This window comes from Prunus persica, chromosome G3 (genome assembly GCF_000346465.2).
Source record: "Prunus persica cultivar Lovell chromosome G3, Prunus_persica_NCBIv2, whole genome shotgun sequence".
NCBI lineage: Eukaryota > Viridiplantae > Streptophyta > Magnoliopsida > Rosales > Rosaceae > Prunus > Prunus persica.
Genome location: NC_034011.1, coordinates 5,508,112 through 5,612,371, shown reverse-complemented (window position 1 = coordinate 5,612,371; position 104,260 = coordinate 5,508,112). Strand labels below are relative to the sequence as shown.

General features: G+C 35.6%; 9 protein-coding genes, 1 long non-coding RNA gene, 1 other non-coding gene and 1 pseudogene across 12 annotated transcripts; 8 read left to right on the top strand and 4 right to left on the bottom strand.

The window, feature by feature from the left end:
* On the top strand, positions 4,617-6,130 carry LOC18782394 (2-oxoglutarate-dependent dioxygenase AOP2). The gene is made up of 3 exons (XM_007217500.2): positions 4,617-5,033; positions 5,144-5,468; positions 5,641-6,130. Exons 1-3 carry the CDS (start codon positions 4,660-4,662, stop codon positions 5,881-5,883), a joined length of 942 nt encoding a protein of 313 aa, XP_007217562.1. The 5' UTR covers positions 4,617-4,659; the 3' UTR covers positions 5,884-6,130.
* LOC18784239 (probable 2-oxoglutarate-dependent dioxygenase AOP1) lies at positions 7,342-8,940 on the top strand. The gene is made up of 3 exons (XM_007215661.2): positions 7,342-7,755; positions 7,970-8,291; positions 8,444-8,940. The coding sequence occupies exons 1-3, from the start codon at positions 7,382-7,384 to the stop codon at positions 8,684-8,686; spliced, it is 939 nt and encodes a 312-aa protein (XP_007215723.1). The 5' UTR covers positions 7,342-7,381; the 3' UTR covers positions 8,687-8,940.
* LOC109947818 lies at positions 16,530-22,674 on the top strand. 2 transcript variants are annotated; one of them, XM_020558982.1, is made up of 6 exons: positions 16,530-16,749; positions 20,904-21,059; positions 21,329-21,457; positions 21,829-21,923; positions 22,013-22,110; positions 22,376-22,674. In XM_020558982.1, the coding sequence occupies exons 1-6, from the start codon at positions 16,744-16,746 to the stop codon at positions 22,660-22,662; spliced, it is 771 nt and encodes a 256-aa protein (XP_020414571.1). In that variant the 5' UTR covers positions 16,530-16,743; the 3' UTR covers positions 22,663-22,674. The 2 variants fall into 2 exon arrangements, with proteins under 2 accessions (XP_020414571.1, XP_020414572.1); XM_020558983.1 differs by lacking the exon at positions 16,530-16,749 and adding an exon at positions 20,217-20,524 and having other exon boundaries at positions 20,647-21,059.
* LOC18781927 lies at positions 16,764-19,134 on the top strand. Its single transcript, XR_002270592.1, has 4 exons — positions 16,764-17,169; positions 17,303-18,245; positions 18,512-18,549; positions 18,642-19,134. It is a non-coding gene; the product is annotated as an uncharacterized LOC18781927 (long non-coding RNA).
* On the top strand, positions 27,294-29,416 carry LOC18784303 (probable 2-oxoglutarate-dependent dioxygenase AOP1). Its single transcript, XM_007216754.2, has 3 exons — positions 27,294-28,227; positions 28,474-28,795; positions 28,882-29,416. The coding sequence occupies exons 1-3, from the start codon at positions 27,854-27,856 to the stop codon at positions 29,149-29,151; spliced, it is 966 nt and encodes a 321-aa protein (XP_007216816.1). The 5' UTR covers positions 27,294-27,853; the 3' UTR covers positions 29,152-29,416.
* LOC18783506 lies at positions 29,969-36,887 on the top strand (annotated as a pseudogene).
* On the top strand, positions 40,086-41,659 carry LOC18782242 (probable 2-oxoglutarate-dependent dioxygenase AOP1). The gene is made up of 3 exons (XM_007216800.2): positions 40,086-40,536; positions 40,797-41,118; positions 41,227-41,659. Exons 1-3 carry the CDS (start codon positions 40,163-40,165, stop codon positions 41,494-41,496), a joined length of 966 nt encoding a protein of 321 aa, XP_007216862.1. The 5' UTR covers positions 40,086-40,162; the 3' UTR covers positions 41,497-41,659.
* TRNAD-GUC lies at positions 41,743-41,814 on the bottom strand. The gene has a single exon. It is a non-coding gene; the product is annotated as a tRNA-Asp (tRNA).
* LOC18784122 (gibberellin 3-beta-dioxygenase 1) lies at positions 59,444-61,418 on the bottom strand. Its single transcript, XM_007215494.2, has 2 exons — positions 60,529-61,418; positions 59,444-60,187 (listed from the first exon to the last, which is right to left on the bottom strand). The coding sequence occupies exons 1-2, from the start codon at positions 61,014-61,016 to the stop codon at positions 59,557-59,559; spliced, it is 1,119 nt and encodes a 372-aa protein (XP_007215556.1). The 5' UTR covers positions 61,017-61,418; the 3' UTR covers positions 59,444-59,556.
* Positions 74,420-78,863, bottom strand: LOC18782185 (katanin p60 ATPase-containing subunit A1). The gene is made up of 7 exons (XM_007214966.2): positions 78,267-78,863; positions 76,724-77,195; positions 76,300-76,497; positions 75,675-75,919; positions 75,372-75,530; positions 75,125-75,212; positions 74,420-74,953 (listed from the first exon to the last, which is right to left on the bottom strand). Exons 1-7 carry the CDS (start codon positions 78,386-78,388, stop codon positions 74,672-74,674), a joined length of 1,566 nt encoding a protein of 521 aa, XP_007215028.1. The 5' UTR covers positions 78,389-78,863; the 3' UTR covers positions 74,420-74,671.
* Positions 79,443-85,495, bottom strand: LOC18781994 (aspartate aminotransferase). The gene is made up of 9 exons (XM_007215433.2): positions 85,040-85,495; positions 84,837-84,884; positions 83,873-84,001; positions 83,533-83,592; positions 82,961-83,117; positions 82,222-82,328; positions 81,977-82,035; positions 80,630-80,738; positions 79,443-80,245 (listed from the first exon to the last, which is right to left on the bottom strand). The coding sequence occupies exons 1-9, from the start codon at positions 85,100-85,102 to the stop codon at positions 79,793-79,795; spliced, it is 1,185 nt and encodes a 394-aa protein (XP_007215495.1). The 5' UTR covers positions 85,103-85,495; the 3' UTR covers positions 79,443-79,792.
* Positions 92,336-101,064, top strand: LOC18782057 (cyclin-A2-4). The gene is made up of 12 exons (XM_007215225.2): positions 92,336-93,157; positions 94,587-94,941; positions 95,346-95,601; positions 96,323-96,459; positions 97,480-97,572; positions 98,426-98,559; positions 99,311-99,386; positions 99,864-99,940; positions 100,026-100,059; positions 100,174-100,323; positions 100,412-100,546; positions 100,674-101,064. Exons 2-12 carry the CDS (start codon positions 94,633-94,635, stop codon positions 100,725-100,727), a joined length of 1,455 nt encoding a protein of 484 aa, XP_007215287.1. The 5' UTR covers positions 92,336-93,157; positions 94,587-94,632; the 3' UTR covers positions 100,728-101,064.

The following is a 104,260-nucleotide window of genomic DNA, read 5'->3' as shown; positions in this document are numbered from 1 at the left end:
ACAAACCCAATATAGCCGAAACCCTAAAGCATCCCAAGAGCATAAATGAACCCCACCACCACCACATGAAGAAGTGTCATCGCGGCCACACCCATTATCGCATAAAAATGTTGAAGCAAGAACAAAATCCATTACAGATCTGGGTAAAACTTAGTTTTCAGCGATCTACACGCGCATAGGAGCGAACAAATAAACCAAACAATATCCCTAACAAAGAACAATTGAGTGATTTGCATCAATCTCCGTGAAATATGATATATAACCAAATGTAGAGAACATGAGCATTGTTAAAGAGCGGGTTTTGGGAGGACTTGATTGAGGACATAGCTCAAAATAGGTGATAAGGAACTTCAATCTGAGCATGGTTTAGAAGAAATCGCTACAAGGGGCTTTTTATTCAAAAAGCTCCAATGGCCTTATTCACTAACCCAAAAGAAAAAGACAAGAGAGAAGGGGAAAATGGGCATTGACGCTTCTTCCTCCTTTCCCCTCTATGAAGTTTTTCTTTAGAACTCATTATCTCGTATGAACAATTCTATTTTGCCCTCAAAAATTGAAAAGTTATGATTAATCGATATAACATTGATAATGTGCCAATATTATTGTTGCTAATAAAATGTCTCAATGTGTTATCGATACATTTCCCTGACATCGATGAAATTTTGATTCATATATATATATATATAGAGAGAGAGAGAGAGAGAGAGAGAGAGAGAGAGAGAAATTTCATTGAGGGCCACTCTTGTAAGGCCCACCTCGTATTGTATTTCACTAATCCAAACCGTCTATTTTATAGATTTTATTCAAAAATCATTTTTACAAAAAATTACTTGAATCCGATATCATTTGACTACTCAATTAAATTATTGAAATTTAAGTACTTTTTTAAAGCACTGTGTTCATTGATTTTGTTGGTCTCAATTAGATGCCTTAATAATCTTTAGTTTGCATGAATTTTTGCAAGGATGATCTATGAATGAAGATGTGAAAAAAGAATCTCTCAATAAAAGGGAACTATATATATGTATGCACGGATGTACAGTGAAATAACATTGAGAATTTTCTTTCATGTATAATTCATTACTCAAACAAAATTAATTTCTACTTAAAGCGTGATCAGATGACCATCACAATTATTCTCACTTATGATACATATGTATATATATTATAGAGGAGGGAATTTCTCACACACACAAAACTAAGATGCCACAGAGGTTCGAACTTGAAACATCTGCTTTGCAAGTCAAGACCTTTTTTTCATTAGGCTAGACTCGGTTGACTTATGATCATCACAATTGACAACAATATATAGATAGTGAACAAAATCACAAAATCACAAATGAAATAAAATCTAATAATGTTTCACCTACTCTTACATGTTCATCCAAAACCAAATCTTGACATGCATGCAGTACAAAATACGAAAAGGCTTCGATGTTGCTTAAACTAAGTAAGAGTGGTCCTAGCGTTTAGGACCACAATTGCTCATACAAGGTCTTTTTCTACAGGATGCCTGAAATCCATATAGTGTTTTCATTTGATGTGATGTATTCAACTTGCAAATTTAATAGGTTGAAGTTGACATTGTAGCATTACAAAATGAGACGTGTTTATTGTACATAAAAATTCATATTTAATTTCATATTATTATTAAAACTTCTGTTAGTCAATTAGTGCTTATATATTATTGTTTAATACGACAATAATGTAGTATGGGATACTTTGATGAATGTGACAGATTAAAGCTCCAAAAACAAAAAAAATATGGCGAGTATGTTGAAGCCCTAAACTTAAAAGATCTTAGGGCTTCATATTTCTCTTGATCCCGATCATCTAGCGGAAAGGATTTTGAATATCAAGTGCAGAAATTATTGTATGCTACTAAAACACGGTCACATATAAGTAATGTTTATACGAAAAGAATATTCAACACTAGTCTCTCCACCTATCAAACTTTTTATTTGGAATAGAAAGAAAATCACAAACAATCATACACTGCATTATTATTCATAAAATAATTTAACTTGAAAGCTCTTCAGAAGAGATGTGATTTACCAACTAAATATATTCTTTAGATAATAAATATATCCTCGGCTCGTAATGCCGAAAGGTTTACTTGATAATTAATTGGTGGTCCTATGCCATCCAAAAAGATTATAAATATATAAAATACAAAAAGGTGGTCCTGTAATTTTTCTTTTTTCAAAAAGTGGTCCTAAATTAATATAGTACCTTGATTATCTTTATAAAAAAATAATTATACTAAATTAATCTCTACGATAATTATCTTGCAAATTCAAAATTCAGGATGATAATCTATGAAAGCATTATTGGTCACATATCGACAGAACATATGTAATCGATCGCACCTTTTTTTATGGGTGTCGATATCCTTGTCCATGGCCAATACGAATTGACTCATATCTAGCTAACTCCAGGATATGACATACGAGAACAGAATTATGATATGTTTGAACAAATATTCTTTCGACATTAATTTCATATAAATAACGCAGCATGAAAAACAAAACAAAAACAATTATTAAATTGTGTGTCTGATGAAGAGAGACATCTGCATATAGATGACAAGAATAATGCTTTGATCTCGTCATCATGGAATTACATGTCAATTGCAGAACTGAAAGACAAAGGGAAAAGATTAACCCAAAAAAAATAAATTACAAAATGGAAAAGATATACATGTTGATTATAGATGATATCATCCATGACTACACTTTAAAAAAAATGTATACCTATTCACATTGTATTTTCATAATCCGAATTGTTTATTTTTTAGGTATTCCTTCAAAGATCATCCTTATAAAAAATAACTTGAATCCAAAACCATGTGACCACTCAATTGATGATTATAATTTTAGTACTTAAACCACGGGATTGCATTTCATTCGGATTTGTCTTTAAATCAGGATTAGTATGGCTTATGGGAATTGGCACATATGTAAATATCGTTTTTCTTAAGATTTTTGTTTATGAGAAAACAATTTCATAACACATATCTTTCTATGGTTAATTAACAAAATGCTCTCCATATTAACTTGAAACAACAATAGTGTCTTTATGATCAGCTGTAACGTTCATTCAGTACTTACAAGGGACTGCATACATGACACACCAAGATCAAGCTTATGTCACAGGGGCGATTCTGTGCACAAGGCAGGTTGGGTGCCCACCCAACTCAATTTTTTTTTTTTACTTTTAAAATACCTACATATGATAATGTTATAAGCTTATCCTAAAATTTAAAAAATTAAAAGCAAACCCTACACACATGATGCCCATCCAAGTGGTTCCATATCTTCTCTCTCCTCCTCTTTTAGTTATGCCACATCAACTTGTTTCTCTCTCTCTTAGCTACACGATATCAACAAGTTCTTTCTCCCTCTGTTTTATATATATATATCTTTAATTATAATTATAATTTAAAATTGAGTATTCTAGGGTTTAATTAGGGATGAAAGAGAGTTTGCTAATAATATCGATAATGCATCAATAATTAAGGAATTTAAGAGTTCTAAGTATCACATTTTAGATTTAAAATAGTTTTGTTTTATTTTGCATTGCATATTTACTTTTAGTTTTAGTTTCAGTTTTTGTATTTGTGGAACTTTTATTTATGGATATAGATGCATTTGAGGGTAAGGCTCATTACATCCTCCTTGACTAGGTGTATCTTTTCATGTTTATTAATGAAATTCACTTGTACACTTGTTTTTTTCTTTTTTCCAGGATCTTTTTTCCATATTATTATGAACAAAGAAGTTCTACTCGGGCCTCAATTTCTGGCCAGGCCCTGGGAGACTGCTTGAGCCCATAGATAGCTTTCAAAGTCTGCAAACCGTGCTCTCCTCCCCCTTACATAACCAGGTGGAGGACTCATTTAAACTTTTTCCCATAGGTCCCTGTTCAGGAAGACATTTTGAACTCATACCGTTGAGTTTATTATGTAAGTTTTGTTCAGCTGGCTTTCGAATCCTGGAACCGTCACTGTTATGTCATATGTTTCTACACACTCAGAGCCCTGCGTGTTCTATACGCTGGATGACTAGTTTTATTTCTTATACACATGTCATCTTCAAGCTCTTGGGGTTAGCCCAAGTGGCGTGGGAGGGTGAGAAAATGTGATTAATTAGGTCTAAGTACGTCAAGGGTTTGATCGTTCCAATGCAACTAAAAAACTCACATTTCATCTTTTAACTGGACTTTCTGCTAATACATCGGGTATATATGACTTCGCATAATATCCCTATCCATTCCCGTTGCAAATGCTACAATGGACAGCACACAAGAAAGTATAAATCTGAAACCACTACTATATTCCATGTCAACTTCTGAAAATTTTAAACTGATAGCATTTTATTGAACAGGATGGAGCAGAAGGGATCATTGCAATCATAATCATAATAATACTATAATTAAGGTTTCAATGTCCAAAAAATACCAAATCTAAAATGAAATTCTGAAACCGTCAAACCTTCTACCGATCAGCTTGTTTCTATCTTCCCTACATCACCTGATTTTTTGTCTTGTTGGCACATTTGCACCAATAAATTATTGTGATCTGGAAATAGGAACATTAACCAACTCGATGATTAATATTAATCTCTCAAAACTGGAAAGTGAAGTACACTAAGCAAAAACATGGGTTCTGAAGGCCAGCCAAAGCTCCCTGTCTTAGATTTCTCTAAGGAAGCTCTTAAGCCTGGCACCAACCCATGGCTATCGGTATGCAAAGATGTTCGACAAGCACTTGAAGAATTTGGCTGTTTCGTAGCATTGTATGACAAAATCTCTCCGGAATTTCGAAATGCGTTTTTGGGTGCTCTACAAGAATTATTTGATCTCCCTACTCGGACCAAAATGACAAACAAATATGAAAAGCCTTTAAATGGGTATGTTGGACAAATTCCCAAGCTTCCTCTCCATGAAAGCTTGGGCATTGACAATGCAACAAATTTGGAAGAGACTCAAAAGTTCACAAAGCTCATGTGGCCTGGTGGAAATGATAAGTTCTGGTAATATTTTTAACCTTCCTTGTAATTTTTCAGTGTCCCTATACACAATACTAATTGTTTGCAATTGTCTTCACTCTTTTTCTTGTTTTTTTTTTTTGGTGGTAATTAAGTGAAAGTGCATATTCGTTTGCAAAAGTGGCAGAGGAGTTGGACCAAATGGTGACTAGAATGATATTTGAGAGCTATGGGGTGGAGAAGTACTATGAATCTTATGTTGGGTCTATCTCCTATCTTCTTCGACTCTTGAAAAATAGATCACCCCAAGAAAATGAGCCTAGCCTTGGCTTCGTGGCACATACTGACAAGAGCTTCACAACCATACTTTATCAGAATAACCATGTAAATGCTCTGGAGGTTGAAACAAGAAGCCATGAATGGATTAGGGTTGAGTTTCCACCTTCATCCTTCATAGTCATGGCCGGTGATGCACTAATGGTAGGTCCTCGATCGATTAATTTTGGTTTCTCTTTTCCTGGTGTGTTATAATGTCAGACTGTAAATATGAACCATTGAACAATGTTCTTGTTCAGATGTGCAGTCTATTTGATAAGATATTGCATAATCAATACCATCTTATTGTTTTTAATGAAATGGTTTGCTTGTTTAGGCATGGAGCAATGACAGAATATTATCTCCCAACCATCGAGTTATTATGAGTGGGAATGAAACAAGATACTCCCTGGCACAATTTTCATTTAGTGACGGAGAGATACATGTGCCCGAAGAGCTTGCCGATGAAGAACACCCCTTACGCTACAAGTCGTTCGATCATCCTGGTCTGCTACGTTTCTTTCGCAATGATGATCGTTTTAACTCAAACAGTGCTATAAAAGCCTACTGTGGTGTTTGAAATGAACCTTAGCTAATAAGAATGTTTGCTGGGCATGTGTATGCTGTGTGTTAATTTCAAGGCTTGGTTTGTGGGTTGTTTAATTGTACTACAGTCATTTCCGTATTGCTTTGTTTCTGCTATGTTACCTTGTGGTTTACTTATCGTGTGAAAATAAAAATTATAAATAGATTGTATCTCCTAAGAGCAATCTTTCTTATGTTGTATGTTAATTAGTTGTCGATTTACAAATCTAAAGTACTTAACAGTCTTATTGTCTTATCAAAGATATACTTTCAATCGATTTTATACATCCAAATACCTACGGAAACCAAACAAATCTAAGCATTTTGGTTTGATTTTTACATTGAAACAAATGTAATCTTGGTTTGAACCGAACCAAATCACAATTATGCTACTAATTTGAGACCAAAATTCAAATCAATCAGAATACAGTGATATTTCATTGGTTCATTCTTCGATTTGAGACCTGAACTAAACCAAATCGTACCGTACTCACACCTACAAAACTACTAGTTTGATTGGCAATTTCATAATCAGTGGTCCTAATAGAGAATGTGTAACATGCCAATCTAATTACAATAATAAAACGTTATCCTTCAAAATTATATAATTTTCTATTTCTTGTAGAGATCATGTGGTTGATCCATAATTATTGAGATTTGGTGGAAAGTTATTAAGGTTGGACTTTATCACATATACAACCTCATACTGTTTATTGAAACAAGATCTTCAACCTCAAAATTCAACCTTACTGAAAACTAGTCCCAGGTGACGATAATATATGTAATATATCGAATTTGTCTCCTCTATTGGTTGCTTTCTGCATGTTGACCCCAAATGCAATATATTAACGTCACCCGTGCTGTTTGTGACTATTTTATTCCCGTTAATTTTTAATGTACAAATATAACTGGGACAGTATCAAAATTAAATTAATACAAATAGCAACCCAGAATAATTGATCAGGTCTAGAAATTTAAAGTCTCAATCAAGTACTAAAAGGGTTTGCAATTCAGTTTGTTAGAGAGTGTTCACTATGAGGTCCTATGTTCAGATCACTTTAGGTTCTTTGATTTAGGTGAAACCACTCGGGGCATAAGGGGTTTGCAGCTCGATTTGGTTAAAGAGAATTAACTACACATCCGAGACCATGTTCAAATCACTGTAGGTTCTCTGATCAATTTGAGTGAAACCACTTGGACTACAAGCCCTTGCATAAACAAATTGGGTTACATATACTGACTAGTATTGGCACAAATAGCACCAAGTGACTATCCAAATAGAAAACGATGCGATTGGCACCAAATTTATCTATCAAAAGATAGCACCAAGACATATATTTTATGATTTTATGGTTAAATTAATATTTCTAAATAAGTTCTGATTATCTCATTACGACATCACTGCATCAATCGAACCTCTATAAGTCTCAACAATATCAGTGCATTAATTCCCCAAACTATCTACCTAGTTCAGAAAAGATTGCTGACATATAATGGGTTCAGAAACTCAGCCTAAGCTTCCTGTTATAGATTTATCAAATGAAAACTTGAAGCCTGGAACAGAGGCATGGGTCTTGGCAAGCAAGCACGTCAAGTATGCACTAGAAGAGTATGGCTGCTTTGAAGCTGTTTTCCATAAAGTTCCTTTGCAGCTCCACAACTCCATCTTTTCTGTGGTTGAAGATCTATTTGATCTTCCCATAGAAACTAAAAGGCAGCAAACCAGTGAGAGGCCTTACCACAGCTACTTTGGCCAATATTCATTCCTTCCTCTCTATGAATCCTTGGGAGTCGATAATCCAACAACTGTTGAAGGAGCAAAAGGCTTCACAAAAATTATGTGGCCTGCTGGAAATGACCATTTTTGGTATAGTTTGATTGGTTACTCACTCAACTTTTTTACTATTACACTGAATTTTTTGAATTTCGTATAACAATTAACATGATCAATGGTCAATATTCACAGTCTTGCAACATAAACATGTTATACGTTGTTCGACAGTCTGGCTAGCAAGAAAATATTTCCACACATTTATATATATTATGCTTAACATTGTATAACTCTTTGTTCTTTGAATTAGTGAAAGTGCTCAATCCTTCTCAAAGCTGGTGGCAGAGTTGGATCAAATGGTGACAAGAATGGTGTTTGATATTTATGGTGTGGAGAGGCTTTATGATTCTCACATGGCATCAACCACTTACCTTCTTAGATGCTTTAAATATAGAGAACAGAAGGAGAATGAAACCAATGTGGGGCTGCGTCCTCACAAAGACAAGACCTTCACATCCATACTTCATCAAAGTCAGGTGCATGGTTTGCAGGTTAGATCAAAGGATGGTCAGTGGATCGAGGCAGAGCCTTCACCTTCATCTTTTCTAGTCATGGCAGGCGATGCATTCATGGTAGGTCATTTTCTAAATGTCAAGCAGTAAAAGGGTGATGGATAGAGCTCTTTTTTTTATTTTATTATTTTCGTTTTATTAATTTTGTTTTTTCTTGGTAAACCCCAATTATATATATGCCTGAATTTTCTTTCTTTATTTTCACTTGTTAGGCATGGAGCAATGACAGAGTACGCTCTTGTGACCACCAAGTCATCATGAAAGAGAACAAAACCAGATATTCCGTGGGACTATTCTCTTTCAACAGCGGGATTCTACAAGTACCTGAAGAGCTAACGGATGATCAACATCCCTTGCTGTATAAGCCATTTGATCATTTCAGTTTCCTTCGCTTCGATCAAACACCAGAGGCAAAGAAATCAGAGTGTCCTATCAAAGCCTACTGTGGTGTTTGAGATCTCTTTTGATCATGAAGGACCACTGTTATCTTACTATTGCATAATAACTCCATTTGGAATGCTACCTAGCACAATCCTTATGTATATCAAAGTATGTGTGGGTCTCTTGCTACGTCTCTAGTGCATGTAATGTTGTTCTGTGAAGGTTGTGAATCTTAGTTTCTTTCTTGATTTGCTTCTATTGAATAAATAAAGTCAAGGTGACATATAGTGTGTTATTATAACTCAAATAGAATTACGGTTATGAATAATTCAGTATTTTTTATTTTTTTTCATAGGGAGGTATTTATAGTGATACAAATACAAGCCTATCTTGAAACGGAAAAATAAAAAAAATACAATTCCGGTCAATGATTCACGGCAACACCCTCCTCCTCTCCCCTCCCCACAACAACCAACCACCACACCAGGCCTGCCCCCCCCCAAAAAAAAAAATCTCACGATGGTGCATAAATGTAGTAAATGCCCAGCTTGACAAGTGAATTAGCAAAGCCTTCATTTGATACAGCCTTGGTCAACATATTAGCCAATTGTTTAGTAGTCTTAACATACGGAACTGCAATAATCTTCTCTTTTAGTTTCTCATAAATAAAGTTCTAATCAATTTCCACATGTTTCGTTCTATCATGTTGAACTGGATTTTCTACAATCTTGATTGCTTACTAATTATCACAATACAAAGTCATAGAACTCTCAGTAGGAAAACCCAGCACCCCCATAATCCTTTTCAACCATAGCAATTCACAAATACCTTTCACCATAGCTCGACACTCAGCTTCTGCACTAGATAAAGATACAACCTTATGCTTTTTACTCCTCTACGTAACTAGATTACCTCCTACAAACGTAAAATAACCAGATGTAGATCTCATTCTATCCCCATTTGCTGCCCAATTTGAGTCTGTGTAACCCATAACGTCTACATGCCCACGCTTGGAAAACATCATACCCTTTCCTGGTGCAGACTTCAAATGCCTTAACATTTGTACTACCTCATCCATATGTCGTACACTTGGATTATGCATGAATCTATTTACAACACTTACTGTATATGCAATATCAGGTCTGATATGAGACAAATAAATCAAACGACCAACCAATCTTTGATATCATCCCTTATCATTTGGAACTTGATCCGGACATTCTTTCAAACCATGATTTTGCTCAATAGGAGTACCAATGGGCTCACATCCAAGCATACCTGTTTCCTTTAACAAATCAAGAAAATATTTTCTCTGTGATAAGAAAATTCCTTGTGCAGAACGAGTCACTTCAATGCCCAAAAAATATTTTAATCTACCAAGAGCCTTCTTATCAAACTCAGAAGCTAAATAGCCCTTTAGTTTGCCAATTTCATCAAGATTATCACTAGTCAAAATCATATCATCTACATAAATAATAAGAGTTGTTAACTTACCACTTTGTCTCTTAAGAAATAAAGTATGATCAGCAATGCTCTGCTCATAGCCATATTATTTCATAGCAAGACGAAATCTACCAAACCAAGCTCTCGAAGACTGCTTCAATCCATGCAACGCCTTCTTCAATTTACACACAACATTAGCATTACCAGAAGCACTGTAACCTGGTGCCAAGGACATGTAGACTTCTTCTAGTAAATCTCCATGTAAGAAGGCATTTTTCACATCATACTGCTGCAATGGCCAGTCAAAATTTGCAGCTAATGATAATAAGATCCGAATAGTTTTGATCTTAGCCACTTGTGCAAATGTCTCTTGATAATCAATATCATAAGTCTGAGTAAAACCTATGGCCACAAGTCTAGCTTTATACCTGTCAATAGAACCATCAGTTTTATGTTTAAAACATAATAGTATAAACCCATCTACAACCAACCAGCTTCTTCCTTTATAGCAATGGCACTAACTCCTATGTTTGATTCTCAATAGCTTGCATCTCTTCTGTCATAGCACTAGTCCATTTTAAATCAGATAATGCATCTTGCACCTTAGTAGGGATAACCACCATAGCTTGCATCTTGCACCTTCTGGTGAATATCTATCAGCGTTTTCCCATGATTGCTCTTTGGTGGCAATTGATACACACTATTCTCAACATATTCACAATCATTGTTAGTATTAATCAAAGGTTCTATATTTACCAAGGAATCATCAGCCTGAGGAGAATTGGAACTAGGTACTAGAGAAGTAGTAGAAAAAGAGGCGATGTTGACTGGTTCAGCTGTCGAAAGGGTGACACTATCTGGTTCAGCTGCCGAAAGAGCAATGCCTACTAGTTCAGCTGCAGGAAGAGTGAAACTGGTCGGTGCTGTACATGATGATTCTATGCTATCTGCCACATCACACATTGCTACCCAATTAACCTCAATGTTATCCTAAAATATCTCCATCCACTTCAACTCTTCAACACTACTCTCCCTTAGAAGAGGAGAAGGGGATATTGTGCAAAATATATCTCGTGCTCAGAAAATGTAACATATAAAAATGTCGAGTAGGCGAATGAAAACACCGATAACCTTTCTGATGAGGGTGATAACCAATAGAAACACATTTCAACACACAAGGATCCAATTTTGTGCGTTGGTGTTTGTGCAAGTGCACAAAAGCAATGCACCCAGAAACATGAGGTAGGAGAGTGAGATGAGAGGGGATAGAAACGTAAGCCTCCAATTTAGCCAAGGGCGTCTTAAAATGCAATTGGCTAAATGAAAGAAAAGGCTTACATGTAAGGTCAAAGTGGTTAACAATGAAACATCATGCTTAAGCATGAACAAGGTTAGCTTGAAAGGCTCAAACAATCCAAAGCGGTAACATCATTTCTCAAATGTCATGTAATGAAATTGCATAAGAATTAATCACTTTTAAGTGCTCAACCAAATCAATGAATAATGAGATCAAACAATAACTTGGATGACAAGAAAATAAGAGAATGTGTATAACACTCATGAATTGAAGCACAAGGCTCAAAAGCTCACATTATATATGGTTATACAAGTCTAATTCATACTTGATACAATTCTTTGGATCATACAAATCCTTCAATTGGAGAATTATGAAACAAATGGCAAATGCATAGAAGGTTTCAAACATATCATGCTAGAACGATGCCATTAAGTGAATAAAAAAAAAAATTCCTCACATTTTCATTCAAGTCATGCAAACATTCATCACAGTCTCATCATATGTGTTTGGAAAGCTACTCTAAAGGAAAAAGAAAAGCAAGACTCAAATAAAACAAACAAAAAAAAAAAGGCAAGAAAATTAAGAAAAACTAAATTTACTTGCTAAACTCCCTTCCCAAACTTAGAAATGAACATTGTCCTCAATGTTTAAAACTTAGGAACAAGAAATGAAAGGTACTAAAGCAAATAAATATCGTAATGTGAAAGAATTAAAATACAACAAAGTTTCAAAAATTTTAAAAATAAAAAATTACAAAATTACAAAAACCAAACAAACGCGCAAGCTAAATTATTTTAATTAACTTCATAAATTATATTACTTAAAAAATGGTTTTTCATTTTTTCTCATTTTTTGCCTTTAATAAAATATTTAAATACTAATTAGTCACTGAGTAAATAATAATTAAAACATAACTACTAATTAAAGTAATTAAAAATAGAAATCTAGATTAGCTATTTAAAAGGTATAGCCGCACGGCTATACTCTTAAATTCTTCTATTTATACAGTATAGCCGAACGGCTATACTATGAAAATATGCTATTTAAGGGTATAGCCGGGAGGCTATACTATTAAATTATTCTATTTATAATGTATCGCCGCTCGGTTATACTGTTAAAATATGCTATTTAAAGGGTTAGCCGTGCAGCTATACGTTTTAATTATTCTATTTATAGAGTATAGCCGTGCGGCTGTACTTTTATAATATTAGCCAACCTTGATATAATGGATCAATTAGACATGGTACGAATTTATGTTCTAGCTTTGTTTTTCTTTGTGCACTTAGGGTTGAGGAAAAATTTATGCCTTTGTGTATGATGAGCAGTGATAGAAATAGGTTGCTTATCTTTTTAGATTCCTTTTGTCATATTTCATTAAATATATTCAAATATTTAAATAATATAGACACAGCTATACTCTTTAAATATATTATGTTTTAATTATTATATAATATAAAAATATAAAAAAAAAAGTCCACAAAATAATTTAAAATAATTAATCACTAATTATTAAGTAATTTATGAAATCGGTAAAATATTTAAATATTCACTAAAAAATAATAATTAAAGTAATTAAAAATGGCAAAGATATTAATCAATTGCATATATTAAACTAAATAAATTTTTACAAAAAAGAAAAGTAAAGAAACTAATTTTATATTTTAAAAAATTTATAAATAATTATAAATTAAAAAAATACAAAAATACCTCTCTCGACGAAATGTCATCGGCACAGGTCTATAACGGTGAAGTGTTGCTAGGATAGATCTCTGTCGTTGAACTTTCGTCTGGCAAGATTTTTTTTAAAAAATAAATATAAACTTAGTATCATTAGGTCATAATTTTTTAAAAAAAATTTTCTTTTTAGTAATTGAATAATATCTTAGCCTTATTTAATTACTTTCATTAGTCGTTATGTTTTAATTCCTTTAGTGAATAATTAGTGGATGTTGTTCTGTGAAAGGTTGTTCATCTTAGTTTCTTCTTGATTTGCTTCTATTGAATAAATAAAGTTAAGGTGATATATAGTTCTTTCTGAAGTGTTATTACAGAGCAACTCCAGCAAAATTACCCAAATTTTGGGCAACTATGGCTCAAAATGGAAAGATAATTTATTGACGGGTGAAATTTGATAAACAAATTAAGCTAGTATAATCACAATTATTCATGTAACCCAAGTGTTTGAGTGATTCACCCATAAACTAGGCTACATCCACTGTATTTTATAGTAGTTTTATTATATGTGAGGTATGCCATTTACATGGAAATAGGCTGGAGAGCTTTGAAAATAATGAGAATGGAAATTGGATTGAGAGAAGGATTCCCTGGAGATGATGGCTACCCCCCTTTTATAGAGTCCTGTTGGTTTTAGAAGGTGTGAGTGGCGCTCGGATACCACTGTTAGGTTTTTAAAATAACAATGGAGTGAATTTATTTATTCAACAATAGATAAGTACATGGTTTTATAGAGGACTAGGCTTATTGGCCTTGTACAACTAGAAAATGTTTACTAGGCTTATTGGCCTCTTCTCTTGTTTCTTCACTTATACAAGAGTGCTCAACACTTATTTATACCTAGGTATAGGCTGCCGCCATTGTCCAAGTCCCACGCCGTTAAAGCTTGATCTTGCCAACTTTGTCAAAGTTGGTGGACATTTCTTGAGATTTCTACTCTCTTTTTTTTTTTTTTATAGATTTTTCTAAATTCTTCAAGATAAGTGTGCATTAAATTTAACACGTCACTTAGCTGACTCTTCCCTTGGGCCTACAAGAGACTAGCTATCCTTCCTCCTAAGCTTTTATTGGCTAAGATTCTCTTATGCACATCACTCCAAGAGACTAACCATGCATCCATGAGCCATTTTTAGTTTTGTGAATTAGCCAAGTGTGGCTATAGCCATGGGAGAGATGATAGAAGGTGGCAGCGAAAAGTCGGGTTTCAATTAGGGATGGCAACGGGTCGGGTAGGGGTCGGATATGACAATACCATCCTCGTCCTCGCTCTCCATTCCCGCCCCCATCCCCATTTAATAGGTTTCGCTGAATCCCCGTCCCCATCCCCGTCGGGGGACTATCTCCCATACCCTCCCCAAATCCCTAATTATTTTTTTGCATAAAAAAAATTTATCATACATTTTAACGTTAAGTTTCATATTAAATATTTATCATTCAACACATCCAAATTAACTATAAAGTTCAACTCAACTATTCAAAATTACTTCAATATAAAATTCCAAAGAAGATTGGGGAGAATTAGGAGAGGGAGGTTAACTTAGGGTTAAACATAAATATTATAATTATATATTTATTCATTTAAATATAAACATATATATTTTTGGGTCGGGTTCGGGGATGGGGAAGCCAATACCATCCCCTCCTTATACCCATTGGGGATCTCCATACTCGATACCCATTTGGTTCTGAAATCTCCCCCCGTTAAGGTCGAGGACCCAATAGGGACCCGCCCCTGCGGGAATTTTTGTCATCCCTAGTTTCAATGGAGGATGATGATGGGAATCACTCTCTTGAACTTATAGGATGATTAATACATTTAGAGAAGTATAAAACTAAAAAAAAACTGATGTTATGATGCATTGTTGAAATTTGAAGAAGTAGTTTACGTGTACTCATAAGAGCACTTCCACCGCTGAGGGGGAGCCCTAGGAAGAGGGGGCCCAAGCAACCAAAGCAGCTCCAGCGCAAGAGTTCCAACCCAAGCAAATAGTGGGGCCCCAGCAACCTGGGTAAGCCTACGGGCAAGTTCAGCCTGAGTTGCTGCTTGGGCAAAATGACACTATGCTAACGTCATAATGATGCCAGTAACCAAAAAATTTAAATAAAAAATAAAAAATTCAGATTTTTTTTTATAAATACCTAGCCATATTTTTTACTTCCCACACCAAAAACTCTATACAAATTCATCTCCTCATATCTCATGTGAATAGTAATTGCCCTAGCCCTAGCCCATAGGGATGGAAACAAAATTGCAAGGGCGGTCGTGAATAGTGACAGCCCTTGCCTTGCCGTTTTTAGGAAGAGCTAACAAAGGATGTCGTTTTTGGGAGTGGGTTGATGATGAAATGTGTGATTATTCCAAGATAGTGATACCAAGTTTGCTTAGGAAAATTGATAAAGTTGGAAGAGGAGAATGCAAAGCATGCCTGTATGTGCGTCTCCCAATATATTCTCATGTGGTGGTGTTGGTTGTGGAGATGGTGGTGGATGTGGAGGTTTTAGACGAGGTGGTTGTTGTGGTGGATGTGGAGGTTTTAGACGAGGTGGTTGTTGTGGTGGTGGTGGTGGTGGAGGTGGAGGTGGAGGTGGAGAGTGGAGGAGGAGGTGATGGTGGTAGTAGTGGTGGTGGTGGTGGGGGTGCTAGTGGTGGTGGTGGCGGTGGCGGTGGCGGTGGCGGTGGCGGTGGTTGTTGAGGTAGTGAATGTGGTAGTGCAAGTGGTGGAGTTGGATGTGAAAGTGGAGGTGGAGTTGGATGTGAAAGTGGTTGTGGATGTTAAACTAAGAAATCCCTTTCTTTCTTTTTTTTTCATTTGTATTTATGGGTTTAACCCGTAGTATTTGTTATAAATAAAATCCTCTTTTTTTTTAATTCTTGCCCAATGGGCTAATAGTTAGAACTCATTAGAATGGTTGGTATCAGAAAGAATTTAAATTTTCATTCCCCAATATTGCTTGTATAAATAAAATAATTGTAAAAATAACTCTTGCCCAATGGGCTAAAGTGGTATTTTAGCCCTAAAGCCTAAAACGATATGAAAAAAATGTATATTTCAAGGGTATAGCCACACGGCTATAATATTTTAAAGGTATAGCCGAACGGCTAGACTCTTTAAATATTAATATATTCGAATATTTAAAGAGTATAGCCGCCCGGCTATACGCTTCAAATATGAACACGAAGCTTGCACTCGCAGTCACAGCCATTTCGCTCCTCCGTCAAACTCAAGCTTCGATTGGTTTTCTTTTGTTTCGGTAGCTTCGTCCTCCAGGTTCTGCATCGAAAAAAGACCCAACCAGCCTAGGAGGCCCGCCCAGCCGCCTAGCCCCCGCCTAGCCGCTAGCGCCCGCTAGCATCCGCCTAGCCGCCTAGCCCCCGCTAGAGCCCGCCTAGTTCCCGCCTAGCCCCCACCTAGCGGCCTAGCGCCCCCCTAGACCCTGCCTAGCCGCCTAGAGCCCGCCTAGCCCCACGTCGCCAGCTTGTTGCAGATTTTGACGGAGAAAATTCTGATAGCGGAGACAGGGTCGAGTTCCAGAGCCATAGAATTGGACCATATTCAGGAGGTGATTGAGGAGGTGTCTGCCGTTCCGGAAGTGAAGGAGAAGAAGAAGAGCAGAAATGCTTTGAGGAAAGGGTCGGAAGGTGAAGAGGTCCGAGCTATGCAGGTCTGCTTGCTTTTGAAAGCCGAGTTTTGATTTTTCAGTCTATCATTCATTTCTTGTGTTTTGTTTATGATTTAGTGTTGTCTTTGAATTATAAAATGGTACTTTTAAATTTGGCAAATTGAAAGCTGAGCAGCATACAGTTTTTTACAACTTACAAGGGGTATTAACTTTCTCTTTAGTATAGAAAGTTGTTAACTTTTGTTTCTTTTCTTTTTCTGTAACTGGGTTTGTGTGGTTATTTCCTTTTCTAGTGTTCGCTTCGTTTTTGGATGTAATATTTGTGATTTCGACTTGTTCTAATATAATGTTCCTGTTATTTGACAGGAAGCACTGCAAAAACCAGGATTTTACGCGGGTGAGGAAGACATGGAGTTTTCCAGCTTCTCAAGCGGGACCGAACGTGCTGTCAAGACTTGGCAAGTAAGTTTCAATTATCATTAGATGTTACTATGTATAATGCATGAAGAGTAAAATTTCAAAATCAGCAAGTTGAACAAAAATTTCACAACACAAAATATATATGTTAGTCAACTTGTAATATCTTGTTTGACAGGCCTCCTTAGACGCCCCTCAAGATGGCATAGTGACTGCAGAACTTGAACAATTATATACGGGTGGTACAAATTGAGGGTCTGGATAACAAAGGGAGTACTCTGACTGCTACTCAAAAGGTATAGCCTTCTGACGATATACCATTAGCCTTTATTAAGTGGAAGCCGTTGATGTTTTAAGTTTCAGTACCAATATTTCATTCCTCACTTGGAACTGAACATAATGGTTTGGTAAGTCATTACTTGCATTCCTCAAGAGGAGCCAAAAACTCATTTGATGGTTCAATTTGAAGTGAACTAAGCCTTCATTTTCTTCAACCAGATTGTAAAGAATTGTAGCAAACAGTACAAAGTACCAACCAAGAAGCTCTGTTACTTAATTGAGAAACGGACCTGAAGCTCCGACTCTATTTTCAGTAACTCAGACATCAGGTTTCTTGGTTCCAGTTCATGAGACAATCACTTAACATGCAAATAAATACGATATGACAGTGACGTAATGCGCTGTGGTAACTGGTAACACACCGTAACTTATTTTGGATACTAATATAAATGAAGCTGATTATATTGGTAAACTAATTTTCTTCTCCTGGTTGGCCTTGAGCTAGCAACCTGATCATGTTCGTATAAGCTATAGCGAACCACTACATAGGCTGAAACATCGTAATTCTTCTAATGGTTGCGTGGGTTCTGTTGTTTAGGAAGATCCAAATGGAGCTGCAGTTACTTCTGGAACAGAAATTTCAGAGGTCCAGCAAACACTTGTGAAAGAAGGTGTAACAAAAGTAGAGGTATCTGAGCATTGTGTTTTTCTCCTTGGAGAGAACCGCTGGGAAGATTCGTCTAGACTTAGCAGGAACCAAAAAAAAGTAGGTGAAAGCAAGACAATGAATACCACAACAAGGTGTCTTACTTGTCGAGGGGAGGGTCGCTTATTGTGCACAGGTACCTCCTGTCTGTCTCTCGTCTTAGTCACTATATTCAAGTTTATAAACCATTGCCTTGCTACGCTAAACTTTTGCAGAAGTACTCTAAATCCACCCATACTATGTATTTGTATATTTATTTTGTTTGATCTGATTTTTAAATATAATGTTGAACACCAATGGCTTTGATGATGATATGCATTAGTTTTATTTTTGTACTTTTGCATATTTTGTTTCAACTATCCTCAGTCCCCTTGGTAGCTTATCTGTATTTCTTTGTTGCAGAATGGGATGGAACAGGCGAGCCAAACATTGAAGAACAGGTTAGAGGTTTCAAACAGAGATATTAATATTCTCATTTTCGAGCATTATCCATCCAGGATGAAGTTTTAATTATTTTGTTAAATGACAGCAGTTCTTGGATTGGGTGGAAGATGGAGCAAAATGTCCATATTGTGAAGGTCATGGGTTTACAATTTGCGACGTATGTGAAGGGGCAACAGTAGCTTAGGTATCAAAATATCTTCCCATAAAGACATGTGCAGTTTTATGCTTTAGTACATGTGTTTAATGGTAGTTTGCATTTATAAACAAATGCAGAAAATCATATGTATATCTACTGTTTATTATACAAGTCAACGGGGCTCAGTGAAAAAGGGTAATGACTTGCAAACCAGAGATCTTATGTTCAAACCACGACATCGTAGTTGTGTGTGTGTGTGTGAGAAATCCCCCTCCCTTTTAGACTATTGCTTGTACTATTAAAAAAAAAAATTAATTAAAAAATAGAAAAAACAAGTTGACGTTGTACTTGGAAATTAAAGAGAAAAATAAAAAGGGAAGTTGCCAATCGGCAAATTTAATACTTGATCAATAATTCAACAGACCAATTGTTATGAATACACACTATCTCCTCGTGTAATGGAAGACAAAGCAAGGCCAAGGGTTAACAATTTTTGGCATGGAGTTACTAATCTCTCTGTGATTGTTGGCTGGGGTAACAATTTTTACCTTAATAAGATGAAAACCAAATCCAGCATGAAGTAAGTTAATTTAACCATTACTCGATAGGACGTGTTAATGCAAATCAGAAACTGGGGGACAGCTAAACGAACACGAAGCTTGCACTCGCAAGTCACAGCCATTTCGCTTCTCTATAAGCGCTTCCAAGCTTCGAAGACTCAGTCTTGAGCCTCTCTCTCAACTCAAGCTTCAATTTTTTATTTTTTATTTTTTATTTTTTGGGTTTCGACTGCTACGTTGATTCCATTGGATTGGGCTTTCTCAATGTCTGCCGAGGCAGAGCCTTATGTCCTTCGAGTCCAAGCGCCCGCCTAGCCGCCTAGCGGCCCACCTATAGGCTGATTTTTCGAACACTGCGATTGACTGAAAGTCTGAAACCTGAAATTGAAAAAAATTTGAGCTTGATATTGGGAAGACGATGCAGTGAAGCACAAGTCAGGTCCATAGAAGAAGAGATCATGAAAGCACAGTTTGCTTTTAAAAGCTGCTGTCAAAAGACCATTTCTTTTAAAATAATTGGAATATTTTATTTTTACCAAACACCTTAAACTGCTTAACTTTAAAGTGAAGTATGTTTTTTGCGGGGAAAAAAAAAAAGCAATCCCAATATATTTTAAACTACAAAATCCCTTCTCTTTTTTTTGGGTTGTTTTTATGGGTTTAACCCGTATTATTTGTTATAAATAAAATCTTTTTTTTAAATTCTTGCCCAATGGGCTAATAGTTAGAAATCATTAGAATGGGTGTTATCAGAAAGAATTTAAATTTTCATTCCCTAATATCGCTCGTATAAATAAAATAATTGTAGAAATAACTCTAGCCCAATGGGCTAAAGTTGTATTTTAGCCCTAAAACCTAAAACGATATGACAAAAATGTATATTTCAAGGGTATAGCCGCACGGCTATACTATTTCTCTTAAAATATTCGTATGAAGCTTGCACTCGCAGTCACAGCCATTTCGCTCCTCTGTCAAACTCAATCTTCGATTGGTTTTCTTCTGTTTCGGCAGCTTCGTCCCCCAGGTTCGGCATCGAAAAAAGACCCAACCCGACCCCGCCTAGCGCCCACCTAGCCCCACATCGCCGGCTTGTTGCAGATTTGGACGGAGAAAATTCTGATAGCGGAGACAGGGTCGAGTTCCAGAGCCATATAATTGGACCATATTCAGGAGGAGATTGAGGAGGTGTCTGCCGTTCCGGAAGTGAAGGAGAAGAAGAAGAGCAGAAATGCTTTGAGGAAGGGGTCGGAAGGTGAAGAGGTCTGAGCTATGCAGGTCTGCTTGCTTTTGAAAGCCGAGTTTCGATTTTTCGGAGTCTATCATTCACTTCTTGTGTTTTGTTTGATGGTGTATATCTTGTGTTTTGTTTGATGGTGTATATCTTGCTCATCTACCAGTTCAACACTCACAAAAGCCGTGGCCTTCCGCTATCTTCCTTTTGGAAAGGCTTTAAACCTTGTTTCCTTAGAAGGGTGCTTTTCTGTATTAGACCTGGGGGACCTCTTACTCAGGTCGCTCCAGGCTCTACCGGAACCGAGCGTACCTTGGGACACGCGCTACAAAAGGCTTAGGAAGCGGGCCTGTCTGATGAAGGGACTTCGTATATATATATATATATATATTAAATTGACTCGTTTGAATTGTTAATTCCGAGACAATTCTTCAGAAAGCATCTGGAGCACGGAAAAATTCTGTACAAGAAATGCAGAAAGTGGGAAAGTTGGATACCAAATTGAACGGACAAAGCGTCCAGCCTGTCTCCAGCAGTGCTCAAATAACAGAAATGACTGCAGTTCAAGATCACACTAAGGTGTCAAGAAAAGTGTTTTGTTGCTCCTTTTACTTGATTTTTTGTTGTTGTCATTGAGTTTTCGTTTCTTCTTAGTAACAGGTGAATAAGTAAGATAGACTTGTTTATGAACCTTATTAATTGCTTTTGTCTTTATAGCTTCTTATCAGACTTATATGTTGTGTACTTCTACCATGTTATCTTCTTATTTGCTTTAAACTTTTATTTATTTCTTTTGCATCTGTGTCTTTTAGTCTCTTGAACTAGTCTATATTATGATAATTTTGTAGAGAAATAACACAACTAGGAAGCAAGAGGTGGAGGCATCGGTACAAGAGCTTGCTTCTCGAGCTGCTTCCCGAGTCAAGGCTGTAGCTGCGGAAAAGATCACACCACCAAATTCGGCATATCAATTTGAGGTTTCTTGGTTTACTGTAAAAAATATAGTCTGCCAAAATGCAAGATTCATATGTTCGTTGTCATCCCAAAGTAGGTGACCATGAATGTGTTCTTTTTGCATGGTGATCATCCGTGCGGTTGATCACTGCAAAGATTCTATTAGTCTCATCTATTGTCCTCTTTGGATGGTTGCCAGAAGTATACCCGTAATTGCATTGTCAGTCTGCCTATCTAGCTTCTGCATGCTAGGGGCCATCCAAGAAGTTCCCCATTTGTTGTGTCCCTTTTGAACAATCCAGTTGGTATTTGTTTAGGAAATCATCACTCATTCTGACTTTCCATTTATGCTGTTACTTTGTTTCATGTTATTTTTTGTGTTATTTCTATACAGGCTATATCTCCAAGTGCATTGCCGCAGATATTCAAAAATGCTTTGACTGTTCCCATACTTCTTGACATTATCAAGTGTGCGGCAACCTTTGTCGTGTAAGTAATGTTTATGTCTGATATGTATGTTTTCTTGTTGAGCTTGATAAAATGCTTATGGCCCCACCTTTGATTTATTTCTTTGGCAGTGAAGAAATGGATTTGGCCGTCAATTATTTGGAGAACTTAACCGGGGTTCCAAGATTTGACACACTCATCATGTTTCTTTCGTCCTCAGACAACGCTGGTATGCATGCTTCTGTTTTAAATTCCTTGAGATTTTCAAAAGCTTACAGTTGAACTCCCGGATTTCAAATGTTTTGTTAAGTAGAGTATACCTATATCAATGTGGTATATCAGTCTCAGCGACTGGTAATGCTTGCACTGTGTCTTGATTGAATCGTTCCACATTTTCTGATTTGTTTGTCATCCCTGCCCATTTTTATAGGGTTTATGATTCATGTTTTCCATTAGTTTCATATCCTATACTAACCCAATAACCTTGCAAACAGATCTTGTTAAGATATGGGATGAAGTGTTTGACAATGAGGCAACTCCGGTTGAGTATGCCGAGAAGCTTGATAACCTGCATACAAAGTACTGCCCAAGCGATGACAAAGCTCAACAAGTTTCTACTTTACCCTCCTCCACCTCTTGTACTGTAAATTCAAGTTGTAAAAATTTGAAATGCTCCAACGACCCCTTTGAATCTCAAATTGTATCGTGGACAACTTTTCTATCCATTTATCGAGATGTTAAAAGTACATTGCAACTTTTACTTCACTCCTGTTGGACTTGAATACTTCGAACTTGGAACTGTTGGTAAGAATGTCCTTGTGAGCGTCCATGTTTTGGTCGGTTGGACATAGCCTACTCTTGTTCAGTCATATTCATTGAGGTCCAGAGGTTAATGGTGGCGATAACCTGTTTCTTCATGCCCTACCTATCATTCACTACCTTATTTTTCAGACAACATATGTATATCTTTGCATACTGAGTTGTTTGAAGTCTCAATCAATCAATGTTATGTGGGGGTCTTCCAGATTTTGCACTACGCTTTTCACATCGAGATCATGTGTCATTTACAATCTCTTTCATGTTAACCCCACTATTATGCATCAAAAATAAAAACCCCACTTTATAATACAGAAAATAACCCTACATGCAAGTAGATGCTTTGTAATCTTACAGATCAGAGATCATTTTCTGTGAACTCACCCAAATAATGCAAAAACAGAACCAGAATAGTGATTGGCTAGGCATAAATATATTATGTGCTGCACGCGAAAGATTTCTCTTCGAAGCAAAAACGGTTGGAGATAGGAGGTTGAACAGAGTTTGTATGGCCAAGTAACTAGCAAAAAGTAAAGACTTCTCTTCTGGGATGGATGAGCAACCAGCTAAGGAGGCAATAAAAGCAGGTAGACCATTGATCTTGCGTTAATAGTCATGTATATGTTTTGTGATGTACATTTTACAGTGCAGAATGGTCTTCAGATAATTTTCTGTTTCTTATAGAGGCCTGTCTAGTTGCATTAATACCAAGAATTTCCTCACACTTAAGTGATTGTTCTTAATGCATAGCTTGTTGCTGCATTTTCAAAAGGGCGAGAGAATGATTACTTCTACGCTTCTTTATATGCTGGGCTTTATTATGAAAGTCGGGTTTCTTAACGCCTAGCTTGTTGCTGCATTTTCAAAACGCCAAGGCAGTCTAAAAGACTAAAACACTTAAATGGCATTTGCCACGCGTCAAAATACTTGAAAAGTATCCCCAATTTCGGAGTTGGCCAAAGTGAGTTGGGGCTCCAAGTTTTAACATATCCAAAGCAAATATTGAAAAGAGAAAAATTTTACAGTAAATCAATTTGAAAGTTCAATTTTTTCTTCTTTTTTTCGTGAAAATGTTTACCTTTGATCTACATCGGTCTCTAGAGTGCTACTAAATTATGTTACTGCACACATTATTTTTCTTAGAGAAATGCATGCTGAATTGGAGTGGTCTTGGTAATTGCTTCATTTTTCAAACAACACTTTACATGGAGAAAACTACCACCTCTCTTACTACTATACCCATAAAATCTTGTTTGAAATTGTTGTTCTCGTTGGCAAAGGGATTGCAAAATCACCATCTTGCATTTTTCTCACAACAAGTAAGAAATAATATCAGCCTCTCAATTTCTTTCATAGTTAGTAAAATACGGAACGGGAAAAATAAGAATAAAATACGTACGTGTTTTATTCAGCAAAATTTTGGCAAGTTACAACTGAAAAGTTCGGCCACTATATAATATTTTAATATATATTATTTTGATTCAATAATATGTGAAAATTATGTGTATAATACATGTATATGAAGAATTTACACGTGTATGTGAATTTTGTGTGTATTATTGAAAACTTTGTAAAAAAAAATGTGTATATGAAAAATATATACGTATGTCTATGTGTACAATATGTGTACTGTATGTTTGCTTTTTTGCACAATGTGTATTTTACCCAGTCTCTAAGACATGTATGAAAAACATAGGTGTTATTGAAAAATACGTATGTACGTCTATAATACGAGTATTAAATGGCAAGATGTTAAATTCTTTATACGGGTAAAGTAAAAACTCAAAAGGGGATAATAGAGACTCGGGTAATGTAGTAATAGTAATAGATAATGCTATAAACTAATCTTATCGACAAAAGAAAATTAGGGAAATTTTTTTGAAAAAAAGGACCTAGTATAGCCGAATGGCTGTACTATTTATTAAAAAAATTTAAAACAGTGTCTCGGCCGAACGGCTGTACTATTCATTTTTTAAAAAAATTTAAAAACCACGTTAATTATATGCCTCAATGACTCTTTTTGCTTTTTCTCTTTTTATTTCTTTGTTGTAGGCATGGAGTAACGACAGAGTACGCTCTTGTGAACACCAAGTCATCATGAAAGAGAAGAAAACCAGGTATTCACTGGCATTCTTCTCCTGGCAACGTGGGATTTTGCAAGTACCTGAAGAGCTTGTTGATGACAATCACCCCTTAATGTATAAGCCATTTGATCATCTCGATTTCGTCTGTTTACAACAATCCGGCGCGACTAAGAAATGCGAAAATGCTATCAAAGCTTACTGTGGTCTCTTTTGATCCAGAGGGACCATGGCATAATAATATTCCATAGATTAATGCCGCCTTAGCATAGTATTTATGCATCAAAGTATGACTTTAGCAACTTCTCTACTAATCTTATCCACTAAGAGAATTGATTTGGACTATTCTCATGTGGGATGCTACAATCTCAACAGCATCTCCATGACATAGGCCACTTATGCCTTTCGTGTTGCATTTCATCAAATTTTGTTTCTTCGTTATTGATCTAACAGAAGTGTCCAAAAAAAATGTTCAATATATCTGTTGGGGTTGTTGGCCTCACTCAAGCCATGATTTGCAGTAAATTTAATCTCATTTGGAAAAAATGATTCGAGAATCTTTCAGGTAATCTCACTACTAAACCCCAATATTGAGCTTTCTCTCACACTATTGGAAATAAATAGTTAAGTTAGAGTCAACTTTAACAATCAATATTCTAAGCATGGTCTGAATCAGAGAAGATTAAATCTGAATTTGTTTCGTTTTCAATTACAATAGTCCACTTTCATTCATTGATAGCTCTAACATTTAAAAATATCTGTCTCTAACATAAAAATGACATCTAAAAAAAAAGGAAAGGTTACCAAGAAGGTCTTTAGCCTACGCTTAGTTCCTCCTCGAAGGCATGCATATGACTTTAGCAACATGTTATTTTCAGAGCATCCACAATGGGAGGGGTGTATAATGGGGTGTATGTTAAATATACATCTTTTGTTGCCGGAATCATCTCCAATGGGAAGATGTAAATGGTTGTAAAAATACATCACAACCATGAAGATGTAAAATTAGATGCACATTTACATCTTTTTTTTACACCCTTTGCAGGCAGGATCCACAAGAGAAAAGGGGAAAGAGAATTATTGGAATTCAAAATGGAAGGCCCAGATTTCATGCAATTTGCATTGCACTTCCAATGGCCTAGATTTCTACATAGATATTTTTATGTTAGGTTGTAGGTTAAATCATATGTCTCCAAATTTAAATTTTTTTAGGTCCATTGATTTGGAAAAATAAAATAAATCTAACATGCACAAAATTAATTTTAAAAAATTAACCACTCCCACCCCCCCACCCACACTGTGGATTCTCTAAAAAGGGGTTCTTAGATATAGATTTATTTTCTTAACCCCCCACTGTGGATGCTCTAAAAAGGGGTTCTTAGATATAGATTCTTTTTCTTTTTCTTTTTTTTTTAAAAAAAGATTTTTTTTCTCACAAATGATCTTTGAGATTTGATGGAATTTGACAGTGGGACCAAATTGATGTGTGATGTGTAACATAAGGAACCAAAAATGTCAGAAAAAAAATATAAAGGACCAAAGGTGATAATTTGGCAAACCTCAGGGACCATTTGTGATGAAAAAACCTAAAAAAAATATATAGATCCATTTTCGTTAGTGCACATTGGATGCAGTCAACATCCTTCCTCTTATCAATTGATGTCCACCCACCCAACTGTGGGGCCAGATAAGCAGACCTTGTAGCCACCATATTTGATATGAGTTATTTACACTAACACCTCTTAGGTTTTCGATGTTTTCAAAAAACCCCTTAAGGTTTCAAAAATTATACAAACACCCCTTTAGGTTTCAAAGTTTTTGACAAACCCCTTTTCGTTGATTGTTCCTTCAAAAATTGATGATTTCATATTAAAAAAGCCTAGGCAAATGAAAATTTTTAATCTCGATATGTGTATGTGCAAGCTAATCTCAAAGGCTAATTTTGTCATTTTGGAGAAATTTCTCATATTAAATTATCAATCTTTGGACCAAAACTCAACGGAAAGGGTTTGATGACATGGATTCAAAACTTTTTTAATTCAATATTCATCTATTGCAACATACACATGGAAATTATATTAGGGTAAACGGCCGAATACCCCCCGGACTATATTGACTATCGAAATATCCCCCCTGGATTATTTTTTCAGCCAATTTAGCATTCGAATTATTTTAAATGGCCAATTTTGCCCCTGCCGTCAAGTTTTTAGACTTCCATTCAATTTTCTGTTAATTAAAAGGGTAAGTTTGTCATTTTACAAGGACAATACCAAAAAATAATAAAGAAAATATAAAATCATAATTTCTTCTCTCTCTTTTTTATCCTTTTCCTTCTTCTTCTTCCCTCTCTTTTCTTTCTTCTCTCCCCGTCTCTGGAGAGACTGCTACTCCATTGGCAAAGTACAAGTTGTTGACTAGAACTTTGGTCTCTTTAGTTGTTGGGTTGTAGCTCATCAATCTGCCATGGGGTCTGCCCCTTAAAATACCTGATGTTGCTCTTTCACTGGAAAATACCCAATCTGCCTTGGGGTTGTAGATCATCAATCTGCAGTGTTGTAGAGGTGGGTCTTCTTCTCCACCTCCATTGTTGCTCTTTCACTGGGAAAACATCCAGCTCTTTCACTGAAAAAACCTTACATAAGTGGGATTGCAGAGAGAGGGTTTGGGGGATGGGGTGGGGAAGACGTTGATTCTAGGGTTTTTTGTTTTGTTTTTTGTTTTTTTTTGCTTCTTTAGTTTTTAAATATTTAATTATTTTTAACGAAAAATTGGATGAAACTACATGGAAACTAATGGCATGGGCTAAATTGGCCATTTAAAATAGTCTGATGGTTAAATTTGCTGAAAAAATAATTTATGGTGGACATTTCGATAAGTATTATAGTTAGGGGAAGTTTTCGGCATTTTACCCATTATATTATTAATCTTTGTTTGTCAGCGTGCCATATGACATCCCCTTACATTTCAATCATCTAAATTGTATAAATAGGCCAATTAGGTCATGAAAGCTCATCTAAAACTCAAGGCAAAACAGCTTCCTCTTTCCCTCTCTATCAACCAAACCAGCATATCACAATGGGCTCAGAAACCCCTCTCAGACTTCCCGTCATAGATTTCTCCAACCAAAGCCTAACTCCAGGCACCAGAGAGTGGAACACAGTGAGAGCCCAGGTCCACAATGCCCTTGAAGAGTATGGTTGCTTCGAGGCATTGTTCACCAAAGTCCCTTCACACATTCGAAAGTCCATATTTCAATCAATTGAAGATCTTCTCGACCTCCCTTTGCAAACCAAATTAAAAAATGTTTCGAGAAAACCTTACCGTGGCTATGCCGGGCAGTTACCCATGATGCCACTATATGAGAGCATGGGGATTGATGGTGCCAACGTCTATGAACAAGTTCAAAGCTTGGCAAACACCTTGTGGCCTCAAGGAAACCCAAGCTTCTGGTTCATAACATTAACTCTTCCTCCTAATTAACAATTTCATAGTCGTATATGCCTATTAAAATCATAGGGAAAATGTTATGATCTTATAAGACAATCTGACATGTTATGTTACTATCATGTTTACCATATATAATTCAAATTAACAATACGCCAAAACAATACATATCAGATTTCTGGTATGAGAACATTATCGTTAATTTCATAATCTAATATTTGGTGTTCATAACTTATATATTTTTGTGGCAGCAAAACTATACAATCCTTCACGGAGAAAGTTTCAGAATTGGATCAGATCATCAGGAGGATGATTCTGGAGAGCTTGGGCCTTAAGGAGTACTTGGAGGAACACCTAAACTCGACCGACTACCTTCTTCGAGTGATGAAATATAAGGCGCCTCAAACCAACGAGACTAAGTTAGGGTTACCCCCTCACACAGACAAGAACATTGTCACCATTTTGTACCAAAACCAAGTCGATGGGTTAGAAGTGCAAACCAAAGATGGCAAATGGATCAATGTCAAGCCCTCATCAGACTCTTTCATCGCCTTGATCGGGGAGTCACTCCACGTGAGTTGCTTCGCTTCCTTCCAATTCGATTTACATGCACATTAAATGCTTTAGAGATTAACGTTCATATTATGGTGATGTTGTAGGCATGGACAAATGGTAGGCTGCATTCTCCCATTCATAGGGTTATGATGAATGGAAATGAGATTAGGTACTCAACTGGATTGTTCTCCGCCCCTAAGGAAGGCTACATAATAAAAGCCCCAAACGAGGTTGTGGATGAAGAGCACCCTTTGCTTTTTAAGCCCTATGAACATGCTCAATTTATTGCGTTCTGTAATTCAGAGGCCGGCCAGAGAGGTCCCTTTTCTTTGAAGACTTTCTGTGGTGTCCAAGACTTGACCTTGTCTACTTAGCTTGGCAAATTACAATTTCAATACATCTATCTTTGTATAATAAGTGGCAATATTGTAACAATGTATCTATGGTATTGACTATCTTCGTATAATAAGTGGCAACACTGTCTTCTCCAGGATTGAGCTTTCACTCACATTATTGGAAATAAATAGTTAAGTTAAAGTCAACTTTATATGTGTCATGTATATGGACCATCAATATTCTAGGCATATGGTCCTAATCAGAGTAGATTATATAAGAATATGTTTCCATTTCAGTTCCAGTATATATATTGTCCACGCTCATTCATAGATAGTTCTAACATTTAACAATGTATATCTCTAACATAAAAATGACAACTAAGTCAATGGGTATAGCCCAGTTAAAAAGAATCTTGGCTTGTCAACTGGAGGTCTCAGGTTCGAACCCTTATAGCACTTTGGTAGTGTGTATGTGTGTGAGAAATTCCCTTCCCCTTCTAGTTTAAACTATTACTTATACTAAAAAAAAATTAACAACTAAAAATAAAAAATAGAGGGGTTACTAAGCGGGCTCTTAGCCTACGCTTAGTTCCTCCCTTTGCTCAATGGCATGAATCTTTTTGCAGTTGTTTGCAGCATTATATGTTGTTTTTAAAAAGTGATGACTGTACGGTTCTTCCATCTTGAATTTTTATACGTATCTTTAGCTAATAATATTATTAATCTTTGTTTGTCAGCGTGACATATCACATTTCCCCTACATTTAATCGTCTAAACAAGCCTAGTCAACTCTTTAAAACTCAACTCAAAGCAGCTTCCTCTTTCCATTTCCATCAACCAAAACCAGCATATCACTATGGGCTCATCAGAAACCCCTCTTAAGCTTCCCATCACAGATTATTCCAAGCAAGCCCTCACTCCAGGCTCCAAAGAATGGGAAACAGTGAGAACCCAAGTCCACAATGCACCCGAAGAGTATGGTTGTTTCGAGGCTTTGTTTTACAAAGTCCCTCCACACAACAAAGCCCCTCCACACATTCGAAAGTCCATATTTCAATCAATGGAAGAACCATACAACCTCCCTTTACAAACCAAATTGCAGAATGTTGTTAAATTTAGAGAGATGGGTCAATAGCCCACTATTAACAACACCGATATTGTCCATAACTTAACCACCTACAAAGCCCATATTAAGAGAGATGGGTTAATGGTCCTACAAAGCCCATATTCAGAGAGACCTCGGTGATATTAGTAGTGGAACCATTCATTATATCTTGTATTTTATTTAGTCAAGTTTCCGATGTGGGACTTATATATCATGCCCCCTCACATAGGACCACCACATAGTGCTGGGGCCAAGTTCACAGCGGAGTCAAACATTCAAACACAACATGTGAGCACCACGTATTGGGTAAGGGTAAATATTCAAGCCCAACATTTGAACACCACATGTTGGGTAAGGGGTAAGGGTAAATGCCCAATAATTCAGGCCCAATCAATCCACCCGCTCTAATACCATATTAAATTCAGAGGGACGGGCCAGCGGCCCACTACTAACACACCAATACTGGTCCCAACTTAACCACCTACAAAGCCCAGCAAATTTGGGGTTTTATCATAAAAGGCCTCAGTGATATTAGTAGTGGAACCATTCATTATATCTTGTATTTTATTTAGTCAAATTTCTGATGTGGGACTTATATTTTTCAACAAATATTTCCAAAAAACCCTACCTGGGCTATGTTGAGCACCCATGGTGGCACTATATATGAGAGCATGGGGGTTGATGATGTCAACATCTATGAACAAGTTCAACGCTTGATAAACACCTTGTGGCCTCAAGAAAACCCAAGCTTCTGGTTCATAAACCCTTAATTCAAATTAATAATTTTGAGTCATACATTCGTATTAATTTCGTAGGAATTATTTTTCATTTATCAGATAATTTGACATGTTATGTTATTAAATGTCAATTTCAATCATTAATCAGGTAGATTTTATTGGAAGATGTGATTCAAATTAACAGTTTGACAACTCATATAACAGATTAGATATCTGATAAGAGAACATTACAGTTAATTTCATAATCAAATATTTGGTGTTCATAACTTTTATATTTTTGTGCCAGCAAAACTATACAATCCTTCTCAGAGCAAGTTTCGGAGTTGGATCAGATCATCAGGAGGATGATTCTAGAGAGCTTGGGGCTTGAAAAGTACTTCGAGGAACACCTAGAATTGACCAACTACCTTCTACGAATGATCAAATATAAGGGGCCTCAAACCAACGAGACTAAGTTAAGACTACCCGCTCACACAAATAAGAACATTGTCACCATTTTGTACCAAAACCAAGTTGATGGGTTAGAAGTACAAACTAAAGATGGCAAATGGATCTATGCGAATCCTTCATCGGACTCTTTCATCACCATGATCGATCTACTCTACGTGAGTTGCTTCACTTCCTCCCAACACTACTACACTTTACACTTTGCGCGACGAAGAGAATTTCGTCGCGCAAAATACATTGTAGTCGCACAAATTTCAGCGCGACAGAAACTTCGTCGTGCAGAATCCGTCGAGCAAAGATCGTGAAGAAAGACTTTGCGCGACGAAGTTTTTTCATTGGTCACGCAAAATGACTTTGCGCGACGAAAAAATATTGGTCGCGCAAAGCGACTTTGCGCGACGAAAAAGATTGGTCGCACAAAGTGACTTTGCGCGACGAAAAATATTGGTAGCGCAAATTTGTGCCCGACGAAATACATTGGTCGCGCAAATGTTTGCGCGACGAAATATATTGATCGCGCAAAGTTTTGCGCGACGAAAAACATTGGTCGCGCAAAGTCTAAAAAAAATTTAAAAAAAATAAAAAATTCTCGCGTCCAATTTTTGGTACCTGCCCAAATTTTTTGAGTTTTGCGCGACGAATACTAACGTCGCGCAAATATTTGCGCGACGAAATATTTTTTGTTTTAAATTTTTTTAATTTAAAATAAACTAATTTAATAGTTTGCGCTACGAAATATTTTGTCGCGCAAGGTTTTTGACTTTTTGTTTTATTATTTCTTTAATATGAATTTATTTTTATGAATTTTTTCAAATTTTTACTTTTTAAATTTAATTTAATTGTATGATTTCTTTTTAAAATTACTTTAATTTAAATTGATATTAATTTTTACTTTTTAAATTTAATTTAATTGTATGATTTTTTTAATTACTTTAATTTAAAGAGACATTTAGTGATACACCCATTCTTAGCACTAATATTATAAATAAACCCTACACTGTTGAATTTCTATAAACAAACCCAAAAAAAACCCAAAAAATGATAGCTGGCCTTATTAAATTTAATATTGATTATTAAATTACTTTGATGCCCTATTGAGTGTTTTGGGTATTTTTATGAGATTTTGGGGTTGGGCTTGTTTTAAGAATTGATGGCAGTTTTGCAATTTATAAGAAGTTAAAAGCCTATTTGTTATGTTGTAAATGAGTTTTGGGTGTGTTTCTAAAGTCCATTTCATATAGGGTATTTTTATAATTTGGGCTCATGTATTGGGTATAATAGTGAATCTCCCTAATTTAAATTGACATATTCAAAATAAAATTACATATGAAAAATAGTGATTAAATTATCCAATAAATATATATATAATATTCAAAATGTACACATAAATTAACAAAGTACAATAATAAAATCCTAATACAAGCGTATTGTGGTGGTAGTGGCGGAGGATATGTTTTGATAGCTTCCTAATCCTCAACTTTAGCCGTCAAAGTCTCGATGATTCCCTACAAAAAAAAAAAACAAATATGGTCAAATAACCACACAAAAAAAAAAAAAAAGGCATAATCTCCCCTAAAATTGTTATACCACAAATCCAACCCAAACGCCAATCCCTCCCCTTTACTCAACCCCAAAACCCACACAAACTCAAAATTAACTCCAAAAACACATATTAATGAAAAAAATTTTAAATTTGGAGAGAATATACCTTTTGGCAAGATTGAGAGTGAATGAGAATGAGAGGGAGAAGTGAGTGTGAGAGAATTAGAGAAGATAGTGATAGAGAGATGAGAGAGTGAGTGAGAGAGATGAGAGAGTGAGTGAGAGAGAGTGAGAGATAGTGAAGAGAGAGATGAGAGATTAAGTGAGAGGAGTGAGTGAGAGAAATGGTGGGATTTGGGGAGAGGGAAAGAGAAAGGAGAGGTAAGAGTAGAGAAAGGCATTGAGAAAATGGTGGATGAGTTATTTCGGTTTTAAAAACCGTATCACTTTGCGCGACGAAAAATATTGTTGGTCGCGCAAATGTCTAAAAAAATTATTTAAAAAAAATAAAAATCCCCGCGTCCCATTTTTGGTACCCGCCAAAATTTTTAAATTTTTGCGCGACGAAAAATACATATTGGTCGCGCAAAGTCTAAAAAAATTATTTAAAAAAATAAAAATCCCCGCGTCCCATTTTTGGTACCCGCCAAAATTTTAAAATTTTTGCGCGACGAAAAATATATACTGGTCGCGCAAAGTCTAAAAAAATTCCCGCGTCCGATTTTTGGTACCCGCCCAAATTTTTGCGAGACGAAAAATATATATTGGTCGCGCAAAGTTTTGAGCGACAAAAAATATTGGTCGCGCAAAGTCTAAAATTTTTTTATTTTTTTTTAAAATCCCGCGTCCCATTTTTGGTACCCGTCTAAATTTTTAGAGTTTTGCGCGACAAACTGTTGGTTGCGCAAACTTTTGAGAGACGAAAAATTGGTTCGTAACACAATATTTATAAAAATAATTGTTATGAATAATAAAAATAAAAATATTTTATTTTACAATTTAAAATATAAATAAGGTTAAAGCTGCTTAATAAATATATATACTATTCAATTTCTTAAGTGTTATACGTACAAAATAAATAAATTTAAAGCTACTTAATAAATAAATATATATACACACACCATTCAACGATCCAACCGTCAGACTTATTTGTATATACTTCAAGATCGTATACCCCAAAAATCACAAAAAACAAACATTCAGAGATCTAGTAACGAGACAAAACTTTTCGATGGTTATAAATGAAAAATTACGATTTAACGGTTATTTTAACTCCGATTTTGATGATTTTTTTTACAGCTACACTCCTTGACCATATATGAATACAATGACTGAATTTGATCTTCAATTTAAAATATTTACACTAGTGGATACCACAAAATCTTATGTTATATCTAACGAACGTATAAATAACCTCTTAATTGTTAGTGAATATATTGTTTTGATGGCATATGCATTCACCAAAACTAGTTTCAACGATCCAACCGTCAAACTTGTTTGTTTATACTTCGAGATCATATACGCCAAAAATCGGAAAAAATAAACATTCAGAGATCAAGTAATGGGACAAAACTTTTCGACGGTTATAATGAAAAATCACGATTTAACGGTTATTTTAACTCCGATTTTGATGATTTTTTACAGCTACACTCCTTGACCCTATATGAATACAATGACTGAATTTGATCTTCAATTTAAAATATTTACACTAGTGGATACCACAAAATCTTATGTTATATTTAACGAACGTATAAATAAACTCTTAATTGTTAGTGAATATATTGTTTTGATGGCATATGCATTCATCAAAACTAGTTTCAACGATCCAACCGTCAAACTTGTTTGTTTATACTTCGAGATCATATACGCCAAAAATCGAAAAAAATAAACATTCAGAGATCAAGTAATGGGACAAAACTTTTCGACGGTTATAATGAAAAATCACGATTTAACGGTTATTTTAACTCCGATTTTGATGATTTTTTACAGCTACTACACTCCTTGACCCTATATGAATACAATGAACTAATTCAATCGTCAATTTAAAATATATATTTTCTAACAAAAACTCAATCTGAACAACAATAATATATTTTTCTAACAAAAATCCGATCCGATCTAAAATAATAAATTTAAAGCTACTTAATAAATATATATACTGTTTAATTTCTTAAGTGTTATGCATACAAAATAAAAAATAAAAATAAATTAGTTTAGGCGACGAAATGTTTGGATTACGTCATGCAAAGATTTTAAAATATATATATTTTATTTTTATAAGGACTTTGCGCGACGAAGTTCATTGTTTCGTCGCTCAAAGTCACTTTGAGCGACGATGTATTGTTGTCGCGCAAAAGTTTGTCGCGCAAAGTTACTTTGCGCGACGAATGTTTTTTCGTCACGCAAAATTTGGTCGCGCAAGACTTTGAGCGACGATGTATTGTCGTAGCGCAAAAGTTTCTCGCGCGAAGTGACTTTGCGCTACGAATTGTTTTTCGTCGCGCAAGACTTTGAGCGACGAAGTTTTGAGTTTCGTCGTGCAAAGTGACTTTGAGCGACGAATAGTGTTTCGTCGCGCAAAATTTGGTCGCGCAAGGGGTTTTTTTTACTAGTGCAATTCCATTTACATGCAAGGTGGGATTTTAACCCTGATGGTCCTTGAACTTATACCGAAATTTCATTTTGGTCATCCAACTCTTTTTTGAGTTGTGTTGGTCCTCCAACTTTCGCACATGTTGAATTTAGTATTTCCGTAACATTTCGTTGTTGTTTAGAGAAAAATTGTATTCAAATTGACAATTTTACCCCTACAAACAAGGGTGGAACTAGGGGTGGTTGGGGTATGCTCCAGCACAGTGTTGACTTTGAGATTATGCTTAGTGTATATGCTAAATCCGTAAATCAAATAATCAGCCCGCCATGGACAAGAAATCAACCGGATGAGAAGAAAGAAAAGAGGAAGAAGAAGGGAAAACAATAGAGAGAGAGAGAGAGAGAGAGAGAGAGAGAGAGAGAGAGAGAGAGAGGAGGAGGAAAAGGAATAAAAAAGAGAAGGGGAGATATTCAACATTACTATCAATTCCTTGTTTCTCCCCTCTTTCTTTTTCTTCTCTCTTCTTCTTCTTCTTCCAATTACAGTTCACATCCAGAACTGCAAGTGCAACAAAGTTTTAGTGTTTATGCCTCTGTTTAAATTTTTTGGATATGCTATTGCTACGAATTGTACTTTTGTTTGTGTTTCTTGCTCCCACATTTTCAGTTCTAATTCCCACTTGGTTGTCACTGTATTAATTAGCATACGAAAAAAAAAAAAAAAAAAAAGGTTCTCATTGTTTATATAGATCTCCCATGCCCAAAAAAAAAAAAAAAATAACACACCCCCAAAAAATTTCCTGGTTCCACCATTGCCTACAAATAGATGAAAATTTGATGAAATTTAATGGAATGACAAAATTTAATGGAATGACAAAATTAGAACACATTGAGAGTTAGGGAACCAAAATGAAATTCGGGTATGAGTTTATGGACCATTGTTGTTTAAAACCAAAAAAAAAAAAAAAACAAACAAACAAAGAAATTAACGTTCATATTGTGGTGATGTTGTAGGCATGGACAAATAGTAGACTTCATTCTCCATATCATAGAGTGATGATGAGTGGAAATGAGGCTAGGTACTCAACTGGATTGTTCTCTATCCCTAAGGAAGGGTACATAATAAAAGCCCCAGATGAGGTTGTGGATGAAGAGTACCCTTTGATCATGCTCAATTTCTTGACTTCTGTAATTCAGATGCTGGCAAGAGAGCTCCCTCTGCTTTGAAGGCTTACTGTGGTGTCCATGACCTGGCCTTTTGTCTACTTAGCTTGGCACATTACAATTTCAATAAATCTCTTTCTTTCTTTCTTTATACTAGCCTCTCCGCATCTGTGAAAGGCTTTTTTTTTTTTTTTAAATTAAATTTATTTTAGAATTAAAAAAGATAATGGGTAGTTGTGTTCCATAAAAATAGAATCCATTATCTAATTTTTCTTTTAATTTTATTCTTTTTAATATGAAAAAGTATGAATTTATCATATTATCCTCATTTAATTAATAATTTCAATTCTTAATATTTGCATTAACCAAGGGCATTTTTTGGTATTTTGAATGTTTCACCATTTTCTACCTTTTGCTTTATATATATATAGATGATAATGTGGCAATATTGTAATAATGTATGATGTTATATATGGTTCATTTATTTGTACTTTTATATGAACTACAACCCCCCCCCCCCCCCCCCCCCCCCCCCACATTTTTTTGGGTAAATACTATGAGGTGTCCCTACACTGGAAAAGTAGGATTAATCCCTAATTAGGTTTCAGCTTGCCCCAGTCACAAAGTGCTCCCAACTGGTTTCGAACCCCTATCAGTTAGGCACTAGGCAGTCCACCAGCTAGAGGTGACAGTTTGCCAACTTCACCCAACCCCACTTAGGCTGTCAGCAAAAAGAGTAAAATTTTCAAAACTAAACAAGCGAAAAATAATAATAAAAGGTTCACCGTTGCCAGGGATCAAACTTGGGTCGTCCGCGTGACAGACGGAAATACTTACCACTATACTACAACGACTTTTGTTCTCAAGTCGTCATATGTAGAGACTTTCTCCCAGAAGAACCTGGTACTAGTCATGACGTTTTGGACTGGTTGATCATCTTAACAAGAATGGCCGCTTTTTTTTTTTTTTTTTTGGTTGGAAGTATGATCTACAAGTTATATATAAATTTTCTTTAACACAAGTAATGATATAATTCATTAAATATCATCACCTCCTAAAGTATATATATGATTCTACGCTATTTGGCAAAATCACTAGGAAGCAAAACTGTGTTGTTGATCAAAACTTACACATAGAAAATGCCCAAAAATATTTACAAAAATTCACACATAGGAAGAATGAGTTGTAGATTAATAGATGTTTTTAAAGAAGGAAAAAAAAAAAAACTAAAGTAACATTTTTTTGCGAATGAACACCGATTCACCCTCTTATAGTTTAAACTATCACTTATATTCAAGATCACTGAATCAATCCCATCAGGCTTGATCTGAGTATCTAATTCTACTGTGTAGTTTGCAGAATTGTGGGCCTTACGGAAGATAATACACGCGTTGAGTTGAGTACATATCGTCCCAGAACTACAAAAGATAGCAGAGCTAGTCCGAAGGATACTTGGGCTCAGCTTAAGCCGCATAGTGGGCCTTTAATTTCTCAAATTACTTCCTTAGGATGGGCTTCTGACTCTAATAGGCCAGCCATGGCGCATTTTTTTGTTTTTTTGTTTTTGGATGCAGAGGAGAGGAGGAGGGCCACAAACACTGTGGCAATCCTGTATTGGCAGTTTTGGCTGTTTTTACATAAACTTTTTTCCTTGGATTATAATATATATATTTTTTTAGTACAAGCGATAATCTAAACTATAAGGAAATGAGATTTCTCATACACACACAACTATAATGTCGTAGGGATTCGAACCTGAGACTTATAATTTTGCAAATGAATGTCCTTTAACACTAGGTTAGACCCCATTGACTAAAAAGTTAAACTTTAATAAAACGATTTGGAAATAATAATAAAAAAGTCACTTATTGTACCAATTTAAATTATTGATTTTGTATTTGCCACAAGCATCATCTCTTCTGATAATTGCCTTCCCCAGCTGTTTCATGCACGCATGCAACTTTAGATTTTTTGTTGTAGACCTGCTGGTTTGTAGTGATGCTTGCTTGCTAGTTGAAACTTAGAAAAGCTCTTCAACTTCATATGCGTCATGTATGAATAATGTATGGACCATCAATATTCTAGACATGGTCTTAATCAGAGAAGATTATATCTGAATTTGTTTCATTTTCAATTCCAGTATATATTCTGTAACCAAAAAATAATAATAATTAACACGCAAATAGACAAACAAATTGAAAATGAGGACCACAAAATGAAATGTTTAGAAAAGATTAAAAATATGTATATAATTAACATATGTATGTCCTTTTACAAATATGAAAATTTAGCATTTTCATGTTATGGTATGTGACGTTTTAAAATTGAGGACCACACTTTTCAATGACATTTTACCTAATCACGCTTTTGATTGTCTATAATATATATTATTGTGAAAAAAAATCATGCAAACTGAAAATTATTAAAATATCTAATTCGGATTAATAAAATAGACGAACATGTTGCTTCAAAAAAAGACGATAATAACAACCATTTAATTGAGTGGTTAAATGGTTTCGGATCTAAGTTTTTTTTTTTTTTTTGCAAAGATGGTCTTTGAGAGAATATCTAAAAACTAGATTGTTCGAATTATTGAAATTCAATGCTTAGTGGGGCTTACTAAGTTGTCCCTCAAATAAACTTATTTGAGCAATCCTTCAATTGAAGCTCTATGTTGTACATATGTATATAATGAAAAGAAAAAAAAACTTCACTATCACCAATGTATATTTTCCTTGTGAATGAAATATAAAGGGTGAGTGTATGCGCACCAGTTTCATCTAAGTTTTTCTTATATACCTAACACATATATCATGTTTGTGTTGAAATTTCAAAAAATAAAAGTGGAGGCATATTATTGTGACAGGTAGGCTTACTTGAAATTTTTTTCATATTTGTCACTTCCACTTATTTAGTTTCAAAAGTCAATTTCAACCTAAATTTAAACTATGAAAGAAATGGGATTAGTCCGCATACAAAATTGACTTTGAAAAACGAGTCATTATTTGGTGTGGTTGTTACACAATCATTCTTTTTCACCTTTCTATTTTTTGCCAAACATTTCTTCCTCTCGTTATTTCTCTCATATATTCTCTCTTTATCTCTAACATTAAAACGATAACTACAAATAAAAATGAAGAGGTTACCAAGCAGGCCCTTAGCCTGCACTTAGTTCTTTTTTTTTTAACAGCTGACAATGTCATTTTGTAACATTATTTTGTTTTAAAAAGTGATGATTGTACGGTGCCTCCTTCCAAATACTTCTTAAATATTTCTTTGAACTCCCATCAAATATACCCTTATAATCTTTGTTTGTCAGCGTGACATATCACATCCCCTTACATTTCAATCGTCTAAATTGTATAAATAGGCAAATTAAGTCGAGACTTGAAAGCTCATCTAAAACTCAAGGCAACACAGCTTCCTTTTTTTGCCTCTCTATCAACCAAACCAGCATACCACAATGGGCTCAGAAACCCCTCTCAAACTTCCCGTCATAGATTTTTCCAACCAAAGCCTAACTCCAGGCACAACAGAATGGAACACAGTGAGAGCCCAAGTCCACAACGCACTCGAAGAGTATGGTTGCTTCGAGGCATTGTTTAACAAAGTCCCTCCACACATTCGGAAGTCCATATTTCCATCAATTGAAGAGCTTTTCGACCTCCCTTTGCAAACCAAATTGCAAAATGTTTCCAAGAAACCCTTCCATGGCTATGTTGGGCAGTACCCTATGGTGCCACTCTACGAGAGCATGGGGGTTGATGATGCCAACGTCTACGAACAAGTTCAAAGCTTGACAAACACCTTATGGCCTCAAGGAAACCCAAGCTTTTGGTTCATAACATTAATTCTTTCTCCAATTTAACAATTTCATTGTCGAATATGTTCTGATTTTATCTTATCAGACAGTCTGACATATTGTGTTACTAGAATGTTAATTTGAATCATTGATGAAGTATATTTTATTATGTGATTCAGATTATCAGTCTAACAATACATATAGCATATCAAATGTCTAGTAATAGAACGTTACCATTAATTTCATAATCAAATATTTGGAGCTAAATTTTTTTATTTTTTATTTTTGGTTGCAGCAAAACTATACAATCCTTCTCGGAGCAAGTTTCAGAGTTGGATCAAATCATCAGGAGGATGATTCTGGAGAGCTTGGGGCTTGAGAAGTACTTGGAGGAACACCTAGAATCAACCAACTACCTTCTTCGAGTGATGAAATATAAGGGACCTCAAACCAACGAGACTAAGTTGGGGCTAAATGCTCACACAGACAAGAACATTGTCACCATTTTGTACCAAAACCAAGTTGATGGGTTAGAAGTACAAAACAAAGATGGCAAATGGATCAATGTCAAGCCTTCACCAGACTCTTTCATCGCTATGATCGGCGATTCCCTCTACGTTAGTTGCTTCACTTCCTCCCAATTCAATTTACATGCACATTAATTCCTCTAGAAATTAGTAAGTTCGAAGAAAAATAATAATGTTGATATTATGCTGGTTCTGTAGGCATGGACAAATGGGAGGCTGCATTCTCCATATCATAGGGTTATGATGAGTGGAAATGAGGTTAGGTACTCAACTGGATTGTTCTCTATCCCTAAAGAAGGCTACATAATAAAAGCCCCAGAGGAGGTTGTGGATGAAGAGCACCCTTTGCTTTTTAAGCCCTTTGATCATGTTCAATTTCTTGGGTTCTATTATTCAGAGGCTGGGCAGAGAGCTCACTCTGCTTTGAAGACTTACTGTGGTGTCCAAGACTTTGCCTTTTCTAATTAGCAAATTGCAATTTCAATCAATCTCTTTCTTTGTGTAATATAATAAGTGGCAATATATGTTCTCAAAAAAAAAAAAAAAAAAAAAAGGGAGTACGTAATAATGTATATCTATTGTATTATTTTATCTATGGTTGATCTATCTGTACTGTTGGCTTTTAGCACAATTTTGTTTTTCCACAATCTATATTTTTAAAAATAATAAGAAACTATATTCTCAAAATAACAATAATAATAATAACAAAAAAGACGCCGTTGCCGGGGATCGAACCCGGGTCGTCCGCGTGACAGGCGGAAATACTTACCACTATACTACAACGACGTTGTTGGCAAGGGGTTTCAGACGTGGTGGTTTAGTATGCAATAAGAAGCCTGCTACTTGTTTCATATTCCTCCAAGCTCCAGTTAATTATTGGGAATATATCTTTTGGACTGGTTAATCATAAGAATGGTCGCATCTTTTTCTTGAAAGTATGATCTACAAGATGCTTATAAATCAATTTTGCTATGTTCTTATTCAATAAAAAACATCAAGCATAACATAAAGAAAACACCTACTAATACCATGAAAATTTATATTAAAAGCGTATTTCACAAAGATAACATGTCACTAGCATGTGTTATGAATGAACATTGACCCGGCCAATAAGGTTCAATCTAAGTGTAATTTTTCATATACGTTATATGTATAATACAAACAATATTAAGGGAAGGGAGAACTGAACCTAAGACCTCAGACGCAAGAATAAATATTTTCTAACTACTTATACTACAAGTCCCTTGCTTCATGTATGTTTTCTTGTCGTACATGATTTTGTCAAATCTAATTGTAAGCCCTACGGACCACGATGCATGCCTCGAGTACATCTCGGGCCAGACCTATATTCATGTGTCTAGTTTATGTTTGTGTTTCTGGGCTTCAGCCTCATCAAACAAAAATACTGACGATTTTATAGGCCTCATGGCTACACAGGATAGCTCTTTCAAGGATACTTAGGTACATCTAAAACCCCTTGTTTGTTACACAGGACTGTCTTGGCATGGACTATACTTAGGGATTGTCTTGGCTTGGTTTGGCTTGGTCTAAGTTGGATAACACTTATCCAGCGTTTGGTGTATGCTTAGACAATGACTAGATTTTTTTATTTTTTCAAAAATATCTATATAAATGTATATAAGTATTTTATAATATATATAATATATGTATATACATACATATAATATATATATATGTGTGTGTGTGTATATATATATATATGTGTATATATATATACAGAGAGCTTCCATTAAGGGATCCCTCAAATAAGCTTATTTGAGGGACACCCCTTGTAGGCCCCACTTCGGATTGTATTTTACTAATTCAAACCGTCTATTTTGTAGATACTCATTCAAAGATCATCTCTACAAAAAATCACTTGAATCCGATATCATTTGACCACTCAATTAAGTTATTGAAATTTTAGCATTTTCTTGAAGTACCGTGTTCATTGATTTTGTAAGACACAATTGGATGTCGAAACGGTTTCCGATTTATCTAATTTTTTGTAAGGATGATCTATAAATGAAGACCTAAAAAATAAATGGTTTGGATCATTGGGAAAAAAATTGTAGGGTACCCTAAAGGGCGTCCCTCAAATAAAATTATTTGACGGATCCCTCAATAGAAGGGGACTGATATATATGTTTGTATATATAAATATATAATATATATGGGTATGTTATAATAATAATAATATACAAGTATATACGTGTATATATGTATATTATATATGTATGTGTATATACATATATATTATATATATTATAAAATACATATGTATATATAATATATATAATATATGTATATTATATGTGTATAATATATGTATATTATATGTGTATAATATATATATTATAATATATATATACGTATATACATGTATATATAGGTGTATCTATATATTATAATATATACATGGGTATAATACATATACATATATATATATATGTATGTATATATATTATACAGTCCTGATCTCTTGGACAACAGGGGTCCAAGAGATTTGTGGTCACTCACCGTTGGATGTAAATTCAACGGTTCACTCACTCTTGCACTCCTTTTAAAAAACTTTTTTGAACCATTGGATTAATATCTAACGGTGGGTGACCACAATCTCTTGGACTCCTGTGGTCCAAGAGATCGGGACTAGTATATTATAATAGATAATATATATGGGTATGTTATAATAATAATATACATGTATATACGTGAAAGGACCCGCCCTAAATTTCTCAAAACCCGAGGCGAATCCTATGGAAATTCCCGACATCACCCCGATGCCGGGCCCACTTCTAAAGTTATACCCTTTTTTCCAAAATGAAATAAGGGTACGACTTTCTACCGAAATTTCGGCAGAGTCTCCCCTGTAAATTGAACATTTCTCAAAATTTCAACCTGCATAAAAACACATTTAATATCCACAACTGGCAGCATGCACAATATAATTTCATGCAATTCACATAAACGGCCTTCGGCCTTCCAATAATTCTCAACTACCAAGCATGCTAACAAATCAATTCATGCCTTACACAAGGCAAACGATAAATTCAAATATAAATCATGACTACTAAATTTTAACATACAAGGTTTTAACCTCCTAACACAATCACATTTTCACTTAAATTTCAGGACCAACAACAAGGTCCGAACCCATCTCCATAAAACAATGACTAACATTTAATCTGCGGCTGCACCTAATAACCTTAGGCTGCCTACGTATCCTCCCTGAGGGATCAAGCCACACGTAGTTCTTTCTTAAAACCCAATTCCACACATAGGCAATACCTTATTTCATTTCTCTGTATTTCACATAATTTCCCCATACGCCGGTACTACCAACGCCACTTATGGGGCCTGTCAACAAGCGGATAACCTACGCGACGTGCGACAATATCATACTATCACAATATCTCCCCATACACCGGTACAACCAACGCCACGTATAGGGCCTGTCAACACGCCGGATATGCCACGTGCGACCATACCATACTATCACAATATCTCCCCATACACTGATACAACCAACGCCATGTATGGGGGCCTATCAACACGCCGGATAACCTATGCCACGTGCGACCATACCATACTATCATAATATCTCCTCATACGCTGGTACAACCAACGCCACGTATGGGGTCTGTCGACACGCCGGATAACATATTCCACGTGCGACCTCAACATAATATCACAAGGTCTTCACATACGTCGGTACAACCAACGCTACGTATGGGGTCTGTCCGCACGCCAGATAACCTACGTCACGTGGGACCTAACTTTCACAGGATAGTACTTGTAGTGTAACCAAAATCCGAGGAGGTACCTAAGGTAGTGCGTATAGCACTTCAAACTGACATTCTAAACTCCATTTATACCTTTACAAACGTATATAAATATATAATTTACTTCTAACATTGTATAAATCTCAACAATAGTCTAGCACCCGATAATCCCCCTGGGAAGGTGAGATTACTTCGGGAGACTCACGGTCAACCAAGGGTCAAACTACCCTAACCCTAGTCAAATAGGCCCACGACCTCCAAATTCCGATCCGAAAGTTCCTATAGGTTCTACGAGGTGTAGGACACTCGTCCTGCAAGTTTGGTCCAGATCGGACGGTTAGATCGCTCACGATCGCACGATCTGACGGTTAATATAAAACATAAACTTTAAATTATTAAATCGGAACATCCGGGGCTCCGATTCACAATCCGTGAATTCCTACACGATCCTAGAAATACTTACATTAACATATATTAAATTTGAGACCATCCAACGGTCCTCACCTATCGAACCCGGATAACGCGCAATAAGAGATATCCGTTCGATAGTCAAACGACGTCTGAATTGAGATCCGCGAAATCCTACGCACTCGTGACAACATTAGGATCTCATCGAGACACAATGCAACTTCACTACCCTCGCCCACACGCGCCGGCAGTGCTAGGTACCCAAAGCGATTACGCATCGCCGGAAAATCTCAAAATCACGGCTCCAAACTCCTGCCCTAGGTATAACACCCTATTTGGAGCCACTTTTGTTCTTGGACCTACCCCAAAAGCTGACCGGTAGTGGCCGGAATCACGATCTCAAAACCTACCGAATTTCAATTCGTAAATCGAATTACCTACGCTAAGAATCGATCCAATCCTACCCAACAAGTAGCTAGAGCATGAAAAGTAGGTCAGAAATCATACCTCGCTCGTCGGAATCGGTGGCCGGAGGAGGGAGATTGACGGCGAAGAAGCTCGGACGACACCCTCCGCTTCTTCTCCATTTTCCGGCGAAACCGCGATAACTGGAGGCGGGAGCCGACTGGGGTTGGAAGAGGACGACGGCTCGATCATTTTGGTACTAGCCCCGTCGTCATCGGTGGCCGGAGGAGAGTACGGCCGGCCAAAACGTGGCCGGCTGCCGTCGCGCGCGCGAGAGAGAGAAGAGAGAGAGAGAGAGAGAGAGATCTGATTTTTTTTTATAAAAATCCTATTTTAAAATAATTACGATTGTGCCACTGGGTTTCTTTTGACCATATCTCTCTCATTACAACTCCGATTCGAGCCCACTACGTGTCTACGAACTCATCTCAGCACGACCTATCCAAAAATATTAGTCATTGCCCCAAACTCTCTCTGGGTAAGAAAATAACTAAAATACCCCTATCTCAAGGGTAAATTTGTAATTTCTCTTAAATAAATTAAATAATTCAAATAAGAGGTTTAATTTGGAGTCGGGGTGTTACAATACGTGTATATATGTATATTATAATATATATACATATAGTATAAATATATAATGTATATGTGTATATACGTGTGTATATTTATATTATAATACACACATGGGTATAATATATATACACATATATGTATATATACGTATATATATACGTGTATATATCTATATGTATTTATATATATTATATATGTATATATGTGTTTATATATATACACATGTATATATACATGTGTATATACGTGTATATCTGTACATTATAGTATATGTGTATGTAATAATAATAATAATAATAATAATAATAATAATAATAATAATAATAATAATAGTAATATATGTTATTAGTATTACAATATAATACATGCATCTGATACATTGGTGAACATATGACTAGTTAATCCTCCCTTTTCTACATGGGCTTAGTAGTCCCCTCCTAAGGATGTGTTTTTGGTGGGCCCGGTATTAACAATCTCATCTAAGACTAGAATTAAATGAAACAAACATGATACTAAATTTAGTCCAAGCTAGTCCAAGCCAAACCTGTGTACCAAACGATAAAAAAAAAAAACAAAATTGGACTAGAGTGAGCCTAGAATAATACTAGAGACTCCAATCCAAAATTTAGTGTGATGGTTTATGCCTCTTGTTGAACAAAATAAATAAATAAATAAACATGGGTTTGGATAAGCCCCACAACGTTGGGTGGGTTTGGTCTTCACACTTTACTTGTTTTCAAAATAAGTTTCAAACACCCAGGAAGTCAAATTGTTCCTAATCTTATGCCAAGAAAAAAAGGAAGGGATCATCCATTCAATAAATAAGGGAAAATGATCATCTGATAAAGGGGAGGAGGAATCCAATTTGAATGAAAATTATTCCATCTCAAATTTCTCTTGCAAGGACTCTATAAAAAGAAGGAGACAACTAGGAGGCGGAGGAGGAAAAAACCCCGAAAAGCCACAAAGGTAGAGAAGGACAATTGTGAGGTTGCAGAGGAAAAATAAGGCTCAACACCTCTACTCCCTGCGAAGATAGAAGCAGTCAGATACATATGTTGCATCTGCAACAAGGCTCCTCTCTTGAAGTCTCCCATGATTGGGTATAAAACCTATAAATCAAATTTTGGGGCTGCATCCCTTGAAACAAAATTTCTTGGATGTTCAATCCATCGTTGGGTAATAAACCCTAAAATCAAAGCATAGGGTTTTGCACCCCGGAAACAAAGCTTAGGTATTTCACCTGAAAACAAATATGGGTTTGCACCTTGAAAACAAGTTTGGGTATTGCACCCTAAAAATAAAGCCTTGATGTTTCACCCTCAATCAAGGCTTTGGGTTTTACACCCTAAAAAATCTTGGATACAAAATCCATCATGGGTGTGTAACCCTCAATCAAATACTTTGAATAATATATCCATTTTGGGTATAAAACTCATACATTGAGTTCTCTGGATGACAAATCCATATTGGGTACAAAACCCACAAACAAAACCATTGGGGGTTTAATCTCACAGCAAATAAAAATACCTACACCTTTGGAGAATTTGATCAACTCTCTCCCTCTCTGATTAAAAAAACAAAAAAAAACAAAAGCCCACTAATTTCTTTAAGTGTGCTGCTCCGAGAGAAAACAAAAAGAACTTAGCAGAGACTGAGAGAGAAAGAAAATAGGTTAGACAAAATAAAAAGAGTAACCAAAAAAAAAAAAAACTAGCAGCGACTGAGAGAGAGAGAGAGGCAAAAAAAAAAATTTTAAAAAAAGGAGGAAAAGAATAAGGATGTCATTTTTTTTGCAACCTTACTGTTTGCTTTCTCTCTTTTTTTGTGTCAGATAGCTCTCAATTTGGATTGGTCACAAGTATACCAGATAAATTTGGGAGTGTAAAGCTTGGAAACAAATTCTTTTAACAATCGCTGTTTTGGCTTTAATTCGCTGCTAGGTACCAAAACTTTTTTGATAGGGACTCCTTGCTCATGGGCTAATTGATAACAAATATCAAAGGCCCGAAACAGATTAATGGGTTGTAAAAAATATTTGCCCATTAGTTCTCAAAAGCCCGAAATATTTAATGGGTGATCCAAATAATTACCCATTAAGTTTACAGATGCAACCACAACAAAATTTGAATCCCTGGTTTATCCTAACCAAATTCGCCAAAATATTTTTTCAAGTGCAAATGTTAATTTTAGAAAATTAGTGGGTTAATAAAAATTGCTCATTATTTTTCTTGGACATTGACAATAAGCAAAATGGTATAAAACCATCCAATTTTTTCCCATTAGTCATCCACTCATGCAAATTTCAATGAGAATAAATTGAAATCTCTCAAATACAAAATTCTCAATTAGTGGGCCACACTTACCCATTAATTTCTAATTTTTTTCCATGGGTCATCTACCTATGAAAATTCAACATCTCCAAATTGTCTCAAAAACACAAATTCTTAATTAGTGGGCCAGACTTACCCATTAATTTCCAAATCAATTTGGAACTACGTCGATTTGATCTCATCAAGGGTACGTAGGCAGTCTAGCATCCCACTAAACGCAACCGCAATCAAATTTTGAATCTCTGGTTTATTCTAACAAAATTCGCCCAAACGCTTTCCCAAATGCAAATGTCAATTGTAGAAAATTAGTGGGTTCATCAAAGTTGCTCATTATTTTTCTTGGACATTGACAATAAGAAAAATGGTACAAAACCATCCAATTTTTCCCATGGGTCATCTACCCATGCAAATTTCAATTAGATTAATAAAGGAAATATTGTGGGAATGGTGTTATGTAGAGATTTCTAAAAACTCTACAACCAAATTTTGAGAGTATAAATCACCTAGCAAGCCATATGTAATATGAAATCAAAGTAAGAGCGGAAGCATTAAATAAACTAGGGATTCACGCGAGTCTCAGTTGGTCCCAATCTTTATAAGTCTATGAAAGTGTGCACCAAAAACTCTTTAAATCCTATTTGAGAGAAATATAAGATGTTCATACCCTTGGATCGAATCTTGAAACCAAGAATGGTGTTCAAGTAGAGGGAATGGTGCATTTGTTGTTGGCTCTCCCTTTGATGTTGATTCTCCACCTTGTAACTGTCCAAATAGGTACAAAGATATGCACCTCCTCAAAGCTCTTCAACAAGGATTGAATGAGATGAGAGAATGAGTAGACAACAAGTGAAGAGTGGTGCTAGCACCCTCACTTGATGTGACGGATTGAAGGAGTTAGGGAGAGAGAGTTTGATGTTTTCTCTCTTCCAATTTCACCAACTTGAAAATCCTAGGATGACAGGATTCCATAGCTACACACTTATAGAATCAAAAATGTCACAAGAGTGACAAAAATGCCCCCAAACCCTAGTGCAGCTACACCACACACCCCTTCCCCCCCTCCCCCTTCTTTTTTCTCTCTCTTTGTGTGTCATCTTTTGCTATCTTGGTCTAATACATTAATCCTATAATGTGTCACATAAGTGCCTAAGTCCATATGGTCAAATTTTTTTTGCATTTTCAAGTCATATGAGACCTTTAATTAAAGTTTCATAACTTTAATTGAATAATTAAATTAATCTAATCAATTTAATTACTCTAGTGACTTGACAAATTCAATCACTCACTTATCTAACAAGTGTTGGTCCCAGTCATCCTTAGTTGACCATGTCAAGTGTTGGGTCAACCATTTGACCTTTGACTTTCACATTGACTTTGACCAAGTCACAAAATCATTTATTCTCTTCATAATTTTCCAATCGATTCCTTTTCGGTGTGCGATCTTATAGGTTCTAATTAGCGAGGCAGTGGGTATAAATGATTCAGTCTGAATCAAGTGTGAATTATATCTCTCCATACAATTCTCCCTATTGGCGAAGGCTAATTATAATTAATCCTTACAGGGCTTTCACAAGTCATGAGTGACACCTAACAGTATGTCATGGCTACCCAAGCTAAAAAGAATTCATTTAGAGAACTTAGTCAGTTTGTGATTACAATGCAATTCGATCTATCTCTAATTTAATACTCTATGTCATATTCTCAAGATATGGTAAACTTGTGTCAAAATCCCTAATATGACATCTCTAGATTATATGATTCAATTTAATGAAATTGCAAACTGAAAGGACCCGACCCGAAATTTCCCCGGAAACTGGAGCGGACCTCGTCTTGAATCCGATATCACCCCGGTGCCGGGCCCACTTACTAAAAACTCGAGACTCTACCAAAATTTTGGCAGAGTCTCCCCTGTAAATTGAACAAACCTAACAAAATTCAACCTGTATAAGAATACAATATAATCCCAACCAGCAGCATGCTTTAAAGCGAATAAACAGTTTACAACAAAATCCTTCGGCCTCATAAATCAACCTTAGCATGGGCGATAACAGAGCATATCTAAAGGATTTGATTATAACAAAAACAAAGTTCAAAGGAAATTAAATGAAGAAGGAGTCCTACGAAGGCTCAAGGCTCGGAAGCACACGATCTGGCTCTGTTGCGGAGCTCAGTCAACTACTGGCTGAGGGGCGCAAAACAGAAAATTGTGAGTGGACAAAAATAAAATTCAGTTCAATGTAAGCCAACGTAATATAACCCCACCGTTTAGAAAACAATGCAAGAAATCACATACATCTCAAAACCATCAAAGTCAAGTATATATATATATATATATATATAAATATATATCAAACAAATTAATACAAGATGCCAAGTTCGAAATCCATAAAGAACATTTTACAAACTCACATCCAAAACTTATAAGTCCCAAAAACTAAACTCTCGAAAGCGTACCCATTGACACGATCGGCGAGGAAGTATCCTCACCGAGAAACAAGAACGAAGGAGAAGTTATATATATATAATATAAGTATGACCATCACCTAGTTGTACCGGGGAAACAATCCAACCGGGGGATTGTTTGACTAGTCACCATGGCAGAGTCCCAGTAAACAAATTCCTCACTTCACCATGTGACTAGGGAACGAGCCGTCCAACTAGGGGACCAACTTTTAGCCAGCATGTACCGTCAATAGCCTCAAAACCCGTACGTCTGTGACCAGTCCTACGCACGCAAACTACCCAATCAAGGGTCTACAGCAACATCCCGTCAAGGATGCCCTGGGTTCCAACATTTTCAAGTATCTCAAGTTTCCATATCCAAGTTCCAAATCCGGGGAGGTACATAGGGTAGTGCTTATAGCACTCCAAACTAACATTCTATACTCATCACTTTTCACAATCTCATCTCAACAACCCAAGTACCCCACACATAGCCAAACATATATAGAAATTCTCAAAATCCATAGATACATACTCAAGATACTCAAATATGCCAAAACCCAAAAATATATTTCCAATGCATCATAAAAATATCACTTTCAACAATTGAATAAATAATATATCCAATATACCATTTAAAAACATCATGCATAATATTTCTCATCATAAAACCATGCATAAGGTTTGAAAACAAAGTCCACTCACAAGTAGTCCCACGCTGCTTGACCCCGAAAGGGTCCCGCTTGCTTCGTATGCCTGGTCGGAGTACCTTACTCGTCAAATTTGGAGAAGAAATGAGAGAGAACGAAAGGCCAAAAGTTTGTTCAAAAACTGTCAAAACCGCTTCATTTCGTGGCTATTTTCGGCGATGGCAGCGGTGGATCGAGGGGGCGGTGGGCTGGAATGGAAAGAGGGAAGTGTGGTGGTTCCAACGGAACCGGTGCCGCTCAGTTTGGAGGTGTGTGGTGGTGATGGTGAAGGTGTGAAGTTGCTATCATGAGAGAAGAAAAAATGTGGGAAGGGGTCTGTTCGCAGGGGGGAGAGAGAGAGAGAGAGAAGTCAGATTTTTTAAAACCAACTTCGAAGAAATTACAATTATGCCACAAAGCTTGTTTTGCTCGTAACTTCTTCGTTACAACTTCGAATCGAGCCCACTACGTGTCTACGGACTCATCTCAGTACGATTTACCCAAAAATACCAGTCACTGCCCCAAATTCTTTTTGGGTAAGAAAATGACCAAAATACCCCTAACCCAAAGGTAAATCCGTAAATTTTAAAATTAACTAACTTAAGTAATTTAATTTAGAGTCGAGGTGTTACACAAACGTTCTTATTTCAATTTCCATCCAATACTTTGGCCAAAGATTCACGAATCATATCTTTAGAGTATTCTCTCTTCTTACTAAGACTAGAGATTCCCTATTATACATTCACCTATTTGTGCATACACGATGAGAATCCTGAGGAACACCTTTAAGTCACATAATTTTGATACGACTGTATAGTACTCTTAAAGAGAAACAACATATACACAAGACAACTGTGATGTCTCAAGTCTAAGGATTAATTTCCATCATCACAACTTAAAATTCTTTGTTTGACACTTTTGAGTAAGACTTCCATACAAGAATTCTAAAGTTGATCGCATTCAGTGAACTCCATCTTTGATAGAGCACCTACACATCTATCTCAGTGTCTCTACACGAATGACTTGAGACTAGTCATCCTCCCAATTGAACAGACATAATGTGTACCAGTCTTTGCGGGTCACCATTGTCCAATTGGTGATCCTATGACCAGAAGCATTTTAGGATACAATATTTATATGTATGGAAAGGTCTCGTGCATCTAACTTCTTTAGACTACTTTCCATTTGTATCTTAATTCATTGACTTATTACTTTGTGTGCGTTATGTATCTAAAGCAACGCTCTTGCCCTTTTGATTATTACATATTATTTCTTTAGAATTATCCATTTTATATTGGATTCTAGGGCATATATCTAACAATTAAGTTCAAATCTCTCAAACAAAAATTCTTAATTAATGGGCCACACTTACCCATTAATTTCCAATTTTTTCTATGGGTCATCTACCTATAAAAATCTCCAAATTGTCTCAAAGACACAAATTCTAAATTAGTAGGCCACACTTAGCCATTAATTTCCAAAATTTGGAACTACGTCGGTTTGATCCCGTCAAGGGTACGCAGGCAGTCTAGCATCCCAATAGACGCAACCGCAACCAAATTTGAATCCCTGGTTTATCCTAACCAAATTCGCCAAAATACTTTTTCAAGTGCAAATGTCAATTTTAGAAAATTAGTGGGTTAGTCAAAATTGCTCATTATTTTTCTTGGACATTGACAATAAGAAAAATTATACAAAACCATCCAATTTTTCCCATGGGTCATCTATCCATGCAAATTTTAATGAGAGTAAGTTCAAATCTCTCAAACACAAATTCTAAATTAGTGGACCACACTTACCCATTAATTTCCAAAATTTGGGACTACGTCGATTTGATCCCGTTAAGGGTAGGTAGGCAGTCTAGCATCCCAATAGACGCAAATGCAACCAAATTTGAATCCCTGATTTATCCTAACCAAATTCGCCAAAATACTTTTCCAAGTGCAAATGTCAATTTTAGAAAATTAGTGGGTTAGTCAAAATTGCTCATTATTTTTCTTGGACATTGACAATAAGAAAAATTGTACAAAACCATCCAATTTTTCCCATAGGTCATCTACCCATGCAAATTTTGATGAGATTAAGTTCAAATCTCTCAAACAAAAATTCTAAATTAGTGGGCCACACTTAGCCATTAATTTTTAAAATTTGGAACTACGTCGATTTGATCCCTTCAAGGGTACGTGGGCAGTCTAGCATCCCAATAGATGCAACCACAATCAAATTTGAATCCCTGGTTTATCCTAACCAAATTCGCCAAATACTTTTCCAAGTGCAAATGTCAATTTTAGAAAATTAGTGGGTTAGTCAAATTTGCTCATTATTTTTCTTGGACATTGACAATAAGAAAAATTATACAAAACCATCCAATTTTTCCCATGGGTCATCTATCCATGCAAATTTTAATGAGATTAAGTTCAAATCTCTCAAACACAAATTCTAAATTAGTGGACCACACTTACCCATTAATTTTTAAAATTTGGGACTACGTCGATTTGATCCCGTCAAGGGTAGGTAGGCAGTCTAGCATCCCAATAGACGCAAACGCAACCAAATTTGAATCCCTGGTTTATCCTAACCAAATTCGCCAAAATACTTTTCCAAGTGCAAATGTCAATTTTAGAAAATTAGTGGGTTAGTTAAAATTGCTCATTATTTTTCTTGGACATTGACAATAAAAAAAAATTGTACAAAACCATCCAATTTTTCCCATGGGTCATCTATCCATGCAAATTTCAATGAGATTAAGTTCAAATCTCTTAAACACAAATTCTCAATTAGTGAGCCACACTTACCCATTAATTTCTAATTTTTCCCATGGATCATCTACCTATAAAAATCTCCAAATTGTCTCAAAGACACAAATTCTAAATATTAGTAGGCCACACTTACCCATTAATTTTCAAAATTTGGAACTACGTCAGTTTGATCCTGTCAACGGTACGTAGGCAGTCTAGCATCCCAATAGACGCAACCGCAACTAAATTTGAATCCTTGGTTTATCCTAACCAAATTTGCCAAAACACTTTTCCAAGTGCAAATGTCAATTTTAGAAAATTAGTGAGTTAATTAAAATTGCTCATTATTTTTTCTTGGACATTGACATTAAGAAAAATGGTTCAAAACCATCCAATTTTTCACATGGGTCATCTACCCATGCAAATTTCAATGAGATTAAATTCAAATCTTTCAAACACAAATTCTTAGTTAGTGGGGCACACTTACCCATTAATTTTCAATTCTTTTCATGAGTCATCTACCTATGAAAATTTCAACATCTCCAAATTGTCTCAAATATACAAATTCTTAATTAGTGGGCCACACTTACCCATTAATTTCTAAATTTTAAATCCAAACAGAATCTCTGGTTTATTCTTAACCAAATTCGCCCCCAAACACAATTTCATATCGAATCCTTGGTTTATTTAGCTAAATTCACTCAAACACTTCTCAATACAATTCAAATAAAAAATTCCTTGCAATGAGTCATTTATTCATTGCAATTCCTTGAACCACGAGTGGCTTGATTCTCGCAAGCGATACGTAGGCATCCTGAGGTTCGACTTAGGGCCAGCCGCAAAACCAAATACACACGTTATATTTCTTTATGATGGAATCAAAGGGTGTTCCCTTAAAATAAGAGATTGTAATTAAAAGACACCGCGTCTCGAATGAGTCAAACCTAAAATAATAAAACCCCATTATTTATTTAGTGGTGGTGAAATTATGTTGGGAGGTTCACATTTTTCTTCAACACCTCTATAATTATTGGTGGGGTAATTGACGAACTTAGGTGCTTTTTTGAAAAAATAAGTGCTTAGTTGCTAATTGTTAAGTTAATCAAGGTTGTACAGAGAGCTTCCGTTGAGGGATCCCTCAAATAAGCTTATTTGAGGGACATTCTTGTAGGGTTCACTCTGCATTATAGTTCACTAATCCAAACCATCTATTTTGTAGATATTCATTCAAAGATCATCTTTACAAAAAAATCACTTTAATCCGATATTATTTGACCACTCAATTAAATTATTAAAATTTAAGTATTTTCTTGAAGCACTGTGTTCATTAATTTTATTAATCTCAATTAGATGCCTTAATAATTTTCAAGAATGAAGATGTGAGAAATAAATGGTTTGAATCGTTGAACAAAATTTCATAAGAAACTCTAAAAAATGTCCCTCAATAAAATTATTTAAATAATCGCTCAATAAAAGAGTACTCCATAGTTTTATATATATATATATATATATAGATATATATGCTAGAGCTGGGCTTAGATGGGTGGACTAGAGAGTCAAAGCGCAATAGTTTAAAGGGTATATGTAGTAGATAGTTGTGATGCATTGTAAATCAGGTCAGATGCAGCCCTCAGGGCAACTTCAACATAACTAAACCCGCTCTTCTTTATAAGATCGTTTAGTCATCCAACTAAATCGACAGTTGATCATGAGCACCTTAATCTGTTATCAAAATCGTTGATTTGTTTGATATATTTAATTAAGTTTTTAAAAGATATATATTTAAATGGTAATTTAAAAACTCAACGTTTTCAATTATGACATGTGTATAGTTAATTGTTATTCACAATGGGGTGGATAAGAGGGTGCATCCATGTATTGTGCTATTATAAATTAGTTACCATTGAGCCATTGACCATGAAAATTTATAATCATCAACCGTGGTGACATCAAAATTGAATGGCTCTCATCAATTTGAAAAAATAAATAAATAACCTTATCCCAACTTGAACCTAGTCTGAAACTCTGAATGCACACGGATTTTCATAGACTAATAATGATCTGCTTTCTTTTCATTTGAATTCATTTGCCTTATTTTTAAATTGTTAAATTGAGAGGTCTCACTTTGTTCATGTACTCTCTCTCTCTCTCTCTCTCTCTCTCTCTCTCTCTCTCTCTCTCTCTCTCTCTTCATGCATATCTTCTTAGATTCTGAGTACCAACTGGCAGAAGAATCACATCCTGTTGATGCATCCTTTTCAGTTGAAGTAAAATCAATCATACCACCGATTCTACATTTATTTATGAGTGTGTCTTCTCTTGATTTAAAAAAAGTGACTACCCCCTCCTGGATTCGGGGTTATTTCAATCAAACTCATTGATATATTAGCTTCATGATTTTGAGGTGTAAAAGTTTTTTAATCATTGGAAAAGACATTAGTGTATGCATTGCAATTATCTTCTTGGCATTGGCCTTCTGTTGGCTTCTAATCCTCTAAAAAAGCGAAAATAGCAAGTCAACAATTTGATCTACAGAATCTCGATCAATCACAATCTAGACTATAATTATTATAAAAATAAAAGTTTACGTACACATGTCAAATTAAAATTTGTCTCCGATGATAAATTATTTCTTCGAAATAAAGAGACAAGCATTTTTCAACAAAAACTTACACTCATCAATACACACACGGAAAGAACTATATTAGACGTTTTATTTGACGCATATCATGGAGTTTACTTCAATTAATAATCTACACTTGTCCATAGTGTCAATTTCACAACAATAACTAGCATCTTCTCATAATATTAATAACCTTAATTAAAACATATTGCCTTGCACCTCTAAACTACAAATTCCTAAACAACACATTTGAGTTGTTATTTCCGCCTCCACACACAAAAATAATTGTATACTTCTTTTTTTATATCTCTTTCATTATACGACACGAGTCATATATAATATAAAATATATAAAAAAAAAGTATATACAAGTAATATGGAAATTTCTTTCCCAGACACAAAATAAGATTCCCAATAGGAAATAGTAAATATTGATTTAACTAGAGGCTAAAGTCAAGTGACCAGGGGATGTGAAAGTTGAACCTATATGGCTTGAAAAATCATGCATGATGGTACATCGATGGAATAGCAATGAATTTTAGTGAAACTTCATATTCATAAAATCTTATATTAAGATTTAACCAGCTAATATATCAATGATTTGATTTGAATGCAGATAGAGAAGCACAATCATTTTGCTTTGACAAACAAGCAGCAAAGCGTACCTTGTTTCTGCTTGAGTATTGTGAGGAGTGAACATAAGTACTACGGCATTGTAATAATTAGTAATTGCACTCGGTACGAATCTTTCATCCATCATTTTGTAAGGTTAAGAGCATCTTTAATAGTAGTAGTAAATAAAATTCTTCAAATTGAAGTTTGTTAACTTACATGACAATTTGAAAAGTCTTATTTGCTACTTAAATAATTTTTGTTTCAACAATCTCTTCAATTCAATTAATGCAATATCTTGAAAAAGTATGAAAACATGTGAAAAATGTCTATGTATTTATTATATGAAAAGAAAAAATTGTATGTTTTTAACATTTTCTAGGTAGGTTTTGTTTTTCCAAAGTAGAACTAAATGTTTGAAGAGATAAAGTCAATTTACCAGTCCTGAAGAGAGGGAAAGAGATTGCACTTTTGACGACTAAGGTTGAAGAGGCTGTTGGAGAGAGTTTTTTCTGATATGGCTCACTTATTTTAGAATGCTAAAGTTGTTAAAGAGGTTATTGGAGATGCTTTTAAGAAAAATAGAGTTGCTAGAGCATTTCTAATGGGCGGCGTAAATGTTGTGGATCGGCCGGTATTTATATCTTAAAAGTCGAATCTATATGTTTTCTTAGTGATTGCTTTGATTTGTTTCTCATTAATCCTTCAGCATTTAGGCTTATCAAGTAAAACCCAAACTAGGTTATCCATAAGAAACATGGTTTCTTATTAGCTATAAATATTTGTGGATCAAAATAGCTACGTGAGATACATTCTGAAGTTGTAGTGTCCTATATATGCAAAACTGTACAAACTAGTTTAATTGAGAAAGGAAGGTGAGAGGAAACAAACAAACAGCTCCCTAACCAAAGACGTGAGAAAAAATAAAATAGAAAAGAAACAAGTCGTAAAGGTAAAAACTGCCTCAATATATATCCCATGAACATGATAGGGAGAGGACCAATTGTTTAGGGTTAAATGTCAGCCAATGCCAAGAAGCACGTGGTGTGGTGGCAGAGGGCAATGCCATGAGCTCCATTCAACTCAAGAGGACAGTTTTAGTGCATAGAAACGCCTGACAAAATACATAGACTATGTCCTCACAAAATAATTTGGCATTCTGATTTTATTGAAATCAATCACACAGAAAGTGAATCACTATGCGACAACTTTGGCCTGATATTCTTCAGGATCAACATTACAATCATTGCTTCATAGCCTCATGTTTTATTTTTTAACTTATTATCAATTTGTGGGTATCAATCAGTGAGTTTTTTTTTTATTTTTTATACAAGCGATATTGAGCAAGAGAAAGATTAAATACGAAACTTCAAATGTAAAAATAACTGTTTTTAACTATTGAAATTACAAACCCGTTTCATGAATGAGGTTTTTTAGTCCCATTAAATTTTCGAAGCCCCATCTAAGCACTTTATTTATTTATTTAGAACCATGTCTTATTCATTGTAAGGGATATCCCTTTGTATCCGGGGCAAAAAAATGTCGGTTTATGTGTCTTTTATTGGAACATTCAAATTGGTCGATTTTCCCTCTATCTCTTTCAAAACCAAGGACAAAAGACACCAGCAGCCAGCAGGGACTCCTTGTTTGCATCCCCTTTGCATGATTTGAATTAATATATTTTATATAATTGCTTTGGCTCTTGGACATTTTTTTATCTTTTATTTATCATTTTATCTTTTGTCTTACAATGGTCCAAGAAATTAGAGTCCCCAAAAACATGGGCAGCCAATTGCAAAATAATTTTACACCAAAAATAGTATTTACATAGAATTTTTGGGTAGCAAATGGAAATTTAATTTATCTACCCGACTTTTACGCTGTTGTGATCACTTACATCAACTAATGCATTTAGAGGAGCACAAAGGCGGACAGATGAAAGTGCCTTATTGAAATGCTTTGCCTTTGTGCCAAGGTACTCATTCCAAGTAATTGGCCGGTAGAGAGGAGGCTGACTTGGGCCTAGTAATTTTGAAAGGGGTGAGATTTGGACGCTATCTGGGGGTCCGTATAAGTAAGCGATGGATAAACGGTGTCTGCTCCGGTTCACCACTGCCTGGTGAAGGACACTCGGGTACAACCCGTTAGATAATATATGGATGAGATCGCCGACGTTGACCACGAGAGCACCGGGCAATGGCGGAACCGTGACCCACCTGGTCCCCTCCCGGAGGACTTGCAAGCCACTAGTGTTGTTTTGGTAAAGGATTGTGAGGAGGGTAGAATCCGTATGCGCTGCCAAACCCATGGCCCGATCCGGGTCCGGGCAAGCCGGGTACGAATTCAATTGTAAGGCAGCAGATGCATCTCTGAAGTCACCTTTTGGCCCAGCCCATTTGACATCTTCCTTGGATATACCTAGTGAGCCAAGCATTAGCCACATCAGCCTGCCGGCAAGCTTTTTCATCTCCTTCTCATATTCTTCAATAATATTACTGAAAAAACAAGCAAAATCAAAATCAAAACACTGTTTAATACATAACAAACAAGGATGCTATTATGATGGATGGTTAGCAAAGTAAACATTCATAACAAGTATATTTAATCTTTTGGATATTTCCACAAACCAAATCTTCTCAGTGGGTCCATGGCTCTCGTTGTAATCTTTTGCAACTTGCGTCTTGTAAAGAAAATGGGTCTTCTGCCTACATGGCCATTGGCCATAGTACTTTCACCACCCAAAAACCAAAAACCCCAACAATTTTTTTTTAAAAATAAAAAATAATAATAAAATATTAAGAATGAGGTTATTGAATTAATGTGATTAAATTAGTACCAGAATTTGTTGTAATCTTGGGGCCAAAGTTGACGAAAATGGTCAAGTGGGGAGCCAACAATAGTGAAGCCCTCAGACCACATGAGCTTCTGAAAAAACGAAGATATCCGAGCAAAGCCATAGCCGGAAATGCCGTCCGGCGATCGAGCGGCCTTGAGCTTCTGCTGAACCGGCAGAGAGAAAAGGCTTCTGCCAGCAGATTCAATGTCGTCAAGAAGCTTGCTCGGGATGCCATGGTTGGTGACTTGGAAGACACCCCAAGTTCGACATGCATGGCCTGTGAGCTTAAGGGCATTGGGGTCGGAGAGATCAATGACTGGAACAGAGTCTTGCTCTGCCCCAAATGAGCCCGGAGAAGAAGGGTACTGGTCATCGTTTTGGCTCCATGCATAGGAGTCTGGAAGCTCCTGCAATGAGCTGAAATCTGGGTGCTTCAGTTGGAGATTGAGAGGGTGGGATTTGAAGGCATCAGAGAGTCTTGCAGGCATGATGGTGGTGGTGGTGGTGGTGATATAAGTTCGTTGATCAAAAGGGTTTGTTTTGAATTGGAGAAAATTACAGCAGAGAGAAGATGGGTTTTGTGTTTTTGTGGTTAGAAGAAAATTAAGGGTGTGCTGAGGATTTTTGGAGGAGATGTGGTTACACACAAGTATAATGGTGGAAGTACTTGTTGTTTGAAAACATAGGATGGTGATATAAAAGAAAGATAAGGTTTGGGGAGTTTATATAGAGATGGCGGACAAGATAGCGACAACTTGGCCAAGTCCCCCCCTCCACCCCAAAACAAAGTTATATCTTGGAGAAGTATATAAAACCAAAAATTAAAATAAAATTTTTCATGTATTTTAGAAGGTTCGTGAATTGTAAGTTCATGTATTAATTCCTTTTTGGGGTGTTTTTTTTGTCTTCCTTTCTGGACAGTTCATGTAATTGCCTCAATGGGTTATTGTGTATTTGTGTGAAACAAGAGTAACACAATTTTGCTATTCTCGACCAATCAAGACATGCAACACGTGATAAATTTTTCATGTGGCAGTCTGTGATTGGTTGAAGATAGCAAAACACCCTACTTCATACAAATTTTTCCGGTTTTTCGGGTGTGAGAGGGTAATGTTTTGGTTTGGAGAGGGCGGTCGTTTTGTTTGAAGGGTGCATGTTGAGCTGCGCATTTGGACAAGGGAAAGAACAAAAATGAAAAGGACCATCTTGGCCTCTACAACTATGAAAGTGTAGTGTAAACAATAAAACCGAATGAGGGGATTTAAAGACATCTTAACTTAAACCCTCTCAAAACCGAAAGGAGTTTCGGTGAAAAGAGGACACTCCCACTCTCCATGTGCCTTTGTCTTCTCCTCAAGTAGAAAAACATCTAAATCAATGAACCTCCTCCCCCAATCTTGGTCCTCATCTCTATTCACTACACAACAGCCCTTTCTTTTGGGTCATATATGACCAAATTACCCTTTTTGAAATTGATGAAATTTTCTCTTATGGTGGTGGCTAGGGGACCCAATATGTTGTGCTTTAGAATTCTCTTTTATCATTAAGGCATTGACCAGTTAAGTGGGGGTTTGATTGATAAGTAGTATTTATTGTTAAGATGAAACATAACAAATTATATTAATTTTTATTTATGATTAAATTTTGGAATGTAAATATTATATTTTTCTCGAGAAATGTTGTCAACAAAGGTGGAGTCAGAATTCCATATTTTAAGAATCATAAGATAAAATATAGCTATAATATACGTAATAACATTTCCATATAACATAGTATTATTAATCAAAAATTACAATATATTATTATTCCCGTTACAACTAAGTTTTTCTTCAACCCCCCTCCTCCGCCCCTCATTGTGAGTAAGTCATCTTAGTGGCCCTGGTCCCCATCAGCCTTGGATTGTCAGTTACTCATCTTACAACACGACAAAGAAGTCTCCATCTGAAATTTTTCCTTGTGGAGGGGCAATTGTGTCTGCTAAAATAAAAATTAAAGGGTGAGATGGAATGAGTGGTCTAATGCTTTTTTCACTTATATAATAATTGGTCATTTCCAAGAAAAGTAGTAAAGTTTCTTTTGGTTTTTGCGGTTAGATTTGTAGGTGTTTGTCCCATACCACCCCAATTGGGGCTCCTAAAAATCCATCACCTTTAATAGTAACGAACATTTTTAGAGGTGTGTTCCAAAACATTGCCTAATGGGTCGTTTGGTTTCTTACTTTTTCTACCCTGGACATCAAAGCTGGGAAAACCTCTTGTTATTATTATTATTATTATTATTATTATTATTATTTTAATAACCGTGATTTTTTTTAAAATTATGATGTCATATATGAGTCAGGCACCCCAACCCCATCTGGCCATGTATAATGTCTCATGAGATATGACCATCAATATCATACATGGGACATATGCCCGTGAGACACCCACAACAACACATGCATATACTCATTCCACATGCATGTGCAGTTCACGTGCTACACACATGCCTAGGTCGGGTCGTTATACTCCTGGTCTAAAATATCGATAATATCGGAAATATTTGTAGTTTAAAAACATGAAAATTTTTATGGAAATATCAGGATATTATCTATATCGATAAAAATTGAATAAAAACCACAGAAATTGTAAGAAAACTTAGAAATTTTTATTGAAATTTTGGTGAATGTTTATTTAGTCAATTATCTATTAGTTTATCAAAAAAAAAAAAGAAGAAAATGCATTACATGATGGATTTAACTGATTTAAGTTGATTATACAGCGAGCTGGCAAACACTATGAGATAGTACCACATAGAGTTCCTATGAGGTTCAAATTTTTCACTATCTTCATCATCTCTATGTGTAGAGTAAGTGTATTGTGAAGAGTATTCATCAAATGATAAATCCCCAAAATAGTTGTGCATGTAATTGTTAACATGTCACCTATATAAATATAAATATTTTAGCATATTAATATTTTAGCATATTATCACTAAAACATAAGTGATATATGGTGATTAAGATGTTGGAGGAGTAAAATGGGAGGGGTTCAAATCCCCTTTGTGTTTTTTTTCCTCCGTTTTTCCCTTTTTTTTTTCTCCCTTTTTTCCCTTTTTTTTTTCTTTCTTCTTTTTCCTTTTTTTTTTCCTTTACATCGATATTTTGATAAAATATTGCTGAAGTATGAGCGAAATTATCGACATCGATATTTCCCGATATTATCGTCGATACTGTCGATATTTATACGATATATACATGGATATGTTCTGAAATATCCTCGATATTTCGTCGATATTTTCGATATTTCAGACTATAGTTATACCACGGTTTCCAAATTCATATTCACCAACCTAGCTAAACCATATCACGCCATTTCAGTTACAATTGATTCTATTTGCATGTCAAATTTTATCTTCTCTGTGGCTTGTGAATTTTGTATGATATTGGCCACTTAGCAGTCTGGCACTTATAAAAGACCTTAATTTGTAGACCAATGGTTTCACATTCAAATTCTCATAATACTTCGATATTGTGTGGGTGATAAACTCCACTCTTCTTAAAATGATTATAAGAACGTTTACCCAAAGACTGTACATCAAATATGTATGTATGCATGCATGCATGTATCTATGTCAGACTGAAACATGCCCGAACAACTTAACTGGCAAGAATTCTTTTTTTTTTTTTTTGGGGCATGAAAGTAGCAAGAATTCCTTGAGAGTTGTAAATGTGCACACAAACTTCTATTTTTAGTAAAAGGTTGTATGCATGAGAAGAAGTACAAGTACAGTGAGCAGAAGTATCCCAATTTACAACGCTTTTGTTTTAATATATATTAAGCTGATGCATCCATCCACCATCGTTAGAATTCTTACACCAGCAGAAAGCTGTAAAATCAACTTTTTGTTGTGTTCCTAGGCTCCTAGTCCTACCTTCTGTACACAAACAGTCTCAAAAGCCAGACGTCTTCTCTGCTTTTAAATTTCTTTCTTTTTGTACAAAATGGGAGATCGGTCAGATTATATTATATATAATGAGGACATCATTTTCCTCCAATCAATTATGTTTTTTTAATCACTCTTAATTAGTGTAAATAACAAAAGAAGACTTTCACATTTATGGTCTATTTACTATTTTGTAATGAAATCAAAATAAGGAGTTTGAATTCATATTATGAATTACTCATGTGTTTATTTCATATAAAAGAATGAAAAGGCAAGCAGAGTCTACACAATGCAATTGTAAGGATAATACAAGCACATGTCACAAGAAAACTTAGGCTCTGATACCATGCTAAAATATAAGAGAATATTATTTGTAGGAATTTTCTGTGTCTGGATTGGATTCGATGTCTGTTTCTAATTCTATTTCTGTATTTTCAAGAACTAGGCCATTTGAGCGGCCAATTCTGTGTGGGTCAGTTGAGAAGAAGAAGAGAATTCAGTGGTGCTACCTTCATGGGTGAGTGAAAAATCGTCATTTCCCATGATGGCGGCTAGGGTTCAAAACAAGAGTCATGGGTTTGTGTCTCTCTGTATGTATGGAGAGGGAGCCTTATGACATTATATGTATGAAGATTCTCATGTCATGTGTCTCTCTGTATGTATGGGGTTGTGTGTGGTTTTGTATATGCACAGGTCCTATATATGTACACGTTTGTCTCTAGCTAGAGAGAGAGAGATTTACACCTAGCTATAGGTATAGAGTAGGAGAGAATTTCCATTAAGCTTTCACATTCTCACAAACAACAATTGATTTGAAGACTCCGTTGTCCCCAATTGAGTAAGTAAATTTTGTTCAGTCTTGATGCTTTGTGTTGTATGATTGAAAGCTCCAAGAGTTTGCAAGCAACTATTGAACATGGAAGATTAGATTTGCAACTGCCCCCACACTCTACTCAACTTTTGGCATATAAAATGCATCACGAAAGCAAGATGCTTTTTGTTTCAATCTTTGTTGGGATATAGCATCTTGTTTTCCATTATTTTTCCTGGTCTTGAGTAATATATTAATTAAAGCTGACATGTTCTTTTTCCATTATTTTGTTAAAGTTTTCATTAAATAATAAAAAGGTATCCTTTTAAGGAGCATCTTTCAATAATCGGTTTGTCTTAATGGAAACCATTTAACCAGTAAGATAAACAATAAGACAACTCAGTGCAATATTTCTTAGTTCTCTCGTGTCGTGTGAGATAAGATGGTCACTTTCTGTGATGATTTCAGAGCATCAGACAAACTACTTTTAAAATGGATTTCGGGGCAGGAAAAAAAAAACATTATAATTCAATGAGTACACAAAAGAATAATGCCAAGTAGCCGTAACACATTGGTTAACATGTCTCTGATATCATTAAAAAAGTTGAGATTTTACGGATATTCTTTCACATCCTCATATATACAAGCAGAAAATGAGTCGAATCCAAAGACTAATTATTTTTCCGGTTAGTGAGATAGGTTCTTTCTGTAGATATAAAATGATGAATGTCTAAACTCATACATAGCCACTAAAATCTCATTACCAAACTCTCAGTTCAAGGGTTTTGATTTCGATTGCCATTATAGGTTTGGTTGTACTTGTTTCTATGACCTAAAAATGGCAATCCAATAAGACATGAAGAGGTATCAATGTCATAGAGGAGAATGGAAGGAGGTGTTGCACGTGTCTTGATGGAGTTGGACCGTCCTAGTGATTAAGGTAAAATCAATCAAGTACAACCTAAGCAAAATATACTTGACTTTAGTAAATTGGGGAGTCAAATTTGTTTCTAAATGTGGAATTTGGATCAAGACATATCGTCCTTCGATCAATCAATAAAAGTTTAGTCAACTTTTGAATGCATCACACATACGTTACTGTTCAAATTTGATTGTGCTTGTGCTTAAACTTGGCTCAAATATTTCAAAATTTAGCTTGGCTTGTATGTGCTATGAGTAAAGTTTGAGTTTGAGTTTGATTTGATTTGGCTCAGCTCGTATGCAATGTCAAGCTCTCAAAGCTTCAATCTTGGTACGACTCAACTTAACACTACTCGATTCGACTAGACTTACAAGAATTAATGAATTATGAGAAAATTATAGCATATATAAATATATAATTTATGAGGAGATGAATTCGAATTTGGGTGCAACATTGCATACAAACTCAAATCATATTGAATCAATGTACGACCCTAGCTAGTTTACCCTACATATGGAAGCAGGTAGGTTTTGCCTTCTTCCCCTAGCTGAGTAAATGGAAGGATCTGAGCTCTTTTCTGTTCGAGGGTGAAGTTTGCTGACATTGGTCTACAACCATTAGGGCTTGTACGCTTAAATTCCTATTTTACAGCCTATGTGCTTGAAAAGGCTAGTATTAGATGGCTTGGTCGATTTAGGCACCTGTTGGAATGAAAAACATACGCAAACACCTAACTACTTGGTTGGACTTACGTGTCACAAGATATACATACAAACATGATTAAAAAACTGTTGTCATACAGATAAGATTTTTCTTAAGGCAATCCAGAAGATATATATATATATATATCTCAGGATTATGACATACTAAGGTCTCTTTGAGGACTTACAGAAGGAGTTTTAACCCTCTTTTTTACAGATTACTCACCAAGAGGAATTGTCGACAGTGAAACTCAAACCTAGACCTTCATAGCGAAAAGAACGACTCATTGACTTTATAGGAGCTTCTTTATTATGCCAACAATTATGATAAATTGCTAGCTTTGCTAATGAGGTTCATCCTTTCTTTTACCTCCACAACCACAATATAAATTATTTTGGATACTTTCTCTTAATTATTAGCAAATTCTAAAATGAAATATTTAATTTTTATGATATTAGTTTTGTTGCACATTTCACTCAGAAATTCTATCAATAATATCATAAATGTTGATATTTAATTAGTATACTGACAAGAATGTGGAGATCATGCAAGAAAATGGAGACTTTTTGGGGGACAACATGCCATGATTAGTTTTTTTAGTGTATTATATAGTTTACTGCACTTGGGGTCGCTTTTTTCCTTTTCATATCCCAAACTCTCTTATCAACACACATGGTGACATGGTGTAGCAGCAAACCAATGGAAAAACACCAAGAACAAGGTGAAGATAGAATGGAATATTCAAACAAGGTGGCTGCCCCTTTCTCTTATCATATCTGTCCTCTACACATATACATACATTTATATAATATGGGTCACAGTATTTTGACGCATCAAATGTCATCTTCTTCAGTCTTCTCCACTACATTTGAGTTTGGAAGTTAGTAAATATCAACCTTCCACTCTTGACAGATTGCCATATTGGTATCATATATGTTGGATTTTTACTTTTGCCCTTTTGACTATAGACTCTTCTTCTTTCCGCAAAAATAAAAAATTCTTATTCTTTTTTTTTTTCGTTAAAAAATAAAAATAATATTATGATCCTTTCTCTTACGTCGGATCGAGAGCTGAAGGGGTAACTCATCATTTTCATTGCACTCAATAGCATAAATTTGCCAGGATTTATATGATCCGGACATTTTGGGTACCAATGCTTCTTGTCTTCATTTCACAATTGCGGCTGTATGGTGAATTACTAAATATAGCCAATAACTATTGACAAAATAAAAAATATTCCCAATAATTTGGGCTTACATATATTTAAAAATTATGGTTTGGTATAATACGGTCACGTATTATGATATGGGTGGATATTTATTAATCTATCCAAAAATATAAATCCGATATTCACTTATAGTATAATACGTAGTACCACAATTTTTCATTTTTATTTTTCATTTTGTTTGTCAAACTAGTTGTACGTGCATTATATATGGTGTGAGGGATGGAGAATCCATGAAGTACTCTAACTTTAGTCTCAGAGGAAGCAAGAGTTGAACATAGGTTAACTCTTGTTTTAAGAACACAAAAGTTGAGCAGAACATTGAGACACTTACATTATTATTGTTAAATAAACTGATTAATGATGTTATCAAATATAATTTTTTTAAAATACACGTAGACAGAGAAAATTATGCAATGTTCAAAAGAAACAATGAGCTGCAAACTATACTGATATAATTATATTGTTGATCATTAATTAAAACTTTTATGTGAAAAAGAAAAAAAATATATGAAAAATCTCTGACCTGAAAATCCCAAATTGTGCATAGAGAGAGAGAGAGAGAGAGAGAGAGAGAGATTCTGTTAAAGTGTAAGATCTAAAGCTGCAGAAAATAATTGAGATTCCTACTAGAGAAAGATAATATTATATATTGAAATAAAAAATTAAAAAGAAGAAAGAAATTTAATATTATAATTAACATTCATCCTTTTCTTCTCTCTCTTCTCTAAGTTGAGCAGTGGAAACAATGTTACTCGTTTCTTCTTTTGGATTTCAAGCATTTGATGATTAAAAGAATGATCATAAGGAAAGGATATATATGCTGAGTAAGCTAGAAATATAACAAAATAAGAAAATAAGTAGTTGCAATAAAGCAAACTAAATTGTTTAGGGCCGGTTTGACAATCATTTCATTTTTAGTTTTTAGTTTTCATTTTTTATGCTAGAGTATAGAGGAAAATGAGAGTCAGAATGGGAGTAAGGATGAGACTGAGAGGGAAGGATGGATGAGAAGAATTGTTTTCACTTTTATTACTCCTCCCTCCCATCGTCCCCTCTCAATCTCATCTCCACTTTTATTCTCACTTCCGTTCTCCTTTTTTTTTTTCCTCTAAATTATAGCTCAAAAAAATAAAATAAAAAACTAAAATAAAAATAGTTATTAAACATGCACTTAAGATTTTGATTACATTTACCAAGTAAAGAAGTGGACAAAAACAATTGATTGATGGAGCTAAGAATTCAACCAGATCAATCTAGAAGAATATTAGCGACAGGAACAAGTGGCCACATGAGTTTGCAGTGCCCTAACCACGCACATTGCATCATTGAAATTTAGTTTTATTTATTATGGGATTTTTATCGCATTGTGCTGACAATGGACCCAGATAATAAAGCTGCAAATCGTACGGGTTCTAAACATGTTCCCATGGTAAGAAAGGTTTCTTACAATATTACTTGACTCTTACAACGTTGCTACTTTGTGTTATTGATCTTCAAGAAAGTCATCACGACTTGATAAAATTATCCAGATAGTACTTCTGTTTTTGGTCTTGAGATAGTGCATTAAATACGCCCTCAAATCCAAACCCAAACCCTAACTTCATTTCTGCGCTAAAACGAAGGGGGAGGCGGTCTCGGCCTCTCCTCTCTCCCTCCTCTTCTCTTCTCTCCTCTTCCCCTTTATCCCTCTTCTTTTCTTCTCTTCCCTTTCAACCCCTCGCAGGTGGCTACAGATATGCTGGTTTTCTTTTTGGTTTTTTTATAAGGTAGTGGTTTTAACCCCTTTGTGGTTATTGTATTTGTATTGCTCTTGTGACGTAATTTATGAATACTATCTCCCTACCATTTGATCTTAAAAAAATTAAATAAATAAAAATTATCAAGATAAGAAAAGATTAATTTTTGGAAAGAAAACAAAGTTGCCCCAAAACTTTCCTAAATTGAAATCGGAAACATGCAAGTTTGCATGATACTTCCCATTTTGGAGAGAATTCAAAATTATGGTTTTATACTTGTCAATTCTAAACACCATGCATGGTGTCATGGTTTGCCTTCAAACACAAAAGCAGTCGATTTAGTAAGTCTTCCATTTCTTTAGATCTGAGACAGTGAAAATATGATTATGGGTTTTGTTCAGTTCCAGAACAATACCATCTTGGGTTTACCTCACAAAAGCCAAATAGCAACATAATTTATTACCAATCATATATATTAAGCAATTGAAAGTACCAACATGTAATCTAGTTCAGACATGAACAGGAATTGTTGGGGCCATGAAAGATGACAACTGAAAGTACAAAAAAAAAAAAAAAAAAAAAAAAAAAACAGTCATAGCATGCAATTATAAGCAATTTGGAACAACATATATAATGCAGAGCAAACTTTCTCGAGCACATGCTATTGTTCTCTAGTTAACAAGGCAACAAAATCTATGAACTGTCCCTGCTCTTGTACTCTCTCTGTCTCTTATAAATTCTTTGCTCTCCTTTATCTTATTATTGCAACATTAGCTACTCTATACTAAATCCACCCTTCTCTTCTCGGGGATAGGTTTCGGGTTCAAATCTTTGAGAGTTCATGAGATACAATAATACATGGAGATTCTTTATTTTATAATTAATTGGCTGTGAAATAATAGACTTTATTTTGATCCAAAATATTAAACAAAAAAGTGCAGAATAACCAATTCATGGCCACCATCTGAACATGTACATGTTGTCTTCTCGTCCTACGTTTGCTTCCATGTCAAATCCATGTTAGAATGATTGATATCAACAGGATAATGGTTACTGTACCCCAAAAAAAAAAATTTATCATAATTTGAGAGAAAAAAAGTGTATGTATAACACAATAAAAACTAAATTGTACTTCAAAATATAGTTGACGGAAACAATTCCCATTAGATAGGGGAGGGGAGGGGAAGCAATCGAACTTGAAACCTCTTTCAACACTGGAAACAAAAGTACTACTAAACGAACAACTATTTGGTTATAGAAAAAATCATTGGGCTTAGATGAACTTCAGCACACACAATGGACTTACCCAACTCAAAAAAGCTGGCTCAAGGATATGAAAGTCAACCAGCAGGACCAGGCAAAAGCCCATTGGCCCAATTAAATCCATATATTCAAAGTTAAATTATAAATCTAAATCATTGGCCATGCATACATGTAGAATCCTGTTTGAATGTATTCAAATGTTTAGTGTAGACATCTTGCGGTCTGGAAATATCCTTTACATTCAAACAAGGTTCCACATGACATGTTAATGATCAAGTAAAAGAACATTACCTCATGGTAATTTTCTTTTAATTAATGTTAATCATTTTTTTAGTGCTTAGAACTGTATAAATGTACACCTACATGATATACGGTTTCTTTGAGAGATACGAGTACTAGACGATTGTTCCTTGCTCTTGCAATCTCCTCCAAAATAGCCTAAAATAAGGTTTAGAAAAGAACAAAGTGACTATAAAAATAAAGTAAAAATAATGATAATAAGCTGCAAGAAAACTGTGAATAAGACTGTTTGATAAATCTAATTGATAGCTTACATGGTTTAAAGCATGCGAAGGCTGGCATATCCAACAAGTTCCATGAGCCTTGAGGGCATTGGCATTCGTATCCACTTCCATTGGTTACGCAGGTTCCATCACCACACCAAACAAGAGCACAGCCTGGAAATTAATTTTCATTGTTAATGCATGAAAAAGAAAGTGAAAGTATTTACGCATCGTAAACGAATAAAAATGTGATACGTATAGCATTACTAGTTTTCAGTCTTTTTCGAAGTGAAAATGCATTTATGCATGGTAAACGAATAATTTTGCTATATCACCTTTTGGCGGAATCGGAGGAGCAGGTGGTGCGGGTGGTGAGGGAGATTCATCACACTGGAAATTAATCGTGCCTGTAAATAATCATCATATATGAAACCAATTATTGTGTCTCTATTCTTTCTCATATATTAAAAGAATAATCAAAGTGGAAATTCAATTGTGGCATGGAGGGTGAATTTCCGAACCTACTTCTCTGGTGTCTAGAGCATCCGCAATTCTAATTTACCTATAGTAAAAGTAGCAATAATATTCCAAAAATAAGGCAGATAAAAAGTCCATGCTGAAATGGTTTATTTTGTCAGTGGATTGCCCTTCCATAATTAGGAGAAGAGTAAAAAGGAAAAATTATGTTAGTAACTTGTGATTAAAAAATAAATAAAGGGAGCTGATTTTTCCACTCTTTTTTCGTTTACTTACATTCTTTTTGTTGGAAATTATATATTATAGTATATATTATCAAAATAAAAATATATTCACCAATAGAATTAAAACTGTAAGAAGGTAAATATATAAGTTTAATATTTTTTATCCCAAAAACCTCACTGGGAAGGGATGTAGCCCCTGTGGTAATTCCGCCCATGTTCACATGTCGATTGAAACAATGACAAAAAAATTATTTATCTTTTTGTATTTAACCAAATCACAATCTTCTCGTAATTAGCGTCCTTTTACTATTTTAATGCCAACAAAATTGTGATAGCCGATTGATTATATTATATTACAGCTAGCCTGCCCTGTAATATTTGCAAAAGTGCCAGATTACAATTACAGTATAAAAAATTCACATCAATAAGGTGACTATATGATCATCTTTCTCTTATTAGAAAATATGGTTTGCTAAGTTGTATATCAACATTGTTAGTTAGAAGAAAAAAATTACGCTTAAATGTATGATTTGGATTCACATTTTGACAATTCAACACACATAATATCTTTCAAAAAAATATTCTCTTGACATAATTTTCCTTCAAAACTACGTGTAAATTTGGATCGACCAATGAATGTAGCAACTGTTTTAAACATTGATACATAATGGTCATTCATTTATACATTAAACTAACACTTAAAAGGGACTTGATTTGCAGTGCTTATAAGAGGTCTCAGGATCGAATTCTCCATGGCATCTTGATTGTGTGTGTGTGACTACCGCTTGTACTAAAAAAATAAACTAAAACTTAAAAGGCAACTTAATTTATCTCTTAAGTATTTATATTTTTTCTACACAAGTGATATTTGGGAATGGAGAATCGAACTTAGAATCTTGGATATAAGGGTAAATGCTTCTAAACACTTGAACTACAAGCATTTACATTTGAGAGAGAGAGAGAGAGACTCACAGTTTGGAACACAAGTGGGGATGCTCAATAGACCAACACCAACGTAAATCTTTACCCAACCAGGATTGCATTCACAGTCAAAACCAAGCAGTGTCTCATTAGAAGCCTTGCATACTCCTTCCCCACAATTTATGTACTGACATTCAATATCTGCCATGCATGCCACATTATCATCACCACCAGAACAAAAATTAAATATCAAACAAAAACACCATTTGCTCAAAACCCAAATCCAACTTAAACCCAATAATACAAATTTGAATTAAAATCTACATATATCAAATCAAACCAAGTTAATTAATTTCAAGGGCAAATAGGTTGCTATCTATTTTACCTCCTAGTGAGTTTGGTGAACTCAACTCTGTGGAAATGATTGTAGTAGGATACAAGGTGAAGAGGGCAAGGAGAAGAAGAAAAGAAATGAGATTGAGATTGAAATTGAAGGTTCCCATGATCTTTGGTGTGAGATGAGACAAGGTTGGTGGAGCAACTTAATTAAATTGGAAACAGCATTTTTATTTATAAAGGTGGTTTAGTGTTGTGGTTGTGGCAATATGCTCTCTCAAAATGCACCCATATTGCCGCCTTTTTTTCTGTTTCGCACTCTTTTTTTTTTTTTTTTTTTTTTTTTGGTCTATGAAAAGCCAGCTTGGGGCATTGGATCACCAAAGACATTTTTTTCTTAACTCGATTCTTTTGTTTTAGGTTTCAAAACGCAGCCAAATTTTTGGGTCCGTCCAGCCAAGGAACTTTAGCCGTCCCAATCAATTAATACAACCAAGTGCTCAAACTCGGAAGATGGGTTCGAGGAACAGGTGTCTTAGAAAAACAAAACAAATAAAAACCAAAACCCTTCAGATCCGATGAAGTTGCGTTGTCAATTCACTCATATTATAACATATATATCTATTCATTGATATTGTACCCTACATCCATGAAGTATCAACCACATCGTCCATCAATCAATCCATATTATGACACATGGATTAGTAACACGTGGCACTGTTACCGTCCCTTCCCGCCTAAAAGATTTCCCTGCTTGTAGGCCATTTTGGCTTCGGAATTGGCCCATGAAAAATGTTTTGATGATAGCACATACGTTCAATCATAAGGATGTTGTATCATTCTCTTACTGAAGGTCAAATTATAAATCATTGAATGAAATTTGCAGTGTATTAGTAGTATGAAGCAGATTATATACTCATGCACGGTTACAGATACAAAATGGCACAACACTAAGACACCTTTCCAACACTTGGAATGCACAAATAAATTTATGCCTAAATACAAAGGAAAAGATCAAGGAAAACAAGACACAATCACTCAGAAACTCGACCATGCAGTGCATCAATTTATCACCTACAATATGCGCTGATAAGATCTATCCTGATCCAAATTCGTTAAACCATTTCTCATGCCGTTCAATATCAGCTTGAGAAACACTCCGCTGGACCTTCCGCAAGGCTTCTTCGAAGTCACACATGGCAACGGGATCCTTTGAGATATCATCCTTGGACATGCTCTTGATCTCTTCACGCGTCTTTCCAGCTATTTTGCGCCTCATCCCATTCAGGGAAGCATCCCGGCAAACATTTGTGAGATCATCACCACTATATCCCTCTGTTCTGCGAGCCACATCATCAATATCTACGTCCTGAGCCACCTGATGCAGATAAATAGAAATAATTAGAAGCAATTTCCACACAAACCTTGGAAATAAACATAACATTTGTTTATTTTCTTATATAACATGTATGAGAAAAATTTACTTGCTCAAATTACAGTTTGACTACAATACCATAACAATAATACAATATTCGTAGTCAGTTGTTACCTCGACGGATTTCAAATTTATCCGAATAAGTGCTTTACGGCTCTCAAAATTTGGTAGGGGAATATAAATACGCTTCTCCAGCCTCCTCCTGAATGAGTAACACCAGGTTAGATACATCAAGGGCAAACAGGCGTAGTCCATTGGCAAGATGCAATATACACACAGCTGACCACATAATCTCTTTCCCACTCAAATTTGAAGATAGGCTAGGAGACTGAAACATAAATACAACAAAATAAGGGCCAACCTGAGTGCCTCATCTATGTCCCATGGAAAGTTAGTAGCGGCCAAAACCATCACTATTTTACGAGTACCATCTTCATTTGTGCCAGTATTGTTGACCCCATCTACCTGAACTAGAAGTTCAGATTTCACCCTTCTAGATGACTCATGCTCCCCAGATGCCCTAGAGAAATTGAGGTTTTGAATTTGGGTCAACGCAAGAAAAGATACCTCATGCATATGTAAGTTTTCCACGAATATAACATACATGCAATAACATCTGAGAAGTTAATTAAGATATTTATGTAAAACTAGATTAAAATCTTACCCCCGGGAATTGCAAAGTGAATCAATTTCATCAATGAATATTGTACTCGGCGCATAAGCTCTTGCAAGATCAAATAAGCACCGTACCATACGTTCACTCTCTCCACGCCATTTTGAAGCTAAAGTAGCAGAGGAGACATTGAAAAAAGTTGTTCCACACTCAGTAGCAACAGCTTTAGCAAGTAACGTCTTCCCAGTTCCAGGAGGACCGAACATAAGAACACCCTTCCATGGCCTCCTAATTCCCTGCAAGCAAAGAAGCAATAAGTTCAATCTGAAAAATGGACCATCTGGATAGAGACATTTCAGCATGTAGAATAAGAATCAATTGCTTCACTGAAATGCAGAAATGTGTAGATACAAATTAAAGCCTGCTTTTTCAAAGTACAGATGTGAACACTATTTGGGTCATACTAATGTAACTACTTTCATTTGGATTCGTTTATATGTCAAATATATTTCATAACAACAACCACCATACAAAAAGTAGCTACACAATTCAAAGTAAGATCCTAAGGAAGTGCGGCTTGTTAAAGAAACTTAAGTGATAACATAGGAAAGATCGCATGCAAATAGCCATGTACCCAAGATACCATTATCATAATTGAGTTTCAATTCAACAAAACCTGAAAATATTCAGGCATCCACAAAGGAAGCACAACAGCTTCCTCTAGAAGTCTTTTTGCTTCAGTCAAACCAGCAACATCATCCCATCTCACTCCAGGACTGGTTTCCAGCACATCCCTTTCAAGCATTTCAGCCAAATCAGGATCCGGTCCCTCATACTGTGACCTCTTTGACTTTCCATCTTCAGCATCACCATTCTAAAAATTTCAAAAACAAATCAGTCTGCAGGACAATGAAAGATACTGAAACTATAGATTCAAACTTTGATGCTGAAAACTACGACAGCAGGTCATAGTTTTCCATCACCTTGCAAAAAGGAAATATGAAGCAAATGATATCAAGACAAAAGTTTTTAGCACACCATAATTAACTAGTGGTGGGTATTTGAATAATGAAGATTACAGCTTTATTGATAGAACTTACTGCTGAATCTGCCTTGCTAGATTTGATGGAACCAGTGCCTTTCTTTCCAGTAGCAGATGTTCGAACCGCTGAGTTAGCCCTACTTGATCCACCAGCCTTTGCACCACGGCCAGGTGGGGCTGTTCTTGTTGCAGAGCCACGAGCCCAAGTTGCATCTTGTGGTGACTTCCTCATACCACCTGGGCCAGCCTTTCCAGGTCTTCTACCTGTAGTGTCCCGACTTGGTGGCCTCCACACATCAGGATCATCCATGGGCAAACCAGAAGAAGTTGGGTATTCATCTAAGGGTTGAAAAACAAATGACGACTTAGCATGAATTGGAGGCGAAGAAGGGCGTCGGCCCAAGGGACTTTCCTTAAATGCTCTTCTCTCTGCATCTAATTGTTTCACAACCTCGGCCTCCTCGGTAAGTGCTTTCTTTACATTCATCCATTTCGAGCGAATCAACGGATCATCAAGCGTGTTTAGGTGCCTGGAAGCAAATAAGAAATTCAAATCTCTGCCAAGTAAACTTAGGGAGGAACAATAATGACAAAACTAATGCTATAAATCATAGAACTCCAATGATACATTCAAAACAGATCATAGTCTGGCAAAGGCCCATCACGCTGTTTTGGTAGAATATAGCACCTACAAAAACTTCTACAAAGAAATTTTTTAACCCTATTAATCTTTGGATGCTATTTGATAATGAGAACTGGGAAAACATCATCCTCTCCACTCTTCTCCAGTTATCATGTAAATGAATACACATAAAAAAAACAAATCCAAAGCATATTCTTGTCAGGGAAATTCAACTGCACCCCTTGCAGTAGGCACATGGAATCCCCCCAACCCTCTCCCAAATGGTTTTCTTGCACAACTCGTACCCCTTGTGGATTAATAAAAGCGAAAATCATAACCTTATAAAGTTAATTTTTTGCTCAATCTAGTTCAAATTTAATCATTTTATAAAAGTTGTTTTTTAGCTCAATATAGTTCAAATATGAAAACATTGAAATTGTGCATATGTTGCAATCTCATGGTTTAGGAAAACTCTATGTAGTTCAAATTTCATGTTTGTAATCTCTACTTCATCAATTAATTCATGGTTTCGGACACCCTGAAAGTAGATAGTCAGTTCCTTCAGAATGCGATAGTAATAATCAGTAGGACTAATTCTTTTCTCATTTGTTCATTTTCATATACAAATCAGAAAAATAAAAGTAAAGGGCCTCTGGCACTCATTACCAAAATTTTCCTTCGAAGAATGCCCAAAAATTCTCTTTCCACCTCCAACACTTTCAATTATCACAAAACAAGCAAAAAGAATGGACATTTTCCCGGAAGATTGGTTATCCATTGAAAAGATATAGAAAAACCAAATCTTGTGGTCCGCATGAATCAAACAGAGACCCAAAAATGCAATTCCATATACGCTCAAATTTCAAAAGAATGACCAACCAAAACCTAGAAATTTGCACACATAGCTCCGAGACAGATAAACTTGTAACGAAAAGGAAAAAGAAAAGAGTACAAAAATATACAAAATTAAGAAATGTACTTGTTGATCTGAGCAATGCCACCATCAAAGAAGATCAAGGAGGTATCGTAGAGCCCTTCCATTGCGTACTCTCTCGCCAGCTTCAGGTGGTCTTGCAGACCCACCAGAGTTGGCCCCACCATTCCCTCTCTTTCTCTCTCTTGCTCGCTAGCTCTGATTTCTAGGGTTCCGTACAATTAGGGTTCATGTACTGAGGAAGAAGAAGCTCAAACTCGAACTCAACAGTTTCTCTCTTTAGAACCCTCTGTCTTTCTCTAGGACGATGAAGCAGCCCAGGGAGCTTTTGACGTCGCCGTTTAAACGTTTCCAAGGTGGGGGAGGGGAGCAATGATGCTCTGTGAATTGACCAAATTGTCCTTGGTATTTAGTCGTTACGGGGTTGGGCTATGTTGGTGTGTGAGATTAGTTGTGGTTGTTGTTGAGTATGTAGGGCCCGCCCAACCAAAGTTTGAACACAAAAGCTTGTTCGGTAAAAAAAAAAAATGGGCCCACAATGACCCAACCCAATACCCGTTTCATGATTTCTACTTATTTTCTTTCTTTTTGCTTTTTCCTTTTTCTTCTTTTTTTTCATTTTTTGAAGAGGTATGGTGGCAATTGGCAAACTCATTCTTAAATATTTCAAATTAAGGTTTCTTTCTTGTTCCCCACCCACCCTTGTGTCAAAAAGTAAAAAATAAGTTTCTTTTTCTTTCAATTTGTTTAAGTTATCGATGACTCTTGAAATGTTAAATCTTGTAACTTCTACCAAATGTTAAATCTTATGACTTCAGTGGTAAATTACTTATAACACACTCATTATCCAGACAAGTCACAACTAGGGGAGAGAATAAATGAGTATGGCTACCTACCCTTCATCAATCTAATTCATGGTTTTTAAAGTATTGGATTACGAATTGTAACGTGAACACCACGTACTTTTCAATTTCTTTTGCGTTAGCAAACACTGGAGAAGTCATGAATTGAAAATACCCATGTGTATGTGTTAGAGGAAGTCAAGAATTACAATAATTATAACACCCACCCTAGTAAATAAACATATCAACAGAACACAATCATTCTCAAAGAAGCCTTATTTTGGTGTCGGCATGAAAGAGTTTAGACTAATAGAGGCACAACATATGATAGAACTACACAGCTTACTATTGTAACACAGTCAAAATTGTCTACCATACGTACAGAAGCAACCAGGGCTGTGGTAGCTTCTACTTTCATTCTCGGAATTTGACAGAGTTTTTCAAAATGATTGTTTCCAATACAGAAATAGTTCAAACAAAAGGAAAAGAAATATACGACCATATATATGTGAACATTTGAACCATGTATTGCATGTATTTTAAAGATCAATGTGTACAATAACAATACAAGCACATGTTAGAACTTAGGCATTGCCTACTTCATTGAAATTACTCTAATTCTTTTGCTTGCAGCAGACCCTCCATTATTCTAAAGAACCAGTTTCAAACTTGTGTAAACTGGCAAATGGACTTCCATTTTCAATGTTGAATTAAATGCAATAGTTAAAGTTACTGAACCATTCCATCTCTGATCAATTCTTCTAACCCTCTCCTCAGCCTTTCTGCGGCAGCTTTGCAGTCATCCTCTAGCAAGCCACCAAAGGAGATTCTCACATTTCCTGGGCACCCACACGCACTTCCGGGGATCACCACCACCCCATGCCTGTGAGCAAGCCAGTGAACAAATTTATCGTCATCTGCATATTTGTCCGGAAGCTTTGCCCACAAGTATATAGCACCTTCTCCACCTTTAACAGCATCTTTTCCGAGAGGGGAAAGCGCTTCTAGAACAATTTCTTTATTCTTGACAAGACCTTTCACTCGTTCAGTGACCCATTCGGGTCCCATTTCCAATGAGTGGAGCGCAAGGTACTGTGAAATTATTGAAGCACAGATGGGAATGTTATCTTGAACTTTGAGGAGTTGGGTAGCAAAACCCTCTACTTCTGATGGGTATGCTATCTGCATAAATTCATCAATTAGCTTGAATCAGCAATGCTTACTCATGCATACATATGTTATCAAATATTTAGTTCAAAGAGAACAACCTTGACCATTTCGAGATCGATCAAAACTTCTATGACTCATGTTCATGCAAGGAAATGTCAAAAATATTTGATTGGTTAAATGGCTATTTGATAAGGTGATTGCCCATAAATGACCTTTTGACTCTTGTTGATTTAGCTGATTTTCTTTGTCGGAATACACTACCACAAGAAACTTGAAGGTAATTATCAGCTAGCAAGATGCAAGCTCTATACCCTACTGAATGAAGCAAAACTCACATTTGTTTTCAAACCAGCTCTATCAACTTAACAAGCATAAGAGATAAAAAGTATTTCTTACATATCCAACTCGCCATCCCATCATCCCATAAGCTTTCGAGAAGGAAAAAATGTTTACTATGTGATTTCCCTCCACACATGTGTGTTTCAAATCATCATACATAAAATACCTGCAAAATCAAACTTTAAAACCCACATGTACTCTTGGATGCTTCAGAAGCAAACATTTAACACATTAATTCTTCAATCAAAAGCAGTTAACAATCCGACAGCACTGGTGAAAAGGAAAAAAGAAAAAGATGTTTCTTTGAATACACTCAAGAGTACTCAGGTAAATAAGTCATCAATTTGGTATATATGTCATTCTTGATGGACCCAATCTAGTGCAAATGGAATGTATTAAAACCTATTTACACATTAACATTTTGAACTCAGTGGACTACAATTATTAATATAAGTGTATAAAGGTACTAGGCAATATAACCGAGACAGCCTAACCTCTGCTGAAGCAAAAGGCAAACTCACATAACTGCTATTCAAGAAAGTTATGGACTGACATTACTGTGGGTCCATAACGTGGAGAGATTATAAAAGGCTTTCTTCAAAGAACTTTGATAAGGGCAGAGAAATCTGTAGGCTCTCCCTTTTTAAAGCTACAGTAACCTATTCAAATGCTCAGTTGGACACTTTGCCCAATTAAGGTTTTCTAAACAGTAGTCCTGTCACTTTTGTAGATCCATTTTCCCTGGCATCCAAACATCTCAATCCAATTATAGGCAAAAAGTCATCTGAGTAAACATTCACTTCAGTAAAGCTCAGAATCTTTAAACTTGGAGATATTCAAAAGATGTTAGGGGGAGAAGGCCAAATGGTTCAGGTTATTTTTAGTTTCAATAGAATGGAAGAATCAAACCAACTTACAGCCTCTTCCTTCTTTTGCTATTCTATTTTATTTCATCTTTTGCTTTCCTTCTGTACTATAATGGTTCTCAGCCCCAATCTTCACATATCTTTACATAATTCCTCATACAAAAACTCCAGATCAATTTGCATGCTAATCAAATTAGAAAAAAACTTCAATGTAGTATGCAGTTCACAATGTTAAACTTTTTTAATAGTCAGGTCAGTGAAGTTTCATGGACAAAAACAGATGCAAGGATCACCATCATGGTTGCCATGAAATCAACTGAGATTTCGATCAGAGTAACTACCATTCCTCCTAAAAGGGAACCCACAAGCAATGTTATGTGTGTGTCCTGAGATTTATACCAATGAATACACCCATGTTTGAACACGGACCAAATTCTAGATGAGAATCATATAAATCCATGTCATCAAGTCAGCAAAAAAATGACTTAAGAACATATTATTGCAGCATTTACAATCAGAGAAAATTTAATATACTTACTCGTATGTATTATCCACAACAAGCCATGATCCAGCGTCTCTACAAATATCTGAAATCCTCTACTCACAAAGAGAGGAAAGAAAATAAGAAAAGCATATAGAATATCTCTAAGAAATCAAACAGTTTATTCACACGGCTCAATCAACACAACACACTTTTTTGTATGCATACACATTCACAACTGCAAACTCTTTTGCACATAGACACGGATTGAGAGAGAGAGAGAGAGAGAGAGAGAGAGAGACCTTAAGAAGAGGGTCCGGAATATAGGTTCCACTTGGGTTGCCAGGATTAACAACCGTAACAAGTTTTGGGGTTGGTTTTGTTTCCGATAACGTTTTCTCCAACCAGTCTGAAATAACAGTGTATATGATGTAAAGAAAGAATATTAACTGGACATACTCTAGAGTCAATCACATTGTTTTATCTCAAATTCTACAAACATATTAATTCTCCAATCCACCTGGTAGAGAACTAGTGTGCCCCTTTTAATTCGTTCAATTTTAATCTAACATCAAGCACAAGCCCACCTATTTATGGGGCATCAATAGAAGATGCAACTTATATGTATAATGTACCTTAATTATGCATAGAAGCAATCAGACAATGCAATGCATGACAAATGATCCAAGTTGTCAGAACTATCATGCCTGCCACAGCACGTCCAAGATGGACTGTTGGAATGCACCAATAATTTATCACAAACCTAATGTAATATGTTATGATACTTTAGCAGGCTCAATATAGGTGATTAGACAGGGGAACTAAATATAAGCAGCAGTCACAATTTATCATGCAATGACAACAGAAGATAACAAGCCTTTTTACTTGATTCGACCAATGGCAAACATTACACCCTTTCTAATACTGTGTGCTTATATTTATATCCAGATAGAAAGAGTAGAAATATCATTCGATGGAAGTTCAAAAATGTTGTCATTCTTTTATGTCCCTCTGCAATGAGAAGTTCATTAAGCTTCTCACCTGCATCTGGGTAAAGTGTCTCTGGGTGGCCAGGACCCACCAATATATTAGTCACGCCGGTCATCTGGAAGGACATGTAGGCATTGAAGTAGTATGGTGCAAACATAACCACAGAGTCCCCGGAATCACACAATGTAAGAACAAGGTTCACAAATGCCTGCATTGAAATTGTTACAAAGTTATCCCAGATTTCTTGAAATGAGTTCTGTAAAACTCAATATTTGTTGTCATATTCAAACGGCTGAGCAATTAGAGATCAAAATAAATTGCAAAGATGACCATAACGTATGATTTTTCTAAGGTTATGTGTCTGAATCAGATGGTGCTACAGCTGCAAATATGAAATTCACCGGGCAACACAATTTTCCAGAGAAATATTTTATCGTAATAGGTGCTAATCACTTGAAGTTTAGCAGGGAAGTCAATTTACTCCTTATTTCGGCTGCGAAGTTGCACAAATTATAAAACAAATAATTTGCCTTTCCAAACTTAACTTTGGTTTCTTTTCAAGATAAAGATATTTGTTCTTTTTTTATATGCAAATACACAACATAAAATACAATGATAATCACCTGATTTGCACCTGAAGTAACCATCACTGAAGATTTGTACAACTTATTTTCATTATGCAACTGCAAAATAAAGAAGGAAAAAAAAAAAAAGAGATGGCAAAAGATGTTATAAATTTGTAGTTGCATTGTCATATTTTCAAAAATATTGATCTTAGACAAAGACAACAATCCTTGGCATAGTCCCTAAAGGGTAATTGTTAATAATGACATATAAAACAGAATATGACAAGCCATATATTATTCGAATATAACATTGAACAGAGAACCCCAAGTATCAACCGTATTAAGGGATTAAAATCGATCATAATTAGGAGAAACACTGAACTATTTCTAATGATACCTTTTTTACCAATGCCTCCCTGAGTTCAAGTATACCTTCATCAGCACCGTAACGACTAATTGAAGGCTCCCATACAAGTTCTTTCACCTTATCCAAAGCCTGTTTGGGTGGTTGCCAGTGAACTACTCCCTACGCACATTTCAACCAAAGAACATTTAAGCCTATTTTCCAAACCTAACTAAGGGATAGAGAACACATAAAATAAGCAGTGATGCAAGAAAACTCCAATGTGATGAACAAATTCAAACTGCTTTTTAGAACATCCGTTCTGGCATGCATGCATATAATGCAAACCTCCGTAAAAAAATAGATAAATAAAATAACATAAACAAGTTAGCAGATTTGGCAAAATATAGATTAAAAAAAGGTCAGGAATTTGGTGAACATAAATTAACATATAACAAAATAGAGTGTTTTATTTCATTAAGTTAAGCAAGTTGGCTCATGTTTGACAATTGGGACGGACTGGCTCCCATTAGTCATGATTTCAGAGATATGTTATTTGGTTCTTTATAATGGTTTTCAACTTGAAAGACGCATGTTTCAATTATTAAAATCTTGGCACAAAAACTATTATAGGAAAAGGTTGCAATTTTTCTCTCATTTTGTGTTTCTTAAAATGTATTTACACCCAGAAAAGTAAACCCGATATGCACACACAAACAGCTTGTTCACTCTTCAGGTGCATAGCTTCCTAGTCAAACACTTATTCAAACATGAATTATCAAATGCCTCTTTTGTATCATATTCATCGTTTCCAGCAATCAGAATCAGCACCAAACACGCCCTCACCCTCAAAGAACAAACTAACCGGTTTTCATTGTCCAATAACTTGGGTTTACCATTTATCTCAACGCCAAAACCAAATAAAAAATCATTTTCACTTCTCAATGCCTCCATGGTTACAGCGAAACATAAAACCAATCAAAATGAGATTTTAGTCCTTGGGATAAGAGAAACAAACCTGGGCCAGTGACACAGCATTCTTGGCTCCTCGAACCAATTGTTGTATCTGCAAAAACAACTACCATTTTCACCAAAACATATACTTTGGAACTACACCACAAACAATTCACACCCAAAGAAGAAGACCCAAAATTTGGAGATAAGGCAGAGATTTAGCTCAAAGAATTACAAAAAACCCAGTTGGAGTTTTTGCCTGAATACCTGAACCATGATCGGCATCTCAGTCTCCACAGCCCTCTTTGCAAGTTTTCCATATGAACCCATCTCGCCAACCAAACCCAACCCTCACAAATGATCTCCAAAATATAGCTATGCAACCCAATTCTTGACCCTCCTCAAAACCCAAATTCTGAAACTTTCCCAGAAGGCAATGAAGAGAAGAAGAGAGAAAAATAAAAGCTTTTTGTTTTTTTGCTTCGAGGATAAGACCTCCACCTACCCAAAAAGCTTCCACCCTCACAACGTTTGACACTTCTCTATCAATACATTAACAAAGTAGGTAACGTTTATCAGCTAAGAGAGGAGACCATGTCTGCACGCGTCAACAACCCCAATTACGTATTATAATTCCTCTCTCTGCATAATAAACATTCGAAAAAAGATAAGGCAATTATACCAAACGCTTTTCTTTTACTTTTATTTCTTTTTCTTTTCTCTGTTCACTCTCAGAAAACAGATACTGACTTGCGCATGCTATTTTTGGTACGTTTCTTTGACTTGCTTTTGTCTCCTGCTTGATGAATAATCTCATTTTCTTTCACCTTTTAGCTCTGCCGGAAAAGAAAACCACCGTTTTCACTTTTGCCTGGATGGATTTTAGTTAGGCAAATAAAATAAAATAAAAGCTCTTTCTTTTTCTGTATTTAAATTTCATTTTTGAACCAGAGTAAACCAGAAATAAATAAATAAACCCAGAATGAGCAAACTGACAAAGCTGAATTATATCAAATGGAAAATTATAGAATGGCAAGTAAATTATTTTTGAAGTTTATGACCATTTTTTTATGATTGTAATGTGGAATCTCCGAAAATTATGCTTACATTTACCAATTTTTTATCTTCTGTTTTGTTTAATGCAGTTGGGTCAAGTGTCGAAAACAGAGTAGCAGAAACAGGGGATCTACAAGACTTGGAGTTCCCATATTCTTGAAATACCCATTTTCTGCACCAGAATTTGGAGAATAGCAAGCAAATAAAACATCTTATTTAGAAATTCCAAGGAAAAGAATTTTCCTGATTTGCTACGAAATTAGATCCCCGCAAAATGACACAGCATGGCTTTGAATTTTTGTCTGCAAGAGATTCTCTCTCACAGAACCTCGCCATCTTTTAATTGCAAAATGCAGAGAAAAATGGAGTTTAAAAATAAAAAAACAAAAAAAAAACTGGCATCTTGGAATCAGAGCTTAGGAGGCAAACAGAACCAATTTAGTGGCATCTATTCTGCAATAATACGTCCTCATGATCTAAAATCCGTATTGTATTTATTTTTATTTTACTTTAAATTTATTTTGTGCGAAGATCCCTCTCAATTATGTAACTTGCAAAGTTATTCTCCTTTTGTTTTCCCAAATTTTCAACTTTACTGGTGTGTTTTAGTTATCTGAAATGGGCATCAGGATTATTCTGCTTCCTGACTTCCATAACATTTACTGACTTACACAATTTATAATTTTCGTATTTCATATAGGTAAACATATCATATCGTACATATGGAGTTATTTAAGTTATCGAATACTTGATAACTACTCTCTTAACATGTCTAAATTGTTCAATAAATTTTTTAAAATATTTTTTTTAGGATGAGTAGAGTTTATTTTTAAAAATATTTTTTTACGATACAAACAATAATTTAACATATAAAATTATGGATTTTTATTAAAGACATATTGGTGAAACTACATTGCAATTGTGTTGTTAGGAGGTCAAGCAAACTAAAACATAAACATGTGGAGAATGAAGAATATAGCAGCTTTTACATGTTGTAATGGTGGTGATGGAAAAGACAAGGAAAAGTTTACAATGAGAAAATAAATTTTGTAAGCCAATGTATATGGACCTACTCCTATTCTTCTATCTTATTCTCTCTCTCTCTCTTTTTACAGTCATTTTCATCATTATGAATAACAGTGGCTGCAGAAAAAAGGTGATAATACCTATATGTGCACATTCTTCCTCAGTTCCTCATTTCTGTATTGATACCTAAGAATGATCGTTTCCTATATATGCTAATTAATTCCAAAATTCCTACTAGACCATCTTAAAAGGTAAACAAAGAGAGGAGGAGGAAGAATAAGCAGAATAATGGACATTGTCCTACATATTACTATGTTGATCTTGAAGTCTTTGGCTGCAATACAAGCATCAGAACCCATTGCAAAGCCAAATTGTGATCTTTAACTGTAATTTCGGCCGAGTTGGGCCACTCCTGCTTTTATGGGGTTAGCCCATGCTTTACCTAGTTACAATATTTTTTTTCCCATAAGGTTGAACGGACATGGACGGGCCATATCCATGTCCTAACAACTATCTCTGCATATTAAGGTGGATTTCTACATTCGGCTTGTATATCCATCATATTTTACCACATAGAACTTGAGAGGACAAGCAAGCAACCTTATTTTGGTATAATGGACTAAGTAGTTGCAAAAGAGATAATAACAACTAACTCTGCACCTTCTTCATCAGTTCTTCGTTTCTATATTTAGACATGAGAATGATCGTTTCCTATATATGCTAATTAATTCCAAACTTCCTACTAAACCTTCATAGAAGGTAAACAAATATAGGAGGAAGATTAAGAAGCCGAAGAATGGGCATTAGCCTTCATATTACTTTGTTGATCTTTAACTGCAGTACAAGCATCAAAAACATCTATTGTGAAGCCAAATCGTGGTCTTTGACTGTAAATCGGCCTAGTAGGGATAGTCCAGCCTACAGTCGGATTAGCCTAGGCTCTACCTAGTCACGGGCTTTTTTGGCCCTTAAGTTGGACAGACAGGGTTGGGCCCATCCTACCTTGAATAGGTTAAACCCATGCCTGAACAACTATCTCTACATATCTAGCTGGCTTTCTACATTCGGCATGTATATCTATCACATTTTACCACATAAAACTTGAGGGGACGAGCAAGCAACCTTCTTTTGGTATAATAGACTAAATAGTTGCAGACGAGTTAATAACAACCATCTTTGCACATTCTTCATCAGTTCCTCATTTTTGTATTGAGACATGAGAATGATCGTTTCCTATATATGCTAATTAATTCAAAATTTCCTACTAGAGCATCATAGAAGGTAACCTAGAGGAGGAAGAAGAAGAAGTAGAATAATGAACATTGTCTTCATATTACTCTATTAAGCTTGTGGTCTTTGACTACAATACAAGCATCAGAAGCACCTATTGCAAGCCAAATTGTTGTTTTTGACTGTAAAATGGGCCTAGACAAGCAATGCAAACCTTGAGTGGGGTTAGCCGAGGCTTTACTTAGTCAAGGGTTTTTCTGGTCCTTAGGGTTGAATGGACATGGTTGAGCCCACCCTATCTTAAATAGGCTAAGCTCATGCCTTAACAACTATCTTTGCATATCTAGTCAGCTTTCTACATTTTCCATGTATATCCATAACATTTTACCATATAAAACTTGAAAGGACATGCAAGCAACCTTCTTTTTATATAATAGATTAAGTAGAAGAAGAAGGTAATAACAACTATCTATGCACATTCTTCATATGTTCCTCATTTATGTATTGAGACATGAGAATGATCATTTCCAATTTATGCTAATGAATTCCAAACTTCCCACCAGACCGTCATAGAAGGTAACCAAAAAGAGGAGGAATAAGAAGATGCAGACGAATAGACATTGTCCTTCATAATACAATGCTCCTCTTGTGGTCATTGATTGTAGTACAAGCATTAGAATCACGCATTGCAAAGCCAAATTGTGGTCTTCTAGTGCAAAATAGGCCGAATCGAACCAGGTTAACATTGAGTGAGGTTAGCCTAGGCTTTACCTAGTTACGAGTTTTTTTGCCTTTAAGGTTGAAAGGATAGGGTCGGGTCAACCTTATCTTAATTAGGCTAAGCCCATAACAACTATCTCTGCATATCCAGTTGGCTTTCTACATTCGACTTCTATATCCAGTTGGCTTTCTATATTCGGCTTCTATTCTCAAGCAACATTTCTTTTGTATAATGGACTAAGTAGCTGCAGAATAAGGTAATAACAACTGTTTTTGCACCTTCTTCATAAGTTCCTCATTTATGTATTGAGAATTGAGAATGATCATTTCCTATATATGCTAATTAATTCCAAACTTCCTATTAGATCATCATAGAAGGTAACCAAAGAGAGAATGAAAAAGGAGAAGCAAAAGAGTGGACATTGTCCTTCATATTACTATGTTGACCTTGTGGTCTTTGACTGCAATACAAGCATTAGAAGCACCCATTGCAAAGCCAAATTGTGGTATTTGACTATAAAATTGGCCGAGTTGGGCCAGTCCAGCCTTGAGTGGGGTTAGCCTATGCTCTACCTAGCCACAAACTTTTTTTGGCTCTTAGGGTTGAACATACAGGGTCAGGCCCACCCTATCTTAAATAGGGAACTGAAGTTGGTTCATAGATCATGGGCTATGCCATACATCATCTTTAACCAACTTCAAGTTTTGACGTGGACTATGTGCAACAGCTCAATCGGTAATTTAAAAAAATAATAATAATAAATAAAATTGTATTTCCTCTACTATCATGGGGAACGGGGGCGTTGATTTGGATCAGTGGGTCCCAAAAATTGTTTGTATCATTTTCTTCATATTTTAATCAATTTAAAATTAAAAAAAGCGAAAATATGAGACCCATAGTGGTACGTAGGCAACTATCTGATAGAAACTTTAACGGTAGAACCATATTGTAACAACTAGACATTTAACAGCTAGAAATAACATCTAGAAATAACATCTCACTTAATTATCTCTTAATTTTCCAACGGGGTCTAGCTCAGTAGAAAGAGTTTTGACTTGTAGATTCAATGGTCTCATATTTGAACTCCCATAACACATTGACAATGTGTGTGAGAAAATCTCACGCCCCAAAAATCGCTTGTACTAAACATTTAAAAACAAAACTATTTACTTACTTCAAATTTAGCATGAAGATGTCCACCGGGAACTTTCCTTTGTAGTTTGTTTATTCATCACTGGAAAGCAAGAGCCATCCATTCAAAGGTCGCGTTCTTGTAAGTTTCAAGTTTCAAGTGGGATTTGATTGGAATGTGAAGCCAACCCTTCAATTATTAGCATAACATGCTTAATTTAAAATAAGAAGAGCTAGTTGTTCCCTTCATGTGGGGGTCCATTTCAGCTTCAACTGTTTAGAAATCTGCCACAAAACAAGAAGAAGAAAAACAAACCAACAAAAAAGCTGCAAGATCACGTGTTAATTGTAATCAATTTCCCATCAAAATCAAAAGCATGCTTTGGTTTCAAAATTCAAAACCTAATCCCCCCTCCACTCCATCGACTCAGTTTGAATTTGGATCAAGCCAGATGAATCTCAGGCACATAATCTGGAAACAATATGTATTTCATCATTATCATTACATCATCACCATGTGTCACAAGGATCATTATGGGACTCAACGGATTTTATATTTAGAAAATAATGAATGGGAATGTACATCAGATGTGAGAAAATTACTTATATAATATTTTAATTACTCTTGCTTGTCATTTTAAAGACTAATAATTTGGTAATGATATTGCACGATCTGTGATTAATATAGTTTAATTTAGTTTCTAAGGTTCTAATATGCTGACCCAAAAAAAAAAACAATTGAGAAGAAGATATGTCGACCCTATTATTATTGGTTTCAAGGGCACGGCCCAATTCAAGGTTGTGTTGCTACAAATGTGTATTGGATTATGGTAGTCAAAATAACTAATGAGGCAATCTACGAAAAACTTGTATTTTTTTCACTTGAATATATATACAGAAATTTGTCACGTTTGAACATTATTACTGTATAAATGTTATGTATTTTTTTTTATTACTTCATATTTTTCTCCGTATTTATAATGATATCCGCTAATAACGTGCGAATATTCGTATAAGAGAATAACTGCATATATTTATTCAAGTTAAATGAGTTGATATATATATATATATATATATATATATCTTAGAGGGCGCCAAGTTTTATATATAAATATTTTAGAGCACCTCCTTTGGTGGGGTGTCTTTTTTCTTTCTTTATTTTGACTTTGTTTTATTCTTTTTTAAAGGAAAAATTGGTTGTTTTGATGTTAATTGTGGAACATCCTAATTTTGCTTTTTGTTATTTTCTTATTCAACAAATGTAAACAAAGACCATTCAGATTTTTAATTATTGTTATTGTTTAAGGGTAAGGGAAATTTGGATTAGTCTCAACTTTTAAGCCTAGACATAAGATTAAGAAGTCTCATTTTCTTATACACAGTAGATCCGAAGTGCATGTTTTGGGTGGGGGATCTCGTCCCCTCAAATATAAAAATATACAAATTGTGGAGTCTTTTTTTATTTGGTCGTTGCCAGTCGTAGATTCTAAAGGATAAACAAACTTAAATAATACACCATAAAAAATAATTTCCTACACTTTCTCACATTCTCAATATCCTTGAATCTAAACAAGCTAACTTTAAATTTGAATGCTTTATGAAATTTTCAAGCAATTAAGCTACAAAAAGTTGAAACTTTCAAGTAATGAAAGATAAACGGTTTTTTTTAGTACAAACGAAAGTCTAAACTAAAAGGGAGGGGAATTTCTCTCTCACACACACACACACAAAACTAAGATGCCATGAGGGTTCGAATCTGACAAGGTCCTTTTTCACTGGTTATACCCCATTGGCAAATGATATGTTTAATGAGAGATAAACATGAAATCTAAATGATATGCGTCTAAATTGTTTGACAAATCTAATCTAGGGTTTGAGTATTGTTATAGAGTGTGTTAAGAAAAAGAAGTATGTGACAATGGGTTATGGCTTATTCAGAAATTGTTGGGTTTGCATATTAGTAATTAAGATGAGATGGTTTAAATAAAGTTAACTTTTTATTATTATTTATTAATACAAACGATAGTTTAATTACTCTAAATTAATCTAATCTATGAGGAAGGAGACTTGAACTCGAGTGTAAGGGTGCGGACTTACTGCCCTGGCCAACTGACCTAACCTAAGTATGCAAAATAGAAGATGCTTGAAAAGTAGTTGATTGAGTAATACATAAATGAACCGACTTATAAAAGATGCTTGAAAAGTAGTTGATTGGGTAATACAGACCACACATTCATTTTTTCTTTATCAAGCAGGATGAGAGATTCGAAAATTCGTACTTTTCTGAACTTGAGCATATGTCTTTTTGTTTTAATTTTGAAACTTGAGGTTGAGAAGAGAATGGCTGCATTTGCCTATCAAATCTTTCCAGAAATATTAAAGCAAATCTTTTCCTTTTAGAATGAACCAACAAATGTATCTAATTTTAAAAAATTTATTAAACACAAATTGTGAGCTCTTAATTGGTGTAAGATTCAAATCATTTATCGGCTGCATTGCAACGGATAATAAAATCCTAACAAAATTTTCATGCCGAAGCAGAAGATTTGGTCTACCAAGGGCATTATAGGAATTTCAAGTAATCCTCCATGCAACGTGCCAAGCAAAACGAGGCAACAGACAAACCCAAACCCTCTCCTCAGACCTCACAATGACCAAAAACTCCCTTCAAACCCCAAATACAAAGGAACAAGTCAAACTTTACCAAAGTTGAAAATGTATCTTCCAATTTACCAAAACAAAATAAATAAATAAAAATAAAACAAAAACAGTAAATATAATTTGAAAACCTCAAAAAGCTACCAGATTTCACGGTCAATTCAATCCAAAAATAAAAATAAAAATAAATTAAACAAAGCCAACAGCAAATCAATGAACTGTCTTTTTACCTTTCCTAGTCAAACAGTCAACACCATTACAAAAAAGCTATTAATTTTATATTTATTATTAAATCAGTTTTTCATTTCCATTTTAATTTTCCATTAACATTAACCAAGCAACAACCTTTCACTGCTTTTCTGTGTCAGAGTTTCAAATTGTGGCCCATCCCGCTCGCTCACACTTCCCCCCCCCCTCTCTCTCTCTCTCTCTCTCTCTCTAAGCTCACAGAGCTCTTCTCTCACCTCCTATATCTGGAGGTCTTGGAGCTTGGAGGAGAGAGATTCAGGACAATCTTTCAGCCCAACAATGCAATGTGTGCGTCTATACGCATCACAATCTGCGTATGTAATCATGCGCTTTTTTAATTTTTTTGGTTTCGTTCTAGTGACAAATCGATTAGGGTTCATGGGTTTTGTTGCTATTTTTGAAATTCTTCAACGTTTGGGTCGTTTGACATGGCTCTGTGTACCAATGTATGCTTGGTTAATGAGAAAATATGGGAAAGAAAAAGGAAATGGATAAGTTTTCAAGAATCTTTCTTTATCTTTTTGGGTGAATATTTGAATGATAATGAAAAAAGCTCCACTTTAACTGAAGCTGGATTTCTCTACTTTTATTTTGGTTCTTCTTCTTCTTCCTCAAAATGAAAAATTTCCAAAGTAGGTCGTATTTCCTTTTGTCTTCTCCCATTTTATTGGGGATCAAACATGTCAAGGTCTCAAATTTCTGTGTTCAATTTGGAGATTCTGAATTTTCAAAAAAGGGGCTCAAAGCAAAAATGATTTTTACCCAGAAGAGCTCAGCTTGATGCTTTTGTTTGATTGCTGAGAATTTGTGGGTAAAGAAAACGAGCTCAGTTTTTGAGTCCTTGGATGACTTTTGGTCCCACTTTCATCTGATCTGAGTAGCTAGAATTTGAAACTTTTAAATTCTAGTTTGTTTTCTCAGAAACGATTTTGAGGGTTTGACATTTTTTGGCTATGTCTTCATGCTTTTCCCTGGATTTCCCTTACAATTCATAGCTTGATTAGTGTGGCCAATGTACTACTAGTCTGAATGAATTACCAAAAAATCGGGTGTTAAGAAAATATTTTATTTTACTTTACAGCTGCTGCCACCCTTTGAACTTACCATCGGCAATTTTTTCTTCTTCTTTATGATATCCATTGAACATCAACTTTTCTGTATTTTCAAAACATCTTGAAATGAGCCCACTTCGACATGAAAATTTTGCAGATTTTTCTGAACATGTCTATCATTTGAATAGAAATTTGGGTATAAGCTGAAGCAAGTCTTTTCCATTGATCTTTATTATGACAAATATGGTCAATTTAATGATTCTCCATGTAATTTGGTACTTTGGGAGTTTGCTCAGAAAGATTATTTGGGACTTGACTTCTACTGATCATTCAAATATTTCTTATAGCCAGTTATAGATGCGATCTTGTGTACTATATGAATAACATTATTTCGTCTGTCTATCAGATTTCAAAGTCCATACAGTTTTCTATGAGTAACTTTATATCCACCATCATAGTGTACTGTTCAACTGCACTAAAAAAGGTGCTCAGTCCATTTACAATTTTACATGTTTATCATGGTTTTCAATTACACGGGGGGCCTCAGTTTGAAGTTGCATTACAATTTACAACATACCCGGAGATCTTCTTAGAAAAGCCATATTTCCCGATTTCTTGATCTGTATATCTATAGATGCTTACTAATTATGCAGCTTCTTCTTGAATTTACTTGGCCTTGGTTTTGTTGCAGGTCACATTGACTGGTTCGATTTGATGTGGTGTTCTGCTTGTCTCTCATGTCTGCAAACATGAAGAGAGAAAATATGGTCACCTCCAATGTTAGAGAGCTTCCTGGAAGAATAACACGTGCTCGAGCTGCTTCACTTCATACATCTGGACAAATGCCCCCAATAAAACCACCCACACAACAGAGCCAGAAGCAGGCTGTGCGAACAAATCCAAAAAGAGCTGCCACGGATGAGAACAGTACAAAAGCTGCTGGTAATGCATGTATGCAACGTAAGAGGAGGGCTGTGCTTCAGGATGTGACCAATGCTTGCTGTAAACCTTCGTACGGGAGCTGCTTCAATGCAACTAAAATTCAGGTCAATGTGCTGTTAGTTAGATTTGTTCATAAATGTTGTGCAAATACAATAATACGCTTGGTTTATGCAGATGTACTGCTAAGATTAGTTGCCTGAATGTTAAGCAAATTTAGAAGACTGAGGGAAAGAGATAGTTTGCAATTCTTTTGATTGTTCATAACATGATTAAGACTGAGGGAAGGATTGTTTCCACAGATATAATTTCCACTGTTCAGTGTCTTCCTTGTACCAAGGTCTAGTGAGGATTACATGTGTGTATATAATACGTAATATATATATGTAGATGTATATATATATATATATATATATATATATATATATATATATATATATAGTCATGAAAGCTTTACTTTCTTTTTATCCCTCAAGATTCTGAATTCTGCCTCTTATTTTGCCGAATGCAGGTTAAGAACAGCAAGCCAGCTAAAAAGGGTCAGGCAAAGCTGACAAAAATGGTCCCTTCCGTTGCGCTAGATTCAAAAACGGAGGCTGTGCAGGGAATTATAAAACCAGAACTAACATCCGACTTACATTCAATTAATTTGGAAGATGGAAACATGCTTATGTGGTCAACTAAGGATGTGAAAGATGTTCGTCAGTCAGAAAATCAGAGTTCTGGATCTAGAGTGGCTTCAAAAGTCCAAAGCCCTTCAAATAAAGGTTTGCCATTTCTTTAGTTCTCTCTTCCAAACATCATACAAGCTCGAGTTGAAATGAGAGATAGGAGCTTGTATATCAATGTATGGCAGCTTTGAGGAATGAAATATGTCCACCCTTAGCTTTGTCCACTTTTCCATTCTACCTACCCATAATGTACAAAGGATAATAGGCTAAGAAACATCATGAGTGAAATTCAATGTTCTGATTACCATAATTCAGTGGTTCTTATGTAGTGCAGAGCTCAATGGCGATATGAGCTTAGAAGGTTTAATCTGAGGGGTTCAAATATCTGGTTGTTTCTCCTATCAGCAATGAGGCCATATGCAGTACTGACGTGAATAACGTATCATATGTTTACAGTAAATTCAAATCCAACTCTAAAAGCTTAAACAAATGCAGACGATTCATGAAAACTATAGCTGACTTGGTTTCACTAAAGTACAAGCTGAAGATTTATGAGAGGACAGAAATAGTCTGTGAAAATCATATTAAACTATTTGGGTTCCAACATGATTCCAAAATGAGCATTCTGAAAATCTTTTCCTCTTCTAATACTATGCTTCACCGTGTCCTAACTTAAGACAGTTGATCAATGCCATTGCAATGCAACGCTTTTCTTACCTACTTTGAGTGCTGGATGCCAAATGCTAATGTTTCTTTTAAGGATTTTCTGTGGCTTTAGTATGCAGTAGTTTGTGACCTTTAGTATTAAATTGTGCAGCGCATGATGCTAGCCTTTCAGCAGACATGGTTCCATCGAGCAACCAACATATTGTTAACATTGATGCAGATTACAAGGATCCTCAATTGTGTAGCCTCTATGCCCCTGATATCTACAACCATTTACGTGTTGCAGAGGTTTGTGCTGTTTGACGTTATTTAATATGTATAGAAGTTCCTTTCTAGTAGCACCAGTATTTTCGTATTGCTATACATTACAGTGTATAATTAATCAGTTAGATACCAGTGCTACTCAGTAATGGACAAGATGATGATGTGTATTGAATTGTCTAGTTTAACAAGCATAACTACCTCAAATCACAATGATGTAGTGCAAATTAAGAGGCATCTGAATATCTGATTTATGATTCCCGATATGTTGTATAAATACTTTTATTCAGCCTTCTCTATCCATGACAACATTATTTTGTTTAGAGGAATGTCTAGTAAAGGTTAAAACCGTTTTTCTTCTTCCAGCCTTTTTATTTTTGTGACTGATCAGCCATAAAGAATGTTAGAACTTGTTTCTTTCCATACTGTCCTACAGATGCAAAAGGGACATGACTGGATTCTTATAAAAACTTTAAATAACAAATGAATACTATGTTAGATGCTGTTGGAAGTGACCATGGTGCATTCAAGTGGCACGGGTTGCAACTACATCTTTAATACCAAAAACATGTATAACAAATTTCTGTTTCTTATGTCCAAGTCTGATAATTACTCAGATGGACTGCCTTTATTAAGCTGTATCCGGAAGTGAACTTGTATATATCTCATCTTTATAAAGGAACAAAGTATTCTCGTAAAGGATTCCATTTTGAGGCTACTCTTTTTCTGGTCTGTCCAAGCTTTTTCTCATATGATGCTGTTGTTCTGGTATGCATACTTGTCTGTCATGAGTTTTTACTAATTAAAAACATAACTCATTGCTTGATAGTGAATGATAATGTGATACTAAGCTACACAGCTATATGGTCGTGCTATTCCTTGTGCAAGCAAAAATAAAAAACCTATTCTTTTTGCACTCATTTTGTTTCCAGCACAGAGAGTGCAATCAGTGCTGGTTCCTACTTCAGGTTTCTAAACTATGAGCTTTCATCTTTCTATCCTCTGTTCCTTTGTGTGACAATTGGCTACAAAATTTTGTTTTGACAGCTTGACCGAAGGCCAAATGCTACTTTTATGGAAACAATACAGCAAGATATCACCAAAAGTATGAGAGGGATTTTAATTGATTGGCTTGTAGAGGTTTGCATGGTTCCTTTACCTATTAGTTCTAATTTCATAGTCACATAGCTCATGTATCTGATTAAGTGGGAAAATATAGGTTGTAGTTTATGTAGCTATGTGATGTCCCTTTATATTAGTGAGGATATTCCTGTCGTTTTGTACCATGTAGAATATATTCATATTGGATATTTCAAATTCATCTTTATGGATTGAACTGTGAATTTCAATCTTCATACAATGCAAGTTAATCTTGGTCAAAACTTCGCATCTTGCTCCGGAATTTGCCCCACATTGTGTCTTTATCAGAATGGTATGAACATATGCTAGTATTATATCAATGGCATTTATGTCACTCTTCCTCTTGATTTATCAAGGATAACCCTAATAGTTGTATAATGAAAAGAAACAAGTTCCCTGGCATATACTGCAAGTTTTTGGCTCAATAATTGTCTAATGAAATACTGGAAGGTAACTGAGGACTGTTTTCTAACAGTCTTTTTTAAATTATGGCTGGTTTTTGTCCTATAATGTGAAGTTAAACATCCCTTACAATGCCTATGATTTCACTTTTAGAATCATGTTATGAAATGTTCAGCATTAAATGAGATGGCACGTTTAGACTTTTAACTGATATTGCTATCCTGCTTCTAAGATTGTTTTGTCTCGGTTTTATATTGTAATTTTTCTTCACTGATGATTTGCTCAATCACATTTATATACAACTTGCACAATAAGTCTTATATCTAAAGAAGAGCTGTACACAGTGACGCTTCTTATTTTTCCGTTCAATGATGAAATGCTCTATTGTGTTTTATATAAAACGTGTGAATACTAATAGAAGTAATTTGATCCAAATAATCTTTGGTTTCAGGTGTCAGAGGAATATAAGTTGGTGGCAGATACGCTTTACCTCACAGTCTATCTCATCGATTGGTTTCTCTGTCATAATTACACTGAAAGGACTAGACTTCAATTGCTTGGCATCACTTGCATGCTAATTGCCTCGTAAGCTTTCATACCTGTAGTAGGGGGTAACTGCATTGCTTGATTAGAACTTATGATGTAGAGCTATTAACAGGGTATTTTAGTTGTCAAAACTATGGATAAGGCGAATTCTCTTGATAATAGTGATTTTATTTGATGCAATATCACTGTTATGGGTAAGTCCGGATCTTAGCAGTTGAAAAGATGGAAACATAAATAAGTCCAATATTGTCTGTCGCTGTTTGATGTTGAGAAGTGAATGTACAACGTTGTTGGTTTTCTTTGGATCCTTGGTCACCCAGAAGTCAGAAGAAATTTGTATTGAAATTGCCCAACATGCTTTATCAACGGAATATGCTTGGCGTGGACACATTTGGGCAACAATTGACTTGGCTAGTGCAATTTTGAACAATATTCATTAATATAGTATCACCTTAAATTGCAGATTAGTTTCTTCAATATTGCCTGTTTCCTTTCGATCAAGGACCATTAAATGGGGAAGAAGAAACCTTTACCAAAAGACCACATTATTGTCTAATATGGACATCATCTGAGTTTACCGGCACAATAAGATTAATCTTTAATTGTTGAAGATTTAAAGACTGTATTAGGATCCGATAAATTTAATTCAGTTATGAATCTCTTGCAAGTGATTGTAAAGTTAGAAGTTTCAAGGGTTCATTCAAATGCATTTTACAGAACATAGTATCTATCAGAATGTTGTTTAATGTGATTGCTAATGTGGTTGTCTTCTCTGTTTATTATTTTTAAGGAAATATGAAGAAATTTGTGCACCGCGTGTGGAAGAACTTTGTTTCATGACAGACAACACTTACTCGAAAGAGGAGGTATGTGATTGCCCGTTCTTATTCCAATACTGGTTAGATTACTATGAGTTTAGATACTGATGAGAAAAATCTTAAGAGTTAGCCATGTGAGTTCTAAGTAAGTGCATGCTTGCTAGGGGATGCTCCTAAACTAGTATGATGCCTGCCTCTGCACATAAATAGATGAAATGAAAATGAGGAGTTTACGACTTCAAAGCGAGTAATTTCATTTTAAGAGTTCTTTTGTCTCCCTGTTATAAATACAAAGAAGGCAGGATGCCTTTTATTTCCGTGTCATGGGTCTGAAGTTTATGAAAAAAAATCTTTAACTGCGCTCCTTTCTCTCTCTCTCTCTCTCTCTCTCTCTCTCTCTCTACTGAAAACTGGAAACCTGAGGCAGGACTTGTATGTGTATGTTAGTGACATCCTTAAGGTTCCAATTTATTCTTGCCTGTTAAAATTCTTTTTATTGCCTTCCTGAATAAATAAAAATGGCAGGTATTGAAAATGGAGAGTCAAGTATTGAAGTATTTTGGGTTTCAACTTTTTGCACCAACAACTAAAACTTTCCTCAGGTACATCTTGCCTATATGGTATCAGTTTCCTTTATTGATAGTTTCAATATGCTATTGAATATTGCTAATGCGCCTTCATTTTCAGGAGATTTCTTCGAGCAGCACAAGCTTCTTATAAGGTAACTTGATTAGTTAAAGTTGCTTTTGGCCTTGGTTTGCAGATACCATGCTCTTTTTGTTTTGACCTTCGGTTTGAAGAACGACTTACATATGTAATAACAAAATTTTTGCAGACTCCTAGCCTTGAACTGGAGTACTTGGCCAATTATCTTGCTGAACTAACTTTGGTTGACTATAGCTTCTTGAATTTCCTTCCTTCCGTCATTGCTGCATCAGCTGTTTTTCTTTCCAAATGGACCTTAGATCAGTCCAGCCATCCATGGGTTTGTCTTTTCTTCCTTGGCGTTTCATTATTTTCTTCTGCATGTTGATTATATACTGGAAATATGACTTCAGTTGTAACTCTAACAGAATCCAATACTAGAACACTATACCCGTTACACGCCATTGGATTTGAAGATCACAGTTCTTGCTCTGCAAGATTTACAGTTGAACACCAATGGTTGTCCTCTGAGTGCTGTACGCATGAAGTATAGGCACCAAAAGGTATCAAAGAGCAAGAGTATAAAGAAACTGTTTACTATAAACCTTTCTAAAATCAGTAGAATTTTTTCATTATACCACAACTGGGACACTGAATTTTCTATTAATGAGGTGGTTTTCGTTGTGGCAGTTTAAATCCGTAGCGGGTTTGTCATCCCCAAAACTCCTTGAAACACTATTTTGAAGATGATTTCAAGTGACAGCTAACAGAGACTGAGACTTGTACACTTTCCGGACAGAAGTTACCTCTGGATTTTGTCAATCACTCCATGAGGTTGTACTTGATGTGCCATCTTAATCCTGTCTCCATTCCATTTATATTCATTTTGTCCAATTTCTTAATTCTTGTTTATAGATTTTCTGACCTGGTTTTGTGCTTGATCCAACCTGTGTCTTTGTAAAATTGACCTAGGGATGTCTGGCCACTTAAGTATTAAACTTGGTTACATGAATTGTTAATAGTCATTATGTTGTTCAGTTTAAACTAGCTCTTAATCAGGCCTTGACCACAATTTAATTAAGTTGTAATGAGTGAAATGTAACTTTTTCCAGGCAAAGCTTTTAATCTAATGAATCAAATTTATTTGCAGTCGTCTTGTGATTGTGGCTCATTACTCTTCTTATGAACTTTAAGTTTCTTCTCGTTTTCCATTGCCCTTTTTTTTTCCCCTTAATTAGTGCTCCTTACCCCCCAAAAAAAAGAAGGTACTTGGCTACTTACAGACTTGTGAGAGATACGCTTCTTCGAAAACATGCTTAAGCTTTGCCTTAAGAGTGATTAAGAACAGTACTACGTGAAATGACATAACCACCCAAATCAGGCCTCCATGAAGTACTCAACCTTCCGCTATAAGAACGAGCTGAACAAAAACATTGCGAGTAGCCTGCAACCAAGAGACACTATGTCGCAGATAACCAAACTAGATCAAGGTTTCATTTCGAAAATCTGTAATAATAAGGTTGCCAAATGTTGGGTTTCTGACTATATGATATCCATTTAGGTCGAAACCTACCCTTTTGGTCTTTTAAACAATTATTAAATTACAAAGAGCTTGTAGCTCAAATGGTTAAAAAATATTTTCCTCTGCAACTAAAATTCTAAGTTGTTATAAAACTAGAATAATCAGTGATGAGAAGTACCACTGTAATATTGGGAGTGAAATTATATTTCTCTTTGTAGTGTTTACACTGACAGAATTTCTCCTCAGATAGACTCCACTCTTTCTCTTCTCTCTGACTCTGACTCTTTCTCTTTCTCTCATCTTTTTGGTGTGTTTTACAAGTGAATGAGCGAGCCTATTTATAGACTAATATTCCCAACATAATGATTTCATCTTTTGACTAATCTTCCTTCTTTTCTAACACCATCATTTCTCCTTTTGACCACCATACTCAATACGATCATTTTTCTTCCATCATTTCTCTTTATGTGGGCTTCACCAATATTATTTACAACACTCCCCCTTGAAGACCACATGTCCCTAGATTGGTTGCCTCATTAAAACCTTGCTAGGAAAAACCCTAGTCGAAGGAAAAAGAGTACAACGCGCATATATCCTGTGTTAGATGACTCTTGAATGCTCCCCCTGATTTTGCATGCTCCAACTTGATTTCTTGCAAAGTTGTCGTAATCCGATGTCATGCACTAACTTTTGGAATGTACATTTCGGCAATGATTTAGTGAAGAGATCTGCCAGGTTATCGCTTGAGCGGATTTGTCTGACTTTGATTTCTTGACTCTTCTGGAGCTCGTGTGTATAGAAAAACTTTGGTGATATGTGTTTAGTCCTGTCACCCTTGATATACCCTCTTGTGATCTGAGCAATACAAGCTGCATTGTCCTCATTCAGGATTGTTAGAGTGTCTGTTGCTGAGGGTAGGGCACACGTGCTTCGGATGTGATGGATCACCGACCTTAACCAAACGCATTCACGACTGGCTTCATGGAAGGCAAGTATTTCTGAGTGATTGGAAGATGTGGCCACTAGTGTTTGTTTCGTTGAGCGCCATGAGATTGCAGTTCCTCCGCATGTAAATACATACCCAGTCTGTGATCGTCCTTGATGTGGATCAGAGAGATATCCTGCATCTGCATAACCAACAATACTCTGGGCGTTGGTCGATTCACTGGAATAGAATAAGCCCATGTCTGTTGTCCCACGAAGGTATCGTAGAACATGTTTGATGCCGGTCCAATGTCGCCTTGTTGGAGCAGAACTGTACCTTGCTAACAGATTTACTGAAAATGATATGTCTGGTCTGGTACATTGTGCCAGGTACAATAAAGCACCTATTGTATTAAGATATGGTACTTCTGGACCAAGGACCATTTCATCATCCCCTTTTGGACGATATGGGTCTTTCTTAGTGTCAATCGACCGAACGACCATTGGAGTGCTAAGTGGATGGGCTTTATCCATGCCAAACCGTTTCAATACTTTTTCAGTATAAGTTGATTGATGCACCAAAATTCCATTAGCACTATGCTCAATCTGCAAGCCAAGACAATATTTTGTCTTTCCAAGGTCTTTCATCTCAAATTCACGTTTGAGATAATCAGCAGTCTTTTGAAGCTCTTCAGAAGTTCCAATCAGATTCATGTCGTCGACATATACTGCCACTATCGCAAATCCAGACTCTGATTTCTTAATAAACACACATGGGCAAATAGGATCATTTGTGTATCCTTCTTTCAGTAAATACTTACTGAGACGATTGTACCACATTCGTCCAGATTATTTTAGCCCATATAATGATCTTCTCAATTTAACTGAGAATATGCCCCGTGGTTCATTTCTGGCTGCTTCAGGCAGCTTAAATCCTTCTGGAACTTTCATGTATATATATGTATCCAATTCTCCATACAGATATGCAGTAATGACATCCATGAGTCTCATTTCAAGTTTTTCTGAAACCGCCAAACTTATTAAGTAACGGAATGTAATTGTGTCCATTACTGGAGAGTACGTTTCCACATAATCAATTCCAGACCTTTGTGAAAAACCTTGCGCAACGAGTCACGCTTTATACCTTGAGATCTCATTTTTCTCATTGTGCTTTCTTGTAAATACCCACTTGTAACCTACAGGGTTCACATTGGGTGGAGTTGGAATAATATGTCCAAAAACACTCCTTTTTTCCAAAGAATTTAATTCTGCCTGGATTGCATCTTTCCACTTGGGCCAATCTTGCCTCTGTGTACATTCATTAATAGAGCATGGCTCAATATCATCATCTTTTATGATCTCAGCAGCCACTGAGAATGCAAATATATCATCGATGATCATCTCATTTCTACTCCACAATTCATCAGTGGACGCATAATTTATGGAGATTTCTTGACTTTCAGGTACAGTTGCCACTCCAGGGGCACTTGTCTCACCAACGACGTTTTCCTTTTCAGGAAGTACTTGTCCCTCTTTGGGGGCATTTGAATTATGAATTGTGGGCTCTCTATTTATTTCATTTGGATTCATTTTGTCCATCAACTTCCTCTTTCGAGGAACTGAATCCTTTGAGCCTAGTGGTCTGCCACGCTTCAGGCGTGCAACAGATTAACCATTTGCTGGCACATTGCCTTGTCCATTATGGACATCAATCCGTGCGGGTGCATTTGCAGCTGGGATATGAGATTTCGTCACATTTGCTGCATCGTTAAATGCATCTGGCATCTGATTTGCAATACTTTGGAGGTGAACGATCCTTCTCACTTCGTTT

Coding starts and splice junctions, on each gene's coding strand:
- LOC18782394 (XM_007217500.2), top strand. CDS start 4,660: ATGGGTTCTGAAGGCCAGCCAAAGCTCCCTGTCTTAGATTTCTCTAAG. Junction 5,034..5,143: donor GGTGGAAATGATAAGTTCTG/GTAATATTTTTA, acceptor GTGGTAATTAAG/TGAAAGTGCATATTCGTTTG. Junction 5,469..5,640: donor TGGCCGGTGATGCACTAATG/GTAGGTCCTCGA, acceptor TTGCTTGTTTAG/GCATGGAGCAATGACAGAAT.
- LOC18784239 (XM_007215661.2), top strand. CDS start 7,382: ATGGGTTCAGAAACTCAGCCTAAGCTTCCTGTTATAGATTTATCAAAT. Junction 7,756..7,969: donor GCTGGAAATGACCATTTTTG/GTATAGTTTGAT, acceptor TCTTTGAATTAG/TGAAAGTGCTCAATCCTTCT. Junction 8,292..8,443: donor TGGCAGGCGATGCATTCATG/GTAGGTCATTTT, acceptor TTCACTTGTTAG/GCATGGAGCAATGACAGAGT.
- LOC109947818 (XM_020558982.1), top strand. Junction 21,060..21,328: donor CAGTTCAAGATCACACTAAG/GTGTCAAGAAAA, acceptor ATAATTTTGTAG/AGAAATAACACAACTAGGAA. Junction 21,924..22,012: donor TGTGCGGCAACCTTTGTCGT/GTAAGTAATGTT, acceptor TTTCTTTGGCAG/TGAAGAAATGGATTTGGCCG.
- LOC18784303 (XM_007216754.2), top strand. CDS start 27,854: ATGGGCTCAGAAACCCCTCTCAGACTTCCCGTCATAGATTTCTCCAAC. Junction 28,228..28,473: donor CAAGGAAACCCAAGCTTCTG/GTTCATAACATT, acceptor TTTTTGTGGCAG/CAAAACTATACAATCCTTCA. Junction 28,796..28,881: donor TGATCGGGGAGTCACTCCAC/GTGAGTTGCTTC, acceptor GTGATGTTGTAG/GCATGGACAAATGGTAGGCT.
- LOC18782242 (XM_007216800.2), top strand. CDS start 40,163: ATGGGCTCAGAAACCCCTCTCAAACTTCCCGTCATAGATTTTTCCAAC. Junction 40,537..40,796: donor CAAGGAAACCCAAGCTTTTG/GTTCATAACATT, acceptor TTTTGGTTGCAG/CAAAACTATACAATCCTTCT. Junction 41,119..41,226: donor TGATCGGCGATTCCCTCTAC/GTTAGTTGCTTC, acceptor CTGGTTCTGTAG/GCATGGACAAATGGGAGGCT.
- LOC18784122 (XM_007215494.2), bottom strand. CDS start 61,016: ATGCCTGCAAGACTCTCTGATGCCTTCAAATCCCACCCTCTCAATCTC. Junction 60,188..60,528: donor CAAGATTACAACAAATTCTG/GTACTAATTTAA, acceptor TTGTTTTTTCAG/TAATATTATTGAAGAATATG.
- LOC18782185 (XM_007214966.2), bottom strand. CDS start 78,388: ATGGTGGGGCCAACTCTGGTGGGTCTGCAAGACCACCTGAAGCTGGCG. Junction 76,498..76,723: donor CTAGCAAGGCAGATTCAGCA/GTAAGTTCTATC, acceptor TGAAATTTTTAG/AATGGTGATGCTGAAGATGG. Junction 75,213..75,371: donor GACATAGATGAGGCACTCAG/GTTGGCCCTTAT, acceptor TTACTCATTCAG/GAGGAGGCTGGAGAAGCGTA.
- LOC18781994 (XM_007215433.2), bottom strand. CDS start 85,102: ATGGGTTCATATGGAAAACTTGCAAAGAGGGCTGTGGAGACTGAGATG. Junction 84,885..85,039: donor AGATGCCGATCATGGTTCAG/GTATTCAGGCAA, acceptor TTGTTTTTGCAG/ATACAACAATTGGTTCGAGG. Junction 82,329..82,960: donor GACACTTTACCCAGATGCAG/GTGAGAAGCTTA, acceptor CTGTTATTTCAG/ACTGGTTGGAGAAAACGTTA.
- LOC18782057 (XM_007215225.2), top strand. CDS start 94,633: ATGTCTGCAAACATGAAGAGAGAAAATATGGTCACCTCCAATGTTAGA. Junction 96,460..97,479: donor ACCATTTACGTGTTGCAGAG/GTTTGTGCTGTT, acceptor TTGTTTTGACAG/CTTGACCGAAGGCCAAATGC. Junction 100,060..100,173: donor CAGCACAAGCTTCTTATAAG/GTAACTTGATTA, acceptor AAATTTTTGCAG/ACTCCTAGCCTTGAACTGGA.